Source organism: Anser cygnoides, chromosome 9 (assembly GCF_040182565.1).
Source record: "Anser cygnoides isolate HZ-2024a breed goose chromosome 9, Taihu_goose_T2T_genome, whole genome shotgun sequence".
Classification (NCBI taxonomy): Eukaryota; Metazoa; Chordata; class Aves; order Anseriformes; family Anatidae; genus Anser; species Anser cygnoides.
The window spans coordinates 897,441-1,041,619 of record NC_089881.1 but is presented as its reverse complement, the minus strand read 5'-3'; the positions used below and the strand labels follow the sequence as shown (position 1 = coordinate 1,041,619).

At 44.4% G+C, this 144,179-nt stretch overlaps 2 protein-coding genes and 1 long non-coding RNA gene across 5 annotated transcripts; 2 read left to right on the top strand and 1 right to left on the bottom strand.

Annotated features, from left to right (window-relative positions):
- Positions 1-62,019: 62,019 nt before the first annotated feature.
- On the bottom strand, positions 62,020-71,330 carry ZIC4 (Zic family member 4). 2 transcript variants are annotated; one of them, XM_048049394.2, is made up of 3 exons: positions 69,628-71,321; positions 65,043-65,367; positions 62,020-62,253 (listed from the first exon to the last, which is right to left on the bottom strand). In XM_048049394.2, coding segments are annotated over exons 1-3 (1,530 nt in total). In that variant the 5' UTR covers positions 70,832-71,321; the 3' UTR covers positions 62,020-62,252. The 2 variants fall into 2 exon arrangements, with proteins under 2 accessions (XP_047905351.1, XP_066858536.1); XM_067002435.1 differs by lacking the exon at positions 62,020-62,253 and having other exon boundaries at positions 64,047-65,367; positions 69,628-71,330.
- Positions 71,331-81,289: 9,959 nt separating this feature from the next.
- On the top strand, positions 81,290-85,502 carry ZIC1 (Zic family member 1). Its single transcript, XM_067002422.1, has 3 exons — positions 81,290-82,989; positions 84,168-84,331; positions 84,799-85,502. Exons 1-3 carry the CDS (start codon positions 82,014-82,016, stop codon positions 84,994-84,996), a joined length of 1,338 nt encoding a protein of 445 aa, XP_066858523.1. The 5' UTR covers positions 81,290-82,013; the 3' UTR covers positions 84,997-85,502.
- Positions 85,503-92,494: 6,992 nt separating this feature from the next.
- Positions 92,495-143,293, top strand: LOC125180277 (uncharacterized). Of its 2 annotated transcripts, XR_010833541.1 has the most exons (4): positions 127,911-127,947; positions 140,865-141,530; positions 142,046-142,120; positions 142,676-143,293. It is a non-coding gene; the product is annotated as an uncharacterized lncRNA (long non-coding RNA). The 2 variants fall into 2 exon arrangements; XR_010833540.1 differs by lacking the exon at positions 127,911-127,947 and adding an exon at positions 92,495-93,371 and having other exon boundaries at positions 142,046-143,293.
- Positions 143,294-144,179: the final 886 nt, after the last annotated feature.

The window sequence follows — 144,179 nt, the reverse complement described above, 5'->3', positions numbered from 1 at the left end:
CCTGCGTGCCCCCACACCCAGCTGGTCAGCCCTGCCGGCTCTGTCCCCGGGAGGTTTCCCACCGCAGGACGATGCCGGGAAGGAGGCAGTGCCACCCTCCCAGCCGTGGGAGCATCGCATTCCTCCGCCGCTCAGCTATCGCGGCGGTCCCAAGGGTGTTGCTGCAGCCGGCTGTAACTTAAAACAGCCTCGTCGAGCGCGCTGCCGGCACCCCCCAGCCTGTGGGAGCATCTTGTACGGCCTCCTTTGAACACCCTCACTCCTGAGTTCAGAGCCAAGGCGGGTCTGGCCACACACAAGGTTGGGATCGTGTGGAGGTGCGGGCCAGGCTGCTGGTGAAGCAGTGCCTGGGGGGCCGTGAGGTTGTCGCTCTTTAAAGAATAATAGTGGTTTACACATAGTGACTTCATCTGAACTGCACGGTTTTGCAAAATCAACATAAAGGTAAGGCTGCTTGGGGAACAGCTTATAGGAATGGAAAAAAAATCATTTTATTTCCTGCAAATCAGGAACATGTGTTTACTAGTTAAAATGGACTTGTATGTTAACTCTTTAAGGCCTAAACATCACATATCTGGTAGAAAAAGGACGAGGATGACAACTGAAATTTATCATACGTTTGCTATGCAAAAGAACCAGATTGCAGATTACAGATACATTGCTAAAGAGATGCAGTTTCACAATATTCTTCCTTTGCAAACTATTCTTCCATTGCATAATTTTACAAATTATGCGAAAATATTCCTATTGAAAGTGAATATGATTTATACTAATCACTCAGCAGCAGCTGGAATATGAAGAAAACTTGATGCATTTACTGTTTGAAAAACAAGACACTATATTTATGGACACAAACAGAAATCAAGACAACAGTGCATGGGAAAAGATACAAAAATTTTAAATCAGGGATTGCATTCTCTCTTTCACTAACTACATCATTAAAACAACAATATGAAACAAAGCATGGCTTTGTATTTGCTTTTTTAGTTGGCTGGCTTTATTTAAATATTTTCAATGGCAGTCACTGGTATTTAAAACCTGATAATACACCATTAATGTTGCGTTCAAACATGAGAACAGGTTAGCAAAGACTGATCATTTTTATATGCTGGCTCCATTTTGATTATATCAAAAGTTTCAAGGCAAAACTCTGGGTGAAATCTACAGCCTGGATTATAGAGCAAGTCCCTTCTAATTGTAAGATAGATGAATATTACAAGAAGACTTTTCTATCTCTAATAATGAATTGCCTTAGTAACTTCTACAAATAAACACCATTTATAAAATGTTAATAAATGCAGTTCCATTTATCATCTGCCTCACATATACTGTTGCATCTACACCACGTTTAACCCATCAGCCACTTGTTACAGTGTTTGCAGCTGCAAGTCTAAAGGTCCCAGCTTGCAGGCCCTCTCAGGACATGCTCTGTACTCCTTAGCACACATGCTGATGCCAACCAGCCACACATCCAGACTCCAGCTGCTGCAAACTCAAGGACTTTGTGCCATGCAACCACAGGCCTAAAGGACAGAAATACATGAGTCCTAAATACACTGGATTTTCTCCCACTGTTGTTCCATATCATTTATTTTGACTTGTCATTTCTCTCTTTGCTATAGGTGTGCAAACCCATCAGGACCTGAAGGTGGCAAAGGTACCTGAGTCAGTCCTGATACCCATGGGCTGGGCAGGGCCATGGGCAAGACCTTGCACTCTGCTGCACTCACAGACACACTGACAGATACGTTTTTAGGTTTTGAACCCATCGAATCCTTACTTTTCCATCTTTAGCAGTTAAAGACAACTTAAAGATCCATGCTGTTTAGTTGCCAAGGCTAAGTGTGACTCATGAGCAATCTGCCAGACTGTGGTTTTATATTTGGCAATGGTGCTGCTTAAATGAGCTTACACTGTCCCTCCAGCGCCTGTGTCCACCCCAGAACTCATTTGTGCTGCAGCCACAAATGCAGCAGCATCAGCACAACACGGGAGCCTTCTCTTTCGGCAGCTCAGTACTTGGGAAGATTTCGAAAGTGCTCATGCCCCATTTTAAGCTCTACGATTCAGCAGCCAGATATCAAAAAAACATGTAGCTTTCAGCATCTGTTCTGAAAATGTAGACAGTTTAAGACCTAAAATCCCAACAAGTGTGTGAAGCACCTTGGAAATTCTGACCTGCTGAGAACAAAAACAGATCAACCAAGAGGGTGCTCATCTGGTGTTGGAAGGTAAGATATTTGTCATGGCTGCCCTTGTGATGGGACAAAAGCTTCAGAGATGACAAGGCCATGGGTAATACACAGGGTGAAACCTGAAATAATTGACTGCTCGAGACAAAACAGCAGTCTCTGGAAGGTCTGAATTTGTCATGAAGATAAAATAGGGGAATTTTAGAACCATGCAACATATAGCAAGACGTCTTTTTGGCAATTTTTTTGTTAAATCTTTAACCAAAGTAACTTTCATGATAAATGTTTCCCCAAAAATAACCAAGTAACCCCAGGTCTTTCATTGGCCTTTCCCTTTCCTAATATGGTCCCAGCTTTACCGGCTCGTGTCTAAACCTCTATCTGTTTGCCATAGACCCAAAAAAAAAAAAAAAGAAAAGAAAAAAAGAGTTAAAATGTTGATTTAATTATATTAGCCTGTTTTGGTGGTATAAAAAATTCTATGAATACCCAGAACAATGTGTGAGTGGGGAGTGTGTCCCTTGTAAGCACTGAAGTTAAAATGTTTCTGTTGGCTTCCAGTTCTATAAAGATGGTAACTTTTAAATTTAAGCACATGCTCAATTGCTCTGCGGCAAAGGGATGGGATTACTCATGTGCTGAACGTTAATTTCTGGATATTGAAGTACAACACGTACAGAAGTGGAAGAGATAACTGTGGCTGTGGAGGCTTCATAATACCAATTGCATTAGACAGTATTTTGGAATGGTTGCAAAAGGCAGGTAATAGTTTACTAAATATGGTCATTACATACAGATATGGCTCTAAATACCAAAAGTGAGTCATTTATCTCCTGTCCCTGATTTAACTAAGGTTTATTCTGGTACCAGTCAATAATACACTAATAGCCTGAAGTTTTCTGGTGTATTTGACATGGAAGTTTTAGGAGCAGTTAAAATATAGACCTCCTATGACAATAAATACCTGGATAACAATTTGGTACTGTATTGAAGAGGCATACTCACAACATGAGCTACATAAACTCATTCTCTAAATGGGAAGATTTTAAGAGATATCAAGTACAGATGTTTCAAAGTAGAATTTAAGGTCTCCCTGGGTGTTTCCAACTGGTGATCATTATTATAAGCTTAATTCTTCACAGACAGAGTTCAGATTCCAGTTATCCACCCAAGTTTTCATCAAGGAAGAACCACTGTTATGTTTCAGCAGTTCTTTGCACCCAGTGCCTAATATAAACCATGAACAGCTGTAATTTCACTGCCCAATCCTTTCTTATACCCTTACAACATTTGTCCTGTTAATGTAGGTTAATTCTGCAAATAACACTTCTGTAAATTGTTCTTGCAAACTGCTACATCATTTATGTAAGGACTTCTGTGAACTTTGAAAAATTAATGCCTTTAATTTTAGTTGATGGCAACATCAGCAGAGCTCTGTAAATTGCACTTTAATGAGATTTTGCTACAGGGGATAATCTGCTACTGACAGAGTAACATCTTGAAAACATCTGTAGACCTATAATTTTTCTATGACGATTAGATCCCACCACAAGAGTCCAAATACAGTGCAGAAATAAAGGAAAAATGTAAAGTCCTAAATGAATATCCAACCTGTTCTTTAAAAAGAAGAGACATGCAATGAAAAGTTTCATATGCTGAAAATAAATCATTTTTTCTGACTAATTAACATTTAGCTTTATTTAATTAAGAAAGACTATTACTGTCTTCACTGCTGTGCATCTGTATGTAATGAAGCAAACAGCAGTAGGTATAAGATACCACAGAGGGATATGCCCAAGTAACCCAGCACTATAGGTGAAAAGGAATGTCTATTATTGTTAAGTAACTGACATCAGAGCCGCTCTTTAATATTGTCATAAATAAAAGAAAGATTTTCACAGATGCTTTCGCATATGGTTTCTTATTTGTCTCTGATGAAGACTGGGAGTTAGATTAGATGCCAAAATTAAATGGTTTAAATGGACAGCTGCATAATGCAAGCTACTAAATAACACCTTTTGAACACTTTCTATTTATAGTAAGTTCCAAGTCACAGACAGATGACAAATCTTATTTTGCTTTTACTACTGTAGGTTGTTGCTATAAAACCATCACTTTTACAATACCATAACTTCAAGGTACACTGCAGTCTATTTGAAAGTGCAGAGCACTCAGGATCATCATGGCAAACAGGAGTGGAAAGCTCAGAATCCAAGATTAACTTTAATAGATTAACTTAATCATTGAATATGCAGTTCATGATTATCTGTAATAGAGCTATCCAGGATGAACTGGAAAGGCAGGCTGAGAGGGGACTTCAATGCAAACTGCTGGAGAATTTTCAGTCTGTCATAACCCAAGTTCAAGTGAAGTGATGGACATCAGACAAGGCTCTCACTTAATGCCGAAGTGATAATCTATCACTTACCAGCACTAAGGTATTATATCTTGGGGATAAAACTTTTCATTAAAAATATTGTATTTGGTGTAAGCAGAAATGCAGGTGTGTAAGTACTGGAGATGTTGCTATGCCAATGTATTCAAACTGGCACAGGTAAGCAACATTCTAGCACAATAAAAATACAGAGGGAAGAAGAAAAAAAATCTATAAAAAACTATATGCGTTGAGTTCAGGGACTCAGGTCAAAAAAGGCCTGCAGCATTTCAGGATATGTATTGTATAACTGTATATCTGGATAAGACTGTATAACCATTACATTTTCCTTGAATTGTTTATCTGTATCCTACGTAATGATAAAAATAAGAGGAAGTAACAGTTCACAAGTATGAAATCTGCATGAATTATTCTGGAAAGGAATTGGAACTGCCAATCTTACTGGGCTCAGAAACCTGCTCCTGAGGCAGTACTGGTTATTTCCAGCAAAATGGAAGGAACTAGCTAGTGGACAATTCTGAAATACTGTCAGTAGAGACATCATTTCCAGAAACACAAAGATAAAGAGGTATCTCTTGAAAGATTAATCTGGTGTTTCTACACAGCCTTTCCCACTCTCCATGAGAGTCAGCAAAGCAACATTTAATCCCTTTGACAGGAACAGTGCAGCCCAAAATGTGCATCCCTCTTTGTACCTGACATAAGTAGCTAATGAATATTAGAGATATTTAAACCCCTTCCCCACCATTTCAGCCTTGCTATGGCTCCACACCAGGGAATCAGACAACTTTCAAACACACCTACCCTCTTCCCACCCTGCTAAAGAAAGCAGGACATGAAAAATAGCTTCAATCTGTTAGAATCCCCATTTTACAGTCAGAGAAAATAAACCAGGATGTATATGTTTTGTAACAGAAAGTTAAAGAGAGGAAGGATGCCAACACTCCCAGCTCCAAAACTAGTTATGTGGATTATGCTGCCTCCTTATAGTTTGGTCTCACAGTGCACACTGTATTTGTCAATACCACATGGTATTCATCCGTTTTGCTTTTTCTAGACAGTACTTTTACTGGGTAGCAGCATACGGTTGATACCATTAAGAAGAAACTAGCATTTAGTGGTGACAGTAGTTGCCTGTAGCATGGTACTATGTAAACAGAGGTAATGAGAACTTTACCACGATGTTTATAAAGCCCTTTAGATAGCCAAAGCACCTTTCATGCATTCAAATAAGTAATGTCAACACAATGTGATCCCCATTCTTCAGAGAAAAAACAGGACTGAGCTCCAATTCAGAATTTCCTAATACCATTTGCTTTACTTCTAACAGTTTAAGTCTGCTATAAGTAGCTCTAGGGAAAAAGTTCCAAGTGGCATGTGTTTTATTAACTACATTTTGTAGGAATTAATACAATTAAAATAGTACATTTTATGTCAGTGTCAGCTAAATTACAAAAGATACCATTAACAAAGACCTGAACCTAAAGAAAATGTATTTTCACTAATCTCAGTGTTTCTGCAGTCTTAGTGTAACAGAAGCTCTGAAAGATACAGATGTGGATGCACGTAGAAACATTTAGAAAAGACTAATGTAAGTTTGAAATGACTTTGAAAAGTTTGTAAGTTTGAAAACAGTGAGATATGACAATAGTCTTTAAAAGCAACCTCTTACAAGTTTCCCCTTTTAATGATTCTTTTGGCTTGGAGAAGTCTCCTTTTCTTTCTCTACTAAAGTGCTAATGCAAGGGGTGTAGCATCAGCTTTCCAGAAAGTTTTGTTTTTTGTTGCGCTACACCATAAATGATTAAACTACAGAGGGAAGGGAAGCTTCGTCTGATACTTTTTATAGGAAAGTCATTAAAGCTTATGCGCACCTTTTCCCATCAAAAATCTGAGGAAGCTCTCAACAAGCAGTCATGTAAATTTGTAGCACACTGGGCAATTTATTTTACATGTCAAACACGAGCAACATAACCAGAATATAGCACATGGAAAGCCACCAGGCAAGCTGAAACTTAGAGTAAAAAATGTCTGAGCACTTGAAGAGCTCTGGAACAAATTTCTATGCTGTTATTTCTATGGCACCACGTCCCGTGGTTGTGAAAAGCTCTGCCTTGAGGGGCTGAGTAACCCTTCACCTACAGTACCAGAGTGCTCCTGCCCCACTGCTGCTCCTAAAACAGATGTCTTGGAAGAGTATGTTTGGTTTTATGCTATTCAAGGATTCCTTCAAACAGAGCAAGAAAATAAAAAATAAAAAATCAGCACTGTAAGACAGCGTTACATTTTCTTTGCACCACTCTGTGCAAAGCAAGAGAAACTTTTGAGTACTGTCCAGTTCACTTTATTTTGCTTCACGTCTCATTGACTCAAGCAGAATAATGAATACTATCAAAATAGAGCCCACTAAGAGTGATAGATTGGTAAATGGCTGGCCTTTTTGTGCAATATATATATATTATGAATGTATGCACTTTTTATTATCAAATGTACTTTTTATTAAGTGTCTGTCACTACCAGCATTCACATTATTTTTTGTGAGTGCTTTGTCAGTATGTGTTACCATTCAGTGGGTCTCAAAACTAACAAAGTTACTAGAACAGGAATTATACGGCAAAGACAGCAAAAGCAGGTAGTGACGCGTGAGTGTTTACCTGATTTCTGAAGTGATTGTCAGATTAAAAATCTAAAGAACCCACTGCTAGGGAAAAAAGGTCAACAGTGTCATGAATATCAGAAGCAACATTTTGTAAGGCTGAGTTCTTAATAAAATATATGTAGTATAAAGCACAACTAAAATGTTTGAAAAATTGAAAATAAATCACTTTGGATAAGGCAACCGAAAATAATAATGCTGTTTTATTTCTGAGTATATCAAGTAATTAAACAATTTAAATCAGCCTAAAATGCAATAAAAATGCAGCATTATGGCAAGAATATTTATCTGTGAGTAACATCTCCATACTACTATTGACCATAGAAAAAAAAAATAAAAAGCATTTACTGAGGAGGGGCAAGTATTTTTAGAGCCCATATGAACCTAACTATGGAAAAAAATTGCATTTGGGAGAACCTTAATAGAAAAGGGAAGATTGAAATTAAATTGCATCACAACTCAGAAAAGTATTCCCAATATTATATTACCATCTGATAATAAAAACATAAATGCCAAAAAAATGTCAGCTACCTTCCCCAAGACAGAAGTGGTGAACTATGCCCACTGAACAAGCGTGTGGCTTATTTTCAAGGACAAAGATCGGGATCCAAATGATTGCTGTATTATCACAACCCAGAGAATTTATTATCTTCACTAACAATAAGCCAGGAAGATAAAGTTTATACTTCACTGAAGGATAATGCCAAGATTTATAACTCCTAGATGATCTTGAAGATACTGCTTAGATAAGGCAGTTTGGAATAGCTCTCACATTGAAATGTAGTTGAAAATGGTCAAACTAAACAAAAAGAGTCTCTCTGTACTTCAGACAGCTAGGCCACATGCAAATAAAAATCAAATACTTTTTCCTGCCCTACGAATGCTTGTCAAATGGCTGGGTAAAATCTAGGGAGCTCAGCCTTACCAGGAAAACAGATGTTGCCTCATCTGGTTTGATGCTCATATGGATGTTGAAGTCTCTAAGGCTAATAGTACAGTTCCAACAGTAGCTCTGACAGAGTTTCAATGAATACATTTGTGATATATTTCATACACCCTGATAGTCTATACACCCTTGTAACTACAAACTTTGATCCTTCCCTGGAAGTACAGGAAACACCTGGATAGTCTAATAAACTCCACTACACAGTTGACCACTTTGTGCACTGCATCCAAATTGTAACCAGGTCTCAGAAATATGAGATGTGGATCTCCATTTCCTCTGTATCACAGGCTTCGATGCAATACTCTCTATGCAAAAGTGAGCCCTTGGGGAGGATAGTGATGGAAGAAGAGACACAAAACAGATGAAAGAGAGTCAGTAAACCTGAATGCATTTCTTTATAATGTGTTTCTCTTCAAGCAAGAGGATTCCTTTCCCCTGTATGCCTTCTTTGCTGAGTACAGATGTAGTAACTGGGCTTTTACTGCGCTCTCTACTCCTTTACTCTTCTTTCTTCTCAGGAACAAATATCATTATTTCCACTTCAGGTTGTCAGTCTCAGTCCAGAAATTTTGAGCATGAGGTATTTTGGCCAGTGGTGACTCTGACCAATACAGAACACCTGGCTTTCCTCACCCCTGCCATATTCTCTTTTCAGCATCTCTGATTACTAGACAAAAGCAGAACTTGCAGTACAAGTCAGAGAGGAAAACAATTCAAGTTTAAAAAAAAATCTTGACATCAGTCATTGATCCACATCAATGTTAAGACACAACTTTGTTACACTGTTTACTATGGATGATTTACGTCAGCTTAATGTTTTTATACCACTAAGCTGATTTGGTAGGTCACCCTCCTAAAAGACTAACTTGCTGTGTTCATGTTTATAGGTTATTGTAACTTTAATATCTTTGCATTCCTTCCTCTTTTTCTATTTTCTTTTCCTCAATTTTTATTCATTCATCCATTTATATACTGAAATAAACACAACAAGCAGTAGTGCATACTTGGTTTGTAATGGCATTATTCAATCCTAAGGAGAAGGGGCAATACCTGGTATGGAAAAGACATCTCATCTCCCCTTTCTCTAATTTTTTTGTTTAAAAGAATGTGTTACACAGCTGAGATTCTCCCAGTCAGAATATGAATCTGTATTGATATCTCTGGCCAGTAACTTTCTATCTTACCAGAGACAACTAACCTGGAGAGTTAGGAGAGCACACACAACTAATCCCATGGGAAAAAAACATGCTGGAGCAAGTTTTATCCTTTACGTTTCCAACACACTGCTTACATTCCTTGTAGAAAGTTACCACCCTGACAGATAGGTACACTAACCTTTTTTCAAGAGAATGCTTCAGGTTTTTCTCCTGTCATTCTGATCCTGAGCTCCTTGTCATCCTTATCTACCCCAGAATTGGCATGTTAGCTGTTTGCTAAGTGCCACACACAAGCGGTATGATACAAATGTAATAGCAGATAATGGTCCGTAATATGGTTAAGCTAAGCTTAACCACACCTAAGCTGCTTGTGGTAATGTTACATCTTGTCAGGGTTTTGTAGTACGTTGCTTGAAAATGATGTTAGAGCTAATGGATGCTCATTGCATGATTATTCCTATTTTATTTGAGAATGAGCACTATATTTGCTTTTATCCCAGCTTTCAGCATCACTCAGAGTCTTTTGGATGGTTCTGCTGAACAGTGGTTGTATAGGGAGGCTGTTAAATAGGTCCCAATTTAGGAAATGCACTGAGGTACTTTTCCAGCCTTCCCTCCTCAAGAACAGATGTGCTTTACTATATCAGCATATCTTCTGCTCACCTTACTAAACACACAAATTAGATTGGCTGATGGGTGTAGATTAAAATTTGGCATGAATTTCCTTATACATTTTTTACCTCTGGATTTTTTTATTAGCTTTCCTTTCTCATTTGCACAGGCATTAGTTCTTATTCTTGGTGCTCATTTAAAACATTGGTTTTTAAGTTCTCTATTGCTACCTTATCTGAGTTGCTATTATTCTCCTCCTCACTTAATATTTGTATACTCAGTAGGGCAGACCAAATAAATTAGTAAAACAAGTTCTTGTTTCCAAGAAACAACTGTAGTGTCCATGAAAAGGTTCAATTATAGTAGAATAGCTCTTCACTTCTTATAAACAACATAAAATATATAAAAAAAAAATGTTTTTTCAAGAAGTTTTCCAGCAAATTAAAAATATTTTATGTAGCTACAAATTCCAATCAAGGTAATAATATAAAATAATTTTTAAAACTCAATTAAAAATCCAGATTAATTCTGAAGTGAGTAGACATACGTTTGCCTCAGTGTAATACACACTGCATTCATTTCAAATGAAGGGAAAAACAGTCTTGGATTATTTTTTTTTTTAAAGAGTAAATCAACATGAATGTTGTTTATGCTCCTATTTTTTTGCTTTAGAATCGCTAGTATTTTATACTGGATTCATGCCTGGTCCCCAGAATCTTATTTTAAACTCAGCACAATTTTGCAAAGTTCTGCAGGCAATTCCTTGAAATTCTTACAGAAATAAAACCATATTTCAAAATGTATGTAATAGAAATAAATTATAGCACTATTTCATAACAAATAAAATTAAATAAAACTGAATTAGAAATTACTGAATAAGGAAATGTTCCTTAATTGCTTTTAACAGGGGCCTAAGAGAAGATAATTTAAGCAAGTAATGAACTCCCCACATTTACTTTTGACTAAGCTTCTACTTTAGCAATTACAATTTGAAATACATTTTTCAAACTTTTGATTTAATGCAGTTTATCAAAACTGACTGCATGTCTTAATTGAACCTGCCATTAGAATGTTAGTTTGCATCCTCTAGTTTGCAACATGTTTGCAATACACACGCAGAAGGGAAAACCATTTTACTATTAATGAAAAAATGTTTCTAAATATATGTGGCATCCTTCCTCACATGATAACAAGCCACCAATTTACGGTTTGGGTTCTTGTTTTTCTACTCACTGCTGATTGAATTATGTTTAGAATATATTTTTTAAATATATTTAGAAATATGGTATTTTTCTTGAGATCAAACTAAGGTGTCTCTTCTCTATTCTTACTACTGCCAAGAGTGTGATTTACACACAGTTTAATTATTCAGATGTTTATTATGTTCTACATAATGAAATTTGGACCCTCATATTTTTTTCCTACATGCTCAGTGCAGGCTGCAATTATAGCCACAGATATCTGTTTATTTGATGAATTTTGCTTCTTCTGCATAGTTTGATAAATATGGAAATAAGTCAAAACCTACTTTATATACAGTAATTAAAGTGAAAAATCTAGTCATGATGCAAATCCTTAATTGGACTCCAGGAGAGATATGCAGAATTTCTCTTTAATAATATGGAATGACTGGGGACAGAAAAACAAAGCACACTAAAATATGGTTTAGAAGCACAATTAATCACAAAATAGAAAACAACCAATTTAGCATAGCTCATTCAGTGACTCTCAAGGCTCAGGTAATGTTCTTTTAATCATCTGGCTCTAATATTAAGGTTGTGTCATGTGCAGCTGAAATAAAACACAATATATGTGCTGATCTTCAGTGTGAAACGTTCTCTGGTGTAATTTGTAAACACAGCCTTTTCACACTAAAATGCTCAGTCTAGTTAATGACATGTAATTGAACGATCAAACCAATGTAAAATGTTTAACTATTATTATTTAATGTATTAATTCATTAGCAGAAATAAGCCCACTTGCAGTTTTTTGCAGGGAGTACGTTTTTGTTAGCTATATATAATTCATTTTGTTTTGTCATTTTATTAGAACAAAGTCATTATTTTTGCTGATGTTCCAAAGAAGAATATAGTTGTTAAGCGGTGTTAAATTGATGGGTAGTAGCACAGTGTAGTCAGGACTGAGATACAAGTCTTTCGGAAAGAGAAGTCTGCACAACCTAAGGAAATAAATGTTTTCTTTCCAAGCTCTGAACATATATTGCTCTAATCAGCCAAAATTAACCATCACTGTCACTTAATTTGATTGTAAAAATATTATTCTCCATATAGCTTTGTGTAATACCCCACTAGGGGAATATGATCACACTTCGATCAGAAGGTGTTGGATTTATTGTGTTTAAACTATAAATATAATTAGTCTGCTTTTGCACTTCTCCTAAATAAGAAATACCAGAATTACGGTTTTGTCTTCAAATGGATTATAGACATCAAGTAGGAGCCAGAGGTCATCCTCCCACACTGCCAAAATTATTGGAGTAAAAATCTGCTTCCAGACCTACAGCATTTGCCAAGCGTTCAGCCTGCCTGACCCAGTGACGGCCGCAGAGCGCACCAGAGGCTCTGTGGCTGAGACATGACCAGGAGGACCACTCTTCTGTTACCCAGATGTGCCCATTGGTAGAAACCATGACTGCAAGCTTCCATGCTGAGAGCAGCTGAAATTAGAGAGGCTTGATGTCCAGTATTCAAAATCACTGTTAAAAGTCTTTCTAAGTCAGGATCCCAACTGTCTTTGACAGATAAAAGGAGTCTTATGCAATCTAGTTTCAATGTAGTCTACTCTTGACCACCCTGAGATGACCTGGCACCTCTTCATGCACCTGCCGTAAAACTTAAAGGCTTCAGAAATTCCTTTCTTTGAAGTGTCCTAATAATAACAGTCTAACCTTTGATGTTTCTTCCTGTACCACATGCTTGAACTTCTTATAATCTAAAGTGTATAACCTTCAATTGCTACACACAAACTGGTTGCACATCTTGAGAACACAACACTATAAACCTAACACAAACTGTAGTAATGATGTTTTTATTTCATTTGTATTTAGCATTTTATTTATATAGCATCATAAACCTAAATGCTTAGCACAATTGGGCATTAACAATCTAGGCTGATTAGCACTGAGCAAAATTCACCTTCTACAGCCTGAAGACAGGAAAAACTCATGCAAAATAAACTTGCTGTGCAAAAACGATATTTTAGAAAAAGATCTTTTTCACACCAAAAATCAAAGAGAACTTCTGTTTCCAGTGACTTGAGATCACTTTCAGAGAGTATTTTTTGATGTATAAAAATTACTGGACCTTGAAGAAGTTAGAGAAAGTTATTTTTAAAAACCCTTCTTAGCCTGATTGTTACCTGAGGTTTCTGTAAGTTTTTACAGAGCCCTCTGAGAATGTCTGTCCAGTTCTGTTTTATGTTACTTCACAGATTTTTAACATTCAATAGTCCTTATCCCGTGCAAATGTTTAGATCTAAAAAGAATTGTTTCTAATCTCTATTTTTAACTCATACATCAGGGATGAATTTTATCCAAGATGCATCGTTTATATAGCTCTGGGGAGAGAAAAAACACATCCTCCATGTAGCCCTAGTCCTGCAAAGGCTCATGAACAAGCTGAACTTCCCTTGCTGTAAGCCATTCTGCTGAAATTGTGTGCAACTGCAGAGTGCTGCTCCAGCATTATTTAAATTCCTGCTTTTCCTTTTAATCACTCTTTTGGGTGGTCATTTCCAGCTATTTTTCACCTTATGGTTTTCCAAAACTTCAGGGCATTAAATCTAAATCTTGCCCTTTGGTTGGAGATTATTTTTAAGATCAATTTTTTGTTCTTTGAGAAAACTGAGCTTAGGAAGTAAAGAATTTAAACAACAATTATTATTCACATTTTAGGGTAATGTGGTTTGTCCAATTGCTTACAACAACTGCAGGGTTCACTTTCTTCATAACTAATTTTAAGTCAAAGATTTGCAATGAAATAATCATCAATGAAGAGAAAGGTCTTCTTGAGGGGATATAAATTGCCCTAGTACATCCACAAGGAGAACATGTTCCTCTCTTCAGTTTCAGTTTTGTTACTAGATCTTTGCAATGGATCTATATTGATTTCTATTCAGCTGAGTTCAGAGCAAGGTTCAGTCTATTGGTCTCCAACTGCACGATTAACATCTAAATTTACAAATTACCAAAATGAGAGCAGATGCAGCTACATCTATGTACCCAGTAAAATATCTATAATAAAACAGGAAAAGGTTTGGAAAAGGGGTTTGGAGAAGGATAACCAGTATGATCAAAACTCAGCAATAGCCTCCAAGTATGGGTGGGTTAAATAAATGAAGGATGTTCAAACTGGAAGAAAAAAATTATAGATATATATATGTACTTAAATGACTAATGGAGACATAGTAAAGCTCCATAATATCAAGAATAATGTGAACAGGATATATAAGGAATGAATGCTCACTCTAAAACTGTTGAGGGGCTATCAGATGAAACTTGTAAATGTCAAGTTTAGAATTAAAAAGAAAAAGGGCATTCTTGATATACAGTGCATAGTTAGGGTAAGGAATTCTTTAACCTGGAAGACACTTGGACCACCAAAAGCATTTGGAGATATTCATGGAAAAGAAACCCATTAGGACTAGTAAAGAGAAACATGGCATCTCTACAAGAGGAAATACCCCAAGAAGCTTGGAGTGTAATTCTGAGAAGTACCACTGCACAGTTGCTTTTGTATTCTTCCCTAGGCATCTTTTGATGTCTCTAGTCAAATACAGGATATTGGGCCAGATGGACCTTTATCCTGACCTAGTGCAGGCACCCCTACAGTTTGAAAGAAACTGTACAGCTATGTGACTCATTTCAGTGTCTTCAGCAATAAGGTAAAAGATATAGAATATTGAGATTTAAAAAATTCTGAAGAAATGGTATATCTATGTACACAGAAAAAAAATCAATTAGATTTCTCAAAGACTATATGCTAAGACTATATGCTACTATATAATGAGGGAACCAGACACTTCACTTAAGAGTTTAGTTCAGAATATCCCTTGTTAATACACTACTGGAGGTAAAAATAAAAAATTGGTAAATGTTGGGTTATTCATACTGTTTTGTGACATTTGTCTTTTAAATCACAAAGGAGCCTCCTAAGTGTTTCTAAAGCAGAGTGAAATCAGCATTTGCCTATACACTTTTACCCCAACCTCCAAAGATTCCTCAGATCAGTTCCAATTTGTGAATTGATTCTTGGTGATGTTTTTTCTACTATCAGTTTCCCACAACTCAGTGCAGTTTTGCAGACACCATTTCACATAATAAAGGCATTAGCACCTCCTTGTTTCAAAAAAAGATATCTCTCCAGCCTGAAATTACTTTTGCTGCAGTATCACTTTACAAGCTCTTTCCTAATTTGCTACTCCCTATAATTCTAGGTATTTTCAGTCTGACTGCTTTGTAAGTATCTCCTTCCATTATGTAAAGTGGTTTCTTTTCAGATTCTAGATTGTAGAGCTACTCAAAGTGAACAAAATTTTTTCACTTGCATTTTTCATTATCATGGTGCACTTAAACCATTTCTTATGGAACTTAATAATATTCTGTAGTTGATTAGAGTTTAAAAGGTCTACATTATTCCTTCAAATATGTACAAAAAGCTCCTATTGACTGACTTTAATTAACTGAATTGATTTCAATTCAATGGTCTAAATTCATTCTTCATCTAAATCTACTGAAGTCTAGTGAGCCAAATATTGCGTGACACAGCTGAATTCCACATCCAAACCCAAGGCAATATTTTGATGTTGTCCATTACACAGATGAACAAACTGAGAATACTCAGCACTGAAAATTGAGTAACATGCATATGCTGAGCTATACGGAAATTTAGACTAGAGTAGGTTAGTCCTTACATTGCATAACTATAAAAATTCTCCTCCTAGGCCTAGTGATTACCACCCTGAAATTCTGGAGTGGGGTCACACAAATAAGTCTCCCTTAGACTTCAGTAGAGGTCAGGGTTTCCCTACACATCTGCAGAATAACAGCTCTAACGCAGCGGCACTATGTTTATTTAAAGAAACTCAAAAATAAAAATAAAGCAATTAGGAAGCTTTCCAAGAGCAAACAAGTTGAGCAGGAAGAGAAAAAAAAAAATCAAAGAAAGCAGGAAGCAAGGCAAAAACTGTAAGTATTTACATCTACATATGGAGTTTGAAAATGCAGGTGGTTTCTGTTTTGCTCCTATTTACTTCAGAGATTGAAATATCCAGATGTCAGTACAAAAATATACTTGAGAACTGTAATACTTTAAAAGAAATTGAAAGTCATGCTCCGTCTATACTACCCTTTAACTGACAGTTTATCAGAGACTTAAGCAGTTAATACAATAGTTGTAATAACAAAAGTAAAAACTGCAAATTATTGCTCTTTCCAATGCCCAGCCTAACTTAAAATGAGAGTCAGCTTGTTGAGTCAATGACTTCAGAAAGATTTGAATTAGCTTCAAGTTAGAATAATAGTTTTTAGTAATACAGCTATTATATCTCTAAGAATGAACGTGCTCTGTCTCTTGGCTGTTTGGCCAGTTAACCTACTTTGGGACAAGAACAGCTGTGGTAGGTAAAACCAAGGTTTATCAGCTGGAGTATCCTATTTTAACAGTGGTTGATAAAGGATGCCTGGGGAGGGAGGTCAAGCATATTGCAAGACAAATTGGAATAGTCTCAATTTCAGCCATTTGTTGCACAGAGACATCCTGAACCACTTCCTGAATGCTGAAATTGGAGTTTCTAGCTCTTGATAGTGTTTTCTTCTATTAAAATGTCCAATCGTTTGTTTAACTCGTATAATATCTTAGCATCCCGTGGCAAAGAGTTTCACACTACATACTGTGTGGAAAAGTTTAAAATAACCCAAAGTTAATACTATCACCTAACATCATCACTTGAGCCCCTTCTATTCTTGTATATTATAATACAATAACAAATAAATATTAAGGTATTTTAGTACCTGCTGCTCGGCAATTTTAAATGCATCCTATATTCTATAAAGCCATCGCTGTATGCAATTTAAGTCATATTTTAGAAGATTATACCAGAAATACAGATAATATGCAATTGATAATATTGTTTTGATTGAATAAGCTGAATTAGACCATGAAGGAAAACATTAGTCAGTTAAGTTGGAAGGAGATACCTTTCTTGTTCTAAACCCTGGATTATTCTACAATCATCAAGCATTACTTTCAACACAACATTGAGGAGAAAAAGCAATGTTTCTTCAGATGTACTTCTGGGTTCAGGAGCCAAAAAACACCATCTGAGCAATATATTTTCCAGCACAGGTGTCTGACAAACACAGGGACTCACCTCATCTGCTCAGTATACTCAATCCTGTTTAGAAATTGAACAGTGTCTTAATATTTCAATAGCTTGAAGTTGTTTCACTAGGTCATGATGAACTAATCTAAGGCCACAATGGCTGAACTATTAAGTGCATAAATGAAAATAAGCAAATAGTAGTTATGACTAAAAGCAAAAAGAAAATTGCATCCTTCCACTGCCAAGCAGAAATTAAAAAGTCTTAGCTACTACAGTACCAGGCTTTTATGACCAAAAAAAAAAAAATCTAACAACTTCCTCCTGATGAGAACAAAACCCAACAACGTTCATATCTTTAATTTTTTTTTCAATAAAATATTTTTTTCTGCAATCCTTTTGATTTCTACACTTTTATATTTCCGTTATAGACTAGTCTGGGTTGAGAGGTGATACAATCTGAGGTCACCACAGGATTAAATAGCAATCTTTGCTGCCACCAAGCATAAAGTTTGGGGATCACGATGGCACACCCAGCACTAACTGAGGTAATCATAAGAGATTTCATCTCCCATGTCTTCTTATTTGCCCTAACCTAGGTATATCATTTCGGTCTTGTTCAGGTGTGTTGGTGACAAGCCAAATGAATTAAGAATCCATCAGTACTGTTAGCGTAGCAACCACATAACCACCAAGTGATTATATGAAGGTGCTTTATTCAGCGCTGGAAGCCGGGGCAGGTGCCCAAATCTGGCTTCAAGTCCCGTTACTTCCCAGACATTATTTATACATTCAACATTACGTAAGGTATACATATTCACTACAGGTTGCAACATCAGCCTCGCATTCCATTCTAATTAGCTCCCCTCCCCTTTGCACATGCGTGGTGCACTCTGGTGGTCGTCCAGGTGGTCGTCCAGGTGGTCGTCCAGGTGAAGTAAGGAGTCTTCCTCTCCGCTAAACTTTTCACCTTTCTCACTCGACGCATGCTCCCTCCGCTCCTTGGTTCTGCTTCAACTCATTTCAGCATTTCCAGGCCCTTATCCAAGGTCAGGTTGTACCTGTTCCCTCCCAGGGTTCCCCTTCAACGATTCATTTAAATGTTCAGTGTACTCCCTAAGTTTCCAGTGTACATAGATTAATTGATAATGTAAGTACATTTGGCAATGCTTAATTATACTGTATGACCCATCACCTAAGAGACATTAGTAAAACATCCATTCGATTCTCCCCAACACTAACAGTACCAGCTACAAATAAGAACAGAGCCGTATATGCTATCTGTATTCTAAAACTATAATGACATCTGTTTCCACAGCAATCCTGATAATATCTTCACATATTCATTGAGCAAAAGGGCACTATGAAGAAAACAGAAGTGTTTATAGAGCAAAGACTAAAGGTTAGTCTCATAAGAGCTTGTTGGAGACAGTGCTTGAACATGCATTTTCCCACAAACAATGAACAATGGTGATTTACAATTTCATAGAAGCATTGAACAAATCCCTTCAAAGGCAGTGGAGGTGCTTTTCCTGGGCAGAGAGAAGAAATATTCAGAATACATTCTTTGTCCTAAAAAACAACCTTACTTTCACTTGTATACTAAAATTCAGAAAATTAGAATATTTTCTTTCCAGTAACTTCCCTACCCCTCTCTATGGAAAAAAAAAAAATTAAACCTTAAGAACAATTATGTTTATCACAAAGCTGTTGCATAAGCAGAGATAGACAATCTACTTGCTTTTGCATTTAATATTCAAGCAGAAAGAAGTCATCATTTGCATAAAATTAAGGAGTTGCCTGAAAACTAAGTAGTTGACATTAATGTGTTCCGGCTTAGAATATATTTTTGTATGACTATGACCAATATTTTTATTTAAATATAATCAGTTCCAAGACCAAAAATGAAGATGTTGGTCATGACCTTCACAAAAAAAGCCTCATCTTCAGAACTCAATTCAGTGGGGGAATGAATGGGCTCATACCTTACAGGGTGGTAGATCACTGAGCTCTGTGTTTGTGTTATCACTTCGTTCAACTGTACCTACAAAAGGTAAAAGTTTATGGTAGCTCCTGTGTGATTTTTATTCACGTAGGAGGGAGGAAAAACTTGATACACTAATTAAGAAGATCTAGGAAATACTGTTATTGTTCTTAGAAGGATGTACTTTAATGCATATAATCATAATGAAAAGATGAAGAAAATAAATGAAGACCTTAGAGGAGAACTTTAATGGGCAATTTCTGTCTGCTTTACAGGAGGTGATAGTAAACTAGAGGTACATAAAATAAAGATTGCAGAACCTAATGATTTTTATTAAAGCTTTGGTGAGTTTTTCAGCAGAGATGGGAAACTCCAATCATGAAGATCTACCAGCCCTTATTAAAAATCTATACACAATAGTTTGTATTAAGCTCTCAGCGTCTTAGACTCAAAGCAAAAATGAGTTCAACAGTTTTTCTTGACCATTGTGAAACAAGCAAGACAACAGAAAAAATTCCAGTCCACAAAGATGATATTACAGAACTGAGTACATTTGGATGTACTGCATTCCTAGAGCACCTGCAGTATTCAGAACTCCATTACCCAGAATTTATGGAGAAAGTTCTTTTTAGAAAAGTATTTTTCTATTGACAAACAACTTGACAAATACCTCATTTAAGCAAGAGAAGTAATTTTATTGGGCATAAACTGATTGTCCTGCAATACTGGACTCGATTACTTTGCTAAGTAACTACAACTCCCTTTTGGCACTTTATTTTAGTTTTCTCTTGTATGTTTTGAATGCTTCTCCAGCTCTGTACCATGAAGGTCACCCACACACTGACAACAAACAATTTACACAAAAAAAAATTAGTCCCTGATCTCCATAGAGGGAAGAGAAAAAGACGTCTTAAACGAAGCTTCTCTTTTCTTTGTCTTTTCCTTCTTTAAAGTCTGTTCTGTATCCTTGAAGAGAAGGGGATCCCATTTGTGCCTGCCTACAGAATGGCTACAGATCCATTTTTATCCTACATCCTATACACAGAGTTCATGAAGCTCTGCTCAGGTAGTACTTCACACCTGAGAAGATAAGCCGGTCATCACTTAATATTTCACCATTCAAGGTGACTTCAAAAAGTATATTCTACTGACTGAATTGTAAATGGGAGTTGAAGTAACCCTTAGCTTACCCTAGATCAGACAAAGACTAAAATTATTTAAACTTGAAACCATGGCAGAACAGTCTTACAAACCACTAAGGGATGCAACTCAGAATTTAGCAGAGCTGAAAGAGTTAACACTATGTGAAGAGTCCAAAAAAACAGTAACCCAGAGACTTTCTGTCATCAGTATGTCTGAGTAGTGACCACAACAGAATGGAAGGGATGTCTGTCAGAACTTAAGTGGATGAACTATTAATCATAGAATGGCTTGGGTTGGAAGGGACCTTAAAGACCTCTAGTTCCACACCACCCCACCCCCCTCCATGGACAAGGATGTCACCCACTAGATCCTTGAACACCACTAGGGATAAGATACTTAGAATGGGTGATGCTTTTATAAATAGCACATACAACTAATAGTATATTGAGGATATCAAGAGGGTGCTTCCTTGGAGAGAGAAATACATGTTAAAGTACAATTTTAAACTACAGCTTTCATACCCCAATCATTTTGTTCTCCCTTCCTAGATCCTAAACAAGAAAATCAAATTATATTATTTGTCCTCCAGACTCCTTTCCTCAGTCCCAAATTGTCTCCAATGTATGGTTCAACACCAACATAACGGGGGTTGAATCTATAGCTGGAAAAGGAAGATTGAGCAGCCCAACTCTGGAGGTCTTTTCTGGTCCTGTTGTTTTATGATCCTGTTCCTTAAGGAAGAAAATGCTTGATTTTCTATCAGAAGCTGATGTTCCAGTAGAAAGCTAATTACCTTGAGAGAAACAGATGATACGTTTGTTACTGATACCTTGGGCCCAGATCCAAACAGAACATAAATCTCCTAAAATGAGTCTTAAACAGAATGTAAACACCCACAGGCCAAGAGCTGTAAAAACCTCTGCAGAGCTGCAGTCAAGTGTTCCAACTTGTATATTTTTTCCATACCTTTAGAAAAAAAAGTAATAAATTACTCAGAAAGTCTGCCTGAACACGCACTGAACTTCCTTATGTTTTTTTCTAATCACAAGCATTTTGGCACCACTCCCATTCTCAAGTCCAGTGGAGGTACTGAAACCAATCATTCCTTCCCCAGCAAGGAAAACTGGCATTCGCAGAGCACAAGTCAAACACATTCAAGCCCCCCACAACATTCACTGACTGAAACAGGTTGATTTCAAGCACAACTAAAGAAATAGTCTATTTGGGACTCTGAGAAAGTAACATCCTAAAAGGCATTCAGTCTGAACAAGAGATCAGGTTTAAATCCTACCTGCCAAGAGAGAATGAGTTGGAAGCTTGTTAAGATGTGCAAACAACCTAGCTACAAACCCCTCCAAACAGCGATGTTCTCCATCTTTTTTACTGAAGGTATGCCACCAGTCAGGAACGAACAATTATTAAAATGTTTAAAAAATAAGGTGGGGGTGGAGCCCAGGAGTTAGAACTCCTTCTAGAGAAGTGAATAGCCTTTAACATGAACATTTACTGGCAAAAACAAAGGAACAATCATATTTGCAAGAAGACAAAGAAGCACTGGTCACCTTCAGAACGTGTCTAGTTGCCTTCTGTTGACTGGTAAAGGACTATCCTGCACTGGAACCAGTTGGACTTTTATTGCTGAAATATGAATGCTATTAAGTTTGTAACTGACAATATGGAATGATTATTAAAGGCTCATTTTGCCCTCTTCATGTTCCCTTTACAGTGTAAGTGCACATATCCTATCTCATTTTAATGCAATAAAGATGGTTTTGAAAAAGAAATGCATTAATGATGCCTGAAGCTAGGTTTATAATTGAAATATAGAAGCTTCAGGAGAAGCTTAGGGCTAAAAGACATTTTGTACATGAAGATATCTTCCTCCTCTGGCCAGTTAGTCAAAGTGGTAAGTTTTTCTGATGACCTATCAGGGCACTTTCCTCAGAATCCAGCCTATGATTGAAGAGCCCCCCTCTCTCTCTCTCCTCCTGCCAAAGTACAAGTAGATAACCAGGATCTACTGTTGAGACATGATATTTTCCTGTTGGAATAATTCATCAGAAATTAAGGGGAATCTTTAATCTTCACCAACACAAGCTTTATAACCAGTCCTTATCTTCCAATATTTTTCCAAACATCACCAATATACAACAGCAGAGTAAGTCAAAATGTATTCAGACAGAAACCTTATTTCTGTAGTGGAAATTTCCTTTGTTTTTAATAGCTTCTTCTTGGACATCCAATCAACAGCGCACAGGAAAGTTCTTTGTGAATCTGCAGGCACATAAGAACTCCAATTTTAATAGCCATGAAAACATTTATACCTTTTATAATATTTTGTGCATGTTCCAGGTGAAAATCAAAAAGAAAAAAAAAAAGAAACAAAGTTGTATTGTTTTGGAGCTTCATTTCCTATTCATATGCTCTCAACTTCTTTCCACTTTCCCCACTGTGCCCCCTATCAGAAGACAGAAGAGGGAGTTCCTGGCTGCAGTGCTCTGAAGGACACAGGCTGATCGTGCAAAGGGCAAGGATGCAAGAAACTAAATTACACAACACTACAGGGCATCATAGTGGTATTTTAGATGAAAACATTTGTGGGTGGGGAAGGCTGTGTCAAAACCATGCTAGCTTTTTAGTTTATTTTATTAAAAGTAAGAAAAATATGAGCCCAAATTCATAATAAAAAAGACTGTTACAAAGCAGCTTCAATAGGAGCAGCAGAGTAGGCCAGACAGACATCATTCCCGGTCCATGACTCAACTCCCAGCCAGAAATTTGTATCGCGTACTGAGGATCAGACACAGTCCCCCTATTCTATAGAAAATCCTCTCTGCTGCACTGCATGCATGTCTGCCTGACCTTGCCACATGGCAAGGGCCACACGAACAGAGCGCTGGGGAGCAGTGCAAGAGACCACCGCAGCCCTGGAGCAGGAGCGGGACCTGCCTTCAAAGAGGAGCGTTCCAATTTGGCGTTTCAATTTCCAAAGATGTTGGTACACCTACCCTGACAGGCTGCTCCCTGTCTCACCATCCCAGCAGATGGAAATTGTTCCGAGTATCCAACCTAGTCTTTTCTTTCTATAAATGAGGCAGTTTTGAATAACAGATGCACAGAAGTAAAAGATTTATGCCCAACCTATTCCCCTTTATAACCTTTCTGTCCCAAAACACCTGTGACACCTCTCATTGTCCTGTTTTTAATATTAAAGAAAGCATCTAATTACAACATTTGCCAAGCCCCCACGGTTGCTTGCTGTTCCTCTGGCTTCCAGCACTTTGCTTGCATCTCTCCTAGCGTGGCTGACCAGAGCTGGATGCCATGCAGTAGAGACCTCCCCTTGTTTGGACACATTGCCCTCTAGACACATCCAATCATACCGGAATGGCAGCTTCACTTTTTGCAGAATCATTGCATTGCTTTGATTTGACTGAGACCCCCTGAAATTTGCAGACCCTTTTCCAATATACTGGTAATCAGGCAGACATTTTTATTATGAACATGCCTTGACTTCTGAAGGGCAGCATCCTACATTTTGCCTTCAAATTTTGATTTATCAACAAATATAAATTGAAGGTGGTTAGTTTCTTCTGTCTTTTAAAAAATCTAACTTGTTTCTATAACATGTCAGAAATAGAGAGTGGATTTAAAATTGCACATGTTCAACAATGCTCGATAACAAGGCACTGAGCATTGTACAAATGAGCATATTTGATTTAATCAAAATAAGTGTTGTAGGAAAATCACGTAGGTTTAATTTTTGAAAAGCTATTAAGTTTCAAATTAAATGGAAGATTAAAATAAAAATGAGCTTTAGCTGTAAGTGGAGGCTAAATTTGGTCAATTTTTGTTGTTTATCTGTGCATAAAGTCCTTGCATTTACCATTTGACAAATCCTCTAATAAAATACTTGCTGCAATCAGGTGAAGTAGGTTATTAATGGTTCTAAAAAAGATATACAGGATTGCCTCATCCTGAGGCAATTAAGTCTGTGAAGTAAGTGTGTTTAATATCTCTGGGGGCCTTACTGGAATGAAACAGGTGATCTTTCTACAATTACCATTGTTTCATTTAGAATTTCTTTAGTTTTGTTTGTTTTTAACTGGAGAGTGACTCCTTGGTTTTTATTCCTGTTGTTAAGCCTCCAGTTTGGTGTCTTTCAAAGGCAGCATGTCGCATAAAAAGTGGAGAGGAAAAATTTAAACACCATTGAAAAGCAACATAACATTTCACTTGAAGTCTTAGAACCTCTCATTGCAGAGGACAGTCCGTATTTACTCTCAGTCACCAAAATCAGTGACTCAGTCCTGACCTCAATGCCTTAAGTCAACTTCTCAAGAAAACAGTTTGCCCATACCGCCCACTCACTGCCTCTCTGGCTTTTTATCTTCTTCCATGCTCCCCTAAGGGCTTCAGGGACTGATGGATGAAGGCACAGGGAGTCAAGCCACCACACAGCCTTCCTGCTTCGCCCTCCAACACATCCTCATTTCAAAGAGATGCTAACTTACATACAGATCTCAGCTTACAGATCCCCAGCTTCAGGCACTTCAGTACAGAAAACAAATTCTTTACCACCGTTTGTTTTCTGAGGGATATATTGTGTATACATCAGGGCGTTGTTTGGCCCTTTGCTATAAAATCTTGTATTTTTCATTTCTTTTTTTTTTTGTCCCCTCCACTGTGTTCTTTTTTTTCCCTGGATTTATTAGTGGGGATGGTGTGTGGAGGTATGGTTAATTACTAGAGCTTATGGCCTGCTGTGATTGAAAGCTGATCTCACCAGTTTGGGGTCTGCATTGTGTTTATTCTGTATGTAATTAAGTCTGAATACCATAACTATGCATAATGTTGGAAAATAGTGACAAAGCTTTTTTTTTTTCCTTTTTCTAAGTGAAAGCACATCTGAAAGGTATTTTCTTCCTGCAGTACTGAATTTCTACAAAACACTGCACTTTGCACACACACAAACAAGCAGCAAGTCAAAAGGTCAAAAGAGGCAATCTGGTCTATGCTTTAGATAAAAACAAATGTTTGTTTATCAGATATATGTGATCCATTAAAAATAAAGTAGGAATTCAAGCAAACTGCGATCAAGGTTATCCATATATCTTGGGGTATTCATAACATCACAGACATATTAAAGGCATGCAGAGAAGAGCCAACACAGCAGGGTGAACATGAACAGCACATCCTGGAAGCAGCAGCATCCAATTGAACACAGGAGATTTGGCTGGGGAGTCCCTAAAATAAAACAAGTTGTGGGAGGCCAGGCCACTGCTCTGGCTATGGGAATCAAAAATTCTCCTGATTTCCTTACCTAAGGAGGGGGGAACAGACTAATATGGGAGAGTAGATCAGACACTGTTTACCCTGAGGTAAATCAGGCAGAACACTGCACAGCTCACTGGACCATACCAGAATTAGGCCAGACATATCATATATAGAGGGTCCAGTCTTTTTGTTTTGTATTTTGCTCTTCTACACATAAATCTGAAGTCTGCTGAGATCCCAGTTATTCACCAGTGTGACAGTGATCTGAAACTAGAGGCCCCTAGAATATCAGAAACCTTTGGCCTGGAAATTTCTCATTGCCTGCACGTACAGATAATGTTCAGAAAAACACATTTAGTATGTGATCTAATGTGATGAATGACACAGTCAGTCAGGAACACACAAAAAAAAAAAAAAGTAGGTGCAAGCCAAAGCAAAAATAACTAGAACAAATCCACAATCCTTCACAATAGCAAAGCAATCAGATCCTAGGGCACACCAAGCAAGACACGCCAGGCTGGCACATTAACCAGGAAATTCCCTTTCAGGCTTAAGAAAAGGAACAATGTACGAAAAATGACATTTTTTTCCTGAAGAACAAAGACACAGCCCCTCTCCCCAAAGTATTGAACATAGGGCAATGGTAAGTCAAAAAAAAAAAAATCATTGAAGAGCCAATGTGTGAAATACTTCTAGGAAGATCTTGGTGTCTAGAAAGGTCCTTTTACCTCATCCTGTCACAAAAAGTAAGGATTAGACCTGCCTCTATGAGGTACAGAGAACCTCATAAATCATTCAAATGCCCAGGCACTGCATTACTAGCAACTCTCTTTTTCGGAAAGAAAGCTACTGTGTCTAGGGCCACAGCCGCTAAAGGAATGCTCTTTGAAGAAGCGATCAGCAAACTCCTGTTTCTGACATATCAGCAGACATCCATTTTTCATCCTTGCCAGGCTGCAGATGCGTAACTGAGTAAGTACTTGAACAGTCAGACTCAATCTGTGGATCAGAAAGCAGAGTGAACCAGCCCTTGTGGGACAAGATTAACTGTGCAGGTGTCAGCAAGGCTGTTTGCACCAGCCATCACCAGAGCTTTAACAGAACCAGATGTACCAGCTACTACAGCTACTTTTTTCTAACAACCTCAGCTACATGCTGCACAGAAGCCAACAGCAGCTAAAAGAGAGAGAGAATAAAAAGAAAAGAAGGAAAAAAGTGAAAAGAAAAAGAATGAAGAATGAAAAGAATGATAAGTCAGAATGACATTGATTTGCCAAAAGACATTACCTACTCTGTACCAAATTGGATATCAGCCTCAGAGACGGGAGAAAGACCAGGCAAGGACATGTCACCATTTGCAGCCTGTAGAACCCAGAACCAAGACCTAGCACCGCAGGACCAAGCCCTATCACCAGTTTGCAGCCTATGCCATGGCCTCATCCTGCAGCCCATGGCCTGCATTAAAGCAAGGCAAAAGCACAAACCCTTTCCCACCTGCTGTCCACTGGTTTCATCATAACATGCATCAGCCCGCATTTACTTTCTGGATAATCACAGACCAGGACTCCAGAGAATGCCAAGGAGAGTATTTGCCCCATAGGTTGGACTCATCCTTCAAGTCATAGTGCATGAGGAAGTGGTAGCCCATGAGAAGCACCAGAGGTGTTTGTTTACTGCCTTTTATAGGAGCTCTGCAGAGCTCAGTTTCAGGATGCCTTAGGCCATCCCATCCCTGTAGCCAAGGCTTTTGCCCCAGCTACTCGCAGCACTGCAAGGTGACATCAACTGTAACAGAACAGAGTTCTTGTGGATAATCTGCCTTTCTAATGAGTTCTCTATAATTTGTGGATCACACAGAGAGGAAGTTTGAATTTTTTATTTCTTCAGACTCCCTTTTTTTCCCCCCTTTTTTTGGTGCTGAACATGTTCAGATAATCTCATCAAATAACTTATGATAGGCCATAGAGTAGAGAGTATAAGGAATCGTATTCCCAGCTGCACAAAGTGCCATCCTGTATCAAGCTAAGTCTGCCAGTTTTTGCACAAGTAACATTACACGAGACTTTCCGCTTTATTTTTATGTAAGAACACATGCACCAAAAAAAAAAAAAAAACAACCCCCTTCCTGTGGGTGTCTCTACAAGCAAAATCCAAACTGCAAGACTATTTCCTACACAGAAAACCATGACATTTCATAAGACCAACAAGAGAACAAATAAGTTTTCAGTATATGAAAACAAAAATGTCAGTATCCATCCTCCATAATAATAGTAATTTCATAAATTGTAGGGTTTGTATATGAGTTATACAGACAATTAATACATTTCTGAAAAATTTTAGCCAAAGGAGAAAAAAATTAAGAAAAAAATCACGAACATGCTGAAAGTCCCTCAACACCACCACCACCTCACATGTAATAATTATGTTGTCATTTGTGCTCAGGGAGAACAAACAAGAAAAAGACACACATCCCTGACTCCTCCAAAGAAAATGTTTGTTCAAGAAACACAAAGTAGAAAACATTTTCACAAATCTTATTGTGCCCAAGAGAAGCTGTAAGCTGCACAGCAGACATTTACACTTGCCAGAACTCCACTCTAAACGACCTATTCAATACAAACGACTGTCTGGCATCGTAATTGCTGCACTGCTCATGTGCTTGTGTTTTTCTTCTCAAAACATGTGCAAGGCAAACTTTTCAAAATGAAATTATCACAAGTGAAGCTTATTATTTCTGTCACATAGCCAATGCCCCAACTATTTTCACAGAGCAAGATGGAACTGAAATCCCTGAATTTTGACTGCATTTTGCTAAAAAACCTGGGTGCTTACTAGTAGTTTAAGACAAATGACTGATCTTAAAGCCTTGCTATAATTAAATGTGAAAAGAAACAACATGCTGATAAGTCATGCATATGGTATTTATTTTGTACTGCATTCCTCCCAATCTGATTTTTGCTTCCGAATTTGCTGTCTTCTAAAATTCATGGAATTGTTCATACCTACAGATCATTTCAGCCTCTCCTCAACCCAAAAAGGCAATAAAGGATTGTTTTATGATTTGAATTTATTTTTGTATAGTTCACTGTGACTGAGGCTGCTAGAATCACTTTTTTTTTCCTTTTAAATGAAAAGTGAGAAGTTGATCCACAAATATGCAACAAGCAGGAGGGGAAATACCATAGCAAAATCCATACCCATCAACCTGTGAAATACATGAAGCTTTCTTCACATCCACTGTTTAAACAGAACCCCCACAATGACTTCACTTGAGAGCCTGCATAAGAACAAATGGCACAATATCTCAAACTTTAAAACATACAATATGTTTGCAAATTATTTCCATAAGTTAGTAAATGGAAAAGAAAAAAGCTCAAATCAAAGCAGAGGAAAGAGTGGGAGTTCTTCACCAAACATCTTGTCTCCCATTAGAAAGAATGTTTTCAGGTTCACGTAAGAAAAAAAAAAATCATTTTAAACTCTAAAGCTGTATCCATTGCTACCAGGTGGATATATTTGGAATGGTACTGCTTATGGGCAACACTTGGATGACAACTAAATTCCAGGGAAGAGCACTGTTGAGCTGTTTTCTGCTTTCCATTGGAAATAGTTCTCTCCATACTTCCCACCACCCCTCATAAACTTCCTCCAATACATTAAGAAATGAAGAACCAAGATAACATATATTGGTTTTCCTCAGCCCCCCGTTGTGAAAGAGCTGTTTGTTTGATTTCAGAGCCACACAGGTGCAAAGTCAGTTAGGTTTCAGCATTTGGCCAGGTGCTGATTCTCATCCCCAGCGATCTGGTGGGTAGAATAATTAAAACTAAGAAGCTTGGACATGTCCAACGAGAACACCCACACTGATATCAAAAGTTAGACCCGTCACTTACTTCAGGAAAGCTATCAGCTCTACAGGTATAGATTTTCAAAGTTAGGAATATCTCAGTACCTCAGGACACAGTCTGAAACAACCTCAGTGGAGCACATGTTAGCTGGAGACCTGTGCTGCATTCAGTCCTCTCACCTAGCAAAGTTCTCCCTTTCACTTGGCTTGTCCTTTATTGCTTAATATGGTAAGTACATGATTAAATACTTAAATACCTCTGCTGCCAAAGCCTGCCTTATTATCCTCAAAGCTAGCCCTGCTTGCTGGGAGCAGTAGCAGAGGAATTACATACAGAGCAATTCCTTTTGCAAAAGCTTCTTCCCCTTGAGCATACTGATACTACAAGATTAAGTTCTCTGACTTTATTTTTCATTAGTGCTGAACCTGACATTGCTCTTACCTAAGTGATACAGATTACAACCAGAGAGATTTAAGAGTGACTCTCCTGCCTTAAGGCAGGATCCCCACACTCACGTCACACCTAGATGTTTGTCTGCCTTCTCCACCATGGCTGGAGCCCCAGCAGCCTTCCTGGCAGCCCCAGCACTCAGTGCTCTTTACAGCTGGAGACCTTGCCCTGCCTCCAGCCCGAGCCACCTTTGCTGTAGTTTAAGCCCCTTCTCTCTTCTCCTGTCTGCAGTGAACTAGGAAGTGTTCAGCCCCTCTTCTTATCAATATATATATTTTTAGTGTATTCAGAGGCTCTCCTAAGCTCTTTCCAGGATGAGTTTTATTTGTGCTATCTTTCTTCACAAATTGTGCCCTAGAGCTGTGATCAAACTTGTGATTTTCTTGAACAGCTTCCTCATTTCCCTTTATTTAAAGCTCACTTCCTACTAAACCTCCAGTTGTCTTCTCTCACTTCGCAGGAGCTTTGGGAAGGGAGAGGTTGTGCTCTCTCCTGTATATAGCCATGGGTCAGACCCGCAGGTGATATACATTGGCACAGGGCTGTGCCTAATACAAGTGCTAAGGAAATTTGGTGGGTGGGATAGTTTTTCTCACTGTTGGATTAGAAAAGATGAGGTAGGGAGAAAGGTTAGGTTTCTTTTATTTGTTTCAATTGTAAGAAAGTTAGGGCTCTTGATTTGCTCATGTATGAGGGGAGGGCGCTATTTAGGAGACTTAGACTTGTGTGTTGTTAAATTAAGGAATCCATGAGAGGCGCTCCTGGGTTTGTAAGGGACACTTTAGTATCGTCTTTCTTCTTGGCTGGGGTTTGTTAAAGTAACACAAGCAGCACCGTGTTACATCCCTCTGGGAAATGGGCTTCTTTCTGTGCAAAACCTGGTTCTTTACTGAAACTCCGAGGGTCGAAAGAGGGCTGTCCCCTGGCCACTCACTGTCGGGTAACAGTTAGGAGCCAGGGGTCACTCCTGGAGGGGGAAAAAGGTCATTCTTACTGGTGCTGTGCTAACACGCTCCAAGAAACACGAGGGAGAAAAAAAAAAAAAAATCGGAGAGCGCTTAGGCTGCTGAACTGATGCTGCCTGGCCCTCAGGAGAGCCCAGGGGGCTCAGGGCCAGGGCTGGGGGGGCGGCGAGCGGCAGCCCCGAGCCCCGCAGCGGGTCCGCGGCGGCAGAGCCGGCGGTGCTGCTCGGGAAGGACCGCGCTGGGCGACGATGAAACCCGAGGAAAAGTGCGTCTCTCTCCTGGCTTAGGAAAAGTTGACATCAACTCAGTTGAAAAGTAGGTTAATTAGTAGTGTCTGACAGAGCTCCCCAGCAGTGACTTACTTCAGGTGCCGCGCATTACTGCTACGCTGCTGAAAAAGGCTTTGTTTTTACCTAGCTTTGTAGCCTCGAGTGTCTGAATATTGATTAATTCTGGGTATTTGATTTCTTTGAAATACGCTCGCATTATTCCAATAAACCGCATCCTTTAATCGGGTTATATTTTTAATATGTAATTAAAATATTAACAGCCCTTTGCTGCCAGAAGTGTGACCTTTTGCAATGAAGTCGGTTCCCCGTTTAACGTCAGGGCTTGCCAGTGTCCCTCAGCGAGGGGATGTGGCTGGCCGTGGCCAGCACACTCCCTCTCAGGGACCTACCCCAGGCAGGGGGTGATTTTCTCATAGGAAAAACTGAAATATTTACATTCCTCAGAGGGTCTTGGCGAGCTCGGCCGAGCCCCAGCCCTGGCCATGACCATAGGAAGCCCGAAAACCTTCCCACTTCCGAAGATGTCAAGGGAATCGCCCCGGAGCGCAGCAGTCTCCAGCCTCCCCCTTGGCCCCGCGGGCTGCTGTCGCGCTGACGGGGCCCGACTCATGTCGCGACAGGCGTAGTGTCGCGACGGAGGGGCGCGGGGCGCTCCGCGCTGCCCTTTCGCGGGCGCGCACGGCCGCGGCCAGCCCCCAGCCGGGCGAGCAACGCGACGCCTTTTGCCTAACGCCAAGCCCGGGATTTGCTCAGCTTTCCAAAGGCCTCTGGTACGATTCTCTTCCTTTCTTTTTTTCTTTTATTAATTGAATGAGGACACGCAGGGGAAGGCATGCAGGGGTAATGGTAGTCGTGGGATTAAACAGGAGGGAAATAAAGAAGGAGTTGCTGCGCGGTCGTTCCCGCTGCTCAGGCGTCGCTGCACACAGCTGCCCAGCACCGGTGTCCCGCGCAGCAAGTTTCTCCTTCCTCCTCTGCTTTCTCGGAAAGTCTGCGGACAACTTTGTGATCCCCAGCAGCCAGAGAATCCCTGCCCCTCGCCTGTGTTTAACCTGTCATTTTCTCCCCGAAGAGCTGTGCCAAAGCGTGCTGGTTGCTCTCCCCGCGTAACGACGCCTGGCGAGGCGCAGCTCCTCTCGGAGGAGGAAACCTGGCGGCGAGAGACCCCCGCAGAAGGCGGGCTGGCTAGCTCGGGGGCCGGGCGGCCCCGACCCCATAGGACAACCCCTGAAGCTCCGCGGGAGGGGGAGGAACAAGGGTCGGGCCCTAGGGGCCAGCCGGGGCCCCAAGGATGAGTTTCGCCTAGGGGTGCGTGCCCCTTTCTCAGCAAGGAGATGCAAAACCCGCCCGGAGATGTCCTCCTCCTGCAGGGCTCAGCCGTACCTTCCTCGCTGCCTGGCGCAAGGCACCGCTCGAGGTGGGGAGGGGGGCGCCTCAACTGCTCCCTTCTGAAGCCCTGGGCCCCACCTTGATGCGGTTTTCTCCTCCCTGTAAAGCCAAGAAAAATCAAACCCAGTTGTCTTGATCTAATCCAAAAGATGTACCAGATCAACTCCAATCTCAGCAGAATTGTCCTTGTTTCAATTTCCTCTTAAGTCTATTGCTTTTTCTTCTCAGGCAGGCAGCCGCGCAGCCACTGTTTTAATGTGCGGGGTGAAATGTAAGGTCATTGGGGTTTTCCTGTGCTCTAGGAAACTTTTTATTTTTTGTTTGCAAGGTGGTGAACGAGAGAAGTCCCCAGCCAACCCCTCTCCCGTTAGAACATTTGTAAGTTAGACGCTGCCTGTTGACTTTACCTAGCTGTGTCGGGGCGGGGTTACAGGAAAGTGCCTCTCAAATATTATAATAATAGTAAAAGAAACACAGAAAAACAAAAGTTTAACAAAAGCTCCAGCCCCCAATTCCCACTCCCCCCCTATGAAATCCAAGCACTCCAAGTGGCCAGGCTGGGAGGGCTGAGCTCTGCTCTGCTGGAATCACAGGCTTGTCCGCACTATTTATACCGTACTCTCCAAAGCTTGCAGGCTTCATGGATAAGAAGCAGAGTGTTCCTGGAATCGGTTCAGAACGTGTTCTGATGTACAGATAAACTTCTGGAAAGTATCTGATGACTGTGCCCAAGTGCTCTGACCCGCCTCCTCTCGATGGGAATAAAGCGATAGCGTTCGACTTAAAGAAAGCCGCAGAACTTAATTAATTCGATGCTTTAATGGTTATAGAATCTGCAAAACACTAGTATTAATTTAGACGCTGGCATCTGGTTTCACTGAAATCCATGTCGAAAGCGCACACTACCCCTGCCTTCCCGGCTGCTCCCCGCGCACGAGGGGGGCGCGGGCGCAGCGCCGGGGAAGGTGCCGCGCTCGGAAGTGCAAGGAGAGGTCACGGCGGGCCCAGCTCTGGTGGGAGCTCGCCCCGGCCACATACCTCACAGACTTGTCGCACCTGGGGCCTGCTTTTGCCCCCCGTGGGTTTTCAGCACCGTGCGCGCACGCCCCCGGGGCCGTTTGTACGCGCTTCCGAAATCACGCAGCGGCGTGACTCGAGTCAGCTTTTTTTTTTTTATTTTTTCCGGTTGTGAAACCTTCGCGTTAAGACAAAGAGTCCCCTTAAATCACGGCAATGACAGACTTGAAAGAGAAAATTGATAATGTTAGTAAATGGAGTTTACTGGGAAGATGGCATTTAGAAAGGGGTGAGCCATCCAAGATTTAATTTTCGGTGGTGAAACAAGACAATTCTAAAAGGCCACATATGAGACGATTTTTGTTAAACATTTGTACTATTTTGGAAGCTCAGCCATAACTCATCTGCACTAAAATTTAACGACTTCGATTCATCAGAAAAGTTTGCGCTTTGACTCCACTTCAAAGGCAGAACAACAACTCCAATGACAGGCTATAATGATTTTCCCCTTCTGATTTGCAGTGGGTTGGTGTGTTCTTGTGCCCAGACCGAAGATTCATATTCAAATCCCGAAGTCATAAAATTTAGGCTTTCCCATTTGTCTTTTCCAAACCGAAACTTGACTAAACCAGAGTCCAAGATCAAAAGCGCGCAAGAGCTATCAATTTCTCAGGGGACTGCAGCAGCCACTTGCCGCATAGCTACTCTGACAATGTTGCGAGCAATTTGGGCAACACTGGGCAACACGTGTTGTCCCTGGGAGCCGAGATGGATTGTTTCTCCTGAGGTTTCCCTGTCAGCTCCGGTTTGACAAAAGTTTTGCTTCAAGACGGTTTCTCGGGAAAGGCAAGCGAGGCTTAACTTTTGACATCCTCTGCCTACCTTGGGGAGGGGTTGGAGATGAGCAGACTTTGGGAAGAAGTGCGTTTGCTCGACTTGGGGCTTTGGTACTGCTCCCACCTTGACTTTGTTTTCCCCCTTTTTTTTTACTACGGACTTTCTGGAGTGACCTGGGTGAGGAGGGAGGCGTGCGGAGGGTTCCAGGTGGCGGTAACGGGGCTTTGCCCGCGGTCGAGGGGCAGTATAACTCCCTCCAGGTGCCTCAGGAAAAGGTGCCCGGGAGCGGTGGAAGAGGTGCCCGGGGAGCGGTGGCTTTTTGCGAGGGGCGCAAACCAGCTGGGAGCCAGCGGGGCCGGCCCGGTGCAAGCCCCCAGCCGCAGCCCGGTTGGGTTTTCACTGCCCTGGCACATCACCTCTCCTGCCAGAAAAAGGCCCTTTTGTGTGCTCTCCCTTCTCTTGCCGCTGCCGGCCCCATCCCGTGCCACTTGCGCCAAGCACGGCTTTGCGCAGGGGGACGGGACCGGCGGCGAACAGCCCGGCCTGGGGCTGGGCTCGGGACTTTAAACGAAAAGAAAGCGGCTGGTTGCTTCTTGATCTTTTCATTTCCTTTCCCTGACCTGGGAGGAATCCCCCTGCCCTCCCCGCACGCTTTAAGCCATGTCTGCGGGACTCCGACTAACCCTAGATCTGTTTTTTAAAACGTATTTAAGCTGCAGAATTTGACACATAAATAAGCCATCAAGGCTCGCGGAAGCTCATGAATCTTTGACTGAAGTACGTGTGGGGACTTACACACTTGTTCCACGTCGTGATACTTTAAAAACTTTCACAAAGACGACTCTGGACAAAAAGCACCTCTGTTTAACAAGATAATTCTTGCTTTCAGTTTTATTTCTATTTTCAACTTCCTATTCTTTTGTCCCGTGACATGGCGCTTTTTTCCCCCTCGGGGACTCCTTTCTCTTCTTTCTCCCCTCCTATTCTGAACTGTTTTACAGCCCCGCTTTGTTACTGTCAGGAAAAAATGTCTGGAGAGCCCTGTCTCCTAAAGAAGGAACAGAAAAGGGAGGACTGGAGCTGCAATGTTGCCTATGCATGCAGAACATCCCAATCTGTTTTTGTGCATTGAGTTGGGGAGAGGGCAGCAGGGAGCGTGCACCCAGCCTCAGCCCGGACAAAGGGAGGCCGGACAGCTGCGCACCCGCCACAAAAGATTCACTCTTCTGTCAACTCTGTTTACTTAGTGTTGTTTCTGACCTCTGTGCTACACTTGTTGCTAATACATATGCTTATCAAACTATTTTAATTGGCTTTCTTCATAACATTAGTCCCAGCACTTTTTTCTGCATGTGTTTCCAAACAACTTAATTGACTTCTCCAATATTCATCTTCTTGAGCTCCAACCAACGGTGCTCTCCCCCCCGCGCTTCCCAGCCGCTGGGAAAAAAAAAAAAAAAAAAAAAAAAAAAAAAAAAAAAAAGCCCAAGGGCGTGTGGCCTAAAGAGCTGCACCTTTCTGCAGGGGTGGCTTGGCAGGGAGGCGAGCAGGCGGGGGTGACCCTCTTCCCGAGGGGACAGCCGTGTCGCCGCTGTCGCAGCGTGTCGGGGCCGTGCGTGGTGCAGTGGCAGAGAGATGCGCGCCGATGAGTGAGCTGGCTCACCCCCCCACACACACCGGCGGCTCGCTTTTGTTTTTCGCCGCTCGGAGGGCCGCTGCCGGCCCGAGGAGACCCGGCCTTCGCCCTGGGAGCTGCCTCGCAGCGCCCTGCCCTCCAGCGCCGGGCTCAGCAGGCGCGCAAGGTCCGCGGGCTCGCCCCCTGCGCGCACGGAGCCTCCGTGCCCGGCACAGGTAAAATGCAGGGCAGAGCTGAGGGTCCTGGGCCCCGCCGGGCTGGGGGGGTGACCTGCCCAACCAATTCACATCACTCTGAACCCCTCGCCCCCGCAGCCTGCATCATCTGGATCAATCGCTTTGCCTGAGCCTTCCTCCCCACCACCACCCTTCTTTTGCTTTTTGTTTGTTTGTTTGTTTGTTTTGTTTTGTTTTGTTTTGTTTTACAATTTCGTAATTAATTGTTGCACTCGGGTTTGTAATGGAAACAATCCTGCGAGGCCGGATGGTTGTTATGATTTGCTTTCTTTAGCGTTTCTCCCCCTTCGCGAGCATTGTTCGCGGTGACTGTCTAGGCTCAGATATGATGTTGGGACAGCGCTTCCCTTGAAATGGAAACAGAGGCCTGAATAAAGAGGGGTGGAAAAAAAGTACTTTGTAGTCTGCATCGTCCATCTTTAATTCAGAGGCGCATCTATACTCCTGGGAGCGCCTCCTTTGATCTCTTTGATTTTTACACCAGATCTGTTATGGACTAAAATTCCTAGGTTTTCCATAGAAACATCTCCATTCCTTCGGGATATTGATGTTTTCTTCTTCCTAGGGGTTATGATATGGTAAATCAGATTCAGAAAAGCATGGACAATGCCAGCATTCATGGGTCGGGGGGTGGGGGTGGGGGGGCGGGAGCCTCTCTCTCTTCTCCCAATGAATTAAAATATTGTTTATTCTGTTGCTCTTTAAGCCCAGTCACTTCAGCTGCCTTTCAGTGCCTTCAGCTCTGGAAGAGGGGCAGCAGCAGAAGCAGCAGCAGGTTGCGTTGCCATGGGGACCCTACTGTATGGCAGCAGCGCCAGCCCCAAAGACAATGCCTCGCAAAGGGGCTTGAAAAGTGAGGTTTCTCCCTTTGCCACGCAGCCACTTCCGATGGAGCAAGCATTCTCCTTTCAGGACCCTCGTCTTGTCACTAGAACAATGTCTATCTTCGCCTGCCAATTTTTTTTCTCTATCCTGCCTTTGATCTATAAAAAATCAAAAGAACAAAGTCAAGGGAGAATAGGGGGCTTTTTTTGTTGTTGATGCACAGAACAGGCTTTTATAATTTGGGTCTACTTTTGTGCCTGAGGATTGCAGGGGAAGGGAAGGAGGGCAGTTGATGTGTGTGCTGGGCTCTCTCCAGCCCCGCTGACCCCGGGCACGGCATGTGCCAAAGGCCCCCTCCTTCTCCCCACCTCCTCCCCAAAGCAGCCAGGAGGATGGACGGGTGCTGCCCAGCCCAGCTGTCCCCTGGCCTTGGCCCTAAGGGCTCTACTGCAGCCTGGGACCTTGCCACCTGCTGGGCCCAGGCCACCAATGGAAGGCACTGACCCTGCCCAGGGCCAAATTAGGATAGCCTGAGCCTACTGATTAATGCTGATATCAAGAACAGAAGTGGGTGCAAATAACAGCATGCCTATCATAGATTGTAATGCATGATGCAAAATGAGGCTTTTTTCCAAGTCATGATTTTGTGTGAACATTAGAGGAATCAATGTGACACTATTGTCCTTTTCTTAGAAATCAGACAAATGTGGACAGCGTGAGGACCTGAAATGCTGAAATCTTGGCTTTACGTGCCAGTAAAGCAAAGCAACTGGAGTGTCCATGCAAATATGCAAGTATGTGTTTGACTTCTCTGTTTGTAAGTGGCAACAGGCACTGCCACATATGTGTAAGACAGGCTGCAAATAATCCTGGAGAAAAAAATGGGCCCAGTCCTGGTTCCATCTATGAGGACAAGCGGCTGGTTGGGCTTACATGTGACACTGCACATGTAACCCTCCTGGAATTAACCCTAATCACAAGGCTTGGTTCCTTGCCTAGCTTCGAGCAGTGGGAAGTGTTGATTTCTCCAAAAGGATTGCATTACAGCTACTTCCTCTTCTTTAAAATGTCAGCTAAGGAAACAACAGAAATGACCAGTCTGTGCTGTATCAGTTACATTGGCCTTGGTGCCCATACGTGTTCCCATACGATTTGGTGATTAACTCCAACACAGACTGGTTTCCTACTTTGTTGGAGTCGATTTCTGGGCAATACAATACAACAGGTTGGGGAGAGAGTGGGAATTAGAGGAAGTTTTGTTAAATTTCAGCATCCTTGGTGAGAGCTTGTTCAGTCTCTGGCTTCCTTTTCTTGTTTATTTTCAAAAGGAACTCCTCAGTTTCCAAACTTCCAGCTAAAGTCAATGTAAAAGTGCTTCTGCCCACACGTCTGGCTGTGTGCTGCTGGTGAACGCTCACTCCAGTCTGCAAGTGGAGGCAGAGGCACCCTGGCTGGAGGGCTGGAAGCAGGGTGGGTGCTGGGCTGGCTACAGAGGGCTCAGATGCCTCACTCCTGCCTTTTTGCCAGACAGACACGAAACAGGGACAACACTCAGCCTCTTCCCAGCATGGGAGACTGTCGGGTGGGCACAAGCACCACAACGTGGATGCTCTTGGCACACCAACCAGCCAAGTCTCCACTGCTGTACCTGTTTGGCATCGCCTCACACTTCCAGGTGTCCCCCAGCACCTTCCTTAGGCTTGCATGGGGCTTCTGGTCCCCTGGTCCCATGTCCAGCCCATGGCACCCCCAGCTCTGAGCCAAGGATCAGACCCTTCACTGTCTGGGGTATCCCCACTCCCCGGAGTCTGTGCCCAGGGACTGCAGAGGGGACCCGGCTGTAAACACAGTTCCCAAGGCAGCAGATTTATATGGCACTGGGAGGACTCAGGGACCACAGCACCCACTTGCAGGTAGTATCTGGGCCTTGGAGAGACGGAGAAGAGAAGGGGGTCGGGCTGCATTTCACCTGTCTGAAAGATAAGTACTGGGAGAAGATGTAGCAGGCCTGGGGCCCAAGATCAGCCCACCTTCCCTCCACCTTCTCCTCCCAGTTTCCCGGGGAACTGGCTCCCACCCTATCTGGTCACATTCTCTTCCCAGGATGAATTGATGGGTCAGGGCGGATCCACCATTGTGTCTGCCTGCAAGTGCCTTTCTCTTCTGTTTTTTCTTCTTGTTTTGTTTTGTTTTGTTTTTTTAAGAGCACCTCAGTCAAACTTTAGGCCCCCTCTCTTCCCTCCTCCCTCATCTTACGGGGTGGGAGCTGCTACCCCGCTCCGACGTTCTGGGCTGCGAGACATCAGCCATGCCTTTTAACTGTATAATTATGCACACTCCCTAAATGTTGTTTTAATAACAGTGTTTGAAAAACGCCGCAGCGGGTCGGTGTTCAGAAAAGCAGGGAGTTGCCTGGGGCAGCTCGCTCCCTCCCTCACACAGGCACAGACACACCCCGGGCAGCTGTTTTTTTGGGGGGGGGGGGCACAGTGGGACACCCCCACATGTCCCCCTCCAGGTGATGCCGCGGCCACCCGGACCGCGGCGGCTGCCCAGGGGAGGGAGCGGGGCGGGGGGGGGGAGTGGGGGGGCGGTGGCGGCTGGGCTCGGGGACAAAACCGGTGGGGGCCGGGGGGGTTGGCATAGGGAGGTGCTCACAGCCCCCGGGGCCGGCCGGGCTGGGGGGGTCGCCCAGCGCTGGGCTCGCCCCCCCCCGAAACTGGAGGAGAGAGGGGAGAAGCGGGAGTAGCCCCCGGTGCCCACCCTGCGGGCAGCGCCCCTGGGGGCACCCCCCCCCACCTCCAGCACTCGTCCCCGCCCGGCTCCCGCTCCCGCAGAGACCCACAGAGCCTGGCACTCGTTTTCCTCCCAAAGCTGCCGTGTAAAAGGGTGCTGCGAAGGACACCCAGACACCTTCATATCTCTGTTTTTCTCCTTTGGACAGGAAATGTGTGTGTGGAAGGGGGGCGTGGGTCGAGATCGTAAATTTCATTGATTACTTGCAGATTGTACAGAGTATATTCAAGTTTTCATGACAGCTTCTGGAGACATAACGACTGGACAATATTGCCCGAACAGTACAAAGTCTCTTTAACTACTACAAAGAAATCAGCAGGTAATTATAGGCTCGATTGTATACATAATAGGCATCGGAAATCGGAGAATAACTGTAGGCAGCGATTCTGAACCAGAAGAGGAACTGTTGTGCTTCAAACACCCGTACAATAGCTCCTCATTGTGCGGGGTGTCTTATTCTAATCAGAGATACCTGCACAGCATAGCAAACATACGAGAGACACACACATCCTTGATCTTCCTGCCAGTAAAACTCATCCTTTAAAAAGTGAAGGTATAAAGACAAAGAAAACCATCCCTGAAACGGGCGGTGATGCTGAGCTCTGCCCTGTGCCTCTGGAAAGAGCGCTTTTCTGGGCAGAACGAGCACACGTCGTTTGGGGGGGATTTCTGGCAGGAATGGGGCTGCTGGCAACACAACTTTCCTCAAGGTGCCCAGAGAATTACCTTTAGCACAGAGAAAGTTAATAAATGTAAACGAGAGCTTGGCTAAAATTAACCGAGATCAACAATCGCTTTGGGAAAATATCAAGCTCTTATTTCATATAGAGTTTATAGTATTTAAAACTATTTTTATTGGCTTTAGGAAAAATAATAAAAAGGAAAGCTTGCTCTTCTTTACATAAAGGAATATATATATTTCTAATGCCGAGATCGTTCCTTTAAACAAATGTTTCTGTTTTGAAATCCCTCTCCCTGTGCAGAGCCATCCGTCTCTCTTTTCACCGGCAATTCTCCTTCCAACTGCCCCTAACTCCCAGCAAAAACACGGAAAACCCTCCTAAAAAACTTTCCTGACATCGATGCCCATTTCAGCTGAGGGCTCCCCGGCTTTCCGTTTCCTCCAGGTGCACTTTTCCAACGAGTTAGTTGGGACGAGGCAGTGCGGGGCACGTGCAGATGTGCGGGGCTGCAGCCCCGCAGCGCCCGTGACCACCGGGCTGAGCCCTGATCTCCCCGCCGAAGGGAGCGGGAGCGGGGTGCACACAATTTGCCTTTGAATTCTCATCTGGCCTTACGGTTCACTTCGGTCGTTTTGCCTCTAGGGGTAGGTGCTCTGTTATTCCAGGTCACCAGTGACCTACAAGCCCAAGCGAACGTGTGTCCACATCAAGAAGAGCCACACAGAAGCAAATCATCTAAAGGATCGGTTCAGCCTATAGGGAAGGTTTGGTTCCGCCAGGTCAAGTTTGGCTCTGGCAAAAAGCAGAACTGAGCAAAGCCGAGAAGTGCCAAATGCAGGCAGAAGTGCCAAAAACCCTCGGCAGAAGCCTCGAGCGGTGTCCGGGCACAGAAATCCCTCGCTGCCCTGCCCTTTGCAGGGATTTGGTGTTGTGCTGCAGCCCAGCGCACTGCTCGGGGTGAGCAGGGCTGGCAGAACTGGACACACGCTTCACGCTTATCTGTGTGAGCAGAAATAAACTCATCAGGGAGCAGTCAGACTCCAAATACATTAGATTTGGATTCCTTTCATTTACAAATGGATTATTTGAGAAGTCCGATTGCTATTTTTCTAAAGATCATTTACTACATTGTTGTAAACGAGATAATGTAATTGTTAGTAAAAAAAAAAGAAATGATTGATAGAAATAAATTCTCTATATAACTGGCAACTAGTAACAGCTGAATATTTCCTTCGGTGCTTTGCAATCCGGCTCCTATAACAAGCGTTTCTTCTAAGCTACGTTGCTGATTTCTGCCCATCTATTTGGTTTTAATGCCATGTTAACGTTAGATCTAAAGCAGGATGTTCATATAAATATGGATCAACTTCTTTTTTATTTTTTTCATTTTTTCAAAATGCTCCTGACTAAATCGTGCCGTGAAAATAAAACACAGAGGGAGAGAAGGAGGGGAAGTTGTGTTTCCCAAAATTGAAAGACGGTAAAAAAAGGTCATCAAAAACCTCCAGATGAAGACAGTAAATGTAAATCAAAGCAGAGCAACTGTTTGCAATCCCACTTGTACTCTTCCTGTTGGGCTGCGCAGTATTTTACCGAGTGGAAACCCCAGCAATATGTGCAGGTATCCGCTTACATTGCAAAGTGCACCGGGGATAAACATTCTGTTCCAGGGAACAGCTTTATCACAGGCTTCCAAACAACAAAGTAGCCTTTCAAACAAAAGCCCCACGTCAGGTGGCATTTTGTTTGTGACCGCCGCCGTGCCCGCTCCCTCGGAGCAGCGGCTGTTCTCTGCCCCGTACCCCCGCTGCCCCCCGGCCCCCCGAGCTCGCACCGGGCGGGGAGCGCCGAGCCCCCGTCGGACAGCCCCGACGGAGCGCCTGCCGCTGGCTCCAGCCCAGCTCCAGGTCCCTTCTGCTCACGCTTTTCTGCGGAGACGAGACTTTCAGCGAGCAAGTTCAAGTACAAAACACTCCCATCGAATGGCAACTTTTTTTTTTTTTTTTGGCTGAAGTTTTGCGGTCTTTGCCCAATCGCGGCGACGTCGGTTCGTGGGTCAGGTGTAGAGGAGGATGATCTGCCTGCCTCCATCCTATCGCCTGTGTCACCTGGGAATTTCTCAGGTGCGCGGTCGTGCGTCAGCCCGCACATCTCTCTGCCATCAGCCTCTCCGGCCAGTGCCTGAGCTCAGCCCCTCCGCCAGCCGGTCCCAAAGGCAACCCGTCGGGGCGGCTCGGCAAACCACGCTTTGCACGGGTCAGAAAAAGAATCTGTTGCTCTCCCTGACCACGACTTTGATTTTCTGCCCTTATATTCTAGTCCGGCTGCTCATTGGTTTCGGTCCGGTTTGGGCTTTTTTAAGCCGACTTTTAATCTACGCGTTAAATGGTCGGCTCTTTAACCAGCAACTAGCAATCATCAGACATTAATTTATACGGCTTTTACAAATACCTAAGCTATTTAAAATGCTGAACTGGGTTGTGTGTGGCAGGGAACATCTATCTATTGAATAGGCAGTGTCACACGGTAGCATGCTCTCTTGTCAAGGGTGATTGTGTTTTAGGCAAACATTTGAGCAAACATAAAGGCAAAGGTCAAGTACTGTTCAGTTGCAGTGTGTGCTAATTCACCTAGCTAACCAATGGGGCAAAAGTTGCATTTTATGCGAGCGCCGCAGACCAAACCTCTGCGAAGGGCATTATTAGCTGTGAGCTGGCTGTGATCGCTTCCAGACAGCTCCCGGGTGGAAGGGCTGGGGGCTCCGAGGGTGCCCGGGGTGCAGCTCCTGCACCATCATGTCCCCTCGCTAACAAGCTACTTCCAATAAGCTGGTGCTTTTTGTACTCTTCTGTTCTCCCCCTCCTTTTTTTTTTTTAATTTTCTCCTTGCTATTTTTTTTTTCCTTTTTTATTTACTTTTTTTCCTGCATTCTTCCTTCCTCTCCCTCCCTGCCCCCTGGATAAACGAAGCTGGGCTGACCGTCGCTGGCCGACTCAGCGGGCTCCGTGCCTGGAGCAGCGGCGCAGGGAGAAGGGCGATGTTAGCAAGTCCGAAGGAATTGGACGAGCGGAGAGCAGTGGCAGGAAAGTGCAGTTTGACTCCTCATTGAGAGTGCGTGGGGAGGAGGAGGGAGGAGGAACCGAGTTACTTTATTATCCTCATTCCTCCCCACGTCGTTGCAATAAACTAAAGCCATGTTTTGAATAGGAAAGGCTGGAATTTATCTCTGAGGGTGATCTGCCTGCAGAATTTTCCAAAGACACCTCATTATTTCTCATAGGGAAATTCTTCCTGCCATCCAAAAAAATACAGAAGAATCAAAGGGTTGGGTGGTGGTTGTCACACTCGCAGCTTAGAAGTCTCTCTCTCTCTTTTAAGGAAAAAAAAAAAAAAAAAGCCGTCGACCCATTCCTTCCTTCTCGGTTCAGCCTGGAGGGCTCGCACTTTGAATCAATAGTCATTTTGTTTGAACCAATGGCTGTGCTTCCATCCAGGCTATACATACAGTAGTTTTCATAATAAACCCGGGTTTCACAGTTGTGGTCTTAAAGCACTCAGGTTTGGCGTTTGCACGTGCAAAATAAATAAATAAATAAATAGATAAATACATGGAAGTGACACGTTTAAAAAAAAAAAAAAAAAGACTCTAACTAAAAATGATTATTCTGAACCCAAGCGAAAGCTCGTGAAATTCTTACTTGTTGCCTTGTGCTATAGAGGCAGTCGCCTAGCAGTCCTGCACTGTGGGGTCTGACTGCTGCGAGGCTCTGGTGCTGAGAGAATCTGGATTTTTTTTTTTTTTTGACAAAATTCCAGGAAGAACATCAACAACGTTAGAGACGTGATTCTAAGCACAAAACTGGTTTATGGCTAAAATAACATTAAAATCACGAGGGCACATTTCTTCGCAGCGCAGACTTTAAATACAAGCATACACACATGAGAAAACACGTTTTAAAAAATAAACTTACCCCCGCCTGCCAAATCATCACAAATTGTGGCACTCTTCTTTAGCGCTGCAGACAATTTGATCCTTCAAGCCCTGCTTTGTACACGGTGGATACAGTGAAACAAGACTAAAATATTTTAAAAAAAATGTTATGTCATATATTTCTAAATAGTCTAATCTCCTTCAAATGTCTCGGATTTCTTTACAACCCACTGGCTACGGTCCTATAAACACCACCTGGGCAGTTTCACAAGCTTTAAAGTTTTGTGTGAGTGTGTGTGTGTGTGTGTGCGCGTGTGTGTGTGTGCGCGTGTGTGTGTGTGTGCGTATGTGCAGTAAGTTGTTTAAAAGGCATCGTTACCATTCAGAGGTATAAAAGTAATGCCCTGATCTTTGGAGCGGTGGAGTTTATTTTTTGGATTTGAGAGGTTTTTCTACATGCACCTCTCACTTTGCTTAACTTTTTAAAAATGGGAAAAGCTGGAAGCTTTAGTTTTCGAAAGACTTTTCTCGTTATTCATCTGTTTGGTCGCCTTAGCTGCACAAAAGCGTATCAGCTGCGTTATGAAAAATGGCCTAAGCCCAGAGAATGTCACAGTGGTCGACTTATTATTTTAGCCCTTCTTTAAAAAAAAAAAAAAAACTCGGGAAAGTTTGCTTTTGATGAATTCAATAAAAGCGGCACTGCAACGGAAGAGATTTTAAGCTAAAATCATAAAGCATGGGGGCAAAAGCTTAAACCAGCCAGATGGTCAAAGGTAGCCAGAGTCTGCCCGCTTCAAACCCAGCCACTGAAGTTACAGTCCTCCAGACTATTTGCTTGGGTTTTTTTTGCTTTTTTTTTCCTGTTTAACGTGCTTTGTTTCTCCCCATTATAAATATCTCAACAAACAAATAAACAAAAGTGAACTTTTACGATTCACGTGTCACGAATCGTTCTTCTTCCTGCCCGTGGAGAAGGGACAAGGCATCTTTTTTGTTTGTTTTTGGTTTTTTTGAAAAGGTGCATCGTCTCGAAGCCCCTGGGCAAGGTGTTAGTTCTAATGTACCAGCACCTCATCTCTGGTCCCGGGGAGGGTTGCACGGCCGTAACCAGAAAGGACAAGTCGAAAGGACTGCAGGGATTGCAGGCTGTGCTGTGAAACAGCTCCTGTCTTTTGAGTAATAAATAGATTTAAATAATAACTGCTCCGAATAATAATAATAATAATAAATAACCCAGACCAGGGACTCTGTGGAGCAGGGCATGAATTCGGTGTGGTTTTAGTTGTTATTAGGAAACATCTATAAACTGTTCCCAAACCTCGAATAAACTCTATCCTCTCCTGGTTTAAAAACCTTTGTAATTCTTGTGATCTCAGTGCCAGGAAGAGGCTACAATTGCCTTCCAGAAAGCTGTCCTGGCTCTAAGAAAGGGCAGAGATTTGGCCCTTTAGCCTTTATCCGGGACTGTGTCCACCTGTTTTGATAGCAGACGGAGTTTCTGATGCCCCTGCTCCGGGGGAAGAGTGAGTTCGGCGTGTGTAGAGGGGAGGTTAATTGCTATCTAAACTGCCCGGGCTCTCGTCTCCGCTCTCCCCTTCTCCCACCACTGTTCCCCTGTGCACAACTAGCATTCCCCCACTCGGGGACCGCAGGATCTCGCTCCCTTCCTTCCCCCCTGCCCTGGGGTCGGGCACTGTCCCGCAGGTTTGGGGCGGGCGCACGGCGCTCCGCGGCCGCCGTGCGGTCCCGGCCAGAGGCCGGTGGCAGCGGCAGAGGCTGAAGCCACCTGTGTCCCGGCAGCGACAGAGACCCACCGGCCCCACCTGTGGAACCGCCGTGCCCACGCGTGGGGGCAGATGCTGCCCGCGGGGGGGTCGAGCTTCGAGTCCTGTCGTGGCGCAGGTCTCGCTGCGCAGAGACCCCGGAAGCCGAGAAAAGAAGGGGAAACCCCCGGAGCCGTCTGTTTTCCAGGGAGGGGGGGTGAGGTGCTGTGCGTGGGGGGCAGTAAAATGTAATATTGGGCTCGATTTGTAAAGGATTAAACGAAATAGAAGGAGAACAGCGAGCAAAAAAAAAAAAAAAAGTAAACCATAAGGCAGAAGGAGTGCGTGTTTGCCTGTCTATAGGGGAGTGCGAATCGCGCACTGGCGCGGTCACCTTTCAAAACACAAACTTGCTGCGTGGTTTCCTAACCCTAATGATCTCCGTGTCTGGGACTTGGTCCCCGACAGTCCCTGCCCAGCTGACCATGGGTCTGGCAATGCCAGTGGTCAGGACGAGGAGACACCTTGCAGTCGTTTCCATCGCTGGTGCAGCTGCTCACAAGAAGCGCTGAGATGCGCAAGAGTGGAAGAGCTGGTGAAGAAAACTACGAAAAAAAAAGCTTCAGAGCACCCCCCCATTCGTGTGTTTACGGGGCTGAGCCGCGCTGGACAGCGGGGTGGGAACGGACACGTGTGTCCCACTTGGCACCCCCTACTACCCTGCTGCAGCCCTCCTTGCAGCCCTCGCTGCAGCCCAGCGCTCGGGGCTGAGCCCTGCTCCTGCCTGTCTCTGGGGCTGCCCCCGGCGGTTCACCTCGGTGTGGGCAGGAGACACGTCCAGGACAACCCTGGTTACCTTCTGGAAGTCTTTTTCACAAAACCCTTGGGAAATCCGTTAAATCAAAGCTATTAGTGAGGTTGGCAATTGCCCTTTGCATCCCCAAAAAGCGCAGGCTGAGGGAACTTGGAGAGACCTCATCCCGCTGGGAATGGCAGCGCACAACCGAGGGGCGTTTGGACAATTTGGAAGAGGCGGTTAAGTCAGGCAGACAAAGGGGTTTTGGTTTTGGTTGGGGGATATTTTGTTCCCCAGAAAACACTATCGATTCTGAGTTGGTTTGTAGAAAAGGGGATAAATCGGGCGGTAGAGGAGTGCGCCCCAGCCGCCCGCTCCCAGGCGCGTACCTGTGCTTCTCTACACAAGCGAGCGGAGAGCAGAGCAGAGCCACCCCCCAGGTGCTGCCCTCCCCCGGCACTTCCCCCCCTGCCCCGCACCTCTCCCGGCTCCCTCCGGCTCCGCAGCCGGTGCAGGGCGCCCGGAGACTCCGTGCAGACGGAGGGAAAACGGGGGTGCTGCGAGCGCAACCGGCGTTGGCTTCGCCCTTGGGGGTCTCCTCGGGGGAGCGACCCCGGTGCTCCCCCCGCAGCGGGGGCGTCGAGAGGGGCAGGAGGGGCCAAGGGGTCGGGAGCTGCGGGGGCTTTATTCGTTGTGCCCCGACTCCGCACCGCTCCCCGGCCCCCAGCACCCAGCTCCGCCGCTGTGAGGATGCTCCGGGGCGGCTCTGCCCCGCTCGGGGCTCGGAGGGCCCGCAGCATCCCCCCGCTCGCTGCAATCTCGTCGCTCCCCTGGGCGAAATCCCGACATACGGTCACGTTCACGAGTATACGGGCTGCTAGGAGGGCTGCTGGGTCCTCTCAGCTCCACTCTGCCCCCAAAAAGCTGATGTTCATCCCCCCCCCCCCCCCAACCCCGTTATGTCACCCTTCCTCAGCTTTGCGGGGAAACTCTGAGTTCCTTTGCTCCAGACTCTCTCTGGGGACCGATCCCGGAGTTCCCGTTCAGCACAAAGTTCCCTTGAGTCAAGAGGAGCGAGGGGGTTTGGCTTGGAGAGTGTTTTCGAAAGTCGGGACACAGCTAGGAAGCGGAGCATTGCGGAGATCTTTCCCTCCGGCTGGCCAAAGTGCCTGCTAAGGACGGGTTTGGGGGCAGGAGGCATGCTCGGAAGTCCTCGCAGTTCTCGGAAGGTTGTGCCTAGTTTCAGTGTTTACTCGCCGCACTGCTAATGTCACCAGAATGCAACTTCAGTGCTTTGCGGTTAATATTTTTTGCCCGAGGTCTATCACTAGCATTAATTGTCTCAATAAATTGAGATATAGTGCACGTAATGCAATGTAACAATATGGTTATATTCCACGTGTATGACTTAATTAAGCTATTTGCAGCCTGATGCTGCAAGTCAACGGGTGTGCAAGTGGATTAACAATGTACTGTTCTCGTATCCTCAGGATGGTGCATAATTACTTTACTGGCGGTACATATCAATTTTTGATGATTGCAGAACACATGCTCACTTTACCAACAAGCGCTTTAATAAATCTCCATTGTGTTTTAAAAAAGCGTTGTTTGGAAATATTTGGAAGCCTCTGCAAACAATGATCGAGGTTCTGAGCGCGAGGTTTAGACCCGGTCTCTATTTTATGAGGCTCCGAGGCAGCTCCCGTCGCAGCCGTCGGGGCGGCGCAGGGCAGCGTGGCCGGGCCGGCCGCCGTCGAGCAGGGGGCACCGGGCGTCGAGGCCCGACGGCCGGCCTCCGTGAAGCCTCCGGGGAGGCAGGCGTGCGGGGGGGCGGGGGGTGGGGGCACGGCGCCCCAGCACATGCTCCTGACATTTGCCAGCGGAGTAATGCAATTAGGAAACTCGATTAGAGGGTGAGGCTGGGGGATGCCCGGGTCTTTGTTCCCGGAAAGATGGCGCCGGGGTCTGGCCGGCGCGGTTCAGCGTGCACTTCCCCAAGGCAAAGGTGGAGCGGGACGAGAGCCGGCCTCTCTCGGGGGGCAACCTAATTTCTGCAGCCTAATCGTGTTGGGGAGGCAGGTACCATCCATCAGAGCGAGTTCCCCGCCCGGCGCAGAGCGGGGACAGGCTGCCTGCCCACCCGGGCATCGCTGCGCCTGGCCAGGCGCTCTGGAGCATCAAGTCCCTCCGGTCAAAAAACAAATAATAATAATAAAGAGAGAGAGAGGGGAATGAAATAAAGGCTCCAGCTTTCTGTCACTGGCATGCTCCCTCCGTGGCTCCAGAGTCCGACCAGGAGGGCCCCGAGAGTCGGGGGGCGCTGGGCCGGGTGGGTGCGCCTGTCTGCCTGGGCTGGGTCTCCGGCGTAATCAAACGCACACGGCTTTCTTGGCTCGGGAGGTCATTTAATAACTCCCAACTTCGAGAGCTGGCTGGGGAGCGGGCTGCCAGCCCCGGCCGGGGCGGCGAGCAGGCTGCGGGCGCCGGGCGAGGCGAACCCTGCGCGGCCTTGCGCGTCCCCCCGCGCCCCGCTGCTCCGCGCCGCTCCCGGGGCTGGCGGCGCCACCGCTCCGGAGCCTTCCTGGAAGAAGTCGATTTGTTCTTGTACCTGAAGCAGGTGATGTTTATGCAGAGACATATGAATGACAGCAGGAGTGAAGGACAAATCTAATAAAGCCTAATAAACCGTGAGAGTCTAAATGTCATTAAACTTACAAAGATGAGACTCCAAATCACCAAAAAGGTAAATGTCTTCATTAGTCTGATCTCTGAAGACTGTCGAACATTTCATTAATTTATAATTTATGATTGTTTGACAAATATTGAAAAGTATGTAAATATGAGGGGGATAATGTCTTTTCTGCGGGAGATAAGGAAATGACCCAAAGTGTACGTGCCTGCTAGATTACACACGAGGTTCCATCTATCTGTTATCAAACTGTGCTTTCCCTTTATACAACATATTGTGCAACTGACAAGTGAAATAGTGCAGATAAACCAATGGTTTAAAACGTAATAAAGACAACAGCCATTTGCATTTTTTACATTTTATTACAAAGGTAATTTACTATGACACATTTCTGAATGTAATTTATGAAAACATTTTAAAGCAATTATATAATGTATACAGCACTTGGAGACACACAAAGTCAGATAAATAATAATCTTATGGATCTTCAGAGACTTTCTATAACGCTGAAAATACAGACTTTCGCAGGAAAAAGCAACAGCAGTAAAACATAAAATCATAGAAATAAAATGCAGAATGATGTAATAAAGAGGAAATGGGGTTACTTCGAACTGGAATTGCAGCATTAGATATTCAAAGAGACAATCTCATCTATTCCAGAGAACTAGACCATCTAAGAATTTTTTCCCTCCTCTGCCTTCTGAAATAGGCTTTTTAAAGAGGGGAAGATTTCTGAGGAAAAGATAAGAGGGTTTCTGAGGAACACATCTCGAATTCCAGTCCTTTTTGGTGGACCACGAAGTGGACCTTCCAGTGGGGATCCTGGTGAGGAAAGGAGCAGAGTCAGTCTCCCTTCTCCTGTGACAAAGGGGAATTACCAGTTTATTACCCCTCTCCAGTGACGGGAACAGAGGGAATAGGAGGCGATGCTGTACGCCTACGCGCCCCGAGGTCGTAGCGTGAGGCCGGGGCCGGGCGCGCAGCAGGTCGGGGAAGGGGCCAGGCGCTTTCTGCCCTTTCCTCGCTGCGGGCAGCACCTGGCGAAGCTTTCCACGGCCTCCCCGCTTGGCAGAGAGCGCAAACCTGCTGCTGCCACAGTGAAGTCCACGCCGAGGCTGCCACTGGTTTGGTGGGCGAGCGGCACGGGGCCGCTTCCTGTCGGGGGCCGTGCGCGTCTGTCTGGGGCTCCGCGGCTGTCCGCGGCTGGCCCAAGGGCGCTGCGCTGCCGCGGAGAGAAGGGAGAAGCCCAGAAACTGAGGGGACAGCATCGCCTGGTCAACGTCTCCAGGTGCCTTGAGCAAGGTAATTGCTCCCAGAGGAGAGGGACAGAAACCCGTCATGTGCAACTGCCTGGCTTTTTTTCAAAGCCACCCAGTAGACAATAAGCGACGGAACAGAGTTTTGTAAAAGCCCCGCATTCCCCAGAACGGGCTCTGTGTCTTTGTCTTTACATAAAACAGTGTCCTTTGGCCAAATGTGCCTGTAACGAGCTTGTAAAACAAACCAGAAATCTCAGCTCTTCCTCAAGTCCACAAGCAAGTCGCTTTATTCCCAAATCTTGCAAATATGTTAGGAGTGTTAGAAGTGGGACTAAAAAGCCCCCTAGCAGAGCTCGTTACCTGCTGCGAGCCTCACTGACACAGACCCTTTCACCAGACATATTAAATCTCTTACCCTAAGAAAACAGGCACTTGCCACAATTGAAGCCCGACGTACTGGGGCAGCGGGACATAACGGTTTAGGGAGCTTTGTATTTTCCCCGGAGGCCCTTCCGAGCGGAGGTCCCTCGCACGCCTCCCCCGAGAGGCCTGAAGGGACCGGACTGCCCTGGTTTGAGCGACTCCAAGGGCCCCATCATAGATGTCCCCCTCGCCTCTCCTCCCTGCCCAGAGCCAGCACCTCGCCCCTGGCCTGGCGCTCCGTTATTTAGGGGGCGCAGGAGCTCTCAACGAAGCGGCAGGTGATTCCCCCCCAAAAAACTTTTTTATGCCACCCCCCCACCCCTGCCCTGTCTGTTGCCCCCGACGGAAGGTGCCAGGGGCGCGGGGCAGGCATTTCGGGCACGGTGCCCGATGCTGGGGATCGGTCCCCGACCTCCGGCAGCCAGGGGCCGGGGCCGCCAGCCAGCCGCCCCCGCCCTCGGAGAGCACGCTGTCATTCTTTCCCAGCTCTGAAGTATGCGTTTTATTATAGATTATTTAATTTGATGAGCAACTTTCCCACCGCCCTGAGCACAGTCTAAGTGGAAAAAGGTTTACTTGGCATTGCGAACCAATTTCAATCAGAGCAAAAAAAAAAAAAAAAAAAAAAAAAAACCGACGACACGCACACAAGCAAAAAAGCTCTCCATGGAGCGGTAGAGGGCTGAGCCGGCTTCCACGGACCTGAGCTGCAAGGTTTTCCACCCAAACGAGCCCTCATCCTTTTTCCACAAAGGAGACAAGAAACAAGAGGTGTCCTGTCCTATCATCCAGCATCTGCTGCCAGGGCAGGTCCTCCCCGTCCAGTCCTTACGCGGGTGTTTGTGAGCATCTTGGCTAACAACTGGTAATTGTTGAAAACTGGCAAAAACGTCCAGGAGTTTAAGTTCAATTTATGTCAGGCGACGGCAAGACCCTGGCACTTCAGTTTTAGGACGTAAATGATTTCTTACAACACTCGCGGCTTTGTAACCTCCAATGAAAAGGGGGAAAAAAAGGCAGAAGCGGCCGGAGGCTCGGCTCGGAGAAGCCTACCGATCCCTTAGTCATAAAAGTGTACAATGGAAGGGCTTTATTGTCTCTCGTTAAGCAGTTCATAAGTGACCCCGTTTATTTCTGAATAGCCATGTTTTGATGACTTATAGTATATGCAAAAACAAACTTTCCCGCGGTGTTTTTTTTCTCCGTCATGCTTTTCTTTTCAAACAGCCAGATGATTTTAAAAAGAAAAACACCCAGAAATGATAAATCGCGTCGCATAGCTAATGGCTGGAGGGCGCGTTTACCAATTCATAATCATTTATTCTTGGTGATGTATGACCCTTACTCTTAAATCTCAAAAGCTTCTATTTGAAGGTGTAAATAGCTTTTTCCCCCCTTGCAGTAAACCTTACTGCATTAGCAGTGATTGATCTCCTGTACAATTCGTCCCAGAGTGCTATTTTAGAGGGGCAACACTGGCTTTTGGAGATTAACTGGGGAGTCTGTTACATATTAATGAACCTAGGAGATATACTAACGTTTTGGTAATTTAGTTATTTGTGTCTATAGCCTTCGCCGTTATTTTCTCTTAGACCCCCGCGGTTGTTATACATCGAATTAAAAAGTGGTCCTTCAGCATCATTTTTTCAGTGGCAACTAAACGCCATTTAATGTGAAAAACAAATGTTGACTTGTCTCTTTAAGGAAGTGTGTTTCTTGGCAAGATATCAAAGTGTTTTAAACTGTATTAGAAGGGTTTGTTAGTTTTCTTACCCGGAGCCTACGGTAATGTAAGGAAATAGCCTCTCGGTGGAGGCAGACCGTCGGAGGGGGGAACGGGCGCTGCGCAGTGCTGCGCATAGGTGCACGCTCCAGAGGTGGTTTTAGCTGCGGCAGAAATGCACGGACACCTCTTCGTCGGGATTACAGCCTTGATTAACCTGCTAATGAATAGGGATGTTAAAGAGGAGTCCGGAAACCCGTCTGGGAGAAGGAGGAGTGAGGAACTCCTAGGTTGGCCTCAGCCTGCAGAGCGACCAACTTCCCTGAGATGCCATTAACCTACTGCTCCGTAGCAGACACTCGGGCAGAGAGCCTCGGAGATGTCTGAGACGGGGCCGGGGAGGCGGCAGGAGGTGGAAGCCCTGCTGGGGGCAGCCCCAGAGCGGCTGCGGGGCGGGCAGGCAGGAGGCGGCGGGCACCGGGTACCAGGCACCAGGCACCGAGCACCGGTAAAGCAGGCACCGGGCACGGCACACTCCACGGCGGGGCAGCAGAGCTCGGCTCCCGGCGGCACATCAGGGTCGGGGGGCTCTGGGGGGAGGGGGAGCCCGGCGGGTTTTTCGTAGGAACGATGCGGGTCCGCTCCCTATTGGCTTTGAAGTCCTGCGTGGATTTATAAATTAGAGTTCATTATCCTCGGAGGTCGTTAAAGTAGGCAGCTCAGCTACGGATTAATGCACGCAACCCCCTCGCTACAGCTGGCTTCGCCCTGCTCTGCCTGGTGAGCTCAGAAAGCAGGCGGAGGTTGCAGTGGGCAAGGAGAGGGAGCGGTCCCTCCTGCCCTCCTCCACGCCATTTATCGTCGGTGCCTGAAAGGTTGAACCGCAGCTGGCCACCAGCCTGGAGAGAGCAGCGAGCGGATCCCCAAGTCAAATGGATCTGCCCTTATTCCTGAAGGGAACAAGCATGTTTCTCCCCCCGCGTCCCGTCTCAAAGTTAAACGTTTGTTTAGGACAAACTCGAGAAGCAACAGTCTTTGCGAGAACCTTGTTTTCCACTTCTTCCCCTTGTGAATAACAAAGTGATCATAGGCTACTCGGCCAGTTGGCGAGGAGAGAACTTTTGTTTTCTGGGGCGATTTATGTTCTTTATAAATATGTGGTTTGGAAAATAAAAAGAGACTTGAAAACGTTGTTACAAAGAAAAAGGACAAATTAGAAGACATTTTCTGTGATCAAAGGAGGAAGAGAAAGCGAGTAGGGGTATTCAAAAAGCTTGACTTATTCACACAACTCCTTTGGAGCCCAGGGGCAACAAGCGTGTCTTACATTGAAAAGGCGGCTCTATTCAGAGTGCAGGTGCGAAGTGGTGTGGCACATTCTGCCACATTATGTAAAGGTTGTTGGAGATTAGTGTTCAGACTTAATAACTAAAGCGCTTGATTTACATTGGAAAAAAGCCCCCTCATCCGTGAAAGCAAAATAATTTAACGCGTGATCATTTCGAGTGCTGCTGATATCCTAATACTTGCATTGTTCTCGGCCAAGTACTAGAGGAGCGCGGATTGATGCTTTTGGGAACCTATCATTTACAGCCACTGAACTCTGCTCAGAACTGGAGGTCTGGAGGGGAGATAAAAGAGGGACACAAGATAAAAGTTTCACATTAGAAAAAAGAAAACAATATAAATGTGACAGTTCCCCTCCTTCCCGCACACATTTCTGCGGCTCCTTGCCGGTGCCAGGGCGAAGCAGCACCCAGGACTGCACAGCCGAAAATTGGGCTGAGGTCTCAGGCACTTTCCTACTCCGCCTTCCCCCGTCAGAGCAGAATTACTTACCTTGCTAATTATTCATATTTATGTAAATGTCATTAGTTAATGTAACTTTCTATAAAAAGATAATCAGGCGAGAACGGAGCATAGGTATTACCTTAAGTGCATTGGCTCTGCTTGTTTCATTCATATGTTAATACACGTGATGTACTAGTGCCAGGCGTGGGGAGGGGGGAGAGGAGGGGAGGGAAGGAAGGCAAGGGAAAGAAATTAAGTAATAATAACAAAGCCCACAAAGGCTTTAAGTTTGCATTGCGGGATCAAGGAGCACGATGCCTTCTGATGCACCGAAAAAAGGGGAACCCGGCGCCGTCCCAGCCGCTCCGGCTGCCCGGGCATTCCGGCAACTTTGGGTGGCATTTTTTTTTGTTTGTTTCCCCTCCTTTCCTGGAGGAGAATTTTATGCTTCCAACCGCCTCGATCTACTCAAATTTTCCTGCCGGACCGAGACCCTCCATTTCCGAGCGACCCGAAAGTCTCTTTAAACGGGATACGCACCAGTTAAAATTGCAATACCTTTTTGCACCACTCTTTAGTGTAAGCATTTCGGGGCCATTTCCATAAATTCTATACGAAAATAAAGGCTATAATGGGAACAAGGTGAGAAAGCTGTTAACCATTGTTTCAGCAAGAAAAGGTCGTAAGTCAGGCAATTGGTGTCTGACCTGTCAGGATAAGGTATAAAGGCTTTATTCATGCAGTCGCTCACGATTTTCTCAGCTCTCACAAAAGTGTTTTTATGATTCTGTTTTCTTACCTCGTTCCTTAATTAAAAAGCTGAATGATTAGAATAGCACCTGCATAATGTCTGGACGACGCCTGCATACTAATTCGCGAGTCTTTACATCTAGTAATTATAACATAAAATCAGAGATTGAATAAAACAGAAGGATTTTGCCCCTAAAGCCCTGCTAATCCCCTTTTAAAAGAGTCTGCTGAAATAATTCAGAACAGTTTCCGGAAGTTGGATTACCGACTCTTTTTTGACTATTTACAATGAAATGATATTTCACACTTAAAGGAGTCTCTGTATTTCTACAACAGGTTTTAAAAGGTGGCCTGTTTTCCAGACAATAACAATCCAGTGACTCCTTCAGTCTTTTCGTACCGATATTTTTTCCCTTCCTCCCAGCAAGATCTTCATCTTTACCAAGCATATGCGGGGATTAATCTGTCCTCAGGTAGAGAGAACAAAACCTCCCCCTTGAAACCTCCCTTTGAATTCCCTCTCCGGGACTTCCAGCCCCGCCACCCCCGGCCCCTGGAGGACGAGGGCTGCACCAGAGCAGCACAGTTGTGCCCAAGTTCAGATGCACCCAGTTTCCCAGCCTCTCGCGGGAGCAGGCGGTGGAGCAAGGAGCTCCCACTGCTTCACTATTGCCCGCCCCAGGGCAGAAGATAATTTAAGCCAGCAGTGACTAGTCAAAAGTTGGAGAATAATATATATATATATATATTTTATATATATATATATATATATATTTTTGGTCTTCCCAAAACAGCTGGTTGGGGAGGAAGGGTGGAGATCTGAGCTTTTGTTTGGCTTTCAGTGAGGGCTCGGGCAGGTATCCCAGGGGCAGCAGAGAGGCAGGGAGCAGCGCGGTGCCGGTGGGGCCTCCCCGGCCAGGCAGCGGAGCAGCCGCCCCAGCTCGACCCGCGGCCGCTCCCCCCCCCCCCCCCCGGCACCCCAGGGTGGTTTCCTCAGTCCGCGCATCACCAGCAGAGCGACCCGGAGACAGGTTTCGCAGCAGTAAGGAGCCGATCCTCTGGGTGACATAGACTGGATGGGGAAAAATAATAATAATAAAAATCAGCCGATTCATTGGGGTGTCCTGTTTATTTTAGGGAAAACAAAAATGTTCGTCGTAGCCCGGCATGCTCGAGTCCGGCCAGTGGGCTACTGCCGCAGTTGAGGAAGAAATCGAGCCTGGTGTACGGATTTCTAGTGGTGCCCGGTGCCGCGGGATCCCAACCCCTGGTCCAGGCAAGGTCCTGGTCCTCTCCTCGGACCGAGATAGCTCCAAGTGCAGAATGGGTTGAGACCAAATGCAGCCTCACAGAAGAACTGCAGAGGTTTTTCTAAGCTGTTGCCATCATTAGGAACACCTTAATCTTTTTTTTTTTTTTTTCCTATATTGAAGCATTATTTTTGCGGTGACTTTTGTCGTATCCCACTCCTTCCCCTTCCCTAGAGCAATCCTGGAAAAACTCTAAATCATCTACGAGAAAATGGAGTCAATGTGTCATTCGGCATTAAAAATCTGGGGGGTTTAACTAGAAGCTTTACTTGCTATTCTTGCCCCACTATAACCATGGGAACGACGTGCTCTGTTGGGATCTCAGAAATGTTACATATCCCTTAAGCGGGCACTCCCCTTGTTTGTTTACCCTAGCTTACTTTCATTTATATCCCAGGAATATTCTTGCACCAGGCGACACACGAAAAGACAAAGGGTGTAAATAAACTACCATATGGCCCAGAGGTTTTAGCGGAGCTGGAGCCGCTTAGCGAGTCATGTGGGTGATACTGGGAATCCGACTTCTCTGCCCACACTCCACATTAAGCTCCGCTTCTCCGCACTCCCCTTCCACCTTCTCGTGACAAGCCACACTCGTGTCGCAACCGGCTCTTCAGGAGCAGCTGGCTCTTCCCTGGGCCTGGAAAAATCGAGATAGAGAAGGGGTGGGGAGGGAAGAGTGCATGTATGGGTGTCTGAGCCTGTACGTGCGTGTGCACAGACAGCTGGAAAAATCCCGTTGACATAGCAAATGGGTGGGTGAGTGTGAGTGTGTGCATGGGTGGGAGTCTGGGGAGCGTGTGTATGAGTTTGTGTGTGAGTGTATGAGTGAGCGTGAGTACAAATGTGAGTGTGAGTGCCCACACACGGCAGCCTGGGCCCATTTCAGACGTTGTTTCTGGGGAGGGGGCTCAGCCCCTGTTGGCTGCAGTGGGGGCCCAGACCAGGCCATGCCAGGCCATGCCAGCTCCTCTGAGCAGGCAGGGAGGGCTCAGCAGACTGACGCACACCGAGACACTTGACAAGAAGCTGTTTTCCAATTGTAATCCATTTCAGGTGTTCTGTCCCAACGAGCTCAGCCCCACTCGGGGCTGGCGAGGTGAAGCGCATGGAGCAGCTCACTGCACCTATTGCCCCTCTGCTTCTCTTGATAACGCATCAGAAATGGGCTTTGGTTGCTGATTCATATTTCTAATCTTCCTTTCCTGAACATACAATGTTCTTTTGTTAAATGAATGGTCTTTAATTAATGCACTTGCACAATGCAGGGACTTGCATGGGGATCGATGATAGGAAGCAACAGGGGATGGTTCCCTCCAAAATGGTTTGTCAGCATTGAGAAAGAAAAGGCAGCGTCTATGAAAGGGCCACTAATAATGCCCACACGTCTCTCACCATGTTGTCTGAGGGGACATTCCTTCCCTTGTTGACAGTCAAGTGTAATAAGTACATGTCTTCGCTCAATCATTACAGACCATAGAATTGTATTCTTTAATTAGCATGTACTGTTAGCCCTCCTTCCCTTTATGTGCCATTTTTTTGTCTTTTACATATCAGCAAAAATGTTTTCCTTCCGTTCTTTCTTTTTCTTGAATTCTTTTCTTTCTTGAATTCTTTTCTTGCTCTCCTTCTCTCTCTCTCTCTTTCTGCAGTCGAATGCATTCTTTATTGACAATATTGCTGCCAGACAAAGCCAACTTTTTGTCGTCTCTGGGTGTTAGGCAACTTCTTTCAAGTTTTCCTCCTCCTCCTCCTAAAAAAAAAAAAAAAAAAAAAAAAAAAAAAAAAAGGCGAAGCGGCAGTGCGCATGCGCCCCGCGGGGTTAGGGCTGCTGTGTGCCCAGGGCTGCAGCTGTCCAAATGGCAACGCCGAGCCTTACAAAGTCACGCGAAGAAATTCTGAGCAAGTTCAGGAGCTGCGAAACCCTGCAACATATTAAACCCGGTCAGTGCAACACGTAAGGCGAAGCGGGGTTACCTTTGGGTACTTCAGGCGATGAAAGGATTTCCTCTCCGAAAAAAATAAAAATCTCAGCACCCTCACAGGAAGTGTCACTGCGACGGGGACTCCTTTTGGGGGGAAAGTCGTTCAAACGAGCAATTTTAGCTCTCGCCCGCCCCGCCGGCACAATGACCCCTGCGGGCAGGGGGAGCCGAGCCCTGTGGGGCGGCCCCGGCGGGCACCTCCCGCCGAGCGCCGCTGACCTCCGACGGGACGCGTGTGCGAAGGGCTCGGCGGGCGCCGGCGGGGGGACCCGGCGACACAACGACAAAGGGACAGGGCTGGCCAAGGCAGGAACTCGGCTCACACCGGGCTCCGCTTTCTCACGCCGCGCTTCGGCCCATATGGAAAGGAGAACTCTTTTGAAGCCCCTGTTCTGAAAACCGGGATCTCGGAAATGAAGCCAACGAGGTGCTTGGGTTTGGTTTGGTTCTTTTAATGCAAACGCCAACCTAAAACGATTAACATTAGGAGAGGTTAAAGACCAACAAAAACCACGCGTTAGGACTTGATTGTACACCACATATACACCAGTTTGACAATTTCTTTTTCCAACTAATATAAAAACCAACAGAAAGACAAGGTCGTCTACACAGTGTTTTAGGAATGGCTCGGTATCGCCGGTACAAACACCTATTTTTAAAAGTGCACATTTGTAGAAATAACCATAGAAATGATAGGTTTATAAATATTTATTGTAAAAAAGTCCAAATATTAAAAATAAATAGTATGTTCAAACACACAACAGCACGTTCCTTCATTACCAAACATGTGATGAAGGAAAATATGGAATATAAGAAGTCTGAAAAGAGATACAGCATATCAACATTGCTAATGTTCTTGTAAGCTACATTTTCAGAGACATTTCTTCTCTGTACAATTCACATGTGGTAGATTTTCCCATAAATATGACAAGACCCGGGATTAATAATAACAATAATAGTAATAATAATACCCACTCCACTGCAGTTTGACTCGGTCTGCAGTTTGACTCAGGAAAAGTCCCATTAAATTAATGGGGTTGCTTAGAATGGCAGGATTGGGCTCAGATCATTCTGTAGCAACTAAAATAGAAGTACACTGATGAGTTACAAGGTCAAGGAATTCGTTTTACAAACAGAGCATTTAATGATCTCCAATGAGAAACTCCTAAATAAGCCCTTAGAAGGGAATGGTTTCAGTTCACACGGTGATGTTTATAAAATGAAGATACAAAAGAGATGTAGTTTGACTATCTTTACACTTATGGACAATAAAACATGGGAGCATATGGAAGCCATCGCTTTGAATGCGTTAACAACTTCGATACATTGCAGTATATACACGCTTAATAGGTATTCGGACTGTAAAAACGATCAAAGCCTTTACTCTTATGTGTGTGCTGTTGCTTTCATTCTACTGGAAAGAAAACGTTTGTTGGTCACATTCTGGTGGCAATGAAACTCAACAGTTCTGCCTCCCCCAAGAGCTGCATTCTGTGCAGCATATGTGTAGGAATAATTTATTAGACAGAAAAGTTCAGAGGATAAAATGCAAAAATGGACATCATTTCAACTTTCGAGCAGTAAGGTCATACAGACATCTATGGACATCTGTACACAGACAGTTTCACACAGACACAGACACATATATCCAGATGTATGTCTATACACAGCATTCGATAGTTTGGTATTTTCTGCACCCTCTGGGCCCCTAAAGTTATCTTTAAAAGTTTGATTTTATCTCTTTAGAAACGGTTTAAAGCTAACGGGCAGGGTGAGTTTGACAGAGAGGAGAACAAATCGCTGACAAAGAACCTTTTACGTTTCATCAGCGTTGTTAGGACGACGAGCAGGAATTTCTCAGATAATAACTCCCACTTCAAAGATTTCTCAGCTCAATAGAAATTGGACCATCCTTTTTATTCAACCACAAGGGCTGGCACTAAAGACGACTCAACTGTTTGAATTTTTTTTCATCGTGTTTATTTTTCCCCTATTCACTGGGGTACTTGGATAAAATAAACAACAAGACAATTACTGGAACATGGACTTCTAACTTTCCCGGGCCCATGGCCCAGTGCCCATGGCCCCGGCCGGCCGGGTGTCAAGTTCCGTGCCCCGTGGAGGCTGCGCGGGCCTCCGGGGGTGCCAGGGCGGCTGCCGAGGCCGGAGGTCCTCGGGGGGTCGGGGGCGGCCCGGGGGGGCTCCGCTTCCCGTCCTACCACCCTTCGGGAGGGCCGGGGCCGAGGGGTGCGCGGCCGGGGGCTCCGGGGCCAGGTTTTTTGGCCGGGGGCTGGCGGCGAGCGAGGCCAGAGGCCGCAGCCTCCCTTCGGCCGGGGTTGGAGGCTGCAGAGCCCGCCTCGGGGTGAGGGCGAAGCCGAGCGGGCCGCAACCCCGCCGAAGGGCCGGGGGTGGAGGAAGGATGTCCGTAGCGAGGGGCAGATTGAGTGTACTAAGCTAGCATGAAACCAAAGGTCAGTGCAAATGTATCTTAATAGACTGTCTCAAATGGAGTGTGCCTCCTTTGAAGGCCGCTTGCTATTGCTCTCCTCATTACCATAGCGATCCTAACGTGGCATGCTGATGCACCATAAAACTCACACTTTCAACCCCAAAATCAGGCCCTTTGAACAACCCGAGCTTGATTAGACCTTTCTCCTTTTCTTTTCCCCCTTAAAAACCATTTCCTTGCCTTTAGAAACTTGCCCTCAAATCCCAAATGCATTCTCTGATCCCGGCAGAAAGCAGAAACAAAAGTGAGCTGAGGAGAGGTTCAAGCGGGCCTTTTCTTCCTGACATTCTTATCCATTTTTATTATGATCTGGAACAAGTGCCCTGTTCGCGTGGGTTTTGTTTACCGGAAATTAAATGAAAATGATTTAGTTCGCGTCAAACAAAAATATATACTTGTATACACAAGAAAAAGGGTCTGTTAGACGTAAATATTATGTCCTTAATGAAAAGACTGGACGGGCTCCAGACTTCGCCTTTCACTATTTAAGTATGACTTGCCTATTGCCATAGAAATCCTAACTTACCATGAAGATTCACCGTTGTGAAGAAATACTTCTTTGTGCGAGCTTTCTTTGATGTCTAAGGCATAAGATTCAGGCTTTCAGCTGCGTCTGTCTAGATTACCTTGAGAGCAACGGGGTAGACATCTGTAACAAGCAAATGAAAAATTAAAGGTGATTAGCCCGCACATCCAAACACTTGTGCAAAAAGAGAAATAAAGAAATAAACAGATCTCAGGACAAGATGGAAACATCCTCCCTGCCCGCAGCTGCCTCCCCTACCTTTCCATTTCCACGGCACAAGTTTCGGGGGCTGCAGGGTCAGAGGGCAGCACTCGCCCCCCAGTTTGGGCTCCTCTCGCATTTCTCTCGACTGGGTAACTCGCTGCGTGCCCCTCCCGGCACGGACACACCGGTGCTACCACTCGAGAGAAATGAACGGCGCATAAAACCCCAAAAAGTTGGGCACTTCGTGCGGGTGTGGCAGGGGACCCCGAGTTAGTGCCTCAGGAGGAAAATTAAGCTGCGGCAGGGGGGATGAGCTCTCTGCGGGGGTGTTTGTGCCACTGACCGGCTGTTTAGTTTCCTCCAGCTTTTACATTTCTGGATGCGAATACGCACATCTGTGTATCCGTGTGCACGTGCACTTGCACACACGGCAGCCCATCACCTGGGCCCAGAGGTGGTGCACAAGGGGAGAGGGGAAGTGGCTCCAGCAGCCTTCTGCCTGCACGGAGCGAGCCGTGGAAACCTCCTACAGCAGCCCCGGCTATTTATTTGCCTATCTGCTATTCTTAAACATCATTAAAGTAATTAACACGGCACCATTCGGCAGTTTCAAGCTACCCCACCGGAGGGTTTTGTGATTTTTTTTCCCCCTTCCTTCTCTCTCTCGTCCAGAGGAGCAACCCCGGCATGTTTGTGTAGGGTCTAGTTTTTTAGTCCTGGGGCAGGACGAACCTGCCAAAGCCGCGGTGTTGCTCGCTACGAGGATTTATCCCCGTCTTTATTTTCACAGGGCCGTGGAGCAGCGGCCCCAGGCCCCCGCTCTGCCGGGGGTCGCCCGGCCCTGGCCCCCCCCGCCGTGACGTCACCGGGCCGGCTGTGCCCTCCCCCCCCGGCCCCCTGCTCCCGGAGCCCCCTCTCCCAGGGCTGACGGGGGCATTGCCACCCCCGGGCTGCCTCGATTAGCCACTGCCGGCGGGGATATATATATATATGTGTGTGTGTGTATATATGCATATATAGTTCTATACTGCAAGAGGGAAAAGTGGGGGGATGCTTTACAGAAACGTCCATCGAGAGAGTTAATTAATCAAAAAAATTTAATGGATCCATTTTGTACAATTCAGTAACAAATAATAGCTTATATATATATATATTTCTTTAAAAAAACACACTCGCACAGAAAATAGTGGGTGAACAGAACACTCCAGCACGAGATACTGTAGACAAGAGAAAGTCTGTATGGCTACAAATGTGTGTGAAACCGCTTTGGTTTTTCGGGTGGGAGAGGGAAGGGAAGGGAAGGGAAGGGAAGGGAAGGGAAGGGAAGGGAAGGGAAGGGAAGGGAAGGGAAGGGAAGGGAAGGGAAGGGAAGGGAAGGGAAGGGAAGGGGGAAGGGAAGAGGGAAGGGGGGAAGGGAAGGGAAGGGAAGGGAAGGGAAGGGAAGGGAAGGGAAGGGAAGGGAAGGGAAGGGAAGGGAAGGGAAGGGAAGGGAAGGGAAGGGAAGGGAAGGGAAGGGAAGGGAAGGGAAGGGAAGGGAAGGGAAGGGAAGGGAAGGGAAGGGAAGGGAAGGGAAGGGAAGGGAAGGGAAGGGAAGGGAAGGGAAGGGAAGGGAAGGGAAGGGAAGGGAAGGGAAGGGAAGGGAAGGGAAGGGAAGGGAAGGGAAGGGAAGGGAAGGGAAGGGAGGAGGGAAGGGAAGGGAGGAGGGAAGGGGGAGGGAGGAGGGAAGGGGGAGGGAGGAGGGAAGGGGGGGAAAAAGGGAGAGGAAGAGGAAGGGGAAGGGAAAGAGGAGGAAAGGGAGAGGGGAAGAGGAAGGGGAAGGGAAGAGGAAGGGAAGGGGGGAGGGGAAGGGAAGGAAAGGGGGAGGGGAAGAGGAAGGGAAGAGGCGAGGCGAGGCGAGGCGAGGCGAGGCGAGGCGAGGCGAGGCGAGGCGAGGCGAGGCAGGCGAGGCGAGGCAAGGCAAGGCAAGGCAAGGCAAGGCAAGGCAAGGCAAGGCAAGGCAAGGCAAGGCAAGGCAAGGCAAGGCAAGGCAAGGCAAGGCAAGGCAAGGCAAGGCAAGGCAAGGCAAGGCAAGGCAAGGCAAGGCAAGGCAAGGCAAGGCAAGGCAAGGCAAGGCAAGGCAAGGCAAGGCAAGGCAAGGCAAGGCAAGGCAAGGAAAGGAAAGGAAAGGAAAGGAAAGGAAAGGAAAGGAAAGGAAAGGAAAGGAAAGGAAAGGAAAGGAAAGGAAAGGAAAGGAAAGGAAAGGAAAGGAAAGGAAAGGAAAGGAAAGGAAAGGAAAGGAAAGGAAAGGAAAGGAAAGGAAAGGAAAGGAAAGGAAAGGAAAGGAAAGGAAAGGAAAGGAAAGGAAAGGAAAGGAAAGGAAAGGAAACTCTGTGGGCTTGTAAACAAACTGGAGCGAGGCGGTCAGAGGGGGGGCGTATGGGGCGGGGGGGGGAAGGAGGCAACAGCCCTCCGGGGCACGGGGGCCGGGGCTCAGGTCTCTGCCTCCCCGGGGCCGAGCTCCCACCGCGGCCCCTCTCCTCCTCTCCCGCTCGATCTCCCCGTGCCCTGCAGCCGCGCTCCCGGTCCCCAGCCCGCCGGGGCCGCCCGCCGCCGCCTTCCGCCCCTAGCAGTGGGGCCGGGGCTGCCCGTCGGGGCGCGACGGCGGGGGGGCGGCGGGGGGCCCGGGGGGGCCGGGGGGGCCGCGGGCCCCCGCGCCCTGACACACGTACCATTCGCTCAGGTTGGCGGCGGGCGGCGCGGGCGCGGAGGGCTCGGCGTGGGAACACGAGGCGGGGGGCTCCCGGCCGGAGTCCGAGGAGGGGGACACCAAGGAGGGCGTGGAGGACTCGTAGCCGGAGCTGGGAGGAGGGGATTTGCAGTGCACTTTCATGTGTTTTCGCAGGGAGCTGGGGTGGGTGTAGGACTTGTCGCAGCCTCTCACTTTGCAGTTGTAGGGCTTGTCGCTGGTGTGGACGTGCGAGTGCTTCTTCCTGTCACTGCTGTTGGCGAAGCGTCTGTCGCAGCCCTCGAATTCGCATTTGAACGGCTTCTCCCCTGCAGGAGGGAACGGGCGAGCACAGCTGTTAGTAAGGGGGCCGCGGGGCACCCCCTGCCCTGCCTTCCCTCCCTCCGTCCCTAGGCACGGCTCCCCCCGAGGCTGCTCCCCCTCCGGCCCTTCCCCGCCGAGCTGCCCCGGCCGCCGCCCTCTGCCCGCCCGGCTGCGCCGCCGGCTCCGCCGCGGGAGCTCCCTGCCCGGCCAGCTCCAAGCCACTCCTTCCCCTGCCCTCCGTGTCGACGTGGGGTTTTGTGCAAAAGACAAAGCCCCGAGATAAGGAAAACTTAGAGGCCAAGTGCTCTGTCCGGGTAAACAATGTGCGCCGTCCCTGCGGACTCCGGTGTCCCGCAGAAGGAGCGGTCAGTGATTTATCCATGGGAACGTTTCTACGTTAAATACATTTCTCACACTACCGGAGGTGTACGTGGGAATATTATTCATCACCTCGCCAGATCGCATCTCCTCCACTCCTTTCTCGCGCTGATTACAATCCCGGGGAAGACCTGCATCCCCGCGCCCTTCCCCGCTGCCCTGCTTGCTGATGCCGTGCGTTAAAGCCCAAAATCTTGGTAAAAGACAGCGATGGTGGGGGGCGAAACGGCAGGGATTCGGCTGGAGGATGACTAGGCCGGTGCACGGTTCTGTCGGGAGGGTAGGATCCTCTTTTCATTTGAGCCTACTCAGTCATGGAAGGAATTGCAATCGGGATTAATTTGTCGGGTAATACGATAAGTGACGTTAAGCATAATAGAAATATAATCGTGTTGCCAGAGTCGTGTGCGAGTTTAACCTCGGATGGTGTGGACCGGGCATGGTACACGATATAGAGAAGGCTTTCGAGGAAACGTGCCACAGACAGCTTCAGGATGCAGTGATGACTACGTTATTGTCCCTGATAACAGCAAACTACAAAAGCCTGCTTGCCAAGGAGCACGCAGGTCCTGCAGCATCCGAGTATGAAAATAAACTTCTCATTCGTCCAAAGCCCAAAAGTATCGGGGAGCAGAGGACACCACAAAATATACAGCCGAACCTTAAACGTGAAGAGCAAACAAAGCCACTGTGTTCACCGTCATGGTGTATATGGTGGAAAGGACTTTGAACATGTATAAAACCTTCGAGGTTTTGTGTTCTAATTTGTTGCCCCCTACACCCACCCCCCCGATCGTCACGATTAAATTTCGGAGGGACGCAGCCCACCTCTCACTCGGGTCTGAACACAGGCACATAAAGGAAGGCATTCCAAATATTTCACATGAATGCACTTTATGCAAGGTAGGTGGGAAAAAGCTCATGGCTTCTCGTTTGAAGTGTGTCTTCTCCACTGTAATAATCAATGCCGATCTCTCACACCGTGCACCGCTAACATTTGCACAGAGTATTGGTAAACACCTGGCATTAGAGAGAATGGGGGAAAGGTTAAAAATAAGGTCTCTTAGAAAATGATGCAGGTTGTAACCAAATACTGTCCCTATACACTGGTGCATATGCATAGGCACACGCACGCATATAATCTAATTATAGCTCCACGTAAGGAAACAATTTGACCTTCAGCATCTAAGTTGAGACAACAAATCAAGGATATTAGTGTAGTACAAGCAAGCAGTAAGTTAGGAGACCCCAGGGAAAGCCGTCGTCATAAGCACTCCGGTTGTGCAAATTGAGTTGCATTCAGGTAAAAGAGGGCTGCGGCACGTTCTGCTTTCTCCGGGGTTGAAAAATGTGGAACTTGACTTAACCCCGTGAAAGAGCCGCCGAAAAGCCCCTCCGTGCGCTCAGACAGCGACGGGGAAGAGGGCAGCGTTTTCGCAGTCGTCTGCTCTGCATTCTCTGAACGCCTCGCCTCGCTAAAGAGGAGCCAGCCGAGCCTTTTGCAAGTATTCCTTTCGCGAGAGCGGCTTTTTCTTACGTGGAAATCCCTACCCGCGAGGGAGAGGCCACGTTACAGCCCGGGCACCGAGGTGCGGCGATGCAGCCACGCAGAAAGTTCCCCGGGCGATGGAAGGAGCGCAGGAGCCCAACCCCGCCATTTTAACCCCACACTTGTAGCTGGTGCCAAAGCGGTCGGTGCAATTCGGCTGCGAAACCGGGGCATAATCCCCCGGCTCCGGGAGTGGATTAAGGTATTTACCAACTTCTCCAGGGGGTGGGAGGCCGGCGGTGGTGGCCCCGGGGCTGCAGGCGAGGCGCGGGGGGCGGCCTGCAGGGCGAGGGCTGCGGCGCCCGCCTCGCCCCATTGTTCCCGGCCCCGCTGGGAAGGCGCAGGGGGGTCCCGGTCGCGCCCCTCGGCCCGCTGCCGGCTTCGGGGCCAGCCCCGAGCGGGGAGAGCTCGGCCGTCGCCAGCAAGCCCTCCGCCTGCTCCCCGGCCTGGGAGAAATCCGAAGTCATGAATATTTGAGGAGGCAATAATTTTCCTGTTGAACCTAGGACTGTCTTCATGAATAATTTGTAGCGAGTTCTATTAGGGTTTCAGAAACATTTCGCTTTTGACAACTTCTGGGTGTTTAACAGAAACGGTGGAACCATAAAGGCCCTGCAGGAGTTTTCACAATACAGCAATTAATCACCGGGAAAGTTAAAGTGAAAAGTACAGACGCACGGAATTATGTTTAATAAACGCAAGGCTCCGATCTCGGGTTTGCCCTGAACCTGCCTCTCCGATGTAGGTCACTTTCCCCAAGAATTTAACCATTTTCTGCTTCAGATACTTCAAACTGTGAGGCCGTTAAAGAGCAGTAAAAGTTTGTTTACTTAAGAAAAACACCGTCATTAAGGGATGAGCTCTCCCGGTTAATGGCTGTACCTGTTCTGATCCGCCAAGGAGCTAGCTCGGATACAAGTTATGTGACCCGGGGATACTCCTTTCTTCTCGAAAAGGGGGCTGAGAAGGCAGCAGAGGAACCCAACTTCGCTGTTGCCCCCCCTCCGCACAGATGAGCTACTCACAGAGCGATGGAAAAATAATTAGGTGACGAGTGATGCTTGCTGTAAAATCTCCGTGCTATGCTTAGACGATAGCGATACGAAATTAGTATATATGTCATGCATATTATACTACGTCGAGTTATAGCATAAAAATGCAACTCCTCGAAGGTCAAACCGCACCGGGCGTGGGAGAAGGGGAGTTTTATGAACTGGAGGGCGAAAAAAATCGTTTGGCTGTAAGCAGGTCTTACAATAGGATTATGTAGTTCCCCTCGCAGTGCATAAGGCTGTACAGGAGGGGGTGGGAGGTGGAAAACCTTACACTAGAACTGATTACATTTTCCAAAAAAGGACTTATTTCTTATCTTCTTCCTCAGATAAAAAAAAAAAAAAAAAAAAAAAAGCCAGCGCTACAGACTACGAACACCGTCTGCTAAAATAATTAATACAACTTCACAAGCTGCTTCTGGAAGTGTGAAAACTTTCTACGTGTAATTTCATTAATTATAAATGCTTTCCTGCCCGGAAGAGTTCAAACACAGTTTTGCGAGATCGTCCAGCGAGTTACTTTATTTTCTCTTAGCTAGAACTACCAGACGTTTCTGACACATGTCCCAATTTCGCTTCACAGATCTGCAAATGACATTTCAAAACGTACGGGCCGAAACAATACCGGGTTTTCTTCTCCTTTTTTTCCCTCCCGAGAATCAGAACTCGCAACTCCCCATATCTGCGAACGCAAGGAGTCCTCGGCTGGCGATGCTCATTAAAAATGTCAGTGTTATTCAGATCAAACATTTGAAACTCCCTCTGACCAAAACAAAACTGTTGAACGAAAAGGTCGCAGCTGTGTTATTCTCACAATGTTAGAGCAGCAGCATCTCAGCGACATCAGTCAAAACTGACTAGACAAGTTGTAACTCCTATTGTTCGCATTTAATTTGTGAGCTTACACAATGATTTCATTTTTTTCTCCAACTACTTTAAACTGCCAAAAAAAAAAAATTCTCGCATGTGTGAAGAAACAGAAATTGTAGCCATGTCACTCGGTATTTTCACAGATCTACCCGCATACACGGTACAGCACTCTCCGCACAAGCAGCAAAAATACGGACGAGAATTCTGAGATTTGTTCTCGCTCACCTCCCCCCCCCTTTTTTTTTTCATTTCTCCCCCCTCCCTCCAAGCGGTAAAGAAGCAAACAAATCTGAGAATTTATTTTCCAGAAGTACTTGGCGTGCATTCAATAACAACGCAAAGGATACATTAAAACAAAATAAAGCAAAACCGTATGCTGAATAACACAGAGAGTAAAGAGAGCTTTACATACTGACCTGTATGAGTTCTTTTGTGTATTTTGAGATTCTCTGATCTGGCAAACACTTTACCACAGCCTGGGAAAGGACAGGGGAAAGGTTTTTCACCTGTGTGGACTCTGATGTGATTTACAAGTTTGTATTTGGCCTTGAAAGGCTTCCCTTCTCTTGGACACTCTTCCCAGAAACATATGTGATTGGACTGCTCGGGTCCTCCAACGTGCTCCACGGTGACATGAGTCACCAGCTCGTGCATCGTGCTGAAAGTTTTCGAGCATAATTTTTTGGGAGTCTGGTCCAACTCAATCCACTTACAGATGAGTTCCTGTTTGATGGGCTGCCTCATGTAACGAAAGAAGGCACCCGGGCCGTGGTGTGGAGCCAGGTTCACGTTCAGATTCATGCCACCGTAGCTATGAAGTGAAGAAGCAGCAAAAGGATCTGTCCTGGAGGCTGGTACTTGAGTGAAATGTTCAGACCTGGCGTACATTTCTCCAGGTAACCCCAGTCTTATCTGTCCGTTTAGATGGCCACCTGGAGCTGCATGGGGAGGCTGCTCATGGAGTCCAGTGAACAGAGAGGGATTCCCAGCTTCTGAGTGGTGGTGCTGGTGGTGACCATGGTGTCCGGGGTAGCTACCTGTTGTTGAGACAAACAGTCCGTGGTGAGAACTTGCAGCGGGGTGCTGCTCGGTCAGCCCTGGCATGAGTGGGGCCGGCAGGTCTCTGCGTATGAAAAAGTCCCTACCTGCTGCCAGAGCCTGGGCTGTGTGAGAGACGGGGTAGGGGAGTGCTGGTGACTGCGCCGGGCCAAACGCTCCTGTTTGACTAGAGACCACCTGGGCTTGGCCTGCCGGATGATGAGGATGATGATGATGATGATGGTGGTGGTGGTGGTGGTGGAGCTGGTGGCGGGGCTGAGGGGCAGGGCTGAGCTTAAGGGCCGCGGGGCGATGCTGAGGAGGAGGCTGAGGAGGAGGATGGTGGCGGTGCCCCATGTGTTCTGGCCCAAGGCGGGACTCGGCGGCGTGCTCCCCCGGCGGCGTGGGTGCCGTGGCGTGGGGGTGCCCGGCGAAGGCCGGGAAGGCCGGCATGCTCGGAGGGGGGCGGTGGTGGAGCTGGGGGCGAGGAGCCCCCGCCAAGTCTACTAAGCTCAGCGCCGTGCTCCGCCGGGAGAGTGCAGCAGGGTCCATCACTGGGATCCCCAAAGCATCCACGCTCATTAGCTTCTAATGCTAAAAAGTCACCTGACGGCGGGGAGGAGAGAGAGAAAGGGGGAAAAACAGAAAAAAAAAAACAAACACAACTGTTTTCCTTTCTTTCTTACCCCCCCCCAAAAAAAAAAAAAAAGTTTCCCCGTCCCGCTGCCCCCGCCGGCGGCGCGCACGGGCGGCGGCGCTGCCAGCGGGTGGGCTGCGCTGGGGGGGCGGCGGGGGCTCGGCTTTTGGCGGCGGCGGGACGGGGAGGTCCCCACGCGGAGCCCGGCCTCCTCCCGGGGCCGGGCAGCCCCACGCGGTGCGGGACGGGACGGGACGGAGAGGAACGGGTCGGGACGGGACGGGTCGGGTCGGGACGGGACGGGACCGAACGGGTCAGGACGGGGCGCGGGCGGCCGCACGCCGCCTCCGGGCCGCAGCGCCGGACCCGGCGGGCAAACAATCGCCGCGCCCTCCCATTGGCTGCCGCTGCTGTGACGTCACCGATGACAGATCCCGCCGCCGACCGAAAGGGTTAGCGCCCGGCCCGGGTGGGGGGCTGAGCGGCGGGAGGGGCACTGCGCATGCGCCTCCGCCGGCCTCCCTCCCCCTCACCCCTGCCCCGCCCCGCCGAGCCCCTGGCGGCGGCACGGCCCGGTCCGGGGGCATGGCACGGCACGGCACGGCACGGGACCGCAGCCCTGCTCGGGGCTGGGGTCCAAACGGGGGGCTGCCCCCGCTCCCCGCCATCGGGCACGGGCCCGGTTCCCCCGGGGCTGCCGCCGTCGCGGGAACAAAGCCGCGGCGGGCGGGGGGAGGCCGGGAGGGAGCGCACCGACTGCTCCCCATCCATATACCGGCCTCCGCCTTTGTTGGCCGGGGGCGCCCTGCCCGTCGGGGCTCCCCCAGGAGGGCCGCGGCACTCGCGGGCAGGCGGGCGGGGGTCGGGGGCAGGCGGCGAGGGGCAGGCGCGGGGCCGCACAAAGGGCTCGGGGAGCTCCCGCCGCCGGCCCCCGGCAGGTTGTAGGGTTATCTGGGGGCTGGCTGCCGGGGCGATGCGAGAAACCGGCATGCCCAGACTGAATCGGAGGGTTTAACCCAGAAGAGGGAGTCTCTCTCCCTTGCCGGCTCGCTCTCTAGCACTTGCAGGGGACTTCCACGTAAAATCCCCATCCTTGGCTCGAGGAAAAAGCATCGCGATACGTTCGTGAACGCCTCGCTGCTGATGCTCCTCACCTGGAGGAGTGAGCGCGGTGTGTGGGATTTGCGTTGCTAATGATGAAAGTGCGGGTCGGGGCTTCAGGCGGCTTCACGGCGAGGCCTTGTAGGTTTAGAAAAGCTTAGGGCTTCTGCCCAGAAGGAAGCTCCTACTTTTTTTAAGTTTTTAAGAATAAGGGTTTAAGTTTTTAAGAATAGGGTTGTGAACTTAAAAAAAAAGGCAATGAAAACTGGGAAAAGACGGAAGAAAGAGGGCTTCCGCTTCGAGAAAGAAAAACACAACTGTAAATATCTGCCCACAGCATTACCCCAGAGCTCGGGTCCTGACATAGAGGTGAGTCCACCAATAAACTCTGAGTGGCATATAGAGCAAATAGAGCAGCAATTAGTTCTCTAACCGTCGGACAAACTCCCAGCATTTGGGTCCACCACCTTAGTGTTACCTTCCCAAGGGATGCTCCCTCGCACACACACCAGGTGAAGCTCCCCGCCCAGAAGTCTGGATTTCCAGAAAAGTTTAACAGTATCGGCAATCGATTGGCTTTACGACAAGTAGCAAAGCAAGAAAACGCCTGGCATTCTCAGCCCACCTACTCTCATAACAGAAGCTACCAGCAAACGATAGAAAATTGTAAGATTAAAGCCTAGGACATACATAACTGCACAGGGGACGTTTTATCACAGTTCCCTATACTGCGGCTGGCTGCAGTTAAATATTTTGGCTCTGGTTGGCTTTCACCCTATTTCCCCTGTAACACAAATCTAATATTTAGGTAGCTAGCTGTAGATACATCCTCGTGTACATCTTTCTGAGTGGAGATGATGAAAAGTGGCAAATGATGCAATTAGCTCTCCAGCCTTACATAACATGTTTACGCAGGCATTTTACACCACACACCATCCTCACAATAACTTAACTTTCAAATCTACTTGCTCTACAGAATGGATTTGACAGTCCCATTCATGACCATCTCAACAGGAGTGCACGGAAGAGACAAACGTTAGTAAGTATGAATCTGTTACTTACAAATGTACTGAGAGTGTGCATTCCTAATAAAGCTGCTTTCCTCCTACCTCCTTAAAACCCTTCATCTCTACATACTTGTTATCCACCGATTCTGACACTTCCCAGTCAAGGGAGGAAACATCTGGAACAGTTTATCAATTAAAAAAATGTTATAACCGCTTTTGCCCTACGCTCCCTGAAGATATTGCAATGCTTTCTCGCCAGACACTAATGGCTCTCGGCTCGTCCCTCATTCCGGGCATCCTCCCACTCCCGTTTGCGGACAGGGAGAGAGCCCCCGGTCCGGGGGGACCCTCCCCGGCAGGTGTAGGTGCTGGGGGTCCCTCCCCGACAGGTGAAGGTGCTGGGTGCCCTCCTCAGCGGGAGCTCCACGCGTGGGGAGCGGCGCGGTGCGGGCGCGGGCCGCCACTTGGCGGCGGGGAGGCGGGGAGACGGCGAGAGGAGGGGAGCGGGGCCGAAGCCAGCCGGCAGCTGCAGGCTGCTCAGCTCGCAGGGCGTTGGGAGAAGTTGCCTGCCTGTTTACGTGGCCCTTTGGCAGCTTCAGCTCGTCCGGCTGCCACTTGAGGAGTGACCAAGGTCTCCCGCTTCTTGGCAGCGATCTGAGCCGTATTGGACCAGATAAGCCAGGCTCTCGGCACATTCTCAAATGTATCAACATCAGCCTGTGCAGGGCCAAGATTTTCTTTTTTTTTTAAGTTTCTTTTCCAACCCACCTGCTTACGGTAAGGGCATCCCCTTCGGGACTCCCCTGGGATTCCTGAGCTGGACGAGCTGAACTTTTCCAGGCAGAAAGCGAGAACGCTCAAATAGCAAAGCAGAAACATCCTGAGCTAAAGCCGTAACTCAGACACCAGGGCAGGTCCGGTGCTAGAGTACACTCAGAGGGACCATGGTGCTCTCTTTGGTGCCTGACCCAGGGGGAATCAACGTGTGTAGAAGGGCAGCTTGGTGCCCAGTACGATTTTGCTAGTAACCGCGACCCCAACCGCAGTCCCCGGCCCCAAATCCCGCCTGTGTTGGGGGTCTGCTTTAGAAAGGTGACAAGTGGCAGGGATGAGCACCCGGATTTCCTCCTGTAAGTCGAGTCCCAGGCACCTTTCCTGCTTTCTGCCCCTTCCCTGCGGGACCCAGGGCTCCGACTGGCCCCAGCCCTGTAGCTCCTGCCCACGCCTCGGGTCCATCCTGCCCGCACCCCTACACCGCAACCTGCGCCTGCCATGGCCTAGGGGACCGAAAAGCAGCCGCACAGCCCTGGGGATGGGTGCCACCCCAGCTGCGCGGAGCTGCTTTACTGACCCACAGTGGTTTGCCTTGTGTTTGGTAGACATCTACCCAAGCAGCAAGGCGCCGATCAGTATTGCTACCTTGGCTGGAGACAGGGCTTGCTGGAAGGTGATACAGAAGTCCCAGGAAAGCAGGAGCTGCTCGTGTTTGTGCTCCTTGAATTGGGGCCAAAACCCGCTCACCCCTGAGAGGTGCTCAGCGCAAGGGCCGGCTCCTGCCCTGGGAAGCGTGGCCAAGAGCAAAAGCTGACCTCCAGCCCCCTGGCTGTGCCCTCCCAACCCTGCCTCTGTGAACATTTCCCCTCCCCGATGAGCTGCCGGCAACTTTCCGGCCGGTGCCCCGGGCTGGGAGGGGCTGCCCTGAGACCTCCATACAGCAGCTTCCAGGGGGTTTCATTAGGTTTCAACTCCCGGACGAGAGGAACGGATTAATATGAAAATCCTAATAGTTACTCAAAGGAAGCACAAAAAAAAAAAAAAAAAAAAAAAAGAGAGAGAGAGAGAGAGAGAGAAAGAGGAAGAGAAAGAGAGGACCGAGCAGTCATCCTGCGCGGTTCCATAGCCATCGAAGTCGCCTTTGGCCGGGAGGCAGAAGGAAGGCAGAGGCTGGCACAGGGGCAGGGAGCAGGAGCGGAGCCCGAGCCTCTGGCAGCCCCGGCAGAAGGCACTGCTGCCCAGGAGGAGGTGGGTCAGGGGAGCCTCTCAGCAAGCTCAGCATCTCCTCGGAGAGAAGGGCACCGACTGGCTTGGGATCATCGTACTCCTTTGTTTCTGTTTCCTTGCTCCATCTCTGCTCACGGGGACTTATTTCAGGGTTCCCGACTAAGGGGAATTCAGCCATCAGACGAGCTAGGGCTGGTGCCTAGGTTCGTCTCTCACTTTTTGTAACCTAGAGCTACCCTACGACAGGCAAATCATATGCTTATTTTAAATAGAATATTTCATTCAGTACCTCAAGATTAAGGTATTCCTGTCAGATAAGCTGTCAGTCACTAGCTACTTAGACAACACATTGTAGAAGCCTGGTATCCCTGGTAAAGATGATACATATCATGTAAACCCCATCAACAAGATCAAAGTCTTCTTCTTTAATAGGATCCAATACATGTCAAACCTCATTCCAATCAAATCATCCGTAAATGAATTCAAGATGAATATGTCATAGAATAATGTGACAGTGCAATCACATGGGGTCAGGGGTTGTTGTTTCAATGAGAGAGTCGTCAAATATTAATTCTAGAACCTCCAAATGAATAGGCATTGAGCAGGATTAGGCAGCTGCTGGTGGGGCGTTCTGTCGCTGATTTGTGTTTATGCAAGTACTAAGCTGAAAAAAATATTGTCTCCTTTGAACTGAAAAAAGGCCATATTTTAACTTACTTGACTTTTCCAGGATGTTTCTGTAAAGTCGTTTTCTTTTCCTCATTACAAGGGGAGTCTTGTGCCTCATTTCCTGACTTTGTTCCTGTTTGGGAAGAGGGGTGGAAAGTTAAGACCAAAAACATTTGTGTGTGTGATATAAAAAGAGGACGGCGCTATATGTCTCGGGCATCGTGGGTTCAAAAAGAAGAAAGAAACAAAAGAAAAGCAAAAAAAAAAAACAAAACCCAAGTGTTAAGCAGCGAGGGTTGGGGGAGAGACAGGCTTGCTCCGAAGGGAAACTGGAGGCTGTCTCCTCAGCAAACCGGCACATGTTTTATGGAGTCATGAAGTTTCCATGGCTGATTAAGGGAAAAAAATTATGAAAGGACATATTTCCAAATTCTCCTTTGATCTGACATTCACCTTCTGGCAGGCTGTTGTGAGGCGGGTTTTTATCAACTCGACTATATTGTTTACAGATCCTTCCTTCCCTAAATTAAATTTCGGACTCTCTGCGAGCCTCCAACACAAGTTGTTGTCTCAGCAAGGATTAGTATAGTACCACCCTAGCACTTTTCCCTGCCTATAATTTTCAGCTTGCTCTTTGCACTCCGCAAGGCAGAGCACTGTCACTGCTGCAGGCAGAACTTGGCACATCTCTCTTTGAGCGGCAGCAATAACCCCGAATGCAGATCGGGGGTTTGATACAATGACCGAGTCCGAATTTTTGCAGATACTGTTGAAATTCTCAGGTATTTTGCACTACAGAAAAGCAGAAGAGAATCTCACACGTGTTTTTTTTTCTAAGGACATTATTATTACTATTGCAGTTGCTACTATTATTATTGGGACTCCAGGGCTGGGAAATAAAAATCTATACTAACACAAATAATTGATGAGATTAATTATGAAACTTCATCAGAGTATCACAGGCATACTCCATCACAAATAATTTGATGCCCTCAATATTTTCACCGCTGTGACGAAAATTACTGCCGAAATAAAAAGAACTATAGGAAGCCCTTAGGAATTATTTTTGCGAGTCGACTTCCATTCATGCTCACAAGTTTATGAAGCCAGAGCAGCAAACAGTGTCCTGCTAGCGAGAGTTTTGCAGGACTTGTGCTTTATTGGTTAGGATGGGAGGCTGGAGGAGTTAGGAGTGCTCAGCTCCTAAGCGTTCGCCAAAAACTTGTTGAAACTGGACAAAAAAAAAATCGCTGCATTTAATATTTCAAATGGTTACCAGATGACAAAAAAGAAGGCAAAACAGTTGTGGATTTGAGAGTAAATATTGGCTAGAACTCTGCCTCGACCTCGCAGCCTCTGTGATCCGCGGAGTGCCTCTGGTGCAGCAGGGGCGCGGAGGGCGCCCAGCGCCCGGGCAGGATGGCCCCGTCTTGCTCCGCAGGCTCCCGGCCGGGCCGAGCCCGGGGGCTCCGGTGCGGGGTGCGGGACCCCCGCGGGGGCCCTAGCTGGTACCGGGGGGCTCGGGGCTCCCGCGGGGCAGCCTCTGGCTGGGTGCAGGCGAGACCCGGCCCCCCTTCCCCAGACTAGCGGCCAGAGGTGCGCGGCCCCCCGGCTGCGCGGGGCCGGGAGCGCGCAGCCCCCGTGGGAGCCCCGGTGCCCGGTTCGGCGGTGCTGCCCCGGGGTGCGCGACTCGGGCGGAGCGGGTGGCAGGCAGGCGGCGTGTGCCCGGCTGGGCAAGCAACCTGTGCTGCTCGGGGTGACGGGCAGGAGGGAGTGCTCGGTGCACAAATTAAGTTCCTCGACACCGGGTGGAGAAAGCCCCGAGCCCACCCCAACGATCGGGCTCCCGGAGAGGGGACAGCGGCACTGCTCGCCCCCGGCCGTGCTGCCTGGTGCTGGGGGCCGTGCCTGACGAAGCGAGGAACCCCCGGTGCACGGGGCTGGCACGCAGAGCCGGGCTCGGGTCAGAGGTCACCCTGGGTGGCGACGTGGGGGCTTCTCCCCTATCCCAGGCAGCCCTTGGGGCCGGGGTCCCAGCCCCTCCGAGGGCGCTGTGGGAAGCTGGCGGCAGCGCCCAGCTCCTTGGCAGCTCCCCCGGCCCTGCCCGCGGGGGGTGGGAAGGTAGGGGGTGTTGGAGAGGGCCGGCCGAGCTCCGTCCCTCCTGCAGCCGCCTATAAAAAAGGGAGAGCGGGGCCGGAGCGCCGGCTCCCCCGGCGTGTCCCCGTGGCACCGGGCGCGGCGGTGGGCGAGGCGCTGGGCGGGGTGCGCATCCCCCGGGACGCCTCCCCACGGGGCTCGCTATTGTCAGCGCTCCTCGCCCTCTGCCCTCCGCCCCGGGCCCCACCGGTCCCTCCTGGTCGGCCGCAGGACCCTGTCGGCCCCGCCGCCTGCCCTTCCCCGCCGAGCCCGGCCGCCGTCGGGGCTGCCGAGACCCCGCTTAGGGCTGGGAGCACCCACGCCCCGCTCCGCGGCCCCCCGCCGCCCGTCCTTGCGCAGTGTGCCGGGCCGGGCCGCCCCCTCGGGGCCGAGGGGGGAGCGGGAGGGAGGGCGTGCAGCTGTCGGAGGGTGCCGGTGCCCCCCTCGACGGCTCCCGGGGGCTTCTCCCTCCGCCCGCCCCGGGGACTGGCCCCACGTGGGCGAGGGGGCGCCGAGGCACTGCCCCTCGGCACCGCAGGACTCCTGCCCTCCTCCCCCGGGGTGGCCGAGCCTCCTCCTGCCCGTGTCCCGCCCCCCCGGGGGCAGGGAGCTGTCGCCCAAGGTGTCGGGGAAGGCGATGGGGGAAGCCTGGTGCCCGGACTGCCAAGGTCCCCCCTCCTCCCAGGCACTTACCCCTTCGACCTGTTGAAGGTTTCTCCTCATTTCTGAACAGGCAAAAATTAACGTTGGGAGGGGGTGCGGGTGTGGGGGGGCTGCGGGGGAGGGGAGGGAGAAGAAAGGAAGAAAGAATGAAAGAAGAAAACAATACCCCCCCCCCCCCCCCGTAAGAACCCACCACCTCTTTGGCGCTTCCATCGAGGCGGTCATCCTTCATTTCTTCTTTTCTTGCTTTCTGGAAGCAGTTAGGGAATGTATGATGAAGCAGAAATGAGCCGTCAGGATGATATTTTAATGGCTTATATGTCACGTTGGTGCATGTGGCTTTGAACTGGAGCAGCTTTCGTTTCCTGCAGAGAGCGCGCCACAAATCCCACTTGATAACTTCTACAACCCACAACACTTTTTTTTTTTTTTTTTTTTTTTACATTCACTCTTACACTGTATATTTAGATACGCTTCCTAAAAGTACCCTGTCGTCTGCCTTCTCCTATATTTTGTACGGACCTGGAATGATCACTGGGTCCCCCCCCTGCACTTGGAGGAAGCCTAGCACTGGACTACCTAACTTTCAGGATCTCCTAATGCCATCACCCTGCAGATTTCACAGTTATGCTGCCTACTTTGTCCTTTGCCCAGGTTAATTTTAGAAACATATACAGAGAATAATGTAACGTCCGCCTAAAGACCATGTCCCCACTGAGGTGCGTACGTAGAGCGGGTATACCTGTTGCTATAAGCTACTGCAATTCCTCCGAGTGGATTTTGCAGAATAAATGCAAACGTGTAGATTTAGCCCATCATTATCCTGAAAAGCTGTAAAGCCTCCCAAGATCCAAGGGAAATTACATAATGCATTTGCTTTGAAAGCGAGCTGCATGCATTGAGCACAGGCAAACTGCATCTGCAGATAAAGTGCAGCGAAATGCTCCTTCAAGGCATATCCAAGTTTATTTGTTGTTGTTTGCTTATTTGCTTGTTTGTTTGTATTCTAGGCAATGGCCATTTTAATGGCTCCTGAAATTATGCAGTTCTCAAGCGAGAAGTGCTTGCGCAGTGTCGCTGCTTATCTGATCGCCCAGTACCTGCGCTGCGGATTGCTTCCCAGCGCCTTTCAGCCCACAGGATGAGTTTAAAGTTTCTTTGTTTGCCACCACGAATTTGAGGGGCTCAGATTTAGTTGCGAATAAGCCAAGTGAAGGGCTGAACAAAGGCGAAATTGAAGGATTCCGACTCTTAGCGAGCTTTTTGTGTTTTCGTTACTAGAAAATAATTAGACCTAATTAATATGCAGGCGACCGAATAAATAAATAATTCGCCGGTTTTATATAGGCGCACATACACGTGTGCACATACGTAAGTGTATGTGTACATACGTATGCAAACACATATATTTTAAAGTTTCGTGAGACCTTTTTTTTCGGTGCCGAAGCATCGTTTAAAATATGGTACAAATGTTGCTTAGCTTAATTGATTAAGCCACAAAGGTTTTCTGCTTTTAAATACCATACTTCTACACTTCAACAATCATTTTAATATATAGTCAATGGCTCTTTGTGGCGAGAACAAAAAAGAACTATCCGCAGTTTTTCAATAGACTTTGAGCTGGGGAAAGACAGGTTAATCGAGGGTTGCATCTAGAAAACAACCAAGTGTTGTATGTTTGCACTGAATCCAAGTGTCTACATTTTTCTAACTAAATCAAAGGGAGTGTTATTTCTTTTTCTGCTCACTCATCTGAAGGTAAGTAAATTTTCTCTGGCGATCAAAAGCCTGGTCAGCAACAAAGACACCGCCTGCTTTTTCCACCGTCCTGGTGTGGCAAGTTGAGGAATTTCAATATCTGTGACAAGGGTGACTGATTTGTGAACTAGAAAAGGTTTGAATGTCAGAAAATTTACATTGCTCCTATCGAGGATTTTAAATATATATATTTTTTCAAAATAATTAAAAAAAAGCTATCTGGGACTTTCATGCTGCAGGAAGAGACACAATGTAGGTTTGGGAAATTTACAGTTTTACCTGAATGAAAGAGTCCCCGTAAAAAGAGAGAGCGAGGGAAAGGCAGAGCGAGAGAGAAAGGAGAAAGAAAATAACAAAAAAGAGGCGAAACAACAACAACAAAAGTAGAAAGTTAAGAGTTCTCACCCACCTGCGTTTTGATGGGTGCAGAAAACAAGATTTATTTCAGAAAACTGGTGGAGGGACAGAGTCAGCTACCCAGAGAAATCACGCCTGATGTTTAAAAATCAAATCAAGCGCACCCAGCACCTACTCTCGGAGAGCTGCAGTTTTAAGCAAGAGGAAAACAACAACTTAAAATGGAGCGAGCCACGACAGGGCTCCCCTTTTCAAAGCCTACAAAGTTGCTCAGCGATCTTAAAAATCCTGCCCCGCCACGACATCCCCCTCACCACCACTACCAGGGACAGAGGGACGGGGATGGAGAGGAACCGGGACAACGATGGAAGACTTTTTTTTTTTTTTTCCTTGCACGTATGCACACAAAAAGATGCGTTGGAAATATTTTCGTGAAAAAAAAAAAAGGGTTTTTTTTTCCTTAAAAAAAAGTTGCTACTCCTGGAAGCCCTGCTCGTCCCCGGGGCTGTCAGGGCGCTCACAATACCTGCGATTGATGAGGCACAGGGGCCAATGGGCGGCGGGAGGCGGCCGTGCGCGCCCCTCGTTGGCGGGGCCGGGGGGAGTTACGCGGGGAAGGGGGAGCCGGCGGCGGCCAATGAGCGGCCACGTCGCCCCGCACGTCGCCCCGCCCCCGGCTCCCATTCATCAAGGGGGGGGGCCGGTGTCGTCTTTTCAATTCATTTATCTGCAGGAATGATTGCCGCTATCAGTCTCGCGTTCACCGCCCGGCTGAGGAGGTGAAAGTTTCTCCCCAGGAAGATAAACCGCAAAAGACAATATTGTGCATGATTTGCGCCTTTTTTTTTTTTTTTTTGCAGAGCGAGAAAAAAAAAAAGGCCAAAAAAAAAAGCGGGGAGAGTGTGGGGAAGCTCGAAGAGGAGAGAGAAACAATCTCTCGGCCACTTCGCAACATTCCTATAGCCAAAAAAATCACTGAAGGAAGTTCCTTTTTTGTTTTGCCTTTTTTTTTTTTTTTTTTTTTTTGCTGCCCGCGTTGATCTCTCTCCTTTATTGTTATTTGCAGTCAGTTTATTTTTGAGCCCACCCAACCCTCCCCCCCCATTTAAACCTCCCTGAAAAGTCAAAGCAGAGAGACAGGGAATATTTTTTGGGGCACATTTTTATTATTATTATTTGCGACTGCGAAGATCTCTTCCCCCCTTTTCCACCAGCCTCCGTTTTTTTTTTTTTTTCCCTTCTTCCCCCCCCCCCCCCTTTTTTTTCCCTGCGCTGATGCCGAAGGGGGTGTTTTTGATGTGGTTGCTTTGGTGGTGATCGTCGCTGACTTTCCAAACAGGGTGTTTTCGCCGCCGCTGCTGCTGCTGCTGCTTCTCTCCGCGTTGTGTGTGTGCGCGCGTGCTTTTTTTTTGGTTGCTGCATCGACGCTGGGAAGATGCTTCTGGATGCTGGACCGCAGTATCCCGCCATAGGAGTCACTACCTTCGGATCGTCTCGCCACCACTCCACGGCCGATGTCACGGACAGAGAAGTGGGGCTGGGGATCAACCCCTTCGCCGACGGCATGGGCGCTTTCAAAATCAACCCCAGCACCCATGAGCTGGCCTCGGCCGGCCAGACCGCCTTCACCTCGCAGGCTCCCGGCTACGCGGCAGCGGCCCTGGGGCACCACCACCACCCGACCCACGTCAGCTCCTACTCCAGCGCCGCGTTCAACTCCACTCGGGACTTTCTGTTCCGCAACCGCGGCTTCGGGGAGGCGGCGGCCGCCAGTGCCCAGCACAGCCTCTTCGCCTCCGCCGCCGGCAGCTTCGCCGGCCCCCACGGACACAGCGATGCCGCGGGACATATACTTTTCCCCGGGCTTCACGAGCAAGCCGCCAGCCACGCTTCACCCAACGTGGTGAACGGGCAGATGCGCCTGGGCTTCTCCGGAGACATGTACGGCAGACCCGACCAGTACGGCCAGGTCACCAGCCCCCGCTCCGAGCACTATGCCTCGACCCAGCTGCACGGCTACGGCCACATGAACATGAACATGGCAGCCCACCACGGGGCAGGGGCCTTCTTTCGTTACATGAGGCAGCCCATCAAACAGGAACTCATCTGTAAGTGGATTGAGCCCGAGCAATTGTCAAACCCCAAAAAGTCCTGCAACAAAACTTTCAGCACGATGCACGAGCTGGTGACTCATGTCACCGTGGAGCACGTTGGAGGACCCGAGCAGTCCAATCACATATGTTTCTGGGAAGAGTGTCCAAGAGAAGGGAAGCCTTTCAAGGCCAAATACAAACTTGTAAATCACATCAGAGTCCACACAGGTGAAAAACCTTTCCCCTGTCCTTTCCCAGGCTGTGGTAAAGTGTTTGCCAGATCAGAGAATCTCAAAATACACAAAAGAACTCATACAGGTACGGTAACCTTCTCTGTAGCTTTTCTGCCTGCGAGTGGAAGCGCCGAGCGCCGGGGCAGGAGCGGGACGCGGGGCCGGGATGGAGGGGCCAGGGCGCTGCTTTGCTGCGGGTCGGGGCCAGGGACGCTCCGGGGCCACCCTGGGTTTTTCCCGGAGCGGCAGGCTCGGAGCTCCGCCGCGAAGCAAGCTCGGTCACAGCCGCGCCGGCAGCAACAACAAAAACCGATTATCCCTGACGAGGCGGAGGGGGAGAAAGGCGATTTGCTGCCGGGATCGGGATGGCAGGGGGGAAAAAAATCGCAGCGACATGTCCTGGTAAATTTATAGGTTTTAATTAATAGTTCTTCGGCGGTTTGGACCGCGGCGCGAAGAGAAATCGTGCAAAAATATTCCAGGCAGCTCATCCGTCTCCCCTCTGCGATCCGGGGGGCTGGTAAATATTTAATTCCGAGGAGCGATTGGAAATGCACCGAGGCCGGCGCCGTAGCGTGGCATTGTTGTGCGGGAGGCGGGCGGCGGGATCCCGGCGAACTTTACCCAGCCGCGGGAGGTGGCGACGCTGCCCCCGGCTCGCAGAGCCCCGCTCCCCCAGCTCCCACCCCCGAGCGCCGAAAGCCAGCATCGCTTTCCCGAGTGGGTTCGCCGAGGGTTTGTGGAGCTGCCCTCGCATTGTATTCCCCGGCCCGATAATTTTCGAGATTGCGAGAAAATACGAGGGAGGGGGCTGGGGTGGGTGGGAGCGTAAAATATCACGAGAATGGGCTATAAAAACGGAAACTAGGCGCTGAGGATGGTGTGGAAATGCCAGCACGCCTGCTCTGCGAGCCTTTCAAGGAGGGAGACGTGCCCGGGGCTTGGAGCTGCGAATGAAACTCGCCCCTGCAGCCAGAGAGAGAGAGAGGAAAAGTTGTTTGCACTCCCTTCGCCCCCCCAGGCCCCCCGCCCCTGCGGAAAGGGTGCTGAGAGGGGTCAGGAGCGCGGATGGGACAGGGAAGAGAGGAAGGATTTTGAGCTCCGAGCCTCGTTGAACTTAGAAAGTTGCAAGTGTTTGAAATGGAGCCCTGGGCTCCCGTCCGGCGGGGCGATGGGGACAATGAGGGAGCCGGCCGGCCCTGCTTAATCAGATCCGTTTTCCACCCCCCCCCCCCCCCCCCCCCCCGCTTCCCTCTGCAATAGGTGAAAAACCATTTAAGTGTGAATTTGAGGGCTGTGACAGGCGCTTTGCAAACAGCAGCGACCGCAAAAAGCACATGCATGTGCACACTTCCGACAAGCCCTATCTCTGCAAAATGTGTGACAAGTCCTACACGCACCCCAGCTCCCTCAGAAAGCACATGAAGGTAAATGGAGGGAGGGCGCTGCATGGAAACTTGGGGGGCTCTGGCCCCGCGAGGGCTCGGACCCCTCTTCGGGCCCGGCCGGGGCGGAGGGCAGCGGGCACGGCCGCCGGGGGCACCGGGAGCTGCCGGGCCCTGGGGGAACAGAGCGGCCCCGGAGCCCGGCCGGCGGCGGCGGGGGACCCGGTCTGGAGCCTCCCCCGGTAGCTCAGGGCCAGGCCGGGCCTTGTAACCCCAGCCCTTGGGGCAGCGCCTTTCGTGGGGAGGGAGGGGGTCGATGCGCGAAGCCCCCCCGAGTGCTGCCCGTGAAGCCGGGGAGAGGCCAGGGGGAGCCCCCGAGAGGTGCCCGGGCCCCGGGAGCCCGTGCTGGGCTCGGAGCCACCGCCGCCGGGGACTCCGGCAGCCTCTGCTCCTGATTTTCTGCCCGATTTGTTTTTATTTTTATTTTTATTTTATTTTTCCTCTTGCAGGTCCATGAATCATCCTCGCAGGGGTCTCAGCCTTCTCCCGCCGCCAGCTCAGGCTACGAGTCCTCCACCCCTCCAACCATCGTGTCGCCATCCACAGAAAACCAGACCACCAGCTCCTTATCCCCTTCCTCGTCCGCAGTCCACCACACGTCCAGCCACAGCACGCTTACATCAAATTTTAACGAATGGTACGTTTAAAACGCTAAAGCGAAACAATAAGAAAACCCAAACCGAAACAAAACAAAAAAAAAGCCCCAAGCGAGCAAACCAGTACTCTATTTAAAAGACTCCAAAAATAACGAACACTTTGAAATCAGATTAAAAAAAAAAAAAAGGCAAACAAAAACAAAATGCTGCCAGTAGACCCAGGACTGAGTAAAATGAATACTCATTTTTTTTGTTTGTTTGTTTTTCTTCCTTTCTTTTTTTATTGTCTTATTTTTTATTTTTTTTTTTTCCACTTTCGGACTGTTCCGCTCTGCTCTGAGGCTTGGTAGGCGAAAGGGGTTAGTAGAATGCCTAAAGAAGACAAGGTTACCAGGGCAAATGCCAACCGTGTAGGGCTTTACTGGAAACCACTGATTAGAGCTCTCCAACTGCATGTCTGCTCGGGCAGCGGCCTTCCCCGTCCCCTTGTATATACAGAATTATTAGCTTCGGGAAAAAAAAAAAAAAAAAAGAAAAAAAAAGAAAAAAAAAGAAAAGGAAACAAAACCCATAAAAAAAAAAAGAAAACAGAAATGTACTGTTTGATTTTGTACATAGTTATATCGCCAGTTGACTACGGGGATGTGTGGAGTTGTGGTCTTTGCATATATGTGGGGGGAGGGGAGGGGCGGGCGGGCGGGAGCGGCGGCGGGTTGGGCGGAGGTGGGGGGGCCGAGGGAAGAGGTAGAAATTCAACTATTTGTACTGAATGGCAAGAATGTTCTAGTAAATGTGTACCAAAATGTGAATTACTTTGTATTATTACAGTCTAAACGTCGATCTAACAGAATATTATTGGTATTAATGTGCTTTTTTGTATAAAGTGCAACATTTCGTCCCAAAGTCCAGTCTAAGTAGTGCAGTAAAATGTTGTTACACGTCCTGTCAAGAAATTCGTATAGTGAAAGCCTGGATCTGCGTGTCAAACTGTTACATTTGTTTATGTAAAGTGATATTAAAAAAAAAAAAAAGATATAAACTATATCTGTCCATTGCTTTTGGCAAATACAAGAACATAATGTATATAAATCCTAATTTCCATATTTATCCGCATGTAAAGGTCCGGTTATACATGTTACAAGATATTCAATATTTATGGCTAGAAGAATTGGTATGTAAAATTTAGTTTACAGAACTGTTTGGTAACATTTCATACCTTATTAAAGATTCTTAAATCCCATGATTTGTGGTAGGAATTCTTATTCGCTCAGTCAACCTGCTGCAACTCCAACTAGCTTTAGGATATTAGAATAAAACTGTCCCAGTTTTTCACTGCTTTCCATTATGTTATCACTAAAGCAGCGAAGGTGATATAAATGTGATAAATGAAAGGATCCCTGCTGGTATTACTATAGTGTGTAATTAGTATTTATATCAAAATTTATGAAACAAATTTTCGGCCGCAGTATAATTTAAATGACCTTTGCAGACATAGAATAACAACCATAAAAATAACAGAAATAGATTGCATATGCTACATAAATATTAATGTGGGGAATTGTTACACGAGAAGTGCTTCACTCCACCCCAGCACTGCCCATGAATCTGCATAGATCGGGTCTCTAAATTAAATTAATTCGGCTAACATATATTAGGAGATTTAAAACAGAGGAGATTTTGGTTGCTATTTTAATTTAAAGCACTTATGACCATAACTAATTCTCAGGCAGTGGATTCATGACTTTCCTTGGGCCCTTTACTCCAAGAAGTACAGCACTGTTTCATGAAGGCCGTTGTTGTTGTTGTTGTTGGGTATATTTTTTTCTTTTCCTTTTCTTTTTAGTCTTTTTTCTTTCTTTCTTTTTGCTGATATTCCTTAAAACGTGATGTTAATTTAAATCAATTACTTCTTATGTTATGTTATTATTACTATAATTTTGCCAGTGTTAATAGCTTTCTAAAAAATAAATCTAGGGGATAAGAATTATTTTATGTAATTTGATTATCTTTCTATCTCTTTTATTTATTTCTCATTTACTTAAGAAATTCGTTCCATTGGCTGGCGTTGATACAGTAAATTTGTAAATGAGAAGACAATATAAAAAATCTAAATTACTTGTGCTTAATGACTGTAGCAGAACGCCTTTTCTCTAAATCAGATTGTCTTTCTTGCAGTTTAGTTTGATAGATTTGCAAGCTGTACTGCTTCCACTAACTTAGCTACGGTTGTTGGAACTGTTGGGCTTTGTTCCTGGTTGTAGCTTGCATGATCGCCCCATTAAGCAGACAACATATCAACAGACAACACAAATCATGAGGTTGGCTAAAGCTGTGAGTGCTTGTGATATGTCATAGAGTGAATTGCACGAACTGACCTTCCAGTAGACCAAGATGACACTTTAACAGCTTCTTTAAAGAAATATTATGTGTACAGTGAGTCAATAGGCATATTAACCGCTAGTGGGGGGGAGGGGGCGGCGGAGGAAGCGGGGCTGTGTTCATATTCATGCAGCCGCTTCCTAGCTCTGTCTGTAAACCAGCCAGAGCGTAGCCCGGCTGTCTTACGGCAAAACCATACAAGTATTTTGCTTTGTCCGGAAAATTTTCGGCCGTCCCTTGGCGATTTTTCGCCGCCCCAAAGCCCCCCTCTGCCGCCCCCCCCCCCCCCCCAAAAAAAAAAACAAAAAACGTTTGTGCTGCTGGGACGAGCCCCTCTGCTGTCCCCTCGGCATCGCCGTCTGCTCTCTGCAGCACCCGGGGGAAGGCTTCGGTTTAACTTTACTTTCTGCAAAATGTTATTATTATAAGCCCAATATCAGTTTTCAATGAAAAGAGCGCCACCTTGCAGGGTTTGGCGAGATAGGAAAAGTTCGAGACCGGTGGGACCTAGGCAGAAAGTGCTGGTGCTTGAGGAAATGTAAGCCAGTGGGTAAAAAAAGGCAGGAAAAATTGTCTAACGCGCCGAAAACGTTGCTCTCTGCAAAGCTCTCGGGTAAAATGTCCCGCCTGCGAGACCAGGCAGGAGTTTTTGAAAAATAACCTGAGTTTTGCTAGAAAATAAAAAAAAAAATCTTAGAGATAGTGATAGCCATCCCACTGTAAAATAAACCAGGAGAGACGTGGTGTGGGCGATGTATTTTAAAGATGCGTATTGCAAGTTTCTTTGAACTTGTGTAGGGTCCCTAGTGGTCGCTTAGCACAGATCTGTACTTGTGTGTATCTGAGCACTTGGGTAATGAGCATTCTTTTAAACTTTTGGTCTGAGGTTTGCTTGAGCGTCCTACAGCATGAAGGAGCCTTTTACTGTTGTTGCTGCTGCTGGTGTTGTTTTATATGTGGGGGGGACGGTCGGAGGGGGCAATGCTGGTTGATCGCCGTCCCATATATGTTCTGAATTAGCGAGGATCGCTGAGGCTGCAGTTGCTGATGCAGAATTCGAGTCCACGCCATGCTTGTGCTGTGCTCTTGACTCTGGAGAGGGGAGCAGTGCTTTGAAATCCCCGGCAGAGAGAGGGGTATTTTGCAGGCAGAAAGGTTGCGAGGCGACTGGTGGCTGTTTCTGCGCTGTTTTGCTCGCCAGAGCCAACTTTCCTCCAGCAGCTCGCCCTGTGCGGATTTCCTCGCGAAGGCTTGCGGGGAGAAACACGACCCCCAGCTCTCCAGCCTCGACGGGCTTCGTTATTTCCTTTCTGCCTTTAAAGCCTGCCTCTTGAGATGATGTCGGGGTGCTCTCCTCCTCCGTGGCCCGGTGGCTTTGGAGGCAAGAGGGCTGTCCCCGCGGCAGGCCGTGCCGGCAGCCGGCCCCGCTCCGCGCAGCCTCTCCACCGAGGCCCGACGTGTGGAGGCTCCCGGCGCCGAGGGAAGCTCCCGGAGCGAGGCAGGGCAGTGCAGCAGGGCTCCCGGGAGGGAGCAGGAGGTGCGTTTTTGCGGTGCGTTGGGTGTGTTTGCCTCGTCCCCGCTCGGGTGAGGTGCCCGAGGGGCGCGCACGGCAGCCCCTGGCCGTGCTTGTGCCGTTCGCCCGCCGAAAGTTAAATATAAAACAAGGATCGGATGCTTCCATTTCCCCCCCGAAAGAGTCGCCTTTCAGGTCGCTTTAATGGCTTGTGAATGATCGCTTGAATTTTTTAAAAGGCGAGCCCGGCATTCATGAGACAATGTTAGCTTCTTTAAAGCAGACCCTGTGTGAAATGGGGACGCACGCTCCGCGCTGGACTCCACTGCTTATCTCCCTTTATTTATTATTATTTTTAAAGCTGTAAGTAAGTGGCAGCCCCTGGACTGCCGCACGAAACGCTGAGACTTTTTATTTACTGCTCTCCTGGCAGCACTGCTAAACGGCCTCGACTTTGTAAGTTTCCCCACGTCCAGGGCTCTTGCTCCTTCGGGAGCAAGAGGTGCAAACGCGAGTACGGCCGCGGCCCAGGGCCGCCTGGAGCGCAGGGAGCCCGGAGCGCGCCCCGCTCGGCTGCAGCCCCGGCGCGGAGCCCACTTTCTGCAGGCAGGAGGGGGCCGAAAGACCCCCCTCCGGATCATGCTGCTGGTACGAGGCAGAGTATTTCGAGTGACCTGCTGACTGGAGGAGTCGGTGTGCGTTTTACCGCTAGAGCTCTGACGGAAAAAATGATTTTGCGAGCGCTCTCCCCACGGACGGGGGCACTCTGTTTTATTGGACGTGTTACGTGGCACGGTTACAAAACGTCCATGTGCGTGTGCACACACGGGCACCCCGCTCACACCCGCACCGCGGCTCTGCACCCACGCACACGTGCGCGCTGAGCACCTCCATATCAGCCAGCGGTCCCCGCGGCGTGGCGCCCCGAGCGCGGCGTTTCTGTGGGAAACCCTTGCGATTTCGTCCAAACGGGGCCATTCTCCCCTGAGAGGGGGGTTGCTGCCGGCGAGAGGCCGGGCGGCACCGGGAGGCCCGGCCCGAGGAGCGGGAGACAGAGGGCAGCCCGCAGCGCGGCCCCGCAGCATCCAGCTCCGCGGCACGGCGCAGCCCGCAGCCAGGCGCACGGTGCGGGCACGACCCACGGGTGATGCACGGTTTACTGTGGGCACAACCCACGAGCGATGCACAGTCTGCTGTTGGCACGACCCACGGGACACGCGGGCAGTGCTGCAGATGCACACCCGCTCCCCGGGACCACCGTTCGCGGTCCTATTTGGATTACAAATATACCCCAAGGAATAGGCACCGCTGGCCACCTCTCTGCATTTGTACCGAGGGAAACGGTGATGTTTCTAGAAAGACACGGGTTCGTGTGTTTACGCGGAGGTGTAGTTTTGAAGGCTTTAAGGGAAGGCTCTATTATTTCAGGCGAACGTCTACGTGTAATGGATCGCGTTCCTAACAAAATGGGCATATTCTCCAAACCAATCCGGGGAGATTAATAATAGAGATTCTTATTTTGAGCTAGGCGCAGGGTAGATTTCTTCCACTTGCTGGGCGTATTAAGGTGGGTTCAGCACAACCAGGCGGCGTTTTAGGGTTCATTGTATCTTAAATATAGCCAAGGTTTTGATTTTATACCAAAATATTTTTTTCGCTGCTAACCTCTATGGGTCAGGTTTGGTTCATCTTCGATAACAAGAAACACGATCCTGTGAAGCGAAGGGGCTATTTTTATCATGCAGCTGGAAGCTGTCATCAATTCGTAACATTTATTTCGGCTTTAGAACGATAGTATAAAATAGCATGAAGTTTCCAGATGACGCCCGTAATGCAGACAGGATTTTTCAAGTATAATAAATCAAATTAATTACCTTTTAGATATATACGATCATACTACCTCTCTATGAAATTGCTATTAAAAAATGCTCTGTGTGTGCATGTGTGATTGTGCATGTATTTACATCTTGGGACCCAAACACAGCATTAGCTGTCTGGGGTAGCTGGAGCCAGGCAGAGCACACGAGCAGCGGTGCTCACTCAAGCCCATGTCCACTCTTGCCTGTTCGCCACCCGTGGGCAGGGCTTTCCTCAGCGAAATCGGAAAGTTGGCTGTTGGCCGGGGTCAGAACTTTCAGATGTTTTCCTATCATTCTCCCTTCCCAAATCCCATGAAGAACATAGCAGAAGGCTGAAGAACAAAAAATAATAATTATATATATATAAAAAAGGACATCAGCCAGACACCCCCTCCCCAAAGTGCCCGGACACGTGTTTTAGGCTGCCCCTTTCGGAGGGGTCCCGGGGGCAGAGGCCGGCTTCAGGGCTGCGGGGCCGGGGCCGGTTCCTAGAAATCGCGGCCGTGCGCGGGGTCTGTGCGTGTGCGCGCACTGGCGGGGTGTGCGCGCACCCCGGCGGCAAGCCCGGCGGCGCATGCGCGGCCCCGCGGCCGGGCTCCACGTGCTGTTGAATATTTATGACCCTCCCCACCGCCCCCTTGCCCGCGGAAGGTAACCGCGCCCGCACAAGGGAGCGGAGCCGCCGCGCTGCTCATCCCGGCCCGGCTGGAGCTGCTCCTGCCCTGCTTTCTCCTCCACCTGCCCTCACTGGGGTGCCCAGGAAGGTGCTCGCCCCGTCTTTCCCCTCCCTGGCACGCAGGGCAAGGGCGACCCCCGTAATTTGAGGGACACTTTAGGAGACCACCGGCCCTCCCGGCAGCTCTGCGCTCCGGTGGCCGCGGGCCGAGCTGCTGCCTTCCGTGGGCTTGCGTGGGAAACCCTAAGTGGCGCGTTTGCCAGAAAAGTAGGGGCTCGTGGGAAGGGAGAGAGGTTATTGTGATGGATTCCTTTCTGCCTCTCTCCTCTTGGTAACATCTCATTATCCCGTCCGGCCCATCGTATTTTATTGCTGATATATTGACATTACATGATAGATCCGAGTAACAAACACACAGGCTTGGCGTTTATTCCGTTTGCAGGCTGCGGGATTTTTTAAACAAATAGTAATAATTCCCAGCACTCATTGTTCGGCGGCACAAAGTGATTGTAAAGCCATTTGTAAAGTGGCGAAATTACATCCCGTGTTATCAGAAATATGCTTCTCAGTCTTGCTAACGAGGTGGGTTTTGCTTTGCCCCCCAGAGCCGGGCGCAGCATGCAGGACAGAGCCGGGAGCTCCCTCCCGGGCGCACCTGGGCACGGCCGCGGCCGTGCAGCCCGAGCCGGCACCTCGCAAGTTCCCGGCGGGGCCCTGCCGGGTGGCTGGCAATCGCCCGGCGACAATTGCCTGTCGGCTGTCTCTCGCTCCTGCTCCCCCTCCGCCCCAGCCCACCCTCTCCATCGCCCCCTCGTTCCTCCTCGCCCAGCGCCGCCTGGAGCTGCGCGCCCGGCGGTGGGTGCCCGGCGAGCGTCTCGGAGCAACACCTGGAGCGCCTCTGCCCCCCTGCCCGCCGGCCGAGGCTCGCCGCTCGCCCCAGCCAACTACAAGAGGCGACAAGAAAGCCGATGTCCATCATGTCGCCTGCTCATTTCAAAGAGGGCGCTTCCTAACCTCAGTTCCCCAAGTGGAAGCTTGCTTCGGGCTCGCGCTGTGGGCACCGCTTACTCCAACCTTTACACAGATGCGTGTGAACGCATAGAGACACGATTTGTGTTTTTTTTTTTTTTTTTCTTCCAACCAACAACCAAGCTTTTTTCTTTCTTCCATTTTCTCCCCCTTGGCCAAAGGGGAAGCTCCCCGGTATCTGCAGGGGCCGCGGAGGGCGTTCAGGGGGACAGTGGCGCACACCTGAGCCACATGGGAACCCTCTCCATCCTTTAACTCCTCAGAAAACTGTTGATCTCCTCGAAGTGCCAGGCTGAACCTCTGCACTCAGTGCTCATGGCTGCGACGCTCCCTCCCCACCCCCCCGTCCCTTTTCCCGAATTCGTCCCGATTTTGTATTTCCAGAGCTCCCCAGGTACCCCCGGGGCTCGGGCGGGTACAGGGATGCTGTCGGGACAGGACGGGAGCGTTTGGTGCCGAGGCAGGGGAGGAGGCAGCCCTGGCACTTTTTAGCCAACTGGACCAAGATGGGCTCTATTACCATTATTATTATTATTATTATTATTATTATTATTATTATTATCCAAATTAAATTTATCCCGTTGTAACTTCCAAAGCGCCAGTGAATTTACCTTAAACCTGCTTTCTGTCCTAGCCAATGGTGGCAGGGGCCGGCTAGACTATCCCTCTGGAGCATTAACCCTTGTCACTAGCTGGAGTGAGTGAGAAGCTGAGGTTTGGCCCTGAGGAGCTGTGTGCATAGATCTGGCACAGCTTTGCTCCCTTAACGCCTGGATCTTTGTTTTGGTGGCGACCAGGGAGAGCAGGGAGCGCTGTGCTCGCATTTCCCTCTGGCTTAAACACACACACACACACACACGCACGCACACACAAATCCCCTTTCCAACTTTCTGCCTTTTGCGCTTCCCTTCCAGTTTTTCACTTCTCAGACCTACTGGCAGCATTTGCCGAGATCTAGATCCCCGCCGTGGTAAGTGTTGCTTTTCTCCGTTGCACAACTCGCTCAGCTCTCGGCTCGCTGTCGCAGGGATGGGTGTAGAAGCTGTATTTGTTTGGAACAGAATTGCCCAACCCCAGTGGTTTCACGTCAAGCAGCACGGAGTAAAACTATTGTCGTGTATTAACTCTGAATGGGAGCAAACAGACCAAATAATCATTGCTGGCTCAGACAGTAGCATGGCACGAAAGTCATTCTTTTTAAGTTCGCAAAGCAACTTTTGTTGTTGTTGTTGTTGGTGTTTTTTGATTGTTGTTGGGAGAATGAACCTGTGTTTTGGGTCTGATCTTTATATTTACATTACACACCAGACCATAACAAACTATACAGAGAATGCAGCTGCCATATGTGTTTTGTGAACATACAATTATGATTGGGGGTTCATGCATTCAACGTAAGTGTTGCAAGCACACTGATACCACTCCGCGAGGTTTGTGCAATACCTGAAAACTCACTCCATCTTTGGGGGGAGGGGTTGGAGAGACGTTGTATTTTCAGAACCTCTATATTAAAAAAAAAAAAAAATCAACTACAGTGAATGCCTCCTGGACATTTATTTTTAATGTACAGTCTGCAGCTCTGACTGGATCAAATTCGCGATTATTCAGATGAGGTTGAATTTGAATAACTTGATGGTTTCTCTTCCCCGCCCTCCCCCATCACCCTCCCCCTCCTTTTTTTTTTTTTTTTAATTAAGAAAATGAAGAGGACCGCAGAGTCCGGCTGACCTTTGGCTGACATAATTTAGCAGGAGACCTCTCGCAAAAGAGGACCGGATCCATTAGCCCCTCTAGTTCTCCGGGCGAACCGAGACTCGGCGGCCGGCTCCCTCCGCAAGGAGCCGGCCGGGGGCTGCCCCGCAGCCGGGGCGGCGGCGAGAGGCCGCCAGAGGGGCTCGGGGGCGGGGGGGCACCTCCAAGTTCAGGGCTCGCCCCCGAGAACGCGGCCCGACGGCCGTTCCCCGAAGCCCCACACCCGGCATCCCCGCACCGCGCAAGGGGCCGCGGGAGCGCAGGGGTGGCGGGGCCGGAGCTGCGCGGCCGCGGGGAGAGGGGAGGCGGGGGCGCTCCGCGGCTCCTCCGCCCGCGCGGGTCCGGGAGCGGGGCTCGGCTCCGCGGGCCCCCGGGATGCCGGGGCAGGGAGCTTGGCGGGATTGGTGGCGTGAAGCTGGGCAGGACGTTACTCACATGACAAGGCATGGTAAACTCTGGAGAGGGCTTGATCCCCAGAAGTTGCTGTCCAAAAAAAAAAAAAAAAAAGAAAAGAAAAAGAAAAGAAAAGAAAAGAAGGAAACCGCGTTCCGGGTTTTAACCGATCATTTGTTGAGCATCTGCGGACACTGTTGCTCTGCTCATGCAGACTTGCCAGGGGATTGCTGTTTTAGAGACAACGGAGCGTTTTCCAAGTGCAGCCTAAAGTCCTTTTTTCCCCGCTGGAAGAGGTGAGAGCCATTCCCTCCCTGCAGCGGGGGCGGAAAGGGGAAGGGGCACGGCGGAGGGGCCGATCCCGAGCTGCTTGGGCAAAACTTCCCCCTGAAGCAGGAGCGAGTTCAAGCCGACAGTAATCTCCCCCTCTAATGAGTCGCCTCTGCTAATAAATGATGCATCTGCTCAGGTTCCTCAGCGGTCTGCAGCTGAGTCCGAGAGAGTCCGATCCTTTATTTGAAGATGTGTTTTAATAAAACTGCCGTAACGCTGGCGTCTTATTAGGAGCTTATTGTTTCTAAATTAATACTTAATCTATGAAAAATGTGCATCCTACCAAACTAGATTCACCTCCTTGCACCCCTTTCTTCATTTACATGCATTTTACAACTAAGAACCTAGCTCGACATTTCCCTGAATCATCAGACCATTAATTTGCTGGGGAGCTAGCTGTTTCACCCAGATGGATATAATTCTGAACAAACGAAGAAGAAATGCAAAAGCATATGCTTTTCTGTCATTTTCCTGCCCCCCACCCCCCTTTTTTTTCCTCCTCAGTTGGTCTGTGTTGAGCAATGCTTTCAGAATCTTCCATTATCTAAAAGAGAGGCTAGAGGGCAGGGACTTTGGGTTCCTTTTTATACTGAAACTTTCTAAACTTAGAGCAGGGTTGAACATGTCCTCAAATCTGCACCTTCCAGGAGCAAATGAATGATGTGCCAGACACTTCGCTTCTATCCAAAAAATATAAACTGAATGCTGTAAGCTTCCAAATTCCTTCTCGGGCCCATTTTTTTTTGGTGAATATTTTACAGTCAGAATGTAAAATGGTCACCTCAGAAGCTGATAAAAAGCCCACATAGACCCTGCTTTATATTTCTTCCTCCATTTTATTTCTAGTAGATTTTACTAAAAATTCACAGAAATAAATACATAAATAAATAAAGGAACAGCTACCCTGATAAGATACCTTAGCAGGTTGCAGGCCAAGAGAGATCAACAAGCTTGAATGTTAGAAATAAACTTGGACTAGACGTAATATTTCTGAAACATTTTTTTTTTCTGCAAATACATATTATTTTCCATTTAAAATTTCACCTTTCTTTGATGCTTGAATTGTGAAGATTTACACCGAAGTCAGCATGAAACATTGTAATGGAGGGTGGTTACAGTGAAATTTTAGGTTTTAAAGTATTGTACATCAGAAAAAATATCTGAACAGAGCAAGTGTAGTTTTTGCTTATTATCTAAAAGAAATATCATCTAGAAAATACTTGGAAAATATTCACCTGGTAGGTAATGCAAGTGCCAAATAGAAACACATTTCCATCAACTCTGCAATATAAACCAGGAAACACAGCAAATATCATGTTATTGATAAATCAGTAATTTGTAAATGCCGTGTCACAACACTTAAGATATTTTTTCATATTTATAAATATGTCTGTTTAATTATTCCAGTTTGCCTTGTGACTTTTTGTTTTACTGGAAGCTGTTGACCCCTTCAACTCTTTATTACTGGCATGTTTGGTTTAAGAAGTGGATTTACAACGCAATTACATAGCTAATGCAAGTGTCTCTGTTTGAATCAAAATCATTATCTTTCATGCAGGTGAGTGAAGCAGGTTATTTGCTTTTGGCAATTTTAGTATCAGTCAGATTTTTTGATCCAAGTAAATTCAGTTATTTATTTTTATTTACCATTACCACTTGCAGTAGGACTTTCACTGAAGTGAATATCCCTAACACGATCACTTAGAATTACCTGATTAGTTTGTTTAAGATGCTTGGGATATTTTTAAAAACTAAAAGGAAAATGTTTTTCTATGCTGATTAGTTTTCTGCTGTGGTATTTGTAGGAGTTGCTTAGTCTGTATGTTTGATCAATATACAAAATGGTTCATGCATCCCCAAATATTTTTTATCATATAGCAAATTGTTAAATGTTCCTCTAAGAAGCAGGGGAGAGAGGCTACCAGGAGGTGTAACTACATTAAGCTGGTGAGACACAGGAGATCTGGAATAAGGGACTGAACCAAAACACACTGAAATCAATGGGAGAGTCCTGATGAATTGGAACAGGCTTCAGGCTCGGTATAAACGACTGTACAGGTACAGCATTTTTCATCTCTTTCCAGTTTTGCTTTGGTTTCCTGCACATTATTAGCAGGTAATATTCTTGATCTGGCTTAAAATTTATTGATTCATCTCTCAGGTAAAAAGACTTGTGTTTGGACGTAAGTACCCATAGTAAGGTCAGATTGGTATTGCAGAGTTGGTGGAAATTTCACACAAGATTCACCTTGTCTTGATTCCTTTTAGGGTATTTCATAAACTCCTGTTGTTTTACATGAAGATGTACTTTTGTATGAATGCAGCAGCTTCCTAAGAGAACTGGTCTGGTCCTCTCCAGTAAATCTTTTCTTTCAGACACATGGCTACAAGTTGAAATTTGACCAGATTACCAGCTCTGTCATCTTGTTTGCCAAGGAGTAACAGAAATGAAGGGGCAATCCCCCCCCCCCCCCCCCCCCCCCGCCCCGTTCTACAAATATAACGTAATAATTAATTCCCTGCTGATATTGGAACTTGACTGTGAAAATGCTGTTTTCTGCTAGGAGAATTCAGTTGCAGTAAGCACTGCTATAGCAAATGGAGTGTTTCTGTTGGGATATGCTATAAATGGTTTTTAGTCTGCTCCCACTGGAGCCATAAATTTAGGATCAGATCCTGCTTAATATCATATTTCTCCTTCTCATGATATTTATTGACTGTAGCAAAAAGGCCAGCTATTCAAAACACCCCACCCCTTTAAGAAATATATGAACTTGCTTATCTAGCAAGGCTCACTATCAGTGGAATTTTTAATTTTCTCCCCTCAGTCGCAAAGTCCTTCCAGACTCCTTTACAAACTTTGTTTCATATTTAGATGCTTTCTGCTTTCAAGTTCTATTGTGTACTGAACAGCAACACATTTAATTAAAAATCCTAATGACACGAAATTATGCAGTGTTGTCAGAAGTCACAGAGAAAGGGCCAAATTCTTCTTTTCTTAATCTGGCAAAATTCCCATTGACATCAGCACTATGTTCTTTACGAAGCTCGGACACATACTTTAAGGCCACACTGATTACAAGGAAGTTGTTTTACTATTAGTGCAGAGTTTGCATGCAGGCTGACAGTAACAGTCTGAAAGCTGCCTTCTCATAGTTTTTAATGGTCATAAATTAGGAAATATTAATATGAAATCCAAAACATTTCAAAAGGCTGTAAACAACGCACTTCTGATATGAAATCTATGCAAGAGCCATTTGACTGTCCTCCTCCAAGCAGGACTTAAACTGTAGGGAAAGTTCTGCTGTCTTTTAACTTTTCCCCAGCCATAACTGTCATTAGTTAAAATATTATTTTTACCTGTAGAAGGATGATGAAAGGGTTTTATAATTCAGATCTGTTTATATTCTGTAGGTCTAGTAAAGAAACAAAATTTCCCCTCTGACATGCCCAAATAAACAATGAGCCTATTTCAAGTTCTGCTCAATAAGTGTGCTAAATGCATAAAGTATTTTGAGTAAATGCCATGCAGCTGTTTGGTAGCTTGCAATTACTGTGATATTGTGTCTGCCTGCATTTTGTGTACTGCTATAAATCCCGCAAGTGGACACTACTATTTCTGACACATCATGTTGGATTTCATGTAAGTCTATAGTTTTTTTTCCAAGTAGATGAAAATAATGAAACTTTATAAATATTAGATAGTCTTGCTCCAATGTGTGGTGCTGTAAATCTCTAGAGATTTGCAAAGAGACATTGACAACATGAAGGCAATTACACATGATACTATTTTATGAGATAATTCTATAAAGCAGCATCTCAGCTCCGCACTGACAATAATTTTTCACAGCAACTTTCAGAATGTCCCATGAAATATTTTAATACACTAATTGTTTGCTCATCCCCCAAAAAAATTTGCTCGTGTATAGAAATTAAACAAAGGGCCCAATGCTGCTTCAGGAGGAGTTTTGCCTGAGAAGCAACTCAGGATAGAACCATTTATTTCAGGGCTCTGATTAAAATGCTGAAATACAGCTATGGAGATAGGACAGGAGCCATGCTCTGGCTGTGCACTGCGTATGTCCATGCCCTGGAAAACCTTTTCACTGCCCTCCAGGCTGCACAGGTTCTGGGCTGGTGAAGACAGAATATTTCTTCTTTGAACCTTAGTTCAACAGGTGACTTTGAAATGACCTATGAGTTCTTCCAGTTTTGCTGAGCTGAGATCAATAGCCAGTGTGGTTCTAGGAAAATAAGTGCAGCTACTTTCTCATGACATGCTAATTAAAAAAAAATAAGACCTGGAAAAACATTTATAGTGTTAGAAGATTCAAAGACTTCTCAGAAAAAAAAAAAAGAAAAAGAATCCAACTGTGGGATTGTTATAGCAGCTGTTGTAATCTATTATGTAAATCATCCAGGAATTAAAACAAAATATTTTGTAAGATAGTTTTTGTCAAATAATAAATATGCTATTATTTAGACAATGTTTTTCCAGAGGTGTTATTGTTATCTGATGAAAGTGAAACCTTGGAGTACTTCATATTTTGACTGAAGAGGATTTAACATTTATTTATAGCAGTGCCAATGATAACACCCATATATCTGTGCAGGAGAACATATGTTTCTCAAAATGGGTGTTGGAACTTATGCTGTTGATCCATACTGTGTTATATTTATCCTCTGGGTGACACCTAAATATTTTCACCAGTTTTAATCAGAGATACCAGAAGATAAAATATGTGCAAAAAAAACCAAAAACCAGAGTGTCTTTGGTCAGACTATTATTTTCTTTGATGGTCACTTGTATCACCATACTATACTAAAGGCCTCTGCAGCAGTGGTTACCCTTCATTGCCTGAGTGCAAACTGGCTTTTATAAAAACAGGAATCAGGCCCTCTAATTTGTTTCTTCTTTTCTAGGAGGGGCACTGACTGCTGGTGCAACATGTCAGTTCATCAGCCTGTTGACTAAAGTACAGTATGATTTCACTAATGACTGGGATGCATACTGCAGATTACCATATTTTGCAAATTAGTGAGTAATCAAACACCATAAAAATCAAGGATACTTATTCATTTATTTTTACAACCATATATTGGTTTTAATTATTTATGTTAGTAATTCATTGGCTGCTAGCACATGGAGATATGGAATGTGTTTTTCAAAAAAATTAAGTTTTAGTAACCAAAGACCCCATTGTAGCACTCAGAGATGCAATCCTTTGTGAGAAGATGAGCGAGTGCTTCTTCCTTGAGTGAATGACCTCATTTCAGAGATAATCCCTAAGAACATCCCAGAGTCCCTGGGGCCAGCCCAGTCCAGGCTGGTGGAGAGGCTGGGGCGGGGTTTGCAGCTCCTTGGGAAGGTCGTCGCAGCCAGGCGTCTGCTGTGTTGTCTTCTTCCTCAGCTCTTTAGACGATGAAGAGACAGAAACTCATCCTGGCAGGTTGGAGGAGGACCTTGCTTGGTTGCTTTCAACCACTTGCCGAAGAAAACCTCTCTTCTCCTCTTTCTCTCCCCTTCTTCCTCCTTCCCCACTCCATGGAGCACGCCCAGTCAGGCCAGAGCACTAAAAGCAGTGGCACGAATAACACCAAACAGTGTCTTTTACTCATTTTGTTTCTGGTGAAAAGCCTCGTAACAAATCAGGGAGTGAGAGCTTCTCTACTAGGGGACAGTTCCCTGCAAGGAAGGCAGTGGATCCCCCCGAAATGTCCATTGCTAGCATCAGGCACTGCTTGCCACCCAGCAGTAATCATGCATTTCATGTCCGCGGGATGGACTTTGTCTCTCCTGAGCTCAGCTTGGACTCTTGACTTGGAGGAGAACATCCCCTCAGGCTCTTCATTTCTTTCCATTCCTTAAAAAAGTGTACTTTTTTTTTTTTTTAAAAAAAATTTCTCACTGTACGTTTGGTTTTCTTTTCCACAAGTTCATCTGTTATTTGGTAGTTCCATAAACTTTCAATCTTTAAAACCATTTCTCTTTTTTCTTTAAGTTTGAGACATGAATGGCCTGTCAAGAGTTTTATATTATTGTGAGCTGAAGTTTGGATGCTAGCAGGGACAGGCCACTAACCATAATTGTGTTGCTGTTGCCACTATAACAAATTTGTTTCATTTAGCTATTCTTTTTTTAATCTTGGGAAGTGCATAAAGGGTAATGCAATATTGATAAATATTTATTATACTGTTGTGGGATCTAGATTTAACCATGTTTACATCAGTTCTGCAAAACTGTCCTTCAAATTTAGCAGAGTGAATTATAACTGAATATGGGAGAAAACAGTTAAAAAGCTTGCTGGAAAAAATATTTATGACTGAGAAAGATATTTATTTATAGCTTTTTATTAGTAACAGTGTTAGAGAGGTTCTTCTTGTAAAGGTAGGAGTAGGAGGCAGATGCTTCTCTGACCCTACTTGAGTGCACTGGTGTTTTACAAGATGCTAAACACACAGATTTGACATTATCCAACCAATTGCAGGTTTATGTACCAAATATCTGTGTTTCTTGGTGACCTTATTGTCAGAGAAAGGAAAGTTTTAGCCCCCTTTTAGTCTCAGTGGGAACAAGCCTGCTCCTCGGTCATCCAGGGCAGCGAATGAGGGCTACGTCTGTTACTGCTTATGAGGTTGGTGGGATGTTATTAAATGCCTTGAAATATAATTTTAATGTGTGTAAAATGTGTTAGCATTTTTAATTTGCTGGCAGGTCATTGAAATTTTTGTATTTGGTTTTCCAGATAGAATTAAATATAAGTTATAAAAAATCAACAGACATGAGCCATCATGTTTCCATCCTTCGCATCATGACTGGCTTTTTGAAACAGTAGTAATCTAGAAAACTTTTTATTTTTCTTTGTTTAACTCACATTGATGTGCATCAGAAACTTGTGGAATTATATTTAAGACGGTCATATTCTTCTTAGAGGTATAGTAGACAGATTTATCACGTATGGAGGGCCAGTGTTAGAATGGGCCTTGATTCTTTTTATTTTCAGGTTAGTGAGAATGGAAGTTACCCAACTGCCAGTGAGTCACGGCTAATGGCTGAGTATGCAACAAAAAGGGAACCCTCCTCATGTGCTAAGTCCTACCAACTGTCTGTCAGTGGAGATGGAGAAAAACTGGCTTAGCTTAAACCAGACTTAAAGCTTTGGCGTCTGTGCACTTGTGTCACTTCAAGATTCAGTAAAGATGAATCATTTTGGAGGTTTAAGTGGGGACTGAATAGATGCCACATCATCTCACGACTGCTGCAAACATACCAACTTTCACCCACTCGAACCTAGCTACTGGTTGTGCTCTTCTCCTTGGCCACTGAGTACATGTAAAATATGACTATTTCTAAATAAGAAAACCTCAGACATTTACATGGGAGCATCCCTCAAGGTCATAAAGCATGTGTGCCGAATACAAAAGGACATTAATTTTACCATAATTTGTGTGAGGGTTTTCAACAAGGCAGTGGAATTGCATATTTTTTGGATTTTTTTTTCCTAGTAATTTAATTTCTCAGGAAATGCTGCCATTAATATTTTATTTTGAGCACTGGGGTGCAAATAGTATTACCCATGTTTCTCTCTACTCCTGACAGCGCACTTGACACCAAACACTTGTTCCAGTGGCACATTTTTCCCCTGGTAGAGACAGAGTCTTTCTTCCTTCCTTTCTTTCATTATATTTTATTTTTATTATTATTTTTTAAAATCAGTATCCCTCACTTATAAAAAGTTCCAATGTTAGAAAGGCTGGAAAATAATAAGATGGGGAGGGGGGAACATACAAAAAACTGTGATTTTTCTGAGTGAAATTAGAAACAGGGTCTCTTTAACATGGAAATTTGATTTCTCTACAATTTGAGGACTTATTTCTGCAACTGCCACATATGTAAAATTTCCAGTGAAGTCAAAGAGGCCTTTGAATACAAAGAAACAGCACAATCAGTCTCTGAATATATATATATATATTCCATATGCTTTTCTCTCTCTCCCAGTGATGTACATGTTGTAGTAATTTCATACAGATAAAACTGTCATCATTTTAATTTTTACAGTCCTTAAACCATTTAAAAAATAAAATTAATAAAAACAATTTCTGAGAAGAACAACTTATCTTTGTGAAAGCATTTAATTAGCATCTCCATCTTTTATTTTAAACTGAAATGTGAAATATTGCATTGTCAGGACATCCTTGAATGATATCCTAGATGCATTGTTTGTTTGGAATGGCTTGAAATCACACAACTTTACTGAATTATAACCAGATAAATATATCTAAGCCTGAGGGCAGGAAGTCCTTGCAGCTGAGACGTGGGGAACATGCAGTTTGTCCATACTAGATTCTTCTGTTCCCTTTTACTAATAAATCTATTAGAAAGCTTTGTTTTCACTTCCTGCATGATAAATAAAGACTCTGTCTATGGTGCCATATTAGTGCTCGGTACTGATGCTTGTAACCCCACCTATTCTCATGGAGAGAGGAGACCTCTGTGAACCAAACCTCGTCAGGTCAGGTTTTGTTTGGGCTGGTGCCTGTTCTGAAGCTGGGAGAATATCTCATATTGCAAGTATTATGGGGCTGATGAATCACACCTCTACTTCATAAGGTCATCTGCGACAGTTATTTGAGTTGTCAGACCACCCACCTCAATTTTTGATTTTTTTTAGAGAGCCTACTTTTATTTTCTATTTACCCATTTTAAAATCTCTCTCTCTTATTTTTATTTTTACTTTTATTTTATTTTTTTCCTCCTACACCTCCCTTGTACAAATTGGTTGAGAGGAGACTGTAAAAAGTGAGGGTAGCATCTTCTGCATCTTCATATAACTCTCTGTTCTGTTGAACCCTTTGGTAAACAATTTTTCTTGCATGATAGAGCATCTGCTGTGGCAGACATTTTTATGAGGTAGCCTAGGACAGGGCTAATCACATCACCCTGTCTCAGGTTTTGACCTTATCACTGTTGTGCACTGAGCCTAAAACTTTGGCACTGGCAACCACATCACAGGAAAATAAATGGGAAATGACATTTTAGTTAAAAAGAATAAGTGGATTTTATTTTATTGAAAGATAAGGTCATGTGAATTTTATTTATTGTTCTTGTATGACTGTAATTAAATAGCTGCCATGCTACCATGTCAAGTGATTAAAAAAAAATAAATAAAAAAAATTCACTAGCCAGGACCCAATTCATGGTTTTGCAGCTGTTTTACATTCAGCGCTTGTAATGAAGCCAGTGGAAACTCTACCTAGAAAGCCAGGAGAGAATGATATTCTTATATGAAACATCATTTATAACATCTGTAATAAAGCAGGCTAAATCATACCTCTGCCATTAAAAATCATAAATAGTATGTTAGCTTTTAAAGGTGACATTTGTCCTTTGAAATCTTTTGATATCAGGCAGCTTTAAGAAAAGCCTAAGTAGACCTACACTATAGTGGTTTGATTAAGAAATAAATCATTATAAAGTCTTCAATACATATGTAATTACATATAGTATATAGATGTGAGACTGGTCATTTATTGCTGGTATCAGAAACTGAAGAATTTGTTGTTACAACCATCATTGTCTTCCAAAAGATGTAATATAAACTGTTCTCATCTGATTACCTGCATATATGTATGTATATGTGTGTATATATATGTACATACACGCATGCAGTTTGACATAATCTTTAATAACCTGTTTTTAAGAATATCATTTTTCACTGCTTTACTAAAGCTATTATTTCACAGATATATTGGTGCCTTTTACAGTGATAGCCTGACTGTGTACAAAGCAAGAGACAAACCCCAGTAGTAGTAAAAAAAGATCCTTGTTAACACAAAGTAGAAATAATTTGTGAAAATTCAGAAACAGTGACATGTATTGCTGCAAATTGGAAAATAACAGGTACTTGCAAAATGCAAGGAATGTGGTTTGGAGGGCAAGTTGGCCACAGCTTCCATTGTAAAACCATTTATGTTTATAACACCAGGCAGCCAAATCTGATCCGTACGTGTGCAACCTGCAGTGCCCTGGGAGCCCTGCACACTGTGGTGTGTGCTCGGACAGCTGTTCCCAGAACGCTTGCTGTAAGATGGCGAGGTGGGACCTGGAAAGAAATAAACCCACATTCAGGAGAAATGGCTGTGCCATTCTCTTGGCTAAACTCTTACTCCAGTGAAATTTTCTCAGCCCTTTCATCCCGCACACCTCTTTGCACCTTGTGGTAAGGCTCACCTCCAGCACAGGCTTCCCCAAGCCACCATGCCCTTCCATGGGATGCCGGCTTCACACCTGGGGCAAGGTGGTCCCCAGGTGTCTTCTGCCCATCCCTGGTCCAGCAGCTGCCTGGAGACCCACTGTGGAGTGGGGGATCCTGAGGGCAGCTCTGGATGAAGTTTGAGGCTCTTTCTGGTCTGGAGAAATGAGCACACAGGGCTTCTCCCAGCATCCGCCAATCAATCACATTGAACACACAGGCCAGCAGCCAGCCCTGCAAACCCTCGACCGTCATTTACACTAACACAGTTGTCCTTCCCTGACGTTCTTTGAGAGAAGCAGGTCCCAGATGTTACTTGCTTAATGATTATCCCATTTCCCAAGGACAAAGCTCCCGCAGCTCCTGCACCAAGGGTGGATGGCTGCTCCTCAGAGCTCTGCTTCACCATGGGCAGCTGACGGGGCTCAGTGAAATGGCTGCACCTAGTGTTCCCACCTCCAAGAAGGACAACTTTACTAAGGGCCATTTAAAATATTCATTTATTTATTTATTTTTGATGCAGTAAAATAGAATGGGAAAGCCACAGTGCTCTAAACCACGTTTTAACTACAACTATAAACCATGTATTATTTGCTGCCCTTCCTTTCTGTTTTATTGATGCCACCAGTCATTAAGCACAGACAATGATTTTATCTGAATTTGTATCCCACAATATATGAAGATTTCAGATGTTTGGGACGGAGCCTGCTATGGCTGTTGCAGGCATGTATGTTGCATGGGGCAGTGGGTCGTTCATTGGGGTGATTTGTTGCCGCAATATCAGGACACGAATAACAGTGCGGGGGCAATGCTAACGTTTCCTCTTAGCTTCCTTTTTATTGTGTCCAATGTGACAAAAGGTGATGACCTCTAGAGCCTAATTCTCATCTCACACAGTTGATCTGGATATTAAAGACACTGTGATTGACCTCTCCTGATTTATAACAGAGTAAGTGGACTCAGATTCATTCTCAGTTGGACAAGCTTATCCACAACTTCCAGATGTTGACAATGCAATTGTTCCCTATGTGGAAAGAAAGAGAGGTGTTTCTTCAAGCCCATATTCAATTTCCACGCTTCAATCCCTCTTAGTTTTAACTTTGCCCACATGCTGATATGTCATGGTGACAATTGGACATTTTGTTTTTTTTGAATCATATGTAGAATCTGCACCCAACTCATTGACATATGGATGAAGAAGGTGACGGAAAAAGAGGGTGAATAGCTCTGTTACAAGTGTTGTAAATAATTGGTCTTAAATAAAAATATATGGAGAAAACAGGAAAACTGCTATTAAGTGCACCTTTGCTGTCTGCAGTAGAACACAAGACAGATTTACAATATTAATTATTTCCACCAGCTTTAAGCCTGAAATATGAATATATCAGGTATTTAAATACTAATTTACTTTAAAAAATCTCTACTTTATTAAAATATCATTATGCATATTAGAAAGTTAAAAGTCAAAGCTATATAGCTGCTGAGATAAAATTCACATTTATTGTCCACTGAATGTGATGGAAATTGAATTTGTCGGGAAGCTGATTGATATCTAGAAGTGTTTTGTTTTCAGTGACTGGCACTGCCGAGTTACAACCATCTATCATCTAACAGGTAATTAGTCAGATTTCTCATCATGAGCCTTCAATCCTGCTGTTTTATTATTGAAGTACCACAAACCAGTAGGCATCTGAATGCAGATAAAGTTCTCTGTCGTGGTCTTAAGGACAAAGACAACATTTTGCAACTCAGCTGAAGGAAGTTTGAATAAAAGTCACTGAAATGTGAGGCACAATGTTAATATATATGGAAAAAAAAAGCGATCCTGGAAAACATCATCAGTGTTGACTGATTTTCTGCAAAACAACATTTAACATTAAAATCTTTAGTCTTGCAATCTACGTGCAAACAAACACCTCCCTGGTGCCAAGGCAGAAGGAGACTATTAGACATCGGCAGTGTGGTGGAAATCAGAGTGCACCTCTCAGAAGCGCCGTGCCCGCACACCTCTTTGTCACTGGGAGATGTCACCTCTGCTTGCCTTGCAGGAGCCCTGTGCTCTTCTTGGCAGTTCCCAGTGACACCAGTTCTGCTCCCGCATACATCTGAGGTAGCTCTCACTTGCCTTCAAAGAAAACAAGGCACAGATCATGGTGCTTGGTCCCATTCAAAAGTGGACAGGAGTGGGGTACAGGGCTTGGGCCACAGCTGGCCCCAGGAGTCTATGGTTAAACAAAAATAGCTTTTCAGGGAAGTTGTTGTAAACTCAACATAGGGTTGAATGCATGTTTGAACCATTAGCATGTTTTAATATAAAGGCCACACAAGACCTACACAACAGTGATGTAACTGCATTTTTTAACACATCCCTTCTCTTCTCCCCTCACCTCTTTGAAGTGTTTGCTGTAGATGATGTAACAGCAGTTAAACAACCATTACTAGGTAGGGATACAGAAAAGTAAAAATAAAATGTTATTAGAGCTTTCAGGAAAATAAGCAGGATGAACTGTTACACTTCTAAATGCATTACTCTCCAGATTCTGACTTTGTACTCAGTGCCTATAAGGAAATTGAAAACGTATTGCTGCTCACCCTTAAAATATTGCTTTTGTAACAGAATGCGACTGCATAAACTAATATTAGTAAAAGATTATTTAATGTTCCGTTTTGGGACTAATTGATCTAATCCAGCTGCATAGCTCATAGCACTGAAATGCCAGCAACCTTGGTGGCTTCAGGAAGTCAAATCTCTGTACACTTTTTTTGTTGGTGGTGTTTTTACTTTTATTTTTTTAAATGTTGTTGTTTACTTTCTTTCAATGTAAAAGAAAATATCTTACTGGTGGAAGTTTGGGTTCATAGTATCCCAGCCCTCCATAACATCAAGACACAACAGCCATTAGTTCTTAATGAGTCATAAATGTTATCCTTCTCTAGAGAGCACCCACTGTTGAATATGTGAGTTTTTAGAAACATCCATAGTCCTGAGATAAAAATGTTAATTCACCATAACTGATAAAGTGTTCTTAGTTTATGCAGCACACCAGAGAACAATTGCTAAGAAAGTTAGCTAGCCATACTAAAAAGTGTTTTTATCCAAAATGTCAAAACATTTCTAGAATGAATATACTGTCCATAGAGTATTGTGCATTTAATGATTCAAAGAATTTGACAGTAGTAGGATTTAAATCACAGTGTACATTATCAGATAACATATATGTGAATGTTGTATTACAGCATTTAATTTGCAGTTGTTCCTTAAGATTATCTTGTGTTGCAGACCCAAGTGGTTTTGAATTATGAGTTTGTTGCATATGCTTGAGTTGACATTGTCATATTTGAGCAAGAGGCTGAGAAATTATCAAGTGTGAAAGAGAGAAGTGTATATTAAAAAGACAGCTGAAATGTAAAGGAAGGTAGCTCATGTTCCACAGACTAAGTTTGGAATGGACGAGGATCAAAACTTGGGAGTTCTGAATAACCCCAAATTTTTTGGAAGGGTGAAATGGAATTTACACTTTGTGGCTGAGACCCATCTTTCAAGTAAATACTCCCTGCAGAGATGATGAAATAACCCCCTTGATGGAAAATGCAAATATAAAACCAACCACGAACCACAGCTTTTGTTTACTCTCCTTCAGTGTAAGAGGTGTATTTTCTGTGAAATTTGGATAGCTTGAATGCTTGGGCAAACTTACCCTGACAAACTGTTTGTAAACAAATTCCTTACTTCTTGTGCAGTCATTCTACAGTCCAGCCCTTACAATCCAACTGCAACAAGGACAAACTTCTGGTCTGAGAGGACTCATTGAAGAGAAAGGTCAAATAAAGATCAGGAATTGTACATGAAATCAGGATAATTGAAAAAAAAATAACACCACTACAACACAAAACAACAACTGACTGAACATAAGGTGACTGTCAAAGCAGGGCATAAAATATTAGCAGTAATAAATAACCCAGAAATCTCACTTCATGGAAACAAACCAATGTAAACACTAAAGACAGCTAATGCTAAACACTAATTAGTTATAATTGCATTTTCAAAATGATTTAATGGGTCAGAGAACCATTCTCTGGCACTGCTCTCCTGGACACCTGGGCAGAGGCAGTCAGCTCTCCCCCCACGTCCCCAGGCTTTGCAGGACACCAGCGTGGAATGAGGGGCCAGGTCAGGGAAAAAAGGAGAAAGAAAACTTCTCTAGCAGGGCAGAACTTGGAGGCTCACATCTGACAGCAAAGGTGTTTTTCCTGTGATTTTACCACATATCCCCTTTCTTGCACAGAGGCAAATTACCTCATGGTCTATTCAAGTGCTAAATGTGGAGAGCCTGGCTGACCCAGGAACCTGGCTGTGGCACTGGCAGGACATGGAGCAACAGCAAAAATTGGGATTCCTTTAGATTATTACAGATTAACCATTTTTTTTCTAAAGATATAATATTAAATAATTTATATTGCTTTGCTTCTGGCTGTGTCTGTTTCTCCTATGAACAGTTAGCGGTTTAAAGTTTAAGACATCCAATGCGTCAGTATTGTTGAGTCTTGATTTACTTTTCTATCTCCCGCCAAGCAAGAACCTAGCTGAAGGCAGAAGACCAGGGCTGGCACCTAATGAAATGTCAGGATGTAGTATACTTAAGCAATCACATTTGAACAGTTGTTATATGACCACGACATGTCTATTAACCATCATTTACATCAAGAGCAGCTTCCATCATTATAGTCTTTTTGGCCTCTAAATGGAACAGCCTTCTGCAGTCCAAATCCCCTCTTCTCTCACCTTGGCTGTCTCCAGGAACTAGCAACGTTCATTTTTCATGCAGTGTCATTTTCTGCCTGACACTCGACACCCACAACATGTGTTGGTCCCATATCTCAAAAGGACTTTGGTCACTCTCTGCTGAGCATCTATGACAGGCAGCCCATTGCCACTAGTAAAGCATGGGACATGGTGCAATGAAAAAGGGTGGGTTATCCTGACTTTGTGCCCTCTCTTCATAGCCTGCTGCCAGGACTCACCACCACAGTGGCTTCACTACAAACCCCATATAGCCAGAATCCAGCAAAACTGGCCTGTAACAGGCAATACCCTTAAATCCTCTTAATTTTGGGTTTTTGTGGCTTGGCTGTCACTGTGTGGATGAATAACATACAGCCTTATTTAAACACAAGTGCAGAAGAAATAGAAATGATCAAATGAGAGGTGGTAAGTTACAGAGAACTGGTGGAACAAAAGTGACAGCAGTGGAGGGTCCCAGGACAGGAGTCTTCTCGTCTCTGAATTTTGTTGGAGGAGAGATCGATTTTGAAATGAAGTTTCAAAGCGTCAAGCATTTAGAATAAATGCTTAGAACAGGTTATTTTCCTTTTGACATTAGTAGATTAATTAAGCCCCTGAAATCTTAAGGATCAAGTCAAGTCTACTATCCATAACAAGTGTGAGCTAGCAAGTACATAATGTGTGCCATGCTCTCACCTTTTAATTACAGTTTTGGTTTCCCATTTGGAGTGAAAAGGTACAGGTTGTTTGAAAAGATCGGCCTGACAGCTGCAAGTGTTGGAGCACGGCTTGTTTCACAGGGTTTTGCTGTGTAAAAATCTTGTGCATTCATCCTTTGTCCATCAGGATGTATGTGGGGGTGGCCAGCAAGACTGTGTCACCTGCTGGCACTACATTTGTTCCCAGTGCATGTAGAAAAGAGCAGGAGTTGGCCCATCGTTCTTCTCAAGGGGATGATTTTCTCTCCTGTGGGTGCCAGGAACTCTACTTCCACCCCTGTGCAACCTCCCACCTTCGGGCAACCAAACAAAATCCTGTAAAAGTGGCAAGGCTGCAAGGTGCTAATACCTGGGCCTTAACTAATACCCTCAGGGATAATGATAACTGACGCATTAGCAGAAGAAAATACTTGAAAGTTCAGTGGCTGTAAAATGGATAATATATTAATGTTTCAGTATGTTTATTAAATACTTAACAAAGTAATTTTTTAGAAGAATTTATCCTAGAATTGCTATCTTTTTGCATGTGCTTAGTTATCATTTTAAACAACTACAAAACAGTGACATGTGGTACTGAAGATTTCCTAAGCATCCCAAAGCAATATATGTGTGTGATATATGACATCCTTCCATAAATCCTAAATTTACACAGTATGCTAATGCTTGATTCCATAATTTCTTTTAAAAATGATTATACCCTGCTGCTAAGAGCAAAGGCATACTAAAATCAGTTTTCTATGCTTTTCCAACAATGAAATGCAAGCCAGCACACCACATAACCAATACTTACCATATGTTAGAAGATAATCCAGTAGGCTTCAGACACTGACATGATTTGCTTAAATAAAAATCCCCTTTTTTAAAAGCAGTAACAACAGCCTACCATTTTTATTATTCCTTTAGTGACCTACTATAGAAATACTAATATTAAAAATAAATATTTTTATTGTAAATCTGTCTAGTCTATTTTCATTGCCTTTAATGTGGGATAGCTCTGGCTTAATTGCTAGGCTGGAGGAAAAGGAGCTGCAATTAAATCATTGGGTTGTTCGAAGAATTCTCAAAAACAGAAAATATTCACCAGATCAAAAGAAGCCTAAAGAGCAGCATCAAGATTTCTGTGGTATATTGCTGATGAGATGAAACAGTTCAATTTGGTATTAAAATAATTAAATGTAGTCTAGAAAAACAGCTATACAATATTTTTGTAGAGCACTGATGCCTCTTAAGTATAGTCCATTGCTTTCCCATTCTGTACCAAATGAGACTTAATATTAAGCACTTGCTTAAGTGTTTGTAAATTTGGGGTCTAAGAAAAGAAAATGTGAAATGCAATTTTTTATAGTGAAAGGAATGAATGCACCTGACAGGTTAAGATTAAGGCTGTATGCACTAATGTGGCATCTTTCATTGTTACAGAATGATAAGAAAATAGAAAAATTGCATGTAGAAAGTAGAAGGTAGCAAATACATGAATTCTCTTCTTTTCAGATTCACCAGGGAAAACATACTTGATCTCAAGTACTGCTTATAGGTGGAAAATAAAGTTTTTTAAAGCTCAGATACTTTCAGTTTTTCCCAAATCATTAGGATTTCATCAGGATTGAACTCTTGGCCCTACAGAAGTCAGTGATAGATGAATGAGTGGAAAATACGGGTCTAAGAGAAATTTATATCTATTATCACTAGATCATTTCTCTCACATCATACTTTTAAATACTGCTATCATTTCAAGTCATGTCATTACATGATCTTTAGTGAAACGTATTTGCACCTGTGAGACAGTGCTTTATATTTTCTTCTAAAGCAAAAATTATGTAATAAATCTCAGCTGGCTGGATTTATTAACAGCCCAGTTTCTTCAGCTAGATGTGTCTGAATTTCTGGTACCCTTTTTCTCTGACCAGACTATTCCAGCTGGACTGGTGATTAGTTTTATTGAATAATGGACTGAGCAAAACCAGTAGTTGTAGGGGATACAAGGAGTATGCCCAATGGGAGCATTTGGCAGTATGTAGAAATATTTGTAATAGGGGGATTTGGCATGCTTTCAGCATCTGCAAAAAATGTAGACTCCTTCTTTACTCCCAAAATATGCAAAGGGTTTACAGCCGAGAACAGAGAAATGTGGGAACTCCACAGCTTGACACATTGATCCACTCCCAAATTGCCCGCAACTGCCTACGTGCTTTGGAACGCCCTCTGGAAACCCCAACATTTGGATTAAGTATTTATTAGCTCTTTTTTTAAATTAATAGCAGAGTGGATTATTTTACTCATTATATAGTTAGTTATTTGTTGGGCCAGATCCTCAGCTGGTGTTAATCAGCATAACTATTGATCTTGATGAAACTACCCAAATTGTATCAGCCATACTTTTATATATTTGACTTTATACACTGGAAATTGCAAACGGAAATCTATATGTAAATATTCATATCTCTACATCTAAACTAAGAATTTTGATTAGTAAAATAAATTGTGTGCAGAAATTAATTTTGGACTAGATTTTGTAGGAAAAAAATATGATTAATTCTCTCAGCTGCTGGGGTCAATTTTTGCAAATATATTTAAAACTATTGAGAAGATTGCAATGTTTATATGTATGTAATCATTGCACACTATACTACATATATAATATATACATAAGTACTATATATACATACAATAACAATATACGTAGTATGCATATATGTCACATACACAGTTATAGATGTGTGTATACACGCACACATATTTAAGTGTACATTCATATTCCCCAATTTTGGGTGCCTCAGATAAGTTTGTATGATCAAACAAGGACATAAAACTATCAGAGTGTCCAAAGGAGGGCTATGAAGATGGTGAAGGGTCTAGAGGGCAAGATGTATGAGGAGGAGCTGAGGTCCCTTGGTTTGTTCAGCCCCAAGCAGAACAGGCTGAAGGGAGGCCTCATGGCGGCCTGCAGCTTCCTCGTGAGGGGAGCGAAGGGGCAGGCGCTGAACTCTGCTCTCAGTGGACAGGGATAGAACCGAGGGAAGGGCACGGAGCTGTGACAGGGGAGGATCAGGTCAGATATTAACAAAAGATTCTTCACTGAGAGGGTGGTCAGGCATTGGAACACCACCCAGCGAAGTGGTCATGGCACCGTGCCTGCTAGAGTTCAAGGAGTGTTTGGACAATGCTCTCAGACATAGGGCTTGATTTTTTGGGTGGTCCTGTGTGGAGCCAGAAGTTGAACTCAATGATCCTTGTGGGTCCCTTCTAACTTGGGATACTCTCTGATTCTATTGTGGCTTAATCCCATTGAAATTAATAGCTACATCATGCAACACTAACTAGCAAACCAGTATATTTTTTTGACATTTGGAAAATATCACAGGTCATCTTAGCCTTCTGTTCATTCAAAGCTCACATGTTCATTTTGTGGTAACATACTTTATTAAAGATACAGCAACTATATCCTTTTCATTAGTATTGAAAATTAAATTGTATTAATTATTTATAACCTAAGGTTATAAATGTACACCCTGGGAAAAAATGGCCAGCAGAGGACACAAATAGATATGAACATCCAACAGTAGGATTATTACATTTGAAAAAATATATTGGTACAGTGTTCTCAGCAAAACTTATATCTGTTTTTCATCCTCTATCTGTTTTTCATCCTCTGAGTGTGGGAAGAGCCGCAAGATGGTTAAGACCATCTATAAACTGTGCAAAATGAGGCTGCAGTGTGTGACCTTGCAGACCTCTGAGGTAGCACTCATATGCCAAAATGATACTGTCAGTTTCCAAAAGGTGACTGATTTACAGCTTAATGAACTGTATAAATGTATAAATAAAATGAAAGTGTGTCCACCAGATTTACCTGTATCATGCTATCATAGATGAGATTTATTAGTCACAAAGACTGAGAGGCATATTACTAGCAAACATGTATTGCTGCACTTTAGTCACACAAGGATTTACTCTCCCAGCTGCTTTTAATGAGAGTTACATGGCTAAAGCCTAGTTTGCTGTTGAAGGTCTTTGCATGGAACCAATAATTATGCTAGCAACTAGAGCATTGACTCGACAGTTGTAAGTTAGAGGTGATGGGTTAGATGTTGTGTCTTTCCCTACCCATAAGTAAGCTGCAGTATTCTAATACAGAAACTATAAAATTGGTTTTAAGTATGATATAAGCCAATGGTCAAGAATGTTTAATTATACCAATAAAATAAACTCAAATTTCAGAAGGTTTGAATAATCTTTCAATACAGCATATATAAAATGTTTCCTCTGTCACTTTTTTTTTTTTTTTTTTTTGGCTATACCATGAGATTTACACTTGCTTTAGAAATAGGTTATCCCTGAAATAGCTAGTAAGAGCTATAAAACATTGTGAGAATACAGATTCCTACTGATATTCTTAGGCTCTGATCCTGCAGTTCATTGCATGATCAGCTGCTGTGAAAGTGGATTCTGGAGAATTTAATTGGGCCTCTACATGCAAAAAAGGCAACTTCTGAGGCTTATTATACACACAGGAACAGACTATGGTTTGTACAGGGACAATGTCAAGTGCAGTATATGGTACTTTACTATCAATATAGAAACACATTACAGTCATCTATATCATGAGTTTTTTTATACATTTCTTGATTCCTGACTATGCTGTAGAGACTTTGAAATCCACTCACCCCTTAGATCTTTTGTAATAAGTACGAATACTGTGTTCAGTTACACTCATTTTAATTCCTGGGATGAAATTTATATCTACTGTGTCTCCTAAAGAGCAACAGAAGTGCCTACTAGGAAAAGAAACTCATTTCTGCAAAAGGCAGAAATTTCATGAGAATCAGCTTGAGGCGTTGTCTACCTGTACTATGTTTGTTAGAGTAGCTTTATTAGCAGACCTTCCTAAGGTAGATTCACTGTAGACCTGCAGAAATGTCCTTCTGCTGGCGTAGTTTGTACTAGTTCCCCAAGTAGAAAACTATGCTGACAAAAGGACATTTTTGACAGTAGGAATGTTTGCTCTTACTATACCATCATACCATCAAAATCACGACTTCTGTCTCAGATATAACAACTAAAGTGACACCTGTCCTGTATGCTTCTACTGGAAGTAGGGAGCATCTGAAAACTTACCTCCCCGTCCAAGAGCAAATGCATCTTTTATGTAGTCTTTGTTGCCATAAACACTTAAGACCACGTTTGCCCATTTAAAACCAGAGAAAAGCAAAAGCCCTCAACTCCAAGTCCTGCCCTTCTGACATCTCTTTCCCCATGGGGGAAGAGGGATGCAGAGCAGAGGAGGCAGCTAATGAGAATCATGCTCCAGTCAGAACCACTCAAAGATCCTTGAATGTTATGGTAAGAAGGGCTGTGGTAAAATTTATACAGAGCAGGAGGACCCAAAATAATGCCACTGATACCTGAAACTTTAACTTTTCCCTTTGCGGTATCTGTGGTCAACTTGATACAGATTCATCTTTTAAACAGAAAGACATTTAATTTCTTCAACTTACATTTTGTTAACTCATCATTGAAGAAATATCTGACCCTTCCAGGCTTGGACTGATACACAATAAGTCTAGTTTGAGGAGCAGTCTAGTTTAACCGGTCCTCATTCAATAGCAAACATTCTTAAAGTAACAAACAGCATTTTTTTTCCACCACAAAACCTTTTCTTCTGACATTGCTTAGCCTCTGTGTTGTTATGTTAAAGATTCATCTTCTCTCCCAGTTCTGACACAGTTTCCTCTTTAAGCACTATATAAAACATTAGAGCCCCGGAAAGGTTATTTTCTGTATTTCATACTACTGTCACATAAGAAACTGAACTGCTAAGTATGGTAGCCACACTTCAGTTGGCATGCTTTGAACATGTGATTGCCATCATTTCACATAAAGCCAGGCAATCAGCAGGAGTTCTAATCATTACTAGATAGTTTATTTTCACACTATTTTTCATATAGTAGTTTATTTTGGAATTCATATTGCTGAATGGGTTAGTAAAGATTAAATTAGACAACTTAATGATAATCAAGACATTGCACTGACTGTAGAAGAAGTAATTTGATTCTTTGAGAATTTGGCGAGGGGGAGGGAACCAGAACTAAAAGTTCAAAGTAACTCTGAGACCGGGGGAGGAGGAAGCAGTGTAATTAAACAGTAAAAGCAGACAACTGTAAAGGGCATAACTAGCTGAAAATGGATTAATTGAAAGAATGAAAGGGAGCTTTGAAAATTAAAATTGAAAATGGCTAGTTTATTTTTTAATTAAAAAGCAAAAGTAAAATAAAATAGTTTTAGCTATATGAAACCAGAAGCAACCTAGTCTGATCAAGAGTATAGACAGAGGGTAAAAATGAAAGTAGTAAAAAGTAGCAATAAGACAAATAGAATTAATAAAATAGAAGGAAAAAAAACCTTCGTGGAGGTATTAATATACCCCCATTTCAGTGTTAGAGCTTTAAGGGAAGCTCTAGCTACCTGTCAGAGCCCCACTGGAATCAATGGGTTACTGTATGGGTGTGGATATCAACCATTTCTGTTCAGTTTGCAGGCTCTTGGCTAAGATGTGAAGCTATCATCACCTTAACCGCTGTGCTTGTAGGTTATATCGCATTTCCCCATCTGGATTCTCTTTTTTTTTTTTTTTTTTAGGTCTCTTAAGCTAGCAGCCTCCTTGGAGCAGGGACTGTCTTCTGAATATTCAGCACTTAGCACAATGAAACTTTGATCCTGACTGTAACTTGGAAGAGTAATAATTATTTCTAATGATATCAGGTGGAAAAAAAAAATCAAAGGAAAGAAGAATTTAATTGCAAATAATGCTGGACTGGCCCAGTATAATTTGGGGGTTATTTTAATCATTGTACTGGATATTTCCACAATCTGCCAATATTTGTGAAGGCTTATGTGAAATCCAAATGTTTCAAAAATGGTATTGGTGGTGTCTGAAAATACATATAAAGCTTTTAGTATACATTCCTCACTCTGTATGGACCAACTGATTCCCACATCTTCAAAAAGGTTTTAATTGGCCAGTCACGGGGCAGAGGTGATGCTGTGTGAATTGGGTCCCTCCTCACCGAAAGCTGGCAGTGAATATGACCAGTGTAAAACCTCTGTGTGCAGTCAATAGGCCACATACAAAACCCTTAGCACTGGTGCTTATGAATGCTAAGAAGAGTAAATATGTTTCAAAAAGCCCGAACTGGCTCGTAATCATGTCACTTTTCCCAAGATTGCAAAGAGGGATTAGCTTCAGCATCCTGAAGTTCTGGGGTGACCAAGCTAGGATCTATTTAAGGACATTGGGAACAGGCAATTTTTAAGTCTCTTCTGTTGGTGAAAAATGACTTATAAGGACTAGTCACTTCTGAAAATGTTGGCCTAGGTTTGCAGTGAATGTTGGTAAAATATGACATAAATCTGGATCATATATGAATATAACAATAATAATATAATACCTCTGTAATCTATAGTAAAAATATAATATCTCTGTAGAATATTTTTAGTGTTGTGTAAATAAAAGAAATATTTACGTAATCTTCTCATTCCTGGACAATGGCCCTGTGTTTTGACATTGAACATTACCTATTGATATACATCACAGAAAAGTCCTCTTGGAAATGAATGGAAGATATTTAGTTAAAGCAATAACGGGTAAGAGAGAGAACATTCTTGTGACTCTTAAACATGGAGCAATGTGCTTGCAAGACTCCTGAAATGCATACTAATTTCACATTTATGACTACATCTTCTTTGAAGAAGAAACACTGACTGAATTAACAGGCAAGAAGGTGAATGTTATCTCGTCACTATCTGTCCTGCTTTTATGATTTTACTGAATCTGTAAATTTAAATGCTGTTATAAGAAATGGTAGTATCTAAGGAATAGGCAACAGAAAGTCCATTCTGAATGGTACAATGCCAATGTGCTTGGGTCAGCAGCTGTAACTGAGACACAATTGTGACTTTTTCTGCTCGCAGCCTTGCTCCTTTGTCATACAGCTGTACTAATACTGCCATCTCCCTTCAGGTCGCTACATCTGGGGAAAGGCACAAGATAAATCTGCTTTGATTTAAAACATAAATATCAGTTTTTAAGGTGTTTCACACGGGCACAGTACATAGTGACTCAACAATGTATAAATTATGAGATCATGATATTTCTGTCATTTGAGACATGGTACACAGGTAATCCTAGAAAGCTGAAGATTGACAAAAAACATATGGGTAACTCTTAAAACCATTTGCCACTAACAGTAGAAACATGGTAAGCCACTAGGGAGGCCTAGCTGAATTTACATTTTCGCAGAATTGTTGAAGACGTATTTGGACACACTGGAGCAAAACCTTACATGCACAGCTAGTACATTCACACGTTGACTAAAATTTTCAAATGTTTAAGATTAAAATTTGGTCCTAAAGTGGCATTAGGTTTCCTAACTATGCATGGCTGTGTACATAATACTCATAATTGTTGAAGTCAGAGCTTCTAGTTGGTCACAGCCTGTGAATAATCAAGTAATTTTGTTTAGAAGCCTAAATTTGGATATAATAGACTTATGACTTGGGGTGTCTATAATTGTGTTTAGTTTCATGTTTCTCCATTTGAAAAGTTAAGTTTTCTAATTTACATTGTAACAAAGCCTGGTTTTTGCATTTAAAAAGTTTAATCTTATTTGGAGAGGTCAATATAAAAAGTAGGTCTAGAAAAAATGATCTCAGTGCTCTGGCTAACCTGAGGTCTTCTCACAGGGAGCTGTAATTTTTTCTGGCTAGAGTAATATATGAAATTATACAAGTTACTATCAACAGGACACCCTGTATTTCAATTAGCTGTAATCTTGAAGACAGTGTCTGATTTTCCTAGTGTTATAATACCATGGGCAAAATCTTAATGAGTCTACCTGCAGCTTTATATGTTGTTTTTTTTGCAAGGGATTTTCATGATTAAGGAGTAAGAGCTGTGACCCACACAGGTCAAATTATATCCCAACACATATGGGAATCCAAACTAACTCTCTTTATGTTTTGCTGGAGTTGGTTCAAATTCACTGTGGTCCACATATGAAGAGCAGAACTTGATAATAGCTGAGCTGTGACAGGAAACAATCCGTTCTGCGAGTGCTAATAGGCAAGAAGCAATAGGATAGGCCAATGCAACCATGTCATCAGCTCTGTGAGCAGACTGGCCACCGAGTGAAAGTCTCCAGCCACTCACTGCCTTCACAACTACCAAAGCGCTGTGATCATTTCTGACGGATCTTTGCGTGCAAGGGATACTGGTGTTTGAAACTTTTTTTTTTTTTTTTAACGTATTAGAGCCATAAATTATTGAAACCAGGTTTGCAGAAAGTATTATGACCTATTAGACTCAGTGACAGTGTCAGGAAAAACTTGGGGGTTCAGTTCACCTGCATGATCCGTAAAAGGCTTGCGTGCCAGGGGCTTGTCCGCCTTTATCAAATGTTGTGTTAGATTGACAGGAAGAGAATTTCTGTCCTTATTTTTCATTGTTTATATCCTTAAACCACCATGCTAACCCACTGTATTGCTGCAGGTGCTGTATAACAGAAAGGGTGGGCTGCTCCTCCGTGGCTGGTGAGAAGAGCAGCACAAATGGCTTTTGCAGCATTAATTCTGTGGACATCTGTGGATGTTTCTGTTTCTGGAGTCAAGGTTACAAGTCTCCATCCAGTACAACCTCCATTTTCTCTGGAAAATGATTGGAAGGTGTAAAGCAGGCATAATGGTGGCCCCATGTGATGCTCCTCAGTAACAGACCTGATCCATACACTGCAGAAGGGAGCATGGCGTAAGGTTTGCCTAAATGGTGGAAGAGTCCTGTCTATCTTGAGCAGTCCATCACCCTTCCTCACCTGACATGATGCAGGCAGGGTGAGCAACTTTTGAGGTCCAGAGTCATGTGAGCATTTTTCTGTGTATGTACAAGAGCTGATGGGACTGTCTTATTTCTGAAATACCAGAATTCATCGTAAGCAACTGAAATCTTCCATTTTTTTTCCATAACCAAATTGAGCCCATCTACCATTTTACATTGAAGACTGTTGAAATTTCATAAAAATGATTTCTGCATCTAATTGTCTAACTCTCCGTATTAAGGTACATATTTTTCTTGATTATGCAAACACTCAGGTAGATTTATATTAGGTGCATTATAAAAAGTGAAGATAGGTAGTAAAGATTATATTGATGTGCAAGAGATAGAAGACAACAACACATGGAGACAAAAGATATATGATTGGCTGGAAGCATTGCAAGCTAACGCTTTGCTAAATTCCCACATGTGTATATCACATAAGCAGCTGAAAATATTTAATAGTGAAGGCTCACACATCTACAGTGTGTTAAGTTTCGGGGGAAGCTTATGCAGCTGTTATAGATTTAAGTATTATTTTCTTTTCCTGTTGGTGACATTGATGCAAAAAAATACCTATACTGGAGAGGTTATATATTAAAAACAGAATGTAATGAGGCACAACATGGAAGTGAAAATGAGGATGAGGAAAACCACTGCAGTCCCTGAAAGTGCAGACTTGGATTTTAACTACAGATAAGACTCTCTCTCTCTGAGACTTTCTTTCTTTAAGGACTTGCTTTGAGTGTTTTCCCAAAGTGGGCTACCTAGGTACAAAACTGAATTTACACCAACTATTATGAGGATACACAAATTACATCTTGTGTACCAAAATTTTTAAGTATGTTATCTCTGCTTTTATTTTTTTTTAATAAGGATGGCTAAAGAATAAATTTTGCTACTTGTAATACTTCCAGTGTCCTCAGAGCATGCTTACTATAGCCTTTTCATTTTCCGTACAATCAGAATCTAATGTATTTATATAAAAGCATCCTCGATAAAATAAAAAAAATAAAAAAATAGCACAAAATGCTTTGCAGAGAGATAAAGAAAAAAAGGAGTGTTCACGCAGATTGCCACAGTGACTCTCAAAGAGGCAAAAATGAAAAACAATCTCTGAGGATAGAGTAGCATGAACATAAGGAAATCAGAAATAAAGAAAAAATAGCAACACAATTATTCTCTAAACATAGATCTCGGGGCTAGAGTAGAAGGGAAAAAGAGAAGAGAAAAGAAAAAAAGGAAATTAGTTATGTAAAAACAAAAAAATGGAAAGGGAAATGGAAAGTTTTCAGATGAGATTTAAGAACAAAAACATTTCCAAGAGAGGGAGATAATGCAGGAGTATAAGAAACAGAAAGAACATCCATGTGGTGTGGGAAATCACAAAGGAAAGAAGAGTGGCTTAGTTTGTAGTTAACCAGCCAAGGATCTGGAAAACCTGGGTACAGCTGTTTGTGTGCTCCTGGTCTCTCTGGAGTTTCTTACCTGTAAAATGGAAAGCAGAAGGTGAGGTATGAGGGTCTGGATGCAAGAGGCTTCTGAGAGAAAATGCTTGAAAGGACTGTGGAGCAGCTGCATGGAGGTCAATGAAAGTAGGATGTGGCCACAGTCCTGTAGATCTTCCCCGTGAGATCAAATGTTGTAGTGTTCTTTAAAATTGATTGGCAAATTATTTAGTAGCAAAACACAAGTAGTAGGAAGTGGCTGTGACCAAGCCAACAGAGAGAGTACAAAGGGGAGGACAAGCAGATCTAGGGTATTTATAGTATGTATAACGATAGTGAAGATAGAATTAACAATAAGAAACCCTGGAGGGAGAATAGGGAACAATGAATTTTAATGAAGATGAAAACTTCCTTCAAGTCAGAAACAAGGGAGCTGGACAGATAACTTGTTCTAACTGGAGGAAAAGCTTACCACAAACACTGAGCCAAATGTAGCCTGTGCGATGCCAGCTTTTACCATCTTTCTCCACAATGCATTTTCCATGTGCTGGCAGAGAACACTGTCAGCTGTCTCGGGTATATCTTTGTAATATAGTAAATAGTGATGTAAGTTTTACCACGTATTTTGCAAGTCGTATGAACCAAATGAAATGGCTTTCTGCTGTAAGATCTTAAAATGATTGGTAGGTGATACCAAAACTTGCAGCTAGAGTAAAAGAGCTAAAGCAGAGTGAAGGATTCATGACCAAAGAAATAAACATCAGCAAGCATTCGGTGAAGAGCAATCTCTCTTAAGAGCACTCCTTAAGCTATACCTGTGCTGTACCCATTCATTACAACAGATTTTAGCCTCAGCTGTCATCTAAATGCTACCTAGCAACATGAAATCTGCTATAGTCACATAACTTCAACATCAGTCATGAACATGTCAGATCTTTTCCAAGTTTTCAAACTGCCATTGCCTAAGTTAGGCCTGCATTTACTAATCTGTACTTCTGACATTTGACACCCTTCTTATTTCTCTTGAACCTTTTCTTCGCTCTTCACTTCTGCTTTACATTTTGTTTTACCTAAAAGCCCAAGGTGGATCAAGCTTAACAGAGTCCATGAAATGTGGGGATGAGAGAGAGAAAAATGGGGCCGTTATCTCTGTGCCACCACTCTGTTCATACACTTTGAATGAGTCCATACAATGACATTGAATGAAACCCTAAGTAAATGCTGGTTGATAACTGCATGGAACAAATGTGGAACAAAGGAGCTATGTTCTACTCTTTATATGTTGGAAGAATGAACTTGTTGCTGCTTGATCAGTTCCTTGTCCTTCACTAGTACTTGAGCTCCTCCTTTTGCTGAAAGAGCATGCAACGTTGCAGTTCAGGGTTGTGTTATATTTCCTGACCTTTGACACTTTTTTTTTTTGCAGAGATTTAAAGGAGTTAACAGGGGAAGCAGTTTTTGTCTCACTTTGGCTTTTAAATAGCAGAGTCTATTTATTTCTCATTCAGTTAACCTCAATTATTTGTTTGTAAAAAATCTTTTTTGTAACAGGATTAATTCATCCTTCATGTAACTACACCGGAAGACAATAACGTTACACAAGAGATGAATTTGCCAAATATATAACTCTTGTGGGGACAAAAGGAATTTCTGGAGATTTGTTAAAGGTTTATGATGCATGCCTGACATAGTGTATTGATACAAACTTGAATGTTAGAGCTCATTTGCCTTTCTTCAACAGTATTTAATGTGACACCAGGCCCAGGTGTTAGACCACTGAGCCCGGTATTAAGAAAAAGTGATTTGCTTATGCTTGTGCTGATGGTGTATAATGCTATACATGCTCCTGGGAAGTGCTTCTTCTTGACAGTTCTAATGTAACAAAGTTGGGTAAATCCATGCACATGTATGTCAAGAGGAGCATTCAGTGGATGCCTGTGAGGTGGAGCTGCTTGACTCTGTGGGTTTTTGGGTGCTGAGCGAGCAGTGGCACTGACCAGGAGATGGAGGGCATGCAAGGCTGTGTGGTGTCTCTCCCTGTTCTCTTTACCATAATGCCTGACTGTCACCCATTAATATGTTAAACAATGTCAGTCACATCTTTAGCATGTTGTTCTTTCATTCCTTTTCCCCAGGAAAGGGGAACACATAAAGAAGTGTCTTGCCTTTTTTTTTTTTTTTTTCTTGTTCTTTTTAACCTTATGCACCTATACGTGGTTATGGTATTACATACAGTGTAGTGGTTCATAAACTCAAGTCCTGACTCCAGCCAACACCAAGTGTGAATCTGGTGTGATTGGTTGTGTATCTGGCACTAGAAAGAGCACTAACCTATGACTCAGGACCCAGGATTCCTAATCCTAACTGTGTTATCAACCTGCTGCTTGGACCAAGGCAAATCCTTTGACCCAGATTCCCAAAGATAGATAAACACCTAAGATCTTTAAATGCTGACATCCAGGACAGATTTATCTGGAGTGCTGAATGCAACTCATAAGCTATCATATGATAAGGTTGCAGCTGGGTGCCTGGACAGCTTTCTCTCCTACTTTTAAAGCTGTGTCTGTGCTTCATCTATGTCCACCATTTCAGCTCCATTCAAATCCTTAAATAATGTAGCAGAGGGCACCAAGAACTCTGCTGTGCATATGGAAAAATATGGGGGACTGCTGAGGAGAAGGAAAATCAAGCATAGGAACCTGGCCACAGAAGAGCATTTATGGCCAAGTCCAAGCAGGCACACCAAAGCAGATAGCAAATATACCCAAATCTCATCTGTTAACCTCCATGTTCAAACTGGTGTGTGCAGTCCCCCACCCCACTCCTCCCTGCCCTGAGGACAAGGTTGGGAGCCTAATTTTCAGCAGGAACAATAAAACATGGCAGGGTAAGAAGGGGAATGTGAGCTTACTGTTAAAAGCCTATGTATCTCTGAAAATCTATACATATATCTAAATATCTAACATATTTATCGATGTATCTCTGTATGCCCATCCAGCTCTGTGTTTTTTGCTGGTTCATAAAGAGAAGGGGACACTCTCCAAGGCAGTATTTTTGTGTGTGGAGGTATCCCCAAGGACAGCAGAGCACAGCCTTGGACCTTGCTGCCATAGCACCAGGAACAATCCTATCACGAGTTGAACCATGTGGAAGGGCAGCTCCACGAGGGGCGGGGGCATGAGGATGCCAGACTCCTTGGAAAAACTCAGTGAGAATTTACAGATGACACATAAAATAACCATTCATGTCATTCAGCTCTGGCCAAGCTCTGTGTAAGTGTGCCAGAATAGTTACTGGCCTCAGTTTCTCATGATATTCAAAGTGGTGAAAGTATTCAAAATCCCTTGATGGACTAGAGAAGCCTGGTACCTTGCAACATGGAGTCCAGGTTAAAAAAAAAAAACACAAACAAACGTATTTTATGAGTAGGTCTGGAAGTGAAACAGATGACTGACTCCTTCAGCACAGGCTTTTATACATGGTCGTAGGGTATCCAGGAATCCATGAATCCACACTGACATCTGTATGCGTAGAATCACGATGCTGCAGGCCCAAAGTATATGTTTAGACTGCATCTACAAACCTAGCAGAAAAAAAACATTAAATCATCAAAATGAAAAAACAAACAAACAAACAAAAATGAGACATAAAAATGAGCTGGCTACTCTAAAACACAGATACAGGAATCATTTCAGTCTTTTGCTTAGGGGTGTACCAACTGTTTACAATTTACTGTTTGGCAAGCTGGGTGTTCTCATTTCCCTCATGGTTCAGGAGTCAAAAACATATGCTACCTTTAGTAATGAACTCTTCTAAGATTTGAAACTATCCATATTCATGTCACAAAAAATGTTTACACAAGAGCAAAATGCTCCAACATCAAAATAAATCAGTAACATCTCAGAGTTTATATTTCCATATGCTTCTTTGGCATAACAAAGCAGGGGAAGGGCTGCTGTTGTAAAATGGAGTTTAATTAAAAACAAAAGAAAAAAAAACTTTATCAGAAATCACGGCCATCCAAAATTCATGCAGAATAATGCATCGTTTCAACATATTCTAAAGATTTATCAGCTATCAATAGAAACAAGAAAATATAATCATATCCTTTACACACCTTGCATATTTTCCATCTTCTGTGCATAAATTATACATTCATTTTCATAATTATAGTAATATTCTAGTTTTCACATAAACTGCTATTACTCCTGGGTACTAGTAAGTTTACATCTACCAAGGCTACATGCTAATTACATTTTCTTTTTATAATATTATCTATTTATCAAATTTAGTTTCTTAATGGAAATTAATGGACTAGGTCTCTGCAGTAAAAAAAAAATAAAAAAAAAAATCAGATCACAGTATCACAGTATCACAGATTTCTAGGTTGGAAGAGACCTCAAGATCATCGAGTCCAACCTCCGACCTAACACTAAGTACTCCACTAAACCATATCGCTAAGCTCTACATCTAAACGTCTTTTAAAGACCTCCAGGGATGGTGACTCCACCACCTCCCTGGGCAGCCCATTCCAATGCTTAATAACCCTTTCGGTAAAGAAGTACTTCCTAACATCCAACCTAAAACTCCCCTGTCGCAACTTTCGCCCATTCCCCCTCGTCCTGTCACCAGGCACGTGGGTGAACAGACCAACCCCCACCTCTTTACAGCCTCCTTTAAGGTAACTGTAGAGAGCGATAAGGTCGCCCCTGAGCCTCCTCTTCTCCAGGCTGAACAAGCCCAGCTCCCTCAGCCGCTCCTCGTAAGACTTGTTCTCCAGACCCCTCACCAGCTTGGTCGCCCTTCTCTGGACTCGCTTGAGCACGTCCATGTCCTTCCTGTAGCGAGGGGCCCAAAACTGAACACAGTACTCGAGGTGCGGCCTCACCAGAGCCGAGTACAGGGGCACAATCACTTCCCTAGACCTGCTGGCCACACTGCTTCTTATGCAGGCCAGGATGCTGTTGGCCTTCTTGGCCACCTGGGCACACTGCTGGCTCATATTCAGCCGACCATCAACCAATACTCCCAGGTCCCTCTCGGCCAGGCAGCTTTCCAGCCACTCATCTTCCAGCCTGTAGCTCTGCTTGGGGTTGTTGCGCCCCAGGTGCAGGACCCGGCACTTGGCCTTGTTGAACTTCATACAGTTGACCTCAGCCCATCGCTCCAGCCTATCCAGATCGTCCTGCAGAGCCTTCCTGCCCTTGAGCAGATCGACACACGCACTTAGCTTGGTGTCATCTGCAAACTTACTGAGGGTGCACTGGACGCCCTCATCCAGATCATCGATAAAGATATTAAAGAGGACCGGCCCCAGTACCGAGCCCTGGGGGACTCCACTAGTGACCGGCCTCCAACCAGATTTGACTCCATTCACCACAACTCTCTGGGCCCGGCTATCCAGCCAGTTTCTAACCCAACGAAGCGTACGCCAGTCCAAGCCCCGAGCAGCCAGTTTCTTGAGGAGAATGTTGTGGGGAACTGTGTCAAAAGCCTTACTGAGATCAAGGTAAACCACATCCACAGCCTTTCCCTCATCCACCAAGCGCGTCACTTGGTCATAGAAGGAGATCAGGTTCGTCAAGCAGGACCTGCTTTTCATAAACCCATGCTGACTGGGCCTGATCGCCTGCTTGCCCTGCAAGTGCCGCGTGATGACCCTCAAGATAATCTGCTCCATGAGCTTTCCTGGCACTTTCCTGGCACAGATGCAACATAGCGGTTGGAATATTTTTTCAGGTTTCATTTTGTTCAGGCTTTAAGGGCTTTGAGTGCCTGTTTGGTGGTTATGCTGTATGAAATGGGTTACATAAACTAAGACCAGGGGATGGTAGGGAAGGAGTTAATCTTCTCCCTTTTGCTAGAGGAAGGGCCACAGCTGCCTGAACAGAGTGCAGGGATTTTCAGGGTAGCCAGCCGTGGGAATTTAATTGATTCACCCACCAGTCTGTAAAGAGGGGTACCACAGGGTAGCTCTAAATCCTGTCGTGATTCAGGGAGGAGGAGGTAATTTGGGGGGTAGGTTATCGTAGCTGTGAGAAGACCTAGGTGGGAAAGACTAGTTGGAAGGAATAAATAATTAATATTCTTGTGTTCTTCTGGGTGTCAAGTGAGGAAATAAAGATCTTTTGCGTTTCTTTGAGGAAAGAGGTTGCTATTTCTGTTTGTTCTATTTTATTTTTCCAACTTTTAATGGAACCTCTTGTCTGATGTTCAGTTGTAAAGCCAGGACAGCTATGTAGCTGGGCTGAAGGGAGATCAGTGGATGGAAGGCATGGTTCAGCCAACACCAGTTGAAGAGTGGTGGATGGGAGTGGATGGGAGTGGGAAAAAACAGTGTTGGGGGTGCTAGAGGAAATCTCTTTATATATATGAGGGCGAGCATCACAATCTATTAAGGATACCTGGCTTTCAGATCTGCAATGTACATCCTTTTATCATGCTTTTCAATTGAATGTGATTTGCAGATGGTAGAGGGATTGCTTGCTTTCCTTGGATACTTGAATGGTTTTAACAACAGGATTTATCAGTGTCTGGCTTACCCTCAGGGTGGGTTTCCCTCCTCTGTCTCTATCTCTGAATCAGAATATTCTTGTCAGAAATCTGTGCAGCTTGTTTTACAGGGACAGCGATGGTGTTGTAGCACCTTCTTTAAGAACTAGTTTTGACTACATTGATTTGAGCATCATTGTGTTTCCCCCATTCATGCTTGGTGGGTTGCTTTTATCTGCCTCAGGATTTTCCAGGTTTCAGCATAATTTACCTGAAGAAATGGGATTTGGTTAGGGTAAGAAGTTCTGCATAAATGTAAAATACCAATGCCAGCACCTTGTTTTAAATATCAAAGTATGTTTACTTGCTACGTATTCTGCTCTGACTGTACTTTAGAAACGGTCTGCATATTTCAGCCATTATTTACATCCACTCATTCCTCTTCTGGCAATGACTTTCCTGTTGTTGAAATGTGAATCATCTCTTTACTGTGCTCCAGAGAGAGGATGTCACAGGCTTCATTCATCAATGTCTGTCTAAATAGCATGTACCTGAGGAAGGATTCCTCATAGTTAATTCCATTCTTGTTTAGCACCTCATTCTAGCGTTTTTTGTATAAGTTCGTATTGCATTCCTTGTATAAGTAACAAGGGTCTCTGGGATGCTTTGCACAAGTCTAGGAAAAAAACATAAGCATCACCTGTATGTTCTGCAAGACATTCAGAGGTTGCTGCAATGTGTCATATTGGAACAGCTTCCGGTTAGCACCACCTTTAGCACTGCAGGTCTGTTCCCCTAACTTACTGGAGTGTGGATTATGCTTGGATGTGTTTGTCTACCCACAGTAACACCCACTTCAAGACTTCTCTAACTACGGGTAGTGTGTCAAGAAGGGATATAAGTTTGCAGCTGGTGGTATTCTGAAACTTTTCACAAGCAATTTTTTGCAGAAGTCCTGCTTCTACAGAGTCTGTGTGTTGACTCAGGATATTTTTATGGTTGAAAGCTTCTTGATCATTTTTTTTTCTCCCTAAGATTGGAAAATCTTACCTTTGCTCTCATTAAGGTCAGTGATTGCATGTGAAATATCCTATGTATTCAGAATGCTCAGCAAAGTGTTAATCATTGACACAGAAGATGTTCCAAGTGTTGTGAGTGCTGTATGCTAGCCAAAGTTTCATCTCATGAAATCTGTTCCAGATTTTCTGCCTATAATTTATCACTGGATTATTCTTTATTAATCCCTGACAGGGTGCCCTGCTGGTGTATGAGACAAGAAAGGAGACGGTACTTGTTCACTTAAGTGGCAAACAGAACATGGAGAAGTGACATGGCTGTTGATAGAGACCTATATTTTTTTATTGACTGAGATTTTCAAAGAGGTGATTGACAGCATCTCGTTACGCTGCAGTCTCCAGGGTATGTTTGAGGACATGGGGTAAACAGGCTCACAGCCCTTCAGCTTCCCCTCAGAGCCAAGGGATAGTTCACCTAGATTCAGTGTGTTTCTGAATGAGCCCAGGCATAATCCATTATAAAATTGAGAGAGTGCCAGTCAGCCTTAAACTGTATAAAACCCAAATTGGATGTAACATACAGAAATGGTTTAGATAAGCAGTCTTGTACATGTGAGATTACCTCCAAACCGACTTATATCCCGAGTTTGCCTCCTGCTATTAAAATCTTAGTTGCCCTTGGATCATAGCACAGCCCAATTAAGCATCACCCTCTCTCCTCTTGTGATTACACTTTTTCAAGAGATGACATTGCTCAGAAACATGAACTGTCCTGTGTATTTTTGTTATAATGCTCAGAAATTATTCCTAAGAGAAACTCCAGTAGTTCAGGCAGAGGGCTTGTCTAGCTTTATTCTTTTTCCGGCAGTGGCCAGGATTAGATGCTGAAGGAAGATCATACAGTATGAATGAGGCAAATGAATAAAATCTTTCTGCTGAGTATTCTAGTCTCTAGCTATTCTGACTCTGATCCTACTGTGGCTTGTCCATTTACTAACACTCCCTAGCTCTTTTTTTCAAATTCTTATTGAGCCTGTCCTTGAACCCAGTAAAGTTTTGTTTGTTACATTTTTTTTTTTTTGGCAAGGATTTACAAAATTCTGCTACATATGAATGAAGAACAGCTTGTTTGTTTTGAACTTGGATCAGCTAGCTTCCCTTGATGGCCCTTATTTCCTGTATTGAAGGAGGCAATGTGCAATGAATCTCTGCACTGTTGTCTTGGTCACTCATGGTTTTGCAGACCTCCATTGTTTTTTTTCCCCCTTAAGTGATCCCTTTTCCAGGATGAATTGTCTTAGCCTACTCAGTCTTTCCTTGTATGGAATCCATTCATCTTCACTGCCTTTCTCTGAATATTTCCTAGTCTAAAGACACTTCTTGAGGTGTGGGACTTAGAAACAAACATGGTTTACAAAGTGTAGAAGCATGGGTTTGAACAGTAAAATAGTATGTTTATTTTTTTTTCCAGTCCCATTCTTAATTATTTCCAACATTAGAATGACCTTTAAAACTATTATCAAGCTGATATTCTCATGGAAATATAATAATTCCTAGTTGTGATGTCTATATGAAAGTCACTAGCTCAGAACCAGTTGTTTTATATATGGAGCAAACACATTTTTCACAACACATATTACTTTATCTTAATCGCATTACTTTATCTTGGACTGCCATATTAGTAATGCAGTCGTGTTCACCGCCTCCTCCCCAGTTATTGGTTACTTTTCCTGAAATATCATCCTGACATTCATTCTTTGTCTTTCGTTTTCAGCTTATTTCATAAGTTCAGTAGGTCCATATTTGTTTTCAACTGCCTATCAAGCCCAGTTCTCACAAACATGCATACAAAAAACCCCACCCTATTTTTCTACATTTAAGTTTTTTTTCCCTAAGCTTTGAAAATGATTTTTTTTTTTTATGGAAATAATTCAGTGAAAAGGAGTAGTTGGTGCTTAAGAACTGGAACAGATTTTCTGTGTAAAAGTGGCAGCATTTAAGAGAAATCATGAGAGGAGGTTATGAAGAAGCATTAGGAAGAACAGTATGAGAAGAGCACAGCCAGTGGGAGATTTACTATGAGGAAAGGAGGGTTGACACACAGGAAGGACTGGTAGAGTGCAGTGCCTTGAAGTGAAGATGAAATACTGGAATACGATACAAAAGGTGAAGGGGAAGCCATTGAAGGAACTCGAAGGGGAAAATGTATGCTGAGAAGTGGGGAAAGATTATGCAATACTTCTTAGTTTGACCAGGAAGGAAGCAGATTTAGGATAATTTTTCAGGTATTTACCAAGTCTTCCATAGCACAGAGAAGAGTATAAAAATGCAAAATTAACATACTGCCTATCATTGCGTGGGGTCCTTAAATGTTACTGTGATATTAATGCTGAAAGGTCTGGTGCTTAGATTCAGCTATGGAAATCTGAAGAGACCTGCAAAACATCAACTGCTAGAAAAGACAGGGATTTTAGGAAGTCTGTCCAATGAGCTGGACACTACTTGTGGAGTCAGAAAACATCTGTCAGTATTTCTGGGAGAGTTGTAGTGAGCTGTCATCTGTCTTCCTCACACTGAGGGTAGATCAGGGCTGGTCCTCATCTTCACCACTCATTAAAAGAACCTCATGGAAGATGCTCTCTTTCTCCAGGAAAGCCTTCCCTGACTTCAGTCATTTCCTTTGTGATAATTAGCTCAAGTTTTATATGTGTGGAGCTTGTCTTAGCACTCATTGTTGTTTGATGATTCTGAGTTATGCTTTTAGTTAGAAAAGTTAAAGGGTACTTGAGATTCTCAGCTATTGTACATTGATGTAGACCTGTAAGCATGTCATCTTTACCATATCCGCATCTTGGTTCCTCTGTTAGAGGAAGTGGGAAGGATGACACTACCTGTGAAATCCTTTGATGAAGAATGCATGCAAGAAATTAGCATTTTATTATTATTACAGATTTTTCCATCTGACAATATCCATGAGTGTTCCAGGATGTTCCACTTTACCTATTGAAAATGGGCAAAGATTTGAGGTAGAAGGAAGGAAGAAGCAATTTATTTCTAAATCTTGTCATTCCTCCTTGATAATGATATACAAAGAACTGGACTTTTTGAGAAAGAATAATGGGAGAAAGGACATATTTTCACCAGATGCATAGGATATAAGCCAAGGTATTGTTGAGATATTAGTGAAAAGATAATTTCTGACAGTATATGTGTATTAAAATCTCTTGATTTTTGAGTAGTCTTTCTGAGAAGAGATGAGTATCTTGAGGTCAATTATATATTTTAAAAGGATTTTGGACCATTAAAACTATATCTGAATTATCAATGTTATTCTACTGGTTGTCTTGATCATAAACCAGGTGGCTGGACACTTGTGATTATAGCAGAATTTAGTGTTTCATTCACATTTTGATAAACATTTGTTTGGAAGAAAATGTTTGTTAGGGAAACATGTTTGTTTCTTCTTTCATGAAAAATAAAAAAGCCATTTTGCAATCAATACTGTGCTATCACTCCTAATAAATAGACTGATTTTATTGTCTATACTGTACTCTAAAAATCAAAATACCGATTATCTCTCTTGCAATGTTACTTGAAGAAATGGCACAGAAAAAATAGTGGAGCTTTACATTTAAAATAAAACATCAACGTATAGTGCATGAATAATTGTGAAAATGGTAAACAGAGTCAAGCTGAAGAAAGGGAATATTTTATAAAATATTGAAAGCCTGTAACTCATACATGCTGCATAAGCACAGTGTACATGGTTCTGTTTCTGTGCTGACTGGGCACCCAGACCAAAGTGCTTACATCTGTGGCTGCCTTTAGAAAGCATGCGCGCATTAGGTCTTAACCTTATCACAGTTATTTTAATGATGTTTTCATGTTTAATTTCACTGTAAATCATTTCAGCTGAGTTTTGACTGCAATGTCAGAGCTTAAAAACTGAGCTGAAGTTATTTCAAAAGCTAAGAATTTGTCTAGCCTGTGATGTTCAGTCAATATGATCCACTCAAGTGTGGAGCTGTCAGAAAGGACACCGGTGGATGGTGCTTAATCTGCTCAGTTTGAAGGGAACTTGGACTCTTAGTATGAAGTTAAATTTTTGATCTATCTCAGTTACAGTTAAGTAGCCAATTTATGAATTTAAGGGCATTAAGGGAGTCACAATGGCTAGTCAGATATCCATGTAGTATTTTTTTTGCCATATGGGATTTTTTTTTTTTTTTTTTTTAAGTTTAGTTCATTCAGTGGTGTCTCATACAGAGCTGGGTATATACTTCAAAAACTACATTGGCAAATCTCTGTTCAGATAAATCCTGCATATCCATGTCAGCAATCATTAGGCTTTCTTTGCCTATTTTCCACAGACATTCACACATCCAGTTTCTGTGTAGTCCCATGGATGTAAATCTGGAATGACTGTAGCTTTCATTTGGGTGTTGTAGATTCAAAGTCACCCTCTGCCTTTTTTGTCTCTGTGCTCCTTCCCCCCTCCCCAAGACAATTTCAAATAAAATATCTTCCTGGGGAAGCCTGGAGAGTTCTATAGTCAAATCTCTGAAAATGTTTTCCCTCTTGGCACTCTTTCTTACCATGCACATTCACGCATTTTCAGTAGGCAGAGTTTTTGCCTCGTAGGTTATGAGCATGCAAGTCTGTGAACTAGGCTATAAACAATGAGCATGTGCAGGGCACTGGTGGCACAGAAGTGCCTACCTTGCAGTTCATGTCATTTCTTGCTCTTGAAGAAAAAATACATCTTTAGATTGTGGCTTGTAAATGTGTTTGTCTTGGAGAGGCTCTGATTTAAATCAGGGTTTCTCTAACATGCTATTTCAGACAGTGTTCCTGAAGAAATGGAAACATAACCATCATGGCATCTTAGGGGAAAATATATTCCCTGTCTTCCTGTATTGATAGTCTAGGAGATCTTCCATTTAAGAATGAGTCAGAAATTGTAATCACCTCAGTTTTTTTTCTTTCTCCAAAACCTGCCCTGACCCTTTTAAAAGCAGCCAACTCTGAAAAACAAGCTATGTGATAGCAAAGCTTCACATAGCAAATGCAAATGATTTTTTCATCATATTTTAGTGTTCACTGGGAAGTTCTGTCTGGAATCTGTTTTTACTGTGTTCAGGCAAACAGGACTTTCCCTGTAGGATATGTAGATATATAGCTTTCACCAAAGACTTCTACCTGTAGAAAATATCCTACAGATGCCCATATTGTTGGCTAACCTTCAAGCTGCTTTCATTTGTTATAGGTGAAAATATACATGGATGGGTTCAGTAGTGGAGGGTGCACAAACACATATGATTCAAATTTGCAAATACAAAACTGAATCTAAGTGCACAAGTATTTAAAAATTCTCACTTTTACAGCATTTTGACATAAAAGGAGTTTTACTGAAAGTATTAGAAATATGACTCAATGAAATATATATATTTAATTTTGATTCATGAACATTATTGTAAGCTTTTAAAATGAAATTTGGAACTGCCAGGAAAAGTCTGCATTCCTGGTCATGTAAAATTATTTTTCTTATTTCGCTACATGACATTGTCTGTGGACAAAGTGTGATCTTAATCTCAATGCTTGCTTTTTTCAGGGAGAAATCAGTAGAACATTTACAGTAATTAATGTATTTTCTGTTCTCATTTTGTTAATATCTTTTTGAAGGCTGTGCAGTAATTGCTGCCCACAGAGGTACATACTCTGAAATAAATTAATGACCAATGACCAATAACAATTATAGATGTAATTATCCATTGTGAAATATAAGCAAAAACAGATATTAAGAAGTGTTGGAAGCTTAAAATAAACAACACTGAAGAAAATGTACTGTTAAACAATGCTAAAATTATTTTAGCAGTTGATCAGAAAAACATAGTGAGTTCTCTTCTAATCATACATTAATGTTAGTCATTTTTCTTTTTTATTTCCAAAACACTTTTTTCAACAGGCTGATACGTGAAAAAGAAAGCCTACACATTCTATGATTATTTTTGAAGAAATCTACTTTAAGTATGTTACAGTATATTGTTAAATGTTCTTATTTTGCAAGTGAATTTTCAAACCAGAATTAGAACTTATAAGCATGAGTTTTTGAGAAGCTCAAATTCAAACCTTTTTGGCCAATTTTACTTTGTAAAACAATAGTGCAGATGAAAAAAGACACCCGTATCTGCACAGTTTTGGGGTGGCTTTTGCATACAGAACCAACAGGTTTAATGGTGGTGAGTCTCCAGGAGGCCAACATGTTTTGCATAAAACATGCACAATCTTTTTAGTTTCACATTTAATGAAGCAAGACCCTACCTTTTGTTTAGGGTAACAATTTCTTTTAAAAAAAATATATATTAAAAAAATCCAGTAACTTTCAAAAAACTAAATTAACAACATGATTTTTTTCAAAAAACATGATTTTTTTCAAACAATGTAGTTTAGGGAAAGTATTCCAGAAACCCCATAATCTGGTTGTTCCTAACAGGAGTTAGACATCTTAAACATCTTAAATATTTGACCCTTTGGCCTTACAAAGCACACTTTCACTTTAGCAAACCTTAATATGCAGGGTAGTTTGGGTTAACATCTATACTGTCCTTACCATTCTCTGAACATCTTGATTTAAGGAAATTTAACTTTTGAAAATAAGCTCACCTAGAGGAGTTTTGCACTATGCAGCAATGGACAGTGTAAAAGTAGCCATTTCATTAAGTCTTTAATGTTCTCTTTCAAACCATGGCATCTGGAGGTATATGTGGAAAAAAAAAAAAAGATGATTGCCATTTGAATTTTGACCCGAGACCCGAATGTTGCTTACTTATCCATATTGATGGATTTAACTCTACTTGGGGTCTTATTAAGATACAGTATCTCACACTGGGTAAGATTCTGATTTTTCCGTCCAAGTTAACACCAGTGTAAATAGAAAACATGCATCACAAGTGAACAAATGGTAGTGTGTGTGGGAAATCTATAAAATCCAAATGTGGGTATAAGCAGCCACAAGTCTGTTATCTGAAGTGGTCATGTCATCTTACACCACCAGAAAACTGAGCCCCCACTATATTTGATTCCTAAGTCTCACCTTACATCAGATGTTCAAAGGTTCAGATGAATAAGATATGTCTCTGTAAAGTGTGTTTTAAATTAAAAGCTAGTGAAAAACACGTCTCTTGATTTCTGGATGACAGTCTTGGAAAACGTGTTTCAAATGGCAGCTGCCCTCTTCCTGTTTTACTCCACCCTCACCAACAAACCAGTATCCAGTGACATAAGAGCTGATACAAACACTACCTTGTTGGTTCATCTTCCTCATCTTGTTTTGGGTGCTGAGAGGTGGCTTTGAAAGGGCTGTATGTATAAGGCAGAAATATTTCTTTAGGGTATAGGGAGGATGTTCTCTTGTTTGAAGGAAACCAAGACTTCCAACTGATTTTAATTTTATTTTTAATGTTCATGGGAACCAGTCTTACATGCCTGGCTGAATTCAGACTTTGGATTTGTGGCAGGTTTTTATTTGAGCCCAGCTTGGCTGTTTTTCAAAATGTCCAGACTGCTCACATTAAATCTGAATAAGCACTACCCACTAGTTTAATCAGAGTCATCTGGTACACCTCTAATTAGTGTTAGTTAAAGTTGAAGTTCATAATAACATAAAATGGTGCATATTTGGAATGTATTTAGTAAACTCCTGAATGTAAAATTGTAGGAGGGAAAATCTTTTTGCAATATTACTCAAAAATTGGAATACAAAAGTTATGACAATAACACGATGGTAACAAATTGAGGCTAAGTTCCTAACAAATGTCATGAAAAACAATCTTTATCCATTTAAGCATGCATACATATACACAATGTGTAGATATAAATTCATTTATGAACTTTAATTGTTGGTCCTGATAGCCTAATAATTGCCTGTAACTGTACATTGTGCACAAACTGGTTAAAAAAATACAAGTGTACACATCTGTATTTCAGAAATTACCAAATAATCATGTGATGCTTTTGGTTGCATCTAGACATAAGTTGTTTCTTAGATTCAACATATGTAATGATATGCAAACAAAGTATTATAGAAGTATCTTCATTTGAAATCAATGTAGGCTTGCCTGAGTCAGAAACACCGTTAGAACCTTACTGCAGATTGTGGGGGGAAAAATGGAGCTTAATTACTATACTTGTGTGGCTCCAAAAGATCAAAAACTTGTACAAATCTAAACTTTTTATTACAATTTATACCTAAAAAAGTGCTCGTTTATCTGTAATTCTTCCCTAAATTCTTGCCTTTCAAGATAATGTTTTAACTTTTATGTTGAAACATAGACCAATTAAAACAGCAAACTGCAATTTGATTCCCTTTATTAATATAGACTTCAAATTAGGAACACGAGATTTAGGATTATGATTTTTTCAGGTGTCATTTCTAAACCTTAGAGAACTGGTGAAACTCTTATATCTTGCAGACAAGCTATTGTTTTAAATGTATAATGTAATAATTGTACTAAAAGGCATCTAAACTTTTACTTGGGTTTACTTACCTCAAATGTTTTTTGTCGTGTTTCAATTCATATTCTGGATATAGGAATATTAGTTCTATTTTTTTTTTCAGACATTTCAGCTTCACTATTCAAGGATTGAATGGATCATGATTACAGAGTTTTTTCAAGGGCATCTGTTCTCAGCCACAGCTGAGGATGGGGCCCACAGAGCTGACTGGAAGGATCCACCTAGAATTTGTTGAATTAAGTTCTTGCACCTGGATATAATTGTCATGCTGCTGTGCTGGGGTTTTCTTAAGCTACTGGTAAAACAAATTAGCTCAATTTAAACTGGCATCCAGTAGGGAAGCGACAACTCACCTCATATAATGTTTTTCAAATAATTATTTTTCTATTGCCAGTTTTGCTTCATGCATATTTTCCTAAAGGCAGGATGAATTGTTGGGAATGTTTTTTTTTTTTTTTTAGAGTTAAGCACAATAAAACAAAAAACTATTCTATTCTGCATATTTGCTGAATTACAACTAATATTAGAATAGTATGATTATTAATTGTATGTGACTATCTTACATATATTTATATAAAATATATAAATGAAGTTAACCACAGATAGAGCAAAAATACAGTGCAACATTCCCCCCCCATGTTTCCATATAGATATTTCATGTACTTTTTGCCAGATTTAGCACTGTAATGATATAACCACTTTTACATTTGGGAAACATTCATGGAAGTTTGTTTTTTTGTTGGACAGTAGACAAAGGTATTCATTTATGTCTGACATGGGAATCTGTATGAATACCATGGGATCTCATTTCCTTATGTATTTTAGAGCTGTTTGAACTTGGCAACAAAATTCATAAGCTTCTTGGATGGTCCACAAAGGTTCCTTGCCTTGGTCAGACTTGCAGTGGCAGGACATTTCTTGAATCCCTGGAATGTGTGCATCCGTGTTAGCTTCAGTTTTCCATAATATTCTCCAAATGTAGACTCTGCGGGAAAACAATGAAAAATCATTTCTTCATCTGAACACTTCAGGATGACTTCTGAAATGGAAGATATAGTACCAGTATAGTATCAGTTCTATAAATGTTACTGTTGTATTTTATTAGGAGGTGATGTGCTAATTTGGAGAAGAGGGGGAACACGTTCACTAAGCATGGGTGGTAGTTTTTGATGTCTCTAGAATCACCCTGGGGTAGCTGCTTCAGCTGCCGAACAAAGATGCTGTTCTTGTGAGCTGGTTATGTCACTGTGGATACCAACTTAATTTGCTTTCTAAGACACAGCTCAGCTGGCTAAAAAATAACCACAGAATCATATGAGAGACTTCAGTTACTTGTTTATTGTATTTTAAACAAGATTCAGGAATAAAAAAATGAGATCAAGAGTATATTTTAATAAATGGTCTACTGATCATCTTAGAGATTGTGGCAGAAATATAGATATATCTATTATCATAAACCATCCTCTAAGCCACATTCTTTTAATATTGGGTAGACTCAAATGCCCTGGGAATGTGAATTAGAAAAGCAGTGCTTTTTGAAGGGTGGCAAAATATCCTGAGATCAAAAGTTAAATGTGAAGTTGCTGTCAGTCCTTTGGCTGTGCAGTGAATTTCAAATTGTGTGCGCGGTGGCAGGGTGAGCATGTGCATCTCTGAGGCTCCTGGTAGCAGTTTAACTTGTGCAAGTGTGAGCTCGAGGTGAACCTCCACATGTCACAGTTTCTGCCAGCTGAATAGCTGTGTATGTGGCACTGAGATCAGTAGGGAAGTGCCAAATGCATCCTGTCCTGCTTGAAGGCAGTGTTCAGACAGCAGCTGGTCCTTAACTAAGGCCAGTTTAAAGGTGCAGGACGATTGGTTGTTGCTTTAAATTGATTATGGCTGTTATAAAGCAAATCTTGTTTTTAACTGCTGGGCCTGATTCTTGCTGAAAGCTGAGCCTGCTGTTCTCCAGTCCAGCAGTGCAGCAGGAGCTCCCCGTGTGGGGATTTGGGGCCGCTGCTCCCACCAGGGGCTCGGCACACACCCTCCCATGGCCCTGATGTGGTCCCGAGGTGCACGAAACTCCCAGAGCAAAAGGGGCCAGCTCATCAAATACCGCTGACTGAATTATCCCTCTTCTGTGGAGGAAGAGGCCACGAGAGTTACCATACCCTAACTCACTGTGCCAATGCACACCCAGAGCAAACTTTTTCTTTCAGCTGTGAATCTGAACTGCCCTGAAACAATGTATATGAGAATGGGCAAGTTGCTTTCATACAATATCTCTTTTCATAAACTCATTTTTCTAGAGCTTCACGGGAAAGAAAAAAAATGTCCGTTTTTCCTCGAAGTTGTGTACCCACTGTGGCTGGTTTAGAGGCTGCCCTTCCCCCTCTCTGTGCTCCCTCTCCTGTCTGGGGTTCTAGGGAGGAGAAAGTAGCAGAAAGCAGCAAACTGAGCTGAAGATATTTGTTATCCTTGCGATAATAATCCTAGGTCTGCACTTAGAGGGAAGCTTCCAGTGGGAAATTAAGCTAAACTGAAAAGCATAACAAAACCCAAATTATCTAGACTGCAAGAATTCCTCCAGTGTTTTATTCTTTAATGCTTATTAATAGAGACAATGCTAAACCCAAAAGGAAGCTAATATCCTGTTCTTTTTCTTTTTTTTTTTTTTTGTTATAGCATGGATTTTTGTTTAGTAAACTCCATGTCAGATCTTCTAATTTAATTATTGAACTCACAATGTGAATAAACGTACAGACATGACTAATAGCATTCTCTTATAACTTCATTACAGGGTAATAGACATGTGGTTTATAAAACTGATTTTTTTCTTTTATTACAGAGTGTTTATAATATAAATGAACTCACATCCTGCCTTCTTTTTCTCCTTACCCTCTTTTCATTTCTTTTTAGATTTGATTCATAGGAAAATGCAAGCGATGTGTGCCACTGATTTGGGTCATCTGTACGCAATTCAAAAGGAAAAGGTGATTTTTTTCATTGCCTGCCAAGTAAGTGGGAGAGGTGTAGGAAAAAGTGGATTTATGCATAAAACGTAAAACTCTAGATGAAAGAACGGACCTCTTTTATCACTGTAGAAAGAATCCATCTGCAATAATTACCAGTCAGGCTATCTGCAGGCTATGTTACTTCGTGACATCTGAGAATGGCTGCACTTCTTGAGCCAATAGCTGCTATATAGCAACCAGCATCACTCCTGAACGAAAAAATTGGCCCAACCACTGGTGAATGGCACTCAGTAGGTTTCCCATTGAACTGTGCTGCGAAACAAAGATGCACATTGGTAAATCACTGTGTGTGCCTTTCAGTTCTTATGCATATCCCGTACTGGACAGCTTCCATTCACTCCGGCACCCACTGCAAACAAATGTAACTATGCATCAGAGATGAAAGTGAAAATGCATATGTTAAATCCCAAATGGAAGCAGAAGGGTGTAATATATACATAGTTGCTTAGCAACAAACATGTTTTGGCCACAGGAACTGTGACATCAGTCAGAGGAGGGAGAGGAAAGCTGCTCTGCCCTTCTTCTCTGTCTCCCTAAAAGCCTCGTAAAGGTCTTTCCTTTATTTCATTTAAAGCAGAAGATGGAGGGCTGTTGTGGATGTTTATTTGTGCTATTACTGTGCTGGGCTGTAGGACAATTGGACTTTTCTTTGCAGGGGGAAGCTTGTTTTTGTTCTGGGTGTCTGTTGCGATGGTGTGTGCCCGCCCATGCAGCCAGGTGTTGTGAGCCTGGCTGCGTGGCTCACTGCGGAGTCCATCTTAGCTGAAACGCTCACATAGGATGAATGAAGTGCTGAGGCCAAAATCACAAACTGTAGGAATTAAAACAAATTTTTGGTGCCGCTCAGTGTTTTTGACCCTGTCGTGCCTTTCACTTTCAGCTGTTAGTTTTTGATTGTTATTTCACATTCATCTAGATCTACATTTTTTTCATAAAAGAAAGCAACATTTATTTCAGTAAATCATACAATACTTATGGCTAGTAGATGGATATTGATCAATCCCACCCTTTTTACAAATGGTCTGAATACCTCTTCTCTCCTTTTCTGCTTTCTTCTCTTCCCAGCACACTCTGGCATGCCCCCTGGTGTGCCCTCTGCAATGGGAGGCAGAACAGAGAGCTGGTCAGCCCTGGCCCATGGTGCGCACCCCTCTGCAAGTTGCTCCTGTTGACACTGACATGAGTTTTCTGTGTAGCTGACATGATGTCCTTCATGCTTTTGGCAGTGTGCTTGCTCCACTGGACCATCGCATCTTTCATGTATAGAAATATTGCACATTCAGGTTCAAATCGATCTGCCACCCTGAACTGCTGCAGACACATTCCTGAATACGTTATTTTAGAGTGTTTCCTTTTAATTTAAGGTAATGAATGTACTTTGGTGGATCCCCAGTGGAGAGAAAAGAATGTTTCAGGCATGCACTTCTCTTTGCAAAGAAGGCTTTCTTGACAGCAAGAGACATATAGGAATGCAAGATATATTGAAGAACTCAAATGAAATTAAAATTGTGGAGGAAAGCAGGGTTAAAGAAGCATTATGGTAAAATAAGGCCTTTATTTCCACTCATGGAGCTATTATGTAGATAGCGTTTTACTTGCTTTCATTCTTCTGTGAATTCATACAGACACTTTTTATGTGCTATCACGTATCAAATTGACAAGGTGTAGCTGATAATCTCTTTCACTTACTACCAGATTAATTTGAGGAAAGAAAATGGGTCATTCTGAAAATATAGAAGAACTTGATACAAGGTATGTTTGTGCCTCTGAGCGGACAAGGTAAATGAGATCATCAGGGAAATGTGGATCAAAACACAAGAGAAGACAAAAAGGTTGTGTGATGAAAGGATGAAAAACAGGAAAAAGTACGATATTGATTCTTTCTGAAATGAAGGGCCAAGAAAATGACCCAGGAGCTGGAAGGGCATAGCTGCTGTTCTGAATGAGGTGTCGTCGTGGATTCTTGTCTTCATTTTCTCTACGTGACTTAAATCAGTTCTCCTAGAAATGTTTTGCAGCCTGAATGGGAGTACTGTGTAGCCTGACCCTACAGAAACCAAACTAACATCTGGATCTGGAGTTCATGGATGACTCCTCAGAAATAAAATACGTGAAACTGGAATCCCATATCTGAGATTGGTTGACAGCTTGAGCGATGAACAGAAATTTGTTGGCTGAGGATAAACCCAAGAACATTCACTAATATGCTACTGTGCTTTTTCCTCTGTAAACTCTTCTTTTTTAATTTGTGAAACAAATGACTGTATCAGCTGAAAAGATAATTAAACTAGCAACCAAAATAGATGTTTTAAAGGCCTGTCAAATTGCCAGTATTTTAAATGTGAATAAAAAAAAATTTTAATGGTAATTGCTATCATTGAGTAAAACAAGATTTTACAACTCACATTAGTTACTGAACTCTAATTTATTTCCCAATGTACACAGTTTATACTGCTCATTAAACATAAGTTCAACCATTTGTCCAGTGTTGGCTTTCTGAGAAGTGTAAGAATTTTCCTAATGAAATTACTGTCTTTTCCTACTGCGTAAGTGGACAGGTAGTTCTTCTTTTATTATTTTTAAACATAGCTTAATGTTAAGCAAATATTATGAAATCTATTCATGATTTTATTAGTTGTGTTGTGAAGTTCCAAACAAATGCACAGTCTCTGCAAAAACATCTTGAAGGTTATTCATAAATTTGGCTGTTATGAGTTTCCCTGAAAGGTGGGATGGAAATAGGAGGAAAATCACATGAATCATGTCCCAGTGTCCCTGACAAGCTCACATAATGAGGAGCAAAGTTTGAGTTAGAACTCAAGTTGCTGCTTTTTAAGGAGGGTAGAACTGGAAATCATGTTGGTGAAATGACTGGAAAGAACCTTATTGAACAGGGAGAGAAAGAAATATGCATTTACTATATATACAGGAAAAATCAGCTGCAGAATTGCTGGATGGAAAGGAAAATATTTGATTCTAAACAAAAGGATGGAGAGGTTATGATGGGCTCAACCTCTATGTAAGACTTCAACAAAAGGATGTTGTGAAAAAGACAGGTGTATTACTGATTTATTTTTATTTATTTATTTTTTAATGAGCATAACCTGGAAGACACGTGCAGGTGTTTTTCTAGCTTGCTCAGCATGAAAAAATAAATAAATATGGTATTACTTTCCAAAAAGGATGTGGGGCAAAAGAG

Coding starts and splice junctions, on each gene's coding strand:
- ZIC1 (XM_067002422.1), top strand. CDS start 82,014: ATGCTTCTGGATGCTGGACCGCAGTATCCCGCCATAGGAGTCACTACC. Junction 82,990..84,167: donor ACACAAAAGAACTCATACAG/GTACGGTAACCT, acceptor CCTCTGCAATAG/GTGAAAAACCATTTAAGTGT. Junction 84,332..84,798: donor CCCTCAGAAAGCACATGAAG/GTAAATGGAGGG, acceptor TTCCTCTTGCAG/GTCCATGAATCATCCTCGCA.
- ZIC4 (XM_067002435.1), bottom strand. CDS start 70,831: ATGAGCGTGGATGCTTTGGGGATCCCAGTGATGGACCCTGCTGCACTC. Junction 65,368..69,627: donor ACACAAAAGAACTCATACAG/GTCAGTATGTAA, acceptor TCCCTCCTGCAG/GGGAGAAGCCGTTCAAATGC.